General features: G+C 36.7%; 2 protein-coding genes across 3 annotated transcripts; both read right to left on the bottom strand.

Moving 5' to 3' along the window:
* Positions 1-25,704: 25,704 nt before the first annotated feature.
* ADAMDEC1 (ADAM like decysin 1) lies at positions 25,705-43,728 on the bottom strand. Its single transcript, XM_059071073.2, has 13 exons — positions 43,641-43,728; positions 43,290-43,408; positions 42,659-42,735; positions 35,760-35,838; positions 34,268-34,344; positions 32,922-33,108; positions 32,672-32,731; positions 31,908-31,979; positions 31,252-31,421; positions 30,804-30,885; positions 29,958-30,088; positions 28,836-29,013; positions 25,705-25,785 (listed from the first exon to the last, which is right to left on the bottom strand). Exons 1-13 carry the CDS (start codon positions 43,726-43,728, stop codon positions 25,705-25,707), a joined length of 1,401 nt encoding a protein of 466 aa, XP_058927056.1.
* Positions 43,729-69,565: 25,837 nt separating this feature from the next.
* Positions 69,566-130,795, bottom strand: ADAM28 (ADAM metallopeptidase domain 28). Of its 2 annotated transcripts, XM_059071071.2 has the most exons (24): positions 130,637-130,795; positions 123,189-123,292; positions 118,882-118,958; positions 117,307-117,385; positions 115,396-115,472; positions 113,580-113,769; positions 111,757-111,828; positions 110,566-110,637; positions 105,489-105,658; positions 102,485-102,569; positions 94,513-94,643; positions 91,486-91,663; positions 90,079-90,168; positions 87,094-87,289; positions 84,316-84,418; positions 82,104-82,263; positions 81,328-81,408; positions 80,925-81,003; positions 74,690-74,798; positions 73,661-73,739; positions 72,804-72,860; positions 72,270-72,332; positions 71,341-71,403; positions 69,566-70,799 (listed from the first exon to the last, which is right to left on the bottom strand). In XM_059071071.2, the coding sequence occupies exons 1-24, from the start codon at positions 130,686-130,688 to the stop codon at positions 70,779-70,781; spliced, it is 2,388 nt and encodes a 795-aa protein (XP_058927054.1). In that variant the 5' UTR covers positions 130,689-130,795; the 3' UTR covers positions 69,566-70,778. The 2 variants fall into 2 exon arrangements, 1 of the variants encoding a protein (XP_058927054.1); XR_010841752.1 differs by lacking the exons at positions 69,566-70,799; positions 71,341-71,403; positions 72,270-72,332 and having other exon boundaries at positions 80,921-81,003; positions 130,637-130,753.
* Positions 130,796-144,179: the final 13,384 nt, after the last annotated feature.

Genomic DNA, 144,179 nt, shown 5'->3' with positions numbered 1-144,179 from the left:
TGGTTACCAAAGGGGAAAGATGGGGGCAGGGATAATTAGGAGTTTGGGATTAACAGATACACATTACTATATATAAAATAGATAATCAACAAAGACCTACTGTATAGCACAGGGAACTGTACTCAATATTCTGTAATAATCTATATGGGGAAAAAACCTGAAAAAGGATGGATATATGTACATGTATAGCTGAATCACTTTGCTGTACATGTGAAACTAATACAGTATGGCAAATCAACTATACTCCAATAGAAAATAAATTAAATTTTTTAAAAGATATAATAATTTTAAAAGATTTATTATTTAAAGCAGTTAGAAAGCCCACTGGGTAATAAGAACACAGAAAGGTAACTGGAAATATATAATTCGGAAGAAACACAAACTTCGTCAGTACTACAAATCAATATGTATCCTAGACATACTTTTTCTAAAATTAGCTCTGATTCCATTAGGGTTGTTAAATATTGAAGGGTTCTTCTAGCTCTAAAATGCTCTGTTCCTAATAAGGAAATCTGACTTCAATAACATGCCCTGGGTAAAAAGCCCAGGGCCTATTTATCTGAAAAAGTAAAATCAAAAGAAAATTTAAGTCAACCTAATGAGATTTTCTCTCTATTTTACAACAAAATATTTTGGTTCTCTAATTTCTGTGAAGTTTATTTTAATTTCCCAAGTGGAAGTAAAACAAAAACAAAACATAGTCACTTTTTTTGAGTGAAAATAATGGATTTTTTCTGCTTGTTTGTTTTTTTGGGGGGCGTGTGTATTCACAGGACTATATGTATATGTATTTTACTCTAAAGAGAGAGTCTCTTAACTAGGAAATTAGTTGATTTCTGAGATTTATTAAAAGAGAAATTTCAAGGACTTAACCTAGAGCTACTTTCTCCTACTTCTGCTGTTCATATAAATTTTATGATCTTGCCATTGTACGACTGAGGAATATAGAGAAAATATTTTTGTGTTTCTGCAGATCAAGGATCTGAATAAATTTTGTAGAAATTTTATACCCTGACCTAAGAATAAGCCATGAGAAGATAATACACCAGTATAGAGAGCGAGAGAACTCCAGTGACATTTATCTAATTCCATAGGTACAGTGTGAGTTAACATTTCAATGGAAAATGAGACCTGGCACCTTGGAGATATATCTATAGGTCATTGAAGCCTGAAAGTCTGGGACATCTCTCGCCTTTGGAGTGATATATTTATATTCCAAAAGATTAGAGTAAGAACTTAGAAACTTTTCCATCCTGTCTCTAAGGAACAAAGGTTTTTCTGTCTTTTTGGACTGAAGAGAAAGACAGCCGTGAGACAGCTGAGAAAATCCATTCTTCTCCATTTCTTGCTTAGGGAGTATCTGACCACTCAAATAAGTTTTCCCATCTGGCTTTCATTTTATTGTCTTGGGGTAAGAGTGGAGCAAAGGAAACAATACAGTTATTATTATGGAAATACTAATAACGAATCTCTCTCTGATCCAAAATACCTCTTATTCACATTGAGGACAAAATTAATAAAGATGAATATTTAAAAACCCAGAGGTTTACTTTTTGTTCCTTGTTTCAAATTGATGTTTTCATCTTTGTGTATTATGTATCATTAATAGTTACCTTAACAATTTTTTTAACTACCCAGTGTAGGAATAAGTAGGTTGGTATGGATAGGATGATAGATTAGAAGAGAGAGAGACCTGGCAATAAGCTGTGATATTCATATTTACTAGTTTTTTTTTTTTTTTTTTTTTTTACTGTAGGTTACCAATTAAGGGAGATATATGATTTTTGAAAAGCTAATTTAAATATGAGGATAATGAATAAATATTTGACTATACTTATTGGAGATCCCATTAATTTTCTTAATGAAAGGCATGCAAATGTTCCAGTTCTCCATATAGTTAAAATCAAATGCTTTTCAGGAAGAGAGACTCAGGACATACACTATCAAAGTAACTTATTGGTAAAATAAATATTCTCACATACATTGTAATGGCTTACGTCAAGGACATTGAGACTTCACAAATGTTTGTATGACATATAGGTAGCTCAATACATCTAAAAATAGGCACCATATAGATTATCTCATGTGATCCTGGTAATACCTTGTAAGTTAGTAAAATAGAAATTATCCTTATGTCTTAAGCTATGAATAGTGAAGTTTAGAAAGAATAAGTGGCCAGGCCAAGGCATGCAGACCAGGCGTGTAGAATTCCCATAAAACAAACAAAAAATATTTACAAGCATACCTCATTTTATTGTGCTTCATAGATACTGTGTTTTTTTTGAAATTGAAAGCTTGTGGCAATACTGAATAAAGCAAGTCTGTCAGTGCCATTTTTTTCAACAGCATTTGCTCACTTAGTGTCTCTGTGTCACATTTTGGTAATTCTCTCAATATTTCAAACTTTTTCATTTTCATTCTATTTGTTATGGTGATATGTTGTCAGTGATCTTTTTTTTTTTTTTTAAGATGTTGGGTGTAGGAGTTTATGTATTTATTTATTTTTGCTGTGTTGGGTCTTCGTTTCTGTGCGAGGGCTTTCTCTAGTTGTGGCAAGCGGGGGCCACTCTTCATCGCGGTGCATGGGCCTCTCACTATCGCGGCCTCTCTTGTTGCAGAGCACAGGCTCCAGACGTGCAGGCTCAGTAATTGTGGCTCACGGGCCTAGTTGCTCCGAGGCATGTAGGATCCTCCCAGACCAGTGCTCGAACCCGTGTCCCCTGCATTAGCAGGCAGATTCTCAACCACTGAGCCACCAGGGAAGCCCGGTCAGTGATCTTTGATGTTACTGCTATGACTCACCGAAGTCTCAGATGATGGATAGCATTTTTTAGCAATAAAATATTTTTAATAAGGATATGTACTTTTTTGGATATAATACTATTGCACATTTAATAGACTACAGTATAGTGTAAACATAACTTTTATATGCATTGGGAAAACAAAAACTTCACGTGATTTGCTTTATTTTGATATTCACTTTATTGTAGTGGTCTGGAACTGAACCTGCAGTATGCCTGTATTGAATGGAAAAACACTGTGAATAAAGAGACATATAGTTCTGGTTTGAATAAGAATGTCAAGAACTGGAAATGATTGTATTTCAATCATGAGATCAATGTACAGTGCTCTAAAATAATTTCATCCTGCCCTTTTATCTAGTGATGAGAAATGGAGTACATGGAATAGTTTCTGTGAGTGTGAGGTACACTTATGTTTATAAATTCATGATGCGTTTTATCTTTGAATTTAGCGTTTATTTAAAGGGATTGGATTTTTCTTATATTTTACAATAAGAACAAAGTTTTGTTAGGATAACTGCATCCATATACCATATGTTATGGTTAAAATGTTATTCTTCACTGCTTTGAAACTATAGGTGTTATGGTGACAAATTAAACTTAGGTGTTCCTTTCTCCAAAATCCACAGATCACTGATGAATGGAATAAGAAAAAATAGGTCCAAATATTTCCAATTTCCTCATTAGGGGGTATTGAAATTTGGGTTTATACTATAGACAGCCAGAAAACAGAACAAATTATATGTAATGATTTTTTTAGAAATTAGACAACAGCTTCCCTGAAATAAGAACAAATAAGGGGGCTTCCCTGGTGGCGCAGTGGTTGAGAATCCGCCTGCCGATGCAGGAGACGCGGGTTCGTGCCCCGGTCCGGGAGGATCCCACATGCCGCGGAGCGGCTGGGCCCGTGAGCCATGGCCGCTGAGCCTACACGTCCGGAGCCTGTGCTCCGCAACGGGAGAGGCCGCAACAGTGAGAGGCCCGCATACCGCAAAAAAAAAAAAAAAAAAAAAAAAAAAAAAAAAAAAAAAAAAGAACAAATAAGGAAGCCCCACAGTAACCTTGATTTCAACCTGAAATGCAGCACAAGAAGAGGAAACACAAACATAGCCTATGGTTCTGCTGAATTGAGGAGAGAGTTCAATTGGGTAGGAGAATCCTTAGGAAGATAGGACTTGTAGATCAGTGTAGCAGAGAAAGTGCTCCAGAAATCTGCACATTGGGTCCATTGAGTTTATGGATGAACAAAAATGTGTGCATTTGGGTAACAGAAAACTTCATGAATCAGGAAAATAGTGACTTCTGGAGAAAGAATAATTACAGAGGAGTAATAAACCAAACAATTACAAAAGGTCAGCTAGTAATTCTAAAAGCTAAATTCAGAACCAGAATGGAGAGACTTTGTTCATCACTCAGAGCATTCAGTAGAGTAAGGGGGGGATCACATCTTACTAGTAAGGCTAAGCTAGTGCTAGATTCATGCTCTAAAAGGCTACTCTAGATCCATGCTAAAAGTTCTAGAGTCCATGCTGAAAAGACTATCAGAGGGCAGTCCAGTACACTTTATTTATTTATTTATTTGAGTAAAATTGCTTTACAATGTTGTGTTAGTTTCTGCTGCAGAATGAAGTGAATCAGTCACATGTACACCCACATCTCCTCCCTCTTGGACCTCCCTCCCACCCCCCCATCTCACCCACCTAGGTCATCACAGAGCACAGAGCTGAGCTTCCTGAGCTATACAGCAGGTTCCCACTCGCTATCTATTTTACACATAGTAGTGTATTTATGTCAAACCTAATCTCCCAGTTCGTCCCCCCCCCCCACGTCCACATGTCCATTCATTACGTCTACGTCTCTATTCCCGTCCTGCAAATGTGTTCATCTGTACCATTTTTCTAGATTCCACATATATGCGTTAATGTACGATATTTGTTTTTCTCTTTCTGGCTTACTTCACTCTGTATAACAGACTCTAGGTCTATCCATGTCTCTGCAAATGGCACTCTTTCATTCCTTTTTATGGTTGAGCAATATTCCCTTGTATATATGTACCACATTTTCTTTATCCATTCATCTATCTTTGGACATATAGGTTGTTTCCATGTCCTGGCTATTGTAAATAGTGCTGCAATGAACATTGGGGTACATGTGTCCTTTCGAATTATGGTTTTCTCAGGGTATATGCCCAGTAGTGGGATTGCTGGGGCATATGGTAGTTCTATTTTTAGTATTTTAAGGAACCTCCATACTGTTCTCCATAGTGTCTGTATCAATTTACATTCCCACCAACAGTGCAAAAGGGTTCCCTTTTCTCCACAACCTCTCCAGCATTTATTGTTTGTAGATATTTCGATGATGGCCATTCTGACTGGTGTGAGGTGATACCTCATTGTAGTTTTTATTTGCATTTCTCTAATAATGAGTGATGTTGAGCATCATTTCATGTGCCTCTTGGCCATCTGTATGTCTTCCTTGGTGAAATGTGTATTTAGGTTTCCACCATTTTTTAATTGGGTTGTTTGCTTTTTTGATATTGAGCTCCATGAGCTGTTTGTATATTTTGGAGATTAATCCTTTGTCCATTACTTCATTTGCAAATATTTTCTCCATTCTGAGGGTTGTCTTTTCATCTTGTTTATAGTTTCCTTTGCTGTGCAAAAGCTTTTACATTTCATTAGGTACCATTTTTGTTTTTATTTTCATTACTCTAGGAGGTGGGTCAAAAAAGATCTTGCTGTGGTTTATGTCAAACAGTGTTTTTCCTCTAAGAGTTTTATAGTGTCAATTAGGCCTTTAATCCATTTTGAGTTTATTTTTGTGTATGGTGTTAGTTAGTTTCATTCTTTTACATGTAGCTATCCAGTTTTCCCAACACCACTTATTGAAGAGGCTGTCTTTTCTCCATTGTATGTTCTTGCTTCCTTTGTCATAAATTAGGTGACCATATGTGTGTGGGTTTATCTCTGGGTTTTCTATCCTGTACCATTGACCTATATTTCTGTTTTTGTGCCAGTACCATACTGTTTTGATTACTGTAGCTTTGTAATACAGTTTGAAGTCAGGGAGCCTGATTCCTCCAGCTTCTTTTTTCTTTCTCAAGATTGCTTTGTTTATTCATTGTCTTTTGTGTTTATATACAAATTGTAAAAATTTTTGTTCTAATTCTGTGAAGAATGCCATTGGTAATTTGATAAGGATTGCATTGAATCTGTAGATTGCTCTGGGTAGTATAGTCATTTTCACAATATTGATTCTTCCAATCCAAGAACATGGTATATTTCTCTTTTGTTTATGTCATCTTTGATTTCTTTCATTGGTGTTTTTAGTTTTCTGAGTACAAGTCTTTTGCCTCCTTAGGTAGGTTTATTCCTAGGTATTATATCACTGATGAACATAGATGCAAAAATCCTGAACAAAATACTAGCAAACAGAATCCAACAACACATTAAAAGGATCTTACACCATGATCAAGTGGGATTTATTCCAGGAATGCAAGTATTCTTCAATATATGCAGATCAATTAATGTGATACACCACATTAACCAATTAAGGAATAAAAACCATATTATCATCTGAATAGATGCAGAAAAAGCTTTTGACAAAATTCAACACCCATTTATGATAAATGCTCTCCAGAAAATGCATATAGAGGAAACCTACGTCAAGATAATAAAGGCCATATATGACAAACCTGCAGCAAGCATCATTCTCAGTGGTGAAAAACTGAAAGCATTTCCACTAAGATCAGGAACAAGACAAGGATGTCCACTCTCGTCACTCTTATTCAACATAGTTTTGGAAGTCCTAACCACAGCAATCAGAGAAGAAAAAGGAAGAAAAGGAATTGGAAAATAAGAAGTAAAACTGTCACTGTTTGCTTATGACATGATACTATACATAGAAAATCGTAAAGATGTCACTTAGAAAACTACCAGAACTAGTCAATGAATTTGGTAAGGTTGCAGGATACAAAATTAATGCACAGAAATCTCTGGCACTCCTATACACTAATAATGAACAATCAGAAAGAGAAATTAAGGAAAAAAATCCCAGTACACTTTAAAGGAACACAACAAAGTCCAGAATTCAACAGTATAAATCTACAATGCCTGGCATCCAATAAAAATTACTAAACATGATAGAGAAAAATATTACGTGGTACCAGGAGAAGATCAACCAATAAAAAAAGAACTAGAAATCACAGAAATAATGGAATTAGCCCACTAGAGCAGTAAAACATTGATATGAAATATGTTCAAAGATTTAAAAGAAAACGAAGTTAATGAAATGAATGATACAAAGAGTATAAAAAAGGAATTATTAGAAACATCTCAAAATTTAAATTTCTGCTTATGATTTACAGTAGATTAGGCATGCAAAAGGAAAGATCAGTGAACCTGAAGATATAACAATAGAAAATGTCTATAATGGAGCATAGAATGTAAAACTACTGAAAAAAATAAACAAAATTTCAATAACTTATGGGAAAAGGTCAAGATTTCTAATATGTATATAATTTTAGTCCCATGAAGAGAGGGAAAGTAAAATTAAACAACACAATCTTAAACAACCAATGATCAAATAAGAAATCACAAACAAAATTTAAAAATATCTTGAAGCAAGTGGAAATGATTTTTTAAAAAAAGAAAATTCAAGAAGCCAAAGGAAAAAAACCTTTACCTACAGAGGAGCAAAGGTAAGATTACATCTGACTTCTCCTCAGAAACTATACAAGAAAGAAAATAGTAGAGTAAAATATTCAAAGTATTGAGAGAAAACACCAACTATCCTAGAATTCCATACCCAGAATAATTACTTTTTAAAAGTGAAGAAGAAATAAAGACTTTCTCAGACGAAAATAACTGAAGGACTTTTTTGCTGGTATACCTGCCTTCCAAAATGTGTTAAAAGAAATTCTTCAGAAAGAAAGAAAATGATCAAGTCAGAAACTCAGATATACATAAGGAAAGAGCACTGAGGAGGAGTAATTGAAGGTAAATAAAAAGTTTTATTGTTCTTATTCTTAATTTATCTAGTGGATAACAATTTGTTCAAAATGATATTATCAACAATATATTCAATTATGTTATGCTTATGTATATATCATATATATGGTTGTGATATATATATATAGTGTGTGTGTGTGTGTGTGTGTGTGTGTGTGTGTGTGTGTGAAGTGAATGGTAGCAATCAGGATGGGACTGGTGAGAAATTAGAATTATTTTGTTATTATAAAATACACTACCTATGAAGTGGTAAAACGTTTTGTGAAAAGGGAACCTGGATTAGTTATATATGTATATTAAAAATTCTAGGGCAACAACTAAAAAAATGTAAGAAATGTAATATAACTAATGTGCTAAGGAGAGAAAATGGAATCATATGAAAAGATCAATTAAAAATCTCAAAAGGCAGAAAAAGAATGGAAGACAAAAACAGGAACAGAGAACAATGGCAAAAAATAAAAGAAAAACCAGAAAAAAGTATGGTAGCTATGATTCCAACTATATCAATAATAATTTTAAATGTCTCAATTATAAGAGGAATAATTACTGAAGATCTAATGTACAGCATGGTGACTATTGTTAATAATACTACATTATTTACTTGAAATTTGCTAAGAGAGTAGGTTTAAGCATTCTCACCACACAAAAAGGTACCTATGTGAGGTGATGGATGTACTAATTAACTTGATTGTGGGAATTATTTCATGATGTATATCATATCATCGCATTGTAAATTTTAAATATATTACAATTTTATTTGTCATTATGTTAAATTAAAGCTGGAAAAAATGACAATGGTCCAAATGTTATCAATTAAAATTTAAAGACTGAGATTGTCAGAGTGGATCAAAAAACAATACCCAAGCATATGTCATTTACAAGAAATCCACTTGTCATCTACAAGATATATATATAGCTTAAAAGTAAATGGATGGAGAAAAAATACCATGTTAACGCTAAAGAAAAGAAAGCAGGAGTAGCCATATTAATTTCAGACAGAACAGACTTCAAAGCAACGAACATTATCACAGTTAAAGAGTATTACATTATGATAAAGGGGTCAATTCTCCAAGAAGGTATACAAATTCCTACTGTGTAGGCACCTAACAACAGTGTGTTGCAAAGGCTGATAGAACTGCAAGAAGAAATAGATAAATCCACTTGATAGTTGATAGTTGGAGACACAACACTCCTCTCTCAGAAATGGACAGATCCAGCAGGCAGAGAACCAATTAAGACATAGCTGAAATAAATAGCACTATCAATCGACAAAATAGAGTTGACATCTATAGACTACTTCATCCAACATCAGCAGAATATACATTCTTCTCAAGCTCATGCCTAACATTCAGCAAGATAGACCGCATTCTGGGCCATAAAACACACCTTAACAAATTTAACAGAATAGAAATCATACATCTGCTCATGGACCACAAACTAGAAATCAATAACAGAAAGATAACTAGAAAATCCCCAAATACGTGGAGATTAAACAACATTTAGGTATTAAGGTAAGGCTGGACCTCATTAAAATTTACTTCTGTTTTGCAAAAGACAATGTAAAGAGAATGAGAAGACAAGACACAGACTGGGAAAAAATATTTGCAAAAGACACATCTGATAAAGGACTGCTATCCAAAATATACAAAGAACTCAAACTTCAATAGTAAGAAAACAAATGACCAAATTTAAAAATTGGCCAAAGTCCTTAACACACATCTCAGCAAGTACTGTCTACAGATGGGAGAAAAGCATATGAAAAGATGCTCCATACCATATCTCAGGGAAACACGGGTTAAAACAACAATGAGATAACACTGCACAACTATTAGAATGGCCAGAATCCAGAACACTGAGAATACCAAGTGCTGATGAGGATGTGGAGTGCCAGGAACCGTTACTCATTGTTGGTGGGAATGCAAAATTGCACAACCACTTTAGAAGATAATATGGTGGTTTCTTGCTAAACTAACTATACTCTTTCCATGTAATACAGCATTTGCCCTCTGTACTACTTTCCCAAAGTTGATGAAAACTTAGGTTCACACAAAAACCTATATGCATGAGTGTTTATAGCTCTTTTATTCATAATTGCCAAAACTTGGAAACAACCAAGTTATTCTTTAGTAGGTAAATGAACAAATACACTGTGGTACATCCAGACTATGGAATATAATTCAGTGCTAAAAAGAAATGCGATCTCAAGCACGACAAGACATGAAAATACCTAAAATGAATATTACTATGTGAAGAAGCCAACCTGAAAGGGGTGCTGACTATATGATTCTAACTCTATATACAATATTCTGAACAAGGCAAAATTATGGAGACAATTAAAAGGATCAGTAGTTATCAAGGGTTGGGGCAAGGAAAGAAAAAGATCTGCAGAGCACAGAGGATTTTTAAGGCAATGAAAATGCTCTGTTAGATACTATAATGATGGATACATGTCATTATACATTTCTCTGAACCCTTAGAATGTACAGCACCAAGACTGAACCCTAATGTAAACTGTAGATTTTGGTTGATAATGACATGTCAGTGTAGGTTCCTCGGCTGTAACAGATATGCCACTCTGGTTTAGAACTTTGAGGAGGCTATGTGCATATGCATGTCAGGGCAGGGGCTATATGGGAAATCTCCCTTTCTCTCAGTTTTGCTGAGAACTTAAAAATGCTTTAAAAAATAAATTCTTTAAAAAACAAAAAGAAATAAAACCCTTTTTTTAAACATCTTTATTTGGGTATAACTGTTTTACAATGGTGTGTTAGTTTCTCCTTTACAACAAAGTGAATCAGTTATACATATACGTATGTTCCCATATCTCTTCCCTCTTGTGTCACCCTCCTTCCCACCCTCCCTATCCCACCCCTCTAGGTGGTCACAAAGCAAAGAGGTGAACTCCCTGTGCTATGCAGCAGCTTCCCACTAGCTATCTAATTTACATTTGGTAGTGTGTATGTGTCCCTGCCACTCTCTCACATCGTCACTGCTTACCCTTCCCCCTCCCCATATCCTCAAGTCCATGCTCTAGTAGGTCTGTGTTTTATTCCCGTCCTACCACTAATCTCTTCGTGACATTTTTTTGTCTTAGATTCCATATATATGTGTTAGCATACAGTATTTGTTTTTCTCCTTCTGACTTACCTCACTCTGTATGACAGACTCCAGGTCTATCCACCTCATTACAAATAACTCAGTTTCATTTCTTTTTATGGCTGAGTAATATTCCATTGTATATATGTGCCACATCTTCTTTATCCATTCATCTGTTGATGGACACTTAGGTTGCTTCCATGTCCTGGCTATCATAAATAGAGCTGCAATGAACATTTTGGTACATGACTCTTTTTGAATTATGGTTTTCTCAGGATATATGCCTAGTAGTGGGATTGCAGGGTCATATGGTAGTTCTATTTGTAGAATAAAACCCTTTTTTAATTGAAGTGTAGTTGATTTAGCATGTTGTGTTGGTTTCTGGTATACAGCAGAGTGATTCAGTTATACATATATATCTATTCTTTTTCCTATTCTTTTCCATTATGGTTTATTACAGGATATTGAATAAAGTTCCCTGTGCTTTACAGTAGGGCCTTGTTGTTTATCTATCCTATATATAATTTACATCTGCTAACCCCAGACTCCCAGTCCAGCCCTCCTCTGCCTCTCCGTCCCCTTTGGCAACCACAAGTCTAAAACAACAATCCTTTTTATTTTTGGAATTTTGGAATTTTATTTTATGTATTTTTTATACAGCAGGCTCTTATTAGTTATCCATTTTACACATATTAGTAGTGTATACATGTCAATTCCAATCTCCCAATTCATCACACCACCACCCCTACCCCCCCGCCACTTTCCCTCCTTGGTGTCCATACGTTTGTTCTCTACATCTGTGTCTCTATTTTTGCCCTGAAAACCAGTTCATCTGTACCATTTTTCTAGGTTCCACATATATGCTAAAACAACAACCTTTTAATCTTGGAAAGAAATCTTTAAGAAAATGAAAAGGCAAGAGATAGATAGCCTAGGAGGAAATATCTGTCATAAGTATATCTGACAAAGAACTTGTGTACAGATACATAAGGAATTACTATCACTCAGTAATAGGATACACAACACAATAAAAATGTACAAGTGATCTGAACGCACACATTGCACAAGAAAATAGATATAGCCAATAGGCATACAAAAATGTGTTCAATAACATTTGTCAATAAGGACACGCAAATTAAAATCACATGGAGATAATGCTGCATACGCAGCAGAATGGCTAAAATTTAAAAAGATGAATGACACTAACTGTTGGTGAAGATGTGGAGTAACTTGAATTCTCACATATAAACTGATGGGGATACAAAGTCATAATATTCTAGAAAACATTGTGTTACTTTCTTATGTTAAATATATACTGCCGTATGGCCTAGTAATTTTATCCTTGGTATTTTCCTGAGAAATAAAAATATATGTCCATAGAAAGACTTGTACGCAAATATTTGTTGCAGTTATAGTCATAATAGCCATAAACTAGAAACCACCCAAATATCTATGAAAGGTTAAATCGATTACACTAAGTATGGCATAGCCATACAATGGTACTCTACTAAATGATTTTAAGAAATGAACTGCCAGGGCACACAATTAAATAGATGCGGTAGTTTTAAAACATGTTCACAGATTCTCTGAACACGGACCTCTCCTCTTGAATCTAGACTGACCACAGGGGTTCATTTGCAAGCAATACAGTACAGCACACATGATGCTATACAGCCTCCGGGACTGTGTCAGAAAAGGCCATGCAGCTTCTGCCTGGTTCTGGACGCCTTTGGATCCAGGACCTGCCACATGCTAATGCTCATTCACCATGCTGTGGGGAAGCAACAGATAAGTGTCCCAGTCTATAGAGCACAGAGGTCTCTGCCCATAGCATCAACCGCTAGATGCCTGGGTGACATCGCCTCAATTGCTCTGACACCTAGGCATTTAGTCACTCCTAGTACTTCCAGCTGAGACCCCAGACAGTAAAGGGCTGTCCCCACCGTGCCCTGTTGAAATCCTAACCCACAGAGCCCATGGGCAAACTCCAATAAAAATTAAAAGAAAAGAAAAGAAAATGCTCAAAACAAAACATAGGAACAAACATACAGAAGGAACTATAAACTATAGAAGGGTGCTATTTACCTGCTCAAAGAATGGGTAGATGTCTGCAAATATCTGTCCATCTGGTGGTCACTAAATCACTCATCACCAAATCCTCAGGAAAAAAACAAGGGGGAGACACAGAGATATGCTTTGGGCTGCTTACAATATTTCAACACGTAATGCTACCTACTTAATACTGGAATTTCAACGGTCAGCAAAAATTAACTGTTATTTGCTCATTTTCTCCTAGAAGTTTTCATGTTCTAGCAATATTTATCTCTTGTTCATAGGAAAGACCAGCAAGGAATTGGAAAGTAAGTTCTTTGTTTCTGACAGCAGGTGTCACAATTGCCTAATAAAAGAGAAGCATGGTGTAAGTTTTCTTAATGAAAAAGAGAAAGGCACTAATCACTTTGACATATGGCTTTAAAAAACAGGCAACTAGTATCATTAACACGTTGTGAGAATCGACATGGTAATGAGTGCATTCCCGCATTGGCAAGTAACGTGCTGGTAAACTACAGCATTGATTTAATTATAGTTGTTGAAGAGAAAAACAGAACACTACCTCATCAAATGTGTGTGTGTAAAAATATACATCCATATATACTACAAGGAATATCCCAACTTCATAAATGTTAAAATGTGAAAGATGTTACCCTTAGCACCAAGGAAATATGGTCACTAACCACATGCTATTTGCAAGTGGCTGGTGAGTTTCACACCCCTGCCACTGCTTCCCAGTTTCCCAGACATCTGCCCTGTTCAGTTTCCCTTGCGCAGAGCCTAATTCTGGAGGGTGCCAACCAAGTGTCAATACACCTGCTGGCTGATGCTTTAGGAAAACAACATGATGCTATACATCATCAGAATTTTGAGAATTTTGAGGCCACAGGGCCTGGGGTGATGAAGGATGGTGGTGGGCCCTGGTATTTGCTGATGGACACAGGAGGTGGTGCCCTCTTTTCCATTTGCATTTTTGGGCTGGTTAAGAGGGAGATAAAGAATTCTCTCTGCTGCCTGAAATAGGAGCCTGCAGCAAGTGCCTGCTGTTTTTTTTTTTTTTTTCCCTTGGTCCACAGTAGGAGTTCAATAAATACAAGAAAAATAAACCAGGTAACAATCTCCACACAATGACCATCCCAACCCTGGCAGAAGACCATGCGAAACTTTATCTCCCAGTGTTCAGCAGAAGCTTTTATCTTTCTTTGCTCACATTCTTAGAGAAGACTTTATGTTGAATATTGTTTGTTTGTATTTCCCTTTTTTAAAAAAAGTAAATTAACCACTAGTTTTTCATATAATACATCTCTGCACTCAATCCCGGGCCCCTCATTTTAGCAAAGACCATCACATCCTTTTGGGTGGATATCCCTATGTAAGACAAGAGGTCTACATGTACTGTGGTCAAAAAAGATGTCCTCTTATAGCTGAGTTGTGAAAAATATCCTGGCATATTCCAAACATGAGTCCATCTTCCTCAAATTTACAATTTCTTCTGTACTTCTATTTATTCTACAAAAGGAAGAAATAGTGCCATAAACAAATAAATAGACAACAAAAAAATAAAGCAAAAAAATACAAATCCTGGGCTTCCCTGGTGGTGCAGTGGTTGAGAATCTGCCTGCCAATGCTGGGGACACGGGTTCGTGCCCTGGTCTGGGAAGATCCCGCATGCCGCGGAGCAACTAGGCCCGTGAGCCACAATTACTGAGCCTGCGCGTCTGGAGCCTGTGCTCTGCAACAAGAGAGGCCGCGATAGTGAGAGGCCCGCGCACCGCGATGAAGAGTGGCCCATGCTTGCCACAACTAGAGAAAGCCCTCGCACAGAAACGAAAACCCAACGCAGCCAAATAAAAAAATATATATACAAATCCTAAATTATCCATTATGGAATATGAGATTTTTTCCCCCCATGGAGACAGCCCTCTCCAGGGTAAGAGCTGGGATCTCCAGTCTCTGAATGAATTACTGGGCTAGCAATGTTGCCTAAAGCAAAATATAGATGATGCCATTGACTTGGAGGATGGGGAAGACAGAGTGATGGTCATATCAGCCTGGTTCTTGGTGGGAGGGCATGTGTACGGGACAGGAAGTCATCACATAGCAGCATCAGGAAAGAGTGAGGCACCAGGATGTGGAAGAGAACACACATACCACATCCAGACTGAATGGCGGTCACTGAACTGACTGCACAAACTGATTTAGGAATAGCCGCTAGATCCTAAGTAACGTGACACATCAATGAAGAGCATTGGTATTTGTAGTCCTCTAGACAACATACAATAAGAAAAGGCAGTATTTAAATTAGGGGGGAGAAAAAGCTGTTAGAATGAATAAGTTAGTTGAGCAAGGTCATAGATTAGATAAATAGATCAATGAAACAGAATAATGAGTCCAGAAACGAGTTGTCACATATAAACCACTGATTTTTTGTTTTTACAAATGCATCAAGGAAACTGAATGAGGAACTGATACTTTTTTTCAACCAATGGTGCTGGAACCACAGGCTATATATATATATATATATATATATATATATATATATATATATATATATATATATATGGAAAAAGTGAACTTTAGACCTTACCTAACACCACGCATGAAAATTAACTTGAAATTCATCATAGAGCTAAATGTAAAAGCCATCAATACAATAATAAAAATTCTGGTAGAAAACGTAACAACCCTAAGGGAAGAAGGATGTGTGAATATAGAGTAAACAACAAACATTTAAAAAAATCATAAATTAGCCTTCATTAAAATTGAAAACTTTGAATCTTGGAAAGATAACATTAAGATAATGAAAAGGCAAGTTCCACTATACCCAATGGGGAGATATATATATTTTTTCATATTCTGGCTTATCTGAATGTTTGTAATACATATATCTGACAAAGGACTTGTGTCCAGAATATTAGCACTCAAAAATGGTAGTAGATGGATAGCCATAATCCAAGAGATTTGTGGTCCACAGGCAAGGAATGAGGGGTAAGGCTCAAGTCCCAGGTAGAATTAACAAGGAAAAACCAGGGAGCAGGTCATCCTGCATCTTGTGTCTCCAGGCTAAGGTTAAGGAGAAAGGAGGGAGCTTGTGTAGGATTTAATGAGAAGATAGCTTTCCTTTTGAGTAGAAGGGGAAAGGGAAAGTTTGATGAACCCTTGTATAGGAGATAGCATGGTTGGACTAATTTTAATTCTTAGGCAGAATAGAGGATGTATCCTAGGTGACTCAGTGTTTACTCTTGGCCCTAAACTTTCTGAAAGCCCACTAAATGGAACATCCACCCAACAGGGCTTAGCAGGGTTCCTCTTGGTTGAATGAACCAGGTTACCTCTAGGGCCTGTGAGTCTGGGAATGAAACCCAAATGCATGAAGTCTCTGACATATATCACTCTGCCAGGGCAGAAGCAGTCTGCCAGAACAATCTTCAGACCTCTGATTTCCTCTGATCCAGTTTTGTTTTGTTTTGTTTTGCGGTACGCTGGCCTCTCACTGTTGTGGCCTCTCCCGTTGCGGAGCACAGGCTCCGGACGCGCAGGCTCTGCGCCATGGCCCACGGGCCCAGCCGCTCCGCGGCACGTGGGATCCTCCCAGACCGGGGCGCGAACCCGCGTCCCCTGCATCGGCAGGCGGACTCCCAACTACTGCGCCACCAGGGAAGCCCCAGTTTAGTTTTGTTTTGTTATTTTCCTTGTATGCCTGGGAAATAAACCAGAGTGTCCTCAGTATTTGACCTTTCCTTTTGTGTTTCTGACTAGGGACAATAATCCTGTGGTTTATAGCCCCTGCCCAGGCTCTGAGTAACACCTGTGTGGAATCTGTAAACGCCGTGGGTACTTATCCCAGGCAATCAGTGCAGTCAGCTTGGTGTGTGAATATGTGTGTATGTGCAGTACATTAGCAGTGCTGGGAGGAGACCACTTCCAGAGCGTGCATGCCCGTCTGTCCTCTGAGTTTTCCTTCCAAGAGTCTTCTTAGGTGGGAAACTGGTCAAATCTGAAAGGAACAAGGAAGAGTGTCCTTACAAACTCTTAAAACCTATACAGTTTCAAACCAAAAGTAGAACCAAGATAGCAACTTCCTCATTCAACAGTTAACCAGAGAGCAGTTTGTTGTATTGAACTGAATGGATAAAGCTTGGCCAGGGGTGCAGCTTTCAACCCCAGTGGATCACCTTTGTTAAGATGACTTGAAGGAAATGCAGATTGGACTGGTCGTCAAGGGAGTCCTGACCTAAGTCCTCCCTCCTACAGGGAGGACTTAGGTCAGGGACAGGTCCTAAGTAATTCTCTTTGGAGCTGGGTTTCTTCTCTCTGCCACGGTGGCATGGTCACATATGCTTCACCAGCACGTTCTGAGGCCTGTCGCAAAGGCATTCTGTGAGGGTCATGTTAGCGCTGAGGATTTACTAGGTCAACAGAGGATTTCGACCTGGGCTCTGCTGCTATATATATTGTGGCCACACGAGGGCGCGTAAAACCCTAAATAGTGTCCACAACTGCGAAAGCCAGCGTTGAGTCCACAAATCCTGGCCCTGCCTGAGCCCCTCTCTAAGCTTCCAGACTTCAGACTAAAGTCCACCTGCCCTGACACTGGAGTCCTCTACTCTGTTCAACAACGCACACTTGGACAGCCTCTCTGATGCGGGAGAAAAGTGGACTAGACTGAGATGCAAAGATGGGGAAAGGCAAGAAGTCCTTGCTCCCGGGAGGTCCTGACAATCAGCGGGGCTCGGAGAGCCCCTCCCACCCTGCTCTGTGTCGCTAAGGCCGCTGGGCTGAGCAAATCTGCTGTCTGTTCCCTGTCACCGGAACTCGGCTCCTTGTCCAAAGCCTTCCTGGAAGAGAGTCACCTGCAGGGAAGTAAGCGGCTTTCCTGGAAACTTACAGGGAGGACCTTGCAGATGGTTCTTAAGTGGGATTTTTAGGGATGAATAAGGATCAGAAATTCAGGACGAAAAGTTAATAGATAATAAAATGGAATCCCTCCCGTAGAAATAAAGAGGAGGAGGAAGGGCCCTGGGCAAAGTACATGAAGATGTACAGTCCTTTAGACTGGTGCTTGTCAGAAAAGCCACCCTGTGGGAAGATGGCTCTTTTATGTTTCCTTTTTATGCTGATATTTATTCCTTCCTATTATTAAGTCTATAGTAAAGTTAGTTTTTTTTCAAAAAGCACTTTAGTTAGCTCTGCTAAGAGAAACAAGAAAGAAGTCATTATTTTTCATTATTGAAGATTGGCTTGTGTCGATAACAGGTGAGGAAGAGCTATATCAGGAATTTCTGCGGTGCATCAGCAGAAGGAAAATGAGTGAGCCCAGTCCAGGAGGACAGTCAGGGGCTCCAGAATATTTGAAGAGTTATACATGTTTCCTGTATGATGGATTAGGTTCCTTATAAGCAATCTCTATGTAGCTGATCTAACTGTGTAGTTCTAATTTGATTCCACAGCACTGACCTTTCAAACCTTGATTCTCCCTCTTAGCTTCTTCCTATCTGTCCACAGAAGCATTATTACCTACCCTTGACCCTACTTTCTCACTGCTTTCTTGTATCCCATGGACCTTATTATACCTGAGAAAACAGCACTTCTCTTTTTACCCCTAAGATGTGTAGGGGCATTCCCTCCCTCTTACAGCTTTACCTTTTCTTGATTATTGTCATTGGTCTGTAAAGATGCCAAAAATCCCGATTAATTGGATTTCAGAAATTAAAAGCTCTGTCAATTTTGGGCTGTCCCTGGGTGGTGGTAGACTTGGGGATGGGCAAAGCTGAATGGCTGTGAGTAACTATCTAATATTCTGATGTATTGATATTTGATGGTCAAGATGAAGAATGATTTTTCCAGTCACCTGGTACAGAGTGGTAGCCACCTAGAAGGGTATTTTCTAATATATCCATTGAGGAGAGTAGATTTCTTTTCCTTCTACTCCCTCTCTTTCCCCTCTCTCTTACCTTTTCTCTTCTGGTGAGCTTCTTCTATTCGTAAAAAATTTATTTATTTGGCTGCGCCGGGTCTTCGTTGCGGTACGTGGGACCTTTATTGCAGCACGCAGGATCTAGTTCCCTGACCAGGGATCGAACCTGGGCCCCTTGCATTGGGAGCATGGAGTTTTAACCACTAGACCACCCAGGAAGTCCCTGGTGAGCTTTTACTGACCCTCTGTTTCTATGCCTACATTTTTCTCTTAGAATTTGTTGACTAACTATGTGATCACAAGGAAGACAGAGAAAGGCAATGTAAAAACTGATTCCAACATTTCAAGACTTCCTGAAACATGTATTTGAAAAATAATCTCTTTGGAGGAAACGGAAGTAACATCTGCAGTGTCTTTAGAAAGCAGATTACTGAGCACTATCTGTAGACATTAGGCCTTTGAGCTCAAATTAATTTTCCAACATCCTAGGTTTTCTTAGGATTTATGACACACTCTAAGGTTTAATATATAAATGCCATCTGAATGCTTTAAGATGTGAGGTTCATCCATTCCAGAGATAATCCCATCAGAAGGGAGGATAAAATGGTAAAAATCTAAATTATTTGGAAGTGATCTGACATTGGGACTCAGGGCACTTGAGTTTGAGTTCTGTCAGACTTTCCTATAGAAGTCTAGATAAATCACTAAACAACCTCTTTGGCCACAGATTCTTTCCTTATGAAATAAAAATAATATTTTTCATGCATATCTCTTATTGATTTCATTAAGAATCAAACTAAGTAAAAGATATAAAAATACTTTGAAAAACTTACAGCGTCGAACAGATGTATGGTGGTGTTTTGATTTTGCTTTGGTTGGAAACAAAATTATGCCTTTGAAAAGTAATTTCTAGATGTTAAACACACATCACATTTAACTGTTGGACTGTCTGCCTATTACCAAACGTCAAAAGCAAACTATCCAGATGTTTGGTTGACCAACATGCCAATCATCTGAAGGTTTCCAAAAACAGTATTTAAGTCTTTATCACAGCAATTTTTTCCCAAAATAGTTTGATGAATACTGATAAATTCAATGGGAAAAATTTTATTTAAATTGGTTATTTGGTAATATGCCAGTTATACCCAGCCTTTAAAAATTGTCCACATCTCTAAGCCACTTTTCTGAAGATGCTATCTTTTCATGACAAATAGAAACGGAGCAGGACCTTATGGTCCTTGTCCCCCATGTCCTCTGCCTGTCTTTCACGTGTGGAAAAACTTTAGCCAAAGAATAAGTTTAATCAGAGAAGTGAGAAAATGCAGAAACAAAGGAAAATGGTCAAAGGAGACCAAATAATAATAGTTTAGCCATTAAACATTAGTCAAGGACCCTTAGTTCCTACTCAAGGGCTATAGATAATATTATGAGCCATATCCTGTGAGCTCTCCTATAGATACTGAAACCTCCACCAGGTGGAAGAAGCTAACTACATGATGATCAGACTGTAGCCATGACATAAGCTGCCACAATTCCAAGAATTGGCCTCAAGGAAATGGGAACAAACCAACCCTAGAACTGAAGATTAACTGTACTTAAAACAATCAAGATGGCAGTGGTCAGACCACCGATGACCAATTTCAAGATGACTGTCAGAGCTGACGGTGCTGTTTCTGCATGTAGGCACCTCCTTCAGCCTATAAAAGCTCTGCCCGCGATTATCAGTGTCAGGGAGTCAGCCTTTGGACAGGTGTCTGCCCTGGTTGCTGGCATCCAAAATACAGCAAACGTTCCTTTCCACCAACCTTGCCTCTTTATTGGCTTTTGAGCAGCAAGCTCTAGACCCCATTTTGGTTACAAAATGAGGAGTTGTTGGGACTTACAGCCTGAAGCCACTTGGAGTTAGGTGTTGCCCCGCCCCCTCAATATACATCAGCTTTTGGAGCTTAGATGCTATTAAGTAGAATTGGAAGGGGTCCTCCCTACTTCAACTCTAGTCCATGTATTTATATACTGTCTCAATAACTGAGGGAGAATAATCTTTTAAGGTGGAAAAAAAATCAAAATCCTGACTCTTGCCTTTGAGGTTTATAGATATAAGCCCATGTTGGATAGAGTGGAGCAGCCCTAATCAAGGTAAATTTCAGAAAAACACTAGGGATCTTTTAGGTAAAAAACAAAAAACAAAAAACACTGAAAGGAAGAGGAAAGGACCAGACTATGTGTATGGACTTAGTAGGTGAGAGAGAATGGAAAACGGATGGAGATCATATTTCTGGGCTATTAGAATCCATTCCCATGACCTGGGCATTCTGATAACACTGATATACCCTGGACAAAGTGATTTTAAGTCACATGAGTATGACTTAAAAATTTTAGATATAAAATGCTGTAATCAGTGGTACATTGGTAAATTTTTAACAACTGGCTCTCAGGGGGGAAAAAAAGGCATGTTTGCACATAAGTACATATGCTTATTATAAATTTTACTGATATAAAGGATGTATGTCATATAATTTTTACTAATAATAAAACATACAATATTCTTTATTGTAAATTCCATACAGCCTTTGGATTCTCACAGGATGCTTTCTTTGATTTCTGTTGAACAATTGTGTCTGTATCCAAACTAGGCTGCTGCAAGTGATGAATGAGGGTAGTTCTGATATGAGTATCAGAACTTGTGTCTTTGTTTATGCAAATGAACAAAAATGAAACAACAAAAATATATATTGGAATTTCTCTCATTTGTCAAAGATGTGAGTGACTTTGTTTAAGTGGGTAATAGTTTTCCAATACTGAAAGAATAATAGTCTCTCAATTTTTTTGTGCTATTCACATTGTAATTTCTATAAAGTCTCATTTTTAAGTTGAATCTACATTATAAAAAACTTCTCCATCACTTTCTGAAATATACACAATGCACAAAACAATCAGTGATTTATAGCACTTGCCTATTTCTATAATAAAATTCTCCCACCAGGGTCCATTTCAAAGCTACTAATGTGACATCACTGAACACAGAGTGAGGTGTACACACTACACAGAGTAGCACACGGGTATGCAGACAGTCCCAGACATATGATGGTTCAACTTACAATTTTTTGACTTTATGATGGTGCAAAAGCGATACCCATTCAGTAGAAACTGTCCTTTGAATTTTGAAATTTGATCTTTTCCCGGGCTAGTGATATGTGGTATGATCCTCTCTCAAGATGCTGGGCAGTGGTAGGGAAGCAAAGCCCCTGGCCAGCCATGCAGTCATGACGGGAAACAACCCATACACTTATAACCATTCTGTACCCAGACAGTCATTCTGTTTTTCACTTTCAGTACAGTATTCAATAAACTACTTGCAAGATTGAACACTTTGGTGTAATACAGACTTTTTGTTAGATGATTTTGCCCAACTGTATGCTAATGGAAGTGTTCTGAGCACATTTAAGGTAGGCGAGGCTAAGCTACGATGTTAGGTGTATTAACTGCATTTTCAACTTAATGATGGATTTGTTGGGACATAATCCTGTCATAAATCAAGGAAGATCTGTATGAGATTTCCATCACATGATTATGGTAGACCTAGACAACAAGAAGAGCACAGGTTAGTAAACTGCAGTATAATAGGAAGTGATAAGTTTTCAGTATGTCCTTTGCTTTTGTGACTGCTAATTTTATGGGTCAACTTGACTGCACCACGGGGTGTCGTAAGGCTCGGTAAAGCAGATTCCTCCTCCAGGTTGGTGGGCGTCTTCCAATCTGTTGAGGATCTGAGCAGAACAAAAGGTGGAGAAAAAAAGAATTTTCCTGTTTTTTCTTCCTGCCTGCCTGCTCGAGCTGGGACACCTCATCTCAACTTCTCCTGCCCTTGGACTGAATTACACCACCAGCTCTCCTGTTTCTCCAGATGGTAGATCTGGGGACTTCTTAGCCTTCATAATTGTGTGAGCGAATTCCTCACAACAAAATTCAATCTCTCTCTCTCTCTTACATAGGTAGGTAGATAGATAGATAGATAGATATAAATATAGATGTAGATACGTATTTATCTATTTGCCATATGTATATGATAAATAGATATCATGTATATGATATATATCTATTTATTATAAAGAGTGAATAAATGTAAATATAGTATGTATGGTTTTTCTCTGGGGAGCTCTGATATAGGTTTTAATATAACGTATTTAATTATAAATTTTGTACGGGTTGGTTTTTTAGTAATGGCTGTGTTTTACAACCAATACTAGTTGTCTCCAGCATGCCACTGGCTATAATCCTTGCAGGTCAAGCAGTTTTACTATAAGAAGCCTCTATCTGAGCATGAGGTAGGGGAGAAATAAACCTAAAGAAACCCTTTTTCCTTGGAAGATATGGGTGGGAGTTTGTATCAGCCCAGTGGACAGTTGGGGATATTGACAAGTCCTGGCTGCAGCAGGGTTACCAGCAGCATCAGATGTGCAGCTTCACTGTAACACTTGTAGTTACAAACCCACCAATAATATGGAAGCAAGGAAGGGGGAGACAGCAGACACCAGCAAGAAGGGCTTTCTGGAAGGTTGCTTGTTTCAAAACCTAATCTTTAGAAGTTTGTTTAAGTTCCTGTTCTCCCGGCCCAGGCATCAGTGGAAATGTGGGCAATTATTTTAATTGTTAAAAAGGGTTTAGAGAAACTTCCAAAAGAAGTCTCGTCTTGTGCGACTGGCCTCGAGTCATTTCATTTTGGGCATTAAAATATGATGTGACCTTTTCCATCTCCATCACGATGCCCAGCTCTCTGTGGCAATGCCATCAAATGACCAGAGGGAAAATTGTCTAATTATGTGAGGCTTTAACATCTAACACAGACCTACAGCGAAGCTAGAAAATATTCATTTTTGAAAATGACCACACAGAAATTCCTCAAAAAGTTGTGCTTTTATTCATTGACATTGTGGTTCATTAAGCCAATAGATGAATGAAGCATTCCTTGGTGGTTAAATTCCAGTGTAAGCAATGCAGACGTCTCCAAATTAATATTAAATGTGATGGTGAAAGGATTACACATGACAAAATTAAAAATGCTTAATTAGTCTTGACACGATATAGAAAAATACCACATTTCAAAGAGCAAAGTAAGCAGATCACTGAAGAGCAAGAAATGACACGTGAACTGTGCTTTCCTTTCTTGCATCAAAGACTTCACTCATCAAATGGCCTTATATTTTCATGGACTATACTAAAATAAAAGTGGGGTTAAAACGCATGTCACTTGTCATTTTACAATTCTGAATTGAGCCTGCATAATTCAGCAGAAAATTTTGAGGTGTTTTAGTCAAAGGCTAATTGCTTTTGTTCTCCAAAGAGCAGAGCTAAACAACAGCTTCAGGGTCCTTAAAAATATATTAAAGATCAGGCTTAGAAAACATGCAGCTTCTCTAAATACATTTATTGACCTGTTGGCTGGAGTGGTAAAAATATAGGAAGCATAATGACAAGTGAAAAGCAAAATATATCTCAGGACAACAGTGAGAATATGCAAGATTCCTGGCATGTTTAGATTTCTTGATTCTTGTCCTGGCAAGTAGCATCTCAATGAAGTGGATTTTTGGATTCATTCTCTGATCAAAAGAAAAAAGTTTGGAAGCCAAGGTTATTATAAATTATAAAATATTATGTAATAATAATAAATATTTATAGAATTTAAAAAATGCTAACAACCACTACTGAAAGACAATATCATTAGCTTCATTTTACAGGTGAGAAAACTAATTAAATAACTTGGCTTAAAGTCCCTAGTTTTGGGAAGAACTAAGAAAAGAATTGAAGTTGCCTGAGTCTAAGTGCAATTTTCTTTCTATGATACTAAATTGCCAATCTTGCCGGGTAATGGGACATGCCCATCTATCATTCCAAGCCCCTGAAAAGTTGAATGGATATTTTTTGCGATGCTATGCGTCTGGTCTCTGTGACAGAGGAAGGAAATGGGCCTAATGTCTAGCATTCCCTGCAGCGTGGATCACACCAGGGGTTCAGCTGAGTGCAATGATGCTTGGTGAGAGAATGAATGATCCTCCTCATCTTATGACCTTTCTGATCCTTTCCTTGAGGAAGTTATAGTCAATCGTTTTTGAGTCGATTATTCCCTTTATAATCTCTCTGCAGTTTCCATCCCAGAAAAGATTCAGGAAATTCAGGAAAGGGTGGGGATTTGTAAGAATAATGCCTTTAATATAATTTATCCTGAACCTTTCCCCTATTTATAACTTTTTGTTGTTGTTGCCATTTTTAGATTTGTAGACTGTTTTTCACTGAAAGGAATATATTCAGAACAATTAGGTTTCCTAGTCTAACTCATGTAGGAGTGTGTAAAACACAAAAATAATAAGTGAATTATGAATTATTGAGGCATTTTGAAAGGAATAAAATTGCTAAATCTTGTGTGCTCTTAAATGTTATTTTCTGACTACCTGCAAGTTTCAATGATCAGCACTTAAGAACAAAATTTGCTCTTCAATTGAGACCTTTTTAAATAAAATTTTCTGTCTGTCATATTACTTTGTGTTAAACTTATAACTATCTAATAGAAATTTATACCATTTTAGCACAGATTTCAGCAGTCCTGATCTAGTAGATGATAAAGTAGCCACTTTTCTCATTACTATATTAGTATACACACAACTCTGAGTTATTTATGTTTATATTGATGGCTTTTTTCATTTCTGAAACTGAGTTATTTTAAAAATGTAAAATAAATTGTGTTTTAGTGTAGAACTCAATGTCACATCTTTCTTAAGTCACATAGAAGTATGAAAATATTTGGAAACAAAGAAAGCAATAAAAGTCTTACGTGTTAAGGTTTACTGTTTTTTCCACAGTCAACTTCAGGTTTTAACATACAGGTCATGGCCTCACAGCAAGGATTGGCACATTCCTTTAAAGCACACACACAATGGGAAAGTGGGTTCAAGTATTTTTTTTCCCATAGACTAGGTGTACAGAATTCTGGTACAAGATGACAGTGAAATTTCACTTTCTAAACTAAATTACTCTGCTATACAAATTCCAATGGAAATGACCAAGGAAATTTAATAATAGAAAAAATGCTGAGTAGTGAAAACTACCTCCTGAAAGGACAAAAATAGAATTATCCAAGAATTATCCCAAATAAATTTGCCCACATGGTATTACATGTAAGTTAATTTAAAAGTTCAAAGGACAATATTTCTATACTATTCAAACAGCTTGAAGATAGAGAAAAAAATTTTCTTAGTCCTTAATTCATTTTACCAAGCCTGCATAATTTCGATAATGAGATTTGGTAATGAATATACACATACATACTATTCTCATTTATGAATATAAATGCAAAAACTTGAATAAAATATTAGTAAAACACTAGCTTATTTATATAACAACTCTTTATTACAAACTATGCAGGATTTTTTTGTCACCAAAAATGCAAGAGTGACTCAACTGTATAGAATAAAGTAACATAATCCATCATATTAAAAGGTTGAGGGGAGAAAACAACTAATATTATTGTGATAGATGGCAAAAACTAGCACAAATTATGTAGCCATTATTTACCTATTTAAGCGTATATTACTGAGCTATGAACAGCGTTATGCATCATTATGATAAAGAAAATCTATCTGATGAATAGCAAAAATATATTCAATAATGTAAACTATAAGACAAGAATTATTTATAAGCAATGTAAAGCAACTGTGCTCCAATAAAAATTAATTTTAAAAAATTACTCATAGGCTATATTTTAATATAAATTCTGACAAATGCTATGAGTGAAAAAATACATAAAAGTGTAATAATTGGAACGTAAATTCACACTTTCATTATTCATATGTGGTACAATTCTTGACCTAGGAAAAAAACAGAGGATCAACTCTAGAAACTTTGAATGAGTCACTAAGATAGCTGTTTAAGATAACAATAAAATAACGTCAAGAACACTAATAAACTAGAACCTAAATAAAAAAAAATTACACATATTAAGAGCAAAAAGAAAAAATTGAAAATACTTCAAAATAAGCTTTCAAAATGTACAAGAACTACATGAAGAACATTTTATATAACTTGCCTGAAAAACTTCAAAGGCAACTTGTCTTTTAAGACAATACTTAATATTGTGAAAATGCCAGTGGCCTCCAGAGTGAATTATGAATTTAACACGTTTCAACCAGAATCTCAATTGTATTTGTGGGCAAGTTGACAAAAAAAAAAAAATACCGGGAGTTTTATGGAAGAGTGAACACTGAATAATTGCTATGTAAACACTGCAAAAAAAAAAAAAAAAAAAAAAAAAAAAGCCAGTGAAGAAATTTTCTATTAAAGATTAAAATGTGTTTCATAGTTACAGTCATTAAAATAGCATTCTGGTTGTGTGATAATATCTAGACAGATAGATAGAATATTTTGTAAATCTAGAAAAATACCTAAATATGTACATAAAAATAATAAAATAGCATATAAGATCATGGAAAACTGGATTTTTCACTAAAGGATACTATATAAAGTGTATATACACTACTTTTTAGATAAGAAAACAGTTGTTTAAAAATTCAGTTGTTCGTAAGATCGAGCTTTCTAACTCTCTGATTTTATTCAACTGCAGAAGAAGAAAATCAACAAGACATGGAAACAGTGTAGCAGTTGGATGATATACTTAAAGAATATTAGATATTATACATCATATATAGTAGTTTCTCTCTCTCCTCCTCCCTTCCCTCCCTCTTTTTTTTGTATGTATGTCTGTATGTACTGAATACACGTTATTTACCTGCTGAAATTAGAAATACCAAGGATTGTGAACAACTTCAATGATCCTCCACCCAAGAAACCACATGGGAATGTAAGGAAGTAAGAATGAGATAAAATAAGTCTAACTTATTGTAAAGTATCGCATCATTTGTAAAATTTCATATCTCATTATAATTAAGAGAATATTTGCAATATTCTTTGCAAATGATTAAGTTGCACCATGTAAACTTTTAATATAATTCAATAGCTTAAAATTTCTGAATAAATAAACTCAGGCATAGAGAGATTACATGCCTTCCGCATTGTCATAGAGCCTCTTAAAGTAATGGATAAGTCTTGGGTTACAGTAGGCTTCACCAATTACTAGCTTTGTACCCTTGGATCTAGTTACTTAAATTTTCTGCGTCTCACTTCTTTTCTAAATTGGGAGAATGACAAACCTATTTTGTAGATTTGTTGTGAGTAATAAGGAGATGGTGATTATAAAAGCATTTTGCAGATTGACACATAAAAATTCTCTTCAAATAGTAACTCATTTTCTCAGTCTTAAAAGTAAAAAGATTGCTAAGAAAATAGAATGCTTTCTTTTAGAAACTTAGTCTGGGATTGCTAGTAAATGTTCTATCAGAGACATTCTTCAGAGTACACTGATGCCTTGAAGGGGCCAGATTTTTATGAAGATTAGCAGAAGTATAGTAATTATCTTAGACATTCTATATTACTCCATTTTCTACAGGTTTGTGTGATTTTTCTTTTTTCTCCTGTTTTAATTTCTCGTTTACACACTGGTTTGATGAGAGAAGGCCAGCTCTCTTTCTATGGAGAGAACTTACTTCTAGACTTTTAATTGTTATTGCTCAACAAATGATCAGCTGTGACTTTATGTGATTTAGGAATTTCTGACTAATATATCTAGAAAAGATCATAAGTGACATGTTATAGTTAATGATTTACTTCTTTACACTGAACTTCATACAATCATGTCATAAGTGTATCCTGGCTTTGAAATGCTTTTCAAAAGATTACTAAAAGCAGTAGTGAAAACAAGTGCAGGCCTACTTTTTACTAAGATGCCAAGTTTGTCTTTAAAAAGAATTTCCAAAAGAACATTTTAAAGGAAAAAAAAAAAAGAAAGAAAACAGTATAATTCTTATGCAACAATAACTCTTTAGTAAATTTTTTAAACCGTGGATATTTTCATACCTCAGGAGAGCCACAATCACAGACTTCTCCTACTTCCAGAAGTTGGTTCCCACACACTGGTTTTATCATCATATTTTTAGGAACCAATGTTTGCAGCAAGCATCTTGGTTTTTGAGATAAAATATATTTTATAAAATGTGAGCGACTGACTGTACTGAAATCCTTTGGGAATTTTGAACTGTAACCAGAAGAAAAATGAGAAATACCATGACACACAGTGATAAGTGACCATGAGAATCTGACTTGTCTAACTATATTACGTAGTTCAATGAAAATTCCAAATTTAGTATAAATGGACCATGTTATATGTGGAGCGTGATAGAGCATGCATACTATGCTGGTTGGAAAATTCTTTTCCTAGACACCCAGTTGTAGAGTTGGAAGAATTTAAATTCCCGTGTGGATTCACTTCTGTCCTAAAGGGCAGCAGTGATGAGCCTCACCATTTGTTATCATTCACTCATCTCACCGAGGGCTAAGAGGTAAGCGATAATAACAATGAATAGTGAAAGGAAATAATTGCAGAATTAGAGGTTCTATGGACATATTTATCTATTTATGAACACTTCAAAAGCAAGGTATGTTTATTCATTTTTCTATCCCAGGTCCTTGCAAAGTGCCTGGAATTAAAAGGCAACTATTAATAACATAAAAATGAATTGATTGGTGATGAGGATTTATAAGGATGTTGTCATCATCTTAATTAGATAAATATTTTTAGAAAATATATTAAGTTAAAATAACATGGTCACTATACTTGTAAACTCTATCTTGGCATATTTGGAGATCTTAAATAATGAACTCTGCTAGCTGGTAAATCTTACACATGAAGAAGCTGGAGGGTGGGGATTTCCTTGGCAGTCCAGTGGTTAAGGCTCTGCACTTGCAATGCAGGGGGCACGGGTTTGATCCCTGGTTGGGGAACTAAGATCCCACATGCTGTGTGGTGCAGCCAAAAAAAAAAAAAAAAAAGAAAAGAAAAGAAAAAAGAAGCTGGAGGGTGAATTAGCAGGAAACACAGCCTTACGTAAAAAAAAAAAATGTCCATCCAACTATATAGGCTGCATCTGAATTCTTTAAGATTTAAGAAATATTTTTTTCTCTAGGGTGACAAGGGCTCACCTCAGATATTCATTCATCACACAACTCCCAGAGAGACACTTGGTGTTATATGGAACATCAGGCATACCGAGGACATGACCCAACTCATGTGCCATCACTCCTACAAGAGAGACACTATTCTTTCTCTTACCCTGGAAAAAAAAATAGAAATATCTATTACTTCTGATTTTATTCAGTTGTTTGTTAATTTTTGCCAATGTTCAGTGTTACAAAAAAATAGTTTGACAGATGAAAATTATTAAATCATTGAGTTTCTTCCCCTGTCATTGGTAATTGTAAATTGTTGCATGAACATTTGAAATGATTGCCTCCTGGGAATCTAACCATTGAGCCAGTGCTCAATCAATATTTGCTGAATTAATGATGAATTCTTGGTAAACCATGGTTAAATTATGGTAATTCTATTCTTCATAAGAAGTACTAAAATACACCATAATATATACTCAAAGACCTCCAAAAACTATTGCCGTGATGCCTATGACATTGGTAGTGTTTGTCCATATGACACCAGCAAGCACTTTGTCTGACCTTCCTGGCCTTAGATACTAGGGATGATTAATTTGAAGTTGCCTCGGGCCCCAGAGGGTACCTGGATTCCCTTTATGTCCCAATCTTCCTGTTCTTATTCCCTAACACAAACTAAAGGGTGAAACCTCTGGGATGGTCAATGTAAAGAGATATTCTGTTTCATCATCCAAGGAATCATCAGTGTAGTGATCTAGCAGGAGGTTCATTTCTCCTTTTATTTACTGACTCAGCAAATGTACATCGTGCTAACTCTGAATAAGACATTGCACTTGTCTTCCTGGAGGTTATAGAACCTCACGGAGCTATATTTTTACAGACCTCAATAACGGCAACAGACGATGGGGCGCACAATGAATTCGAGGCTGCCAGTCCTGTAATTCGATTTTTGAAGCCAATTCCACTGTGTGAAAGTTACAGGTACATTGTCACAATTTGAATATTCGGAACCATCAGCTTTCTTCAACTATGTTTGAGATTTCCCTACTTCCCCTACCCTTTTCATATTCATGAGGCCCCAGAAAAGCTTCTGCTGTTCTATAGCATTATAATGACCACAGATGGCTATCCCACATCCCAGAGTCGATTTTAGTGTTCTGACATGGGTCTCCAATAATCAATCTCACAGGTGAACTGCTGATAGTAGAAGTTTAGGCTCTCTGACAACTGATCAGGGAGGTAGAATTGAACAGGAATCTCTGCCAAGAAACCTTTGGGATAACTATCTTCTCTGCCAAAATAGGCCCGTCCCTGTCCAGTGTGTGCTCACCTGAGTAGCTGAGCGTGGTCATGGATCTTCATCTTCCCCAGGTTAGAACGATGCCAATTCAGAAAGTTGTTAAAGGTGACACCTATATTGTGTACCACCTCTATCTTATCACCATGAGACCAGATTTCCATACCTATCAAGGCCACTTGAACATCTATGGTATTATAAATCTATGGAAAGAACATTTTTCTTCAGGAAAATGTTTGAGATTTCTTTTTAAAAAAATTTTGATTGAAGTACAGTTGAATTACAATGTGTTAATTTCTGCTGTACAGCAAAGTGACTCAGTTTTATATATATATATATATATATATATATATATATTCTTTTTCATATTCTTTTCCATTATGGTTTATCCCAGGATATTGAATATAGTTTCCTGTGCTATATAGTAGGAGAGATTTCTTTAGTATTTTAGACATTTTACTGACCACAAGTGATGTATAAATGTATCCGAATTTTGAAAATAGAAAACCTAGAAGTTGCCTTTGCTACAGTATATGTGATTTTACCTTGATGTTGATCATTATCTGCTAAATTTCCCAAAACTGCTGGCTTTAAGCCATTGTGACTCTCCCAGCTCCTTATCTGGTGAACACGTAGGGAAGCCCTAAGCTCCTGTGTGGAAATATATGTTTAGAGAACAATTAGCTTACCACGTTGAGTAGGTTTATCACATCAAATACAAAGCTTCTTATCAAAGTTATATTCCTATTATACATGTTATACTGTAAAACACAAAATACAAAGAGTAATTAAAACCACAAATTGAAATGAGAAAGCTGATGGGGTACAGGATTTTACATTCTAAGAAAAATTACACATTTCAGTGTAAATACATGTCTATTCATTCCACGTCTATCTTGTATAAGAATCTATTTCAACAAATTCTAATTCAAATGTAAGAAGTTTTTGGCAGGAGAACAATTTGGCATTCATATGAAATTTCAATTCAAATTAATTTGAATAAATCAAATTAATTTCAATGTTTTTAAACCAATTTAATATTATTAAAATTTGGTTATAAAGCAGTATTTGAGAGTTAGAAGCACAGATTCTAGTATTTTTGACCATATGAATGTAATTTGTAAAGTATATATAGTTTTATGTCTATATGTATTATAGTGAGAACTTTAAAAAGATATTAATAACCCATTCTTTTATGTTTCTAGTTATTGTGGTTGTTTTACTGTTGCTATCTGGCATTAAGTATATTTCCAATATCTGAATATTTTGGCAGAAGATTTTAAAGGGGGGGGTGAATGAAAACTATTTCTGACAAAGCAGGTAGAACAGACAAGACAATCAGGTGGACAGGCTTTGTATTTTCAGCTAGAATAGTTTATTGCTTGTGTCTGCTTGATAAGAAAACTTAAAAGTTGACTTAACTGGCCAGGAAGTACTTATATTTGATACTCACAAAGGCATTATCCAGCACCAAAAAGAGATCGATGTATTTCTCAGCCTGAAGAAAGTCTTCCTTTACAAAGAGTGAAAGAACGTTGTTAATAATATCTTCAACCTAAGAGATTAAAAAGCTTACAAAGAGATTTAAATAAGTAAATAAGGGTTGGGCTTTACTCATACGACGTTATTGCTGAGTGCACCAGTATTTCATACGTCATTGCTGAGACAGTTGAAATGAATGTTGGTAGGAAAGCTGCACTCACCTCTGGCCTTTTGAGTGACCTTGAGGTTCGAATAAGCCCCTGTTTCCTGCCAACATTTCTTACACCACAGGTGTGATTAGCTGGGTCTAGCTCCTCCTGGTTGTATATGAGGACAGCATGTTCTTCTTGGTCTGTGCTTTTCAGAGGCTTTATCATGTATCTCTGATTGTGATGTGTGAAGTATCCCCTGTGAGATACAGAGGCTCATATTTCAAGATTGTCTGCCAGAGTCACATCCACTGACCAGAGTGGAGGGATACCTCTCCCTCAATCCCAAACTCACACATAGAGTTTTCATTTGTAGGCCTTGCAGCTAACTTTTGCTAACTTAAGTTATACTCAGTATTTGTCAATACTAAAATAGAGCCTATTTTAATTACCTAGAGAATTCTGAACAAGAAGTACTAAGATGAAGCTATCCCAAAGAATTTGGAATTTACACCATAGTTTATTTTCACATTTAGCAAATAAATATTTCTTGGCAGGTCCCAGGCATATAATGGAAAATGCAGTAAAGGGCATGTTTAGATACCTAGAACCCCAGAAGAGAGAAAGAATGATGAGCAGATCAGCCAGAGGAACAATTTGTAATTAGTATTAACTTAAAGATTTTCTCTTCATAGAAGGAAAATTAGTTCAGAAATACAAAGTAAATCCATATGATGGAATATTAGAAAGGCAACACAGCTGTTAAAAATTACATCTATGAAGGTATTTTATGATCTGGGAAAAGGCTTATGATCTCATGTGGTATGTCCCAGGTTGGCCAAAGAATCATGTATATTTTATTTCATATTTCAATCATGTAAAAGATATATTTGTCTAAATGCATAAAAGGCAGCAACCATGACAAAATATTAATAATAGTGATACACAGAGGTAAATTTTTATGGTGGATATTTTTGTATTTGTGCTTTCTCACACTACAAATTTTCCCTAATTGGCAAGAATTACTTTAGTAAACAGAAATACCGCACAGACACACACACATACCCATACACACAAACTTCTAAAAATTATGTTCAACCATGACAATTGCAGGGTAGAATCTTTAAGAAAATGAAACAGGTGGTTTCGGGGAGTGAGTGGTAGAGTGGGTGATAAACATGAAAATGGATCCAGATATCATCAAGCTCCAGAATGTAGTACTTGTTTAAAAATTGCTAACGTTAACTTTTACTAGAACCGCAGATAATGAGTGCAAGAATGATACATTATTCTTCACTTTAACCACATATATTCAACATTTTATCAATGGAGACTATTTTACCAAGAAGTTCAGAAAGACTCAATTTTGTGTAGCAAAATGGTGCTTGATGTTTAACATTTTTGCAAGTGGCACTCACCTCAGCCCATCACAAGTACAAATGCTGGCAACAGAATCCTCTTCATTTAGGACGTGTCCTTTATAGTAGCAGTGCTCCTAAGGTTGGAAAAAATGTGTTTTTTTTTTTTTTTTTAACTACAAAAATAAATATATCACAGTTGTGTTGAAATCTCTTATCTTGAATATGTAGGAAAGTTTTTCAAGTAGTGGCTGTGGCCAGACCAGTTCCCAGAAACAAAAACATTGAGAACCTCAGTGGTTTCATGAACTACTCCACGGGGAATTTGAATCTAAATGGACTCGTGGCAAGAGTGGATGCTGCATTTCAGAAGTAGCCAGTTCCCCCATGGGATCTACAGCACTCCCCAAGAGCTCTCAGGTTTGAGTGTCAACTTTTGAGAATTTAGTTCCCTTGTGCAAGCTCCACTGTGCATCACATATCAATAAAATGAGGTATTCATTTTTCCAGATTCTAGAGTCCTCAAGGGGCCACACCACCACTCCTGAGCCCCTCAGACTAACTAGTCCAACTCTTTATTTTAACTAGTGTGTTAGTGGCATCCCTTTACCAGCATCCAAAGCCCAGAGAATTTATCTACAACTAGAGATTCACACATGGTTGGCGCTTTGAAGAAGCAAAGTAGTGGGTCACTTATGTAGAATGATCCAAGAAAGCTAATGCGTAAACTCTTGCTCAAAATAAACTGACTTACCTCAGGGTCTGAAAATCCATCTGTGTCTTTCTTTCCTTTGTAAGAAACCTTGTCATCATAAACATTTTCTTATAGACGACTTGGTAAAGATACCACATTAAGATATCACTGGCCATTCACACTTAAGCATGAATAAATTTATCAGATATTTTCCCCAGAGGTCAATGTTAGCAACAATCCAGACGTGCATGAAATGAGAGTCTTGACTTGAGAAGGGAATGGAGAGTCATTCTGTGGCATAAGTCTTGTCTGTTTTTTTATAGAAACATAGATGTTTGGGGCACCATGGAGGGTGGCTCTGAGAAACTAGCTTAGCTTGGTAATACTCTATGAATGAGTCCTTTTATATTCTCTTCCTGTTTTTCCCTTGGCCTTGATTCTCTATGTGTGATATCTATACTTTGGCATTATTCATATGATGGTGGTTTAACCAGATATATTAATTAAATAATTGATATACCTTTGCTGATCTCAGGATAAATGTATATATCATTAGAAAACAGTAAACAGCGACATGACCTTTCAAGTACCTAGGGAACAATATTTCTAACCTATTGATAAGATGGTTTAGGAGAAAGCAGACTTTTGGTTGCTTCTAAAAATGCAACACTTGGAAGCCTCCTACTACTCCTATCTTTTAAAAAAGATACAATTTTTTTCATCTGTTATCTCACTGGTCTTAGATGAGCACCCTGTTTTCAAGTCCTTTAATTTTTTTAAAGTTGCCATTGAACCTATGAATCTTATGATGTAAGCAGCAGATCCAAGTAAGAGTCCCAGAAAGCATTCAGAACCTACCCTGTTCTGAGGGCTTTTTGTGATTTTCTCTCCTCTGGGTGAGTAATATGTTTCAGGGTAGTCTGGCCCCAGGAGATGCCTGTAGAGAGCAGAAAGTTGCATGATACTCTCATGGTGGTAATAAAGGCTGATATTCCTGTATGATCATCAGTACTAAAGGAATGATAATGTCTACAGTGAGAAAGAGCTGGCATTCTGACCACTGGTCCTTTTCCAACATCAGAAGTCTGTTCCTGAAGCAAATCAAAGCATTAGTTATACCTCTTAGATCTGAGGAAAGAAATACCCTGAAATACTTTTCTGATAGAAAAATCACATAGGAATTTTTCTACCTTCAAATGGATTATTTTGGGATTCTTTGAACCAAGGATATAGCCTCCAAAGGATCTCTCTAGGGTGTTAGGTCGTAAATACACATGAAGGACCATTGTATTCAGGGAGAATTTACTATTATAGAACTTGGTGGAGCCCCATACCCTGAGATCTATCTCAAACTTGTGTGCCCTGAATGAGCATTAGATATATGTTATTATAAAAGTAATGGAGGAGAGGACCTTCAAGATGGCAGAGGAGTAAGATAGGGAGATCACCTTCCTCCCCCAAAATACATCAAAAATACATCTACATGTGGAGCAACTCCTACAGAACACCTACTGAACACTGGCAGAAGACCTCAGACTTCCCAAAAGGCAAGAAACTCCCCACATACCTGGGTAGGGCAAAAGAAAAAAGAAAAAACTGAGACAAAAGAATAGGGACGGCACCTGCACTTCTGGGAGGGAGCTGTGAAGGAAGAAAAGTTTTCACACACTAGGAAGTCCCTTTGCAGGCAGAGACTGCGGGTAGCAGAGGGCAGAAGCTTTGGAGCCATGGAGGAGAGTGCAGTAACAGGGGTGCGGAGGGCAAAGTGGAGAGATTCCTGCACAGAGGATCGGTGCCGACCAGCACTCACCAGCCCGAGAGGCTTGTCTGCTCACCCGCTGGGGTGGGCGGGGGCTGGGAGCTGAGGCTCAGGCTTCGGAGGTCGGACCCCAGGGAGAGGACTGAGGTTGACTGCGTGAACACAGCCTAAAGGGGGCTAGTGTGCCACAGCTGTCCGGGAAAATGTCTGGAGTTGCCTAAGAGTCAAGAGACCACTGTTTCAGGGTGCACGAGGAGAGGAGATTCAGAACACCACCTAAATGACCTTCAGAGATGGGCGCAAGCCACAGCTATCCGTGCAGACCCCAGAGATGGGCATGAGACGCTAAGGCTGCTGCTGCTGCCACCAAGAAGACTGTGTGCAAGCACAGGTCACTCTCCACACCTCCCCTCCCGGAACCTGTGCAGCCCACCACTGCCAGGGTCCCATGATCCAGAGACAATTTCCCTGGGAGAACATATGGCACACCTCAGGCTGGTGCAATGTCACACTGTGAAAAGGAGACCCCAAACACAGTAAGTTAAGCAAAATGAGAAGACAGAGAAATACACAGCAGATGAAGGGGCAAAGTAAAAACCCACCACACCAAACAAATGAGAGAAAATAGGCAGTCTACATGAAAAAGAATTCAGAGTAGTGATAGTAAAGATGATCCAAAATATTGGAAATAGAATGGAGAAATACAAGAAATGTTTAACAGGGACATAGAAGAACTAAAGAGCAAACAGACAATGATGAACAACAGAATAAATGGAATTAAAAATTCTCTAGAAGGAATCAATAGCAGAATAAGGCAGAAGAACAAATAAGTGAGCTGGAAGTAAAATAGTGGAAATAACTGCCACAAAGCAGAATAAAGAAAAAAGAATGAAAAGAATTGAGGACAGTCTCAGAGACCTCTGGGACAACATTAAACACAACATTCGAATTATAGGGGTCCCAGAAGAAAAAAGAGAAAAAGAAAGAGACTGAGAAAATATTTGAAGAGATTATAGTTGAAAACTTCCCTAATATGGGAAAGGAAATAGTTAATCAAGTCCAGGAAATGCAGAGACCCATACAGGATAAATGCAAGGAGAAACACGCCAAGGCACATATTAATCAAATTATCAAAAATGAAATACAAAGAAAAAATGTTAAAAGCAGCAAGGGAGAAGCAACGAATAACATAGATGGGAATCCCCATAAGGTTAACAGCTGATCTTTCAACAGAAACTCTGCAAGCCAGAAGGGAATGGCAGGAGATATTTGAAGTGATGAAAGGGAAAAACCTATAACCAAGATTACTCTACCCAGAAAGGATCATATTCAGATTCGATGGAGAAATTAAAATCTTTACAGGCAAGCAAAAGCTAAGAGAATTCAGCACCACCAAACCAGCTTTACAACAAATGCTAAAGGAATTATCTAGGCAGGAAACACAAGAGAATGAAAAGACCTACAAAAACAAACCCAAAACAATTAAGAAAACGGTAAAAGGAATATACATATCTAGAATTATCTTAAATGTAAATGGATTAAATGCTCCAACCAAAAGACATTGACTGGCTGAATGGATACAAAAACAAGACCCGTATATATGCTGTCTACAAGAGACCCACTTCAGACCTATGGACACATACTGAAAGTGAGGGGATAAAAAAAGATATTCCATGTAAATGGAAATCAGAAGAAAGCTGGAGTAACAATTCTCATATCAGACAAAATAGACTTTAAAATAAAGTCTATTACAAGAGGCAAAGAAGGACACTACATAATGATCAAGGGATCAATCCAAGAAAGAAGACATAACAATTGTACATATTTTTGCACCCAACATAGGAGCACCTCAACATAAGGCAAATGCTAACAGCCATAAAAGAGGAAATCAACAGTAACACAATCATAGTAGGGGACTTTAACACCTCACTTTCAACAATGGACAGATCATCCAAAATGAAAATAAATAAGGAAACACAAGCTTTAAATGATACATTAAACAAGATGGACTTAATTGATATTTATAGGACATTCCAGCCAAAAACAACAGAGTACACATTCTTCTCAAGTGCTCATGGAACATTCTCCAGGATTGATCATATCTTGGGTCACAAATCAAGCCTTGTTAAATTTAAGAAAATTGAAATTGTATCAAGTATCCTTTCCAACCACAACGCTATGAGACTTGATGCCAATTACTGGAAAAAAAAAACTGTAAAAAGTACAAACACATGGAGGCTAAGCAATGCACTACTAAATATCCAACAGATCACCAAACAAATCAAAGAGGAAATCAAAAAACACCTAGAAACAAATGACAATGAAGACACGACCACCCAAAACCTATGGGATGCAGCAAAAGCAGTTGTAAGAGGGAAACTTGTAGCAATACAATCCTACTTCAAGAAATAAGAAAAATCTCAAACAACCTAACATTACACCTAAAGCAATTAGAGAAAGAAGAACAAAAAAACCCCAAAGTTAGCAGAAGGAAAGAAATCATAATGATCAGATGAGAAATAATTGAAAAAGAAAGAAGGAAACAACAGCAAAGTTCAATAAAATTAAAAGCTGGTTCTTTGAGAAGATAAACAAAATTGATAAACCTCTAGCCAGACTCCTCAAGAAAAAAAGGGAGAAGACTCAAATCAACAGAATTAGAAATGAAAAAGAAGAAGTAACAACTGACCCTGCAGAAATACAAAGAATCATGAAGGATTACTATAAGCAACTGTATGCCAATAAAATGGACAACCTGGAAGAGATGGACAAATTCTTAGAAAAGCCCAACCTTCTGAGACTGAACCAGAAAGAAATACAAAATGTAAACACCAATCACAAGCATAGAAATTGAGACTGTGATTAAAAATCATCCAAGGAACAAAAGCCCAGGAACAGATGGCTTCACAGGTGAATTCTATGAAACATTTAGAGAAGAGCTAACTCCCATCCTTCTCAAACTCTTCCAAAAAAATGCAGAGAAACTAACACTCCCAAACTCATTCTACGAGGCCACCATCTCCCTGACACCCAAACCAGACAAAGATGTCACAAAAAAAGAAAACTAGAGGCCAATATCAGTGACGAACATAGATGCAAAAATCCTCCAGAAAATACTAGCAAACAGAATCCAACAGCACATTAAAAGGATCATACACCATGATCAAATGTGGTTTATCCCAGGAATGCAAGGATTCTTCAATATAAGCAAATCAATCAATGTGATACACCATATTAAAAAATTGAAGGATAAAAACCATATGATATTCTCAACACATGTAGAAACAGCTTTCAACAAAATTCAACACCTATTTATGATAAGAACTCTCCAGAAAGTAGGCATAGAAGGAACTTACCTCAAAAAAGTAAAGGCCATATATGACAAACCCACAGCCAACATCATTCTCAATGGTGAAAAACTGAAACCATTTCCTCTAAGATCGGGAAAAAGACAAGGTTGCCCACTCCCACCGCTATTATTCAACATAGTTTTGGAAGTTTTAGCCACAGCAATCAGAGAAGAAAAAGAAATAAAAGGAATCCAAATCGGAAAAGAAGTAAAGCTGTCACTGTTTGCAGATGACATGATACTATACAATGAGAATCGTAAAGATGCCACCAGAAAACTACTAGAGCTAATCAATGAATTTGGTAAAGTTGCAGGATATAAAATTCATGCACAGAAATCTCTTGCATTCCTATACAATAATGATGAAAAATCTGAAAGAGAAATTAAGGAAACACTCCCATTTACCATTGCAACAAAAAGAATAAAATACCTAGGAATAAACCTATCTAAGGAGAAAAAATACCGGTATGCAGAAAACTATAAGACACTGATAAAACATATTAAAGATGCTACAAACAGATGGAGAGATATACCATGTTCTTGGACTGGAAGAATCAACATTGTGAAAATGACTGTACTACCCAAAGCAATCTGCAGATTCAATGCAATCCCTATCAAATTACCAAAGGCATTTTTCACAGAACTAGAACAAAAAATTTCACAATTAGTGTTGAAACACAAAAGTCCCTGAGTAGCCAAAGCAATCTTGAGAAAGAAAAATGGAGCTGGAGGAATCAGGCTCCCTAACTTCAGACTATACTACAAAGCTACAGTAATCAAGACAGTATGGGACTGGCACAAAAACAGAAATATAGATCAATGGAACAGGATAGAAAACCCAGAGGTAAACCCATGCACATATGGTCACCTAATCTTTGGTAAAGGAGGCAAGAATATACAATGGAGAAAAGACAGTCTCTTCAGTAAGTGGTGCTGGGAAAACTGGACAGCTACATGTATAAGAATGAAATTAGAACACTCCCTAACACCATACACAAAAATAAACTCAAGTTGGATTAAAGACCTAAATGTAAGGCCAGACAGCCTCAAACTCTTAGAGGAAGACATAGGCAGAACAATCTATGACATAAATCACAGCAAGATCCTTTTTGACCCATCTCCTAGAGAAATGGAAATAAAAAGAAAAATAAACAAATGGGACCTAATGAAACTTAAAGGCTTTTGCACAGCAAAGGAAGCCATAAACAAGATGAAAAGACAATCTTCAGAATGGGAGAAAATATTTGCAAATGAAGCAACTGACAAAGGATTAATCTCCAAAATTTACGAGCAGGTCATGCAGCTCAATATCACAAAAACAAACAAACCAATCCAAAAATGGGCAGAAAACCTAAATAGACATTTCTCCAAAGATGATATACAGATTGTCAACAAACACATGAAAGAATGCTCAACATCACTAATCATTAGAGAAATGCGAATCAAAACTACAATGAGGTATCACCTCACACCAGTCAGAATGGCCATCAAAATATCTACAAACAATAAATGCTGGAGAGGGTGTGGAGAAAAGGGAACCCTCCTGCACTGTTGGTGGGAATGTAAATTGGTACAGCCACTATGGAGAACAGTATGGAGGTTTCTTATAAAAGTAAAAGTAGTACTACCATTCAACCCCACAATCCCACTACTGGGCATATACCATAGAAAACCATAATTCAAAAAGTGTCATGTACCACAATATTAATTGCAGCAGTATTTACAATAGCCAGGACATGGAAGCAACCTAAGTGTCCATCGACAGATGAATGGATAAAGAAGATGTGGCACATATATACAATGGTATATTACTAAGCCATAAGGAGAAATGAAATTGAGTTATTTGTAATGAGGTGGATGGACATAGAGTCTGTCATACAGAGTGAAGTAAGTCAGAAAGAGAAAAACAAATATCGTATGCTAACACATATATACGGAATCTAAAAATAAATAAATAAATAATGGTTCTGAAGATCCTAGGGGCAGGACAGGAGTAAAGATGTAGACATAGAGAATGAACTTGAGGACACAGGGCAAGGGAAGGGTAAGCTGGGACGAAGTGAGAGAGTGGTATGGACATATATACTCTACCAAATGTAAAATAGATAGCTAGTGGGAAGCAGCCACACAGCACAGGGAGATCAGCTAAGTGTTTTGTGACCACCTAGAGGAGTGGGATAGGGAGGTTGGGAGGCAGACACAAGAGACAGGAGATATGGGGATATATGTATACATATAGCTGATTCACTTTGTTATATAGCTGAAACTATCACACCATTGTAAAGCAATTTTACTCCAATAAAGATGTTAAAAAAAATAAAAATGCTTTACAGAACAACAACAACAAAAAGTAATGGAAAGTAACATCAAAGGTTTCAGTTAATCTGGGTGGAATATATTTTCAGCAAATTCCAAAAGCAGCAGGGAAGAAAGTCATTCGTGCAGCTCTCTTTGTTTTACTCTTTGCATATAATTTCCTAGGGAAACATCAAACTTCTTAGATAATATTAACACCAACTATTAGCATCTAATGCTCAATATGCTTCATGTCTTCTATGACAAATGACAGTATACAGAGTCTCAAGATTTATTTTTCCACATTCTCTTAGGTATAATCCAGTGATTAGACTTGCAGGAAATACAACTTACTCGGCTTTTTGTAGGCAAAGAATAACTTCTTCTCCATTTAATATCATCTGATACTGAAGTTCAGGTTCATATCTTTCCTAAAAATATTTAATAATATAATGGTAATTTATATTTATGAGTCTAAAATAATTATAATATGATATAGGTAGCTGTATAGAATAATAATTACAAATGTAATCATAAGAAATTTAATATCTATAATACATTTTAAAAATCTTGTTAATTAATGAGATAATATGATTTCTCTATTATAGACAAAAGGCAATTCAGTGGGGCCAGGGGGTGAGGGTAGGAAGGAGACATGGGTTTGGTGGGCTTGGCAAGGAATGTCTCCTCCTAGTAATACTGCCATTCTGTCCTTTTTTTTGTTGTTCCCCCCACAGACTTGGAGAAACACCCTAACTTTTATTTTTTCTGATCCAGTGTGGGAGTTAACTCCCTTCCTGCTGCTTAATTGTAAAAGCATTTAGAGAAATCCTATGCCCTCTCCTGGGCAAAGGGGAGCATTCGTGTAAATGGGCTTCAAGACTAAACTACTAGATGTTGACTGTGACATTACTTCTACTAGTAAAAAGGTCCTTTACTGTCTCTTTAGATGACAGAAAAATCCCACGGTCATCCCATTGCTTACCTCTTTGCCATGCTTCTCTGTCTGGTTGTTCTGTATCTCTCTTTTGTGTAAAATGTGTAGTTTTTTAGGACGAACTACTTCATAAGGCTCTAGTTCAGGAGTCTGCTTTATGGCTATCGCTAGAGAAAGAGAGGTAATACTGACAAAATATTTAAAGGATTTTGTTGGTTGGTTTCTTGAAACTGAGTGGAAGACAATTTCCATTGAGAAGGGAAACATTGAGAAGAACAAGTTACTCCTCCAGTTCAGCTTTGATAACAAAGAATTTTTCTTTAGTTTTCTCTCCCTATTCTGGAAAGATGTGACAATGATGAAACAATTCTTTGGAACTGTCAATATATTAGTACTTACCTTGAGCTTGAACGATGAGCCAGACGGTGGAAAGCAGGACCAAAGCCATGCTGGCTACTGTAGGTAGCTGAGACGTCCCACACAACATGAAGATTTGGTCCCCCCAGCTGTCCAGTTTTATCTTCCCCTACTTCTCTTTACAAATTGAAAAAAAAAATAATTAAGATAAAAACCTCAAACATTTTTTGGGAGATTGAGGAATGTTTACTGATGACACTGGGAAGTTGCTAAGAGATTGCAGTGTCAAGATCGTGAGAATGTTCCTCATTTATGAGAGGTGTTTATGTCTGTGGTTACAGCTTAAGGAGTCACATCTGGACAGCTGCTTGGCCCTGGTGCTCCTATAGTAGTGGAAAAGTACCAACTGAGACTGAGATGTGTGTGCATATATTTGCATATTCATTAAATTCAGCCATTGCTCATGCCGTTCAGTAATGTTATAGAAACTGATCCATACATTTAGAAAATATTTCAGTAGTCTGTACATATTTTGAAAAATTGGCACAGAGAAAACAATCTGTAAAACAAGCACCAGGCAAAGTTGTATAAGCCAGGATATTATAATTTCTCTGACCCTCACTTTCCTTATCTGTGAAAAGGGGATGATGATAACGATACCTACTCTTAAGTTTCTTATAAAGTTCATACAAGGTAACACACACACATGAACGCACACACACACGTAAAACTATAAGGAAATGTGCAAATGCAAATTCTCTTGACGACAGTGCTAGCCTCAATTTATACTGCATATAAAGTATTTTTGAAATGCACTATGAGTTCTACTGAAGTAAAATAACTATTATTCTGATTACAAAAATAATACATTTTCATGGTCATAAGCATCAAATCAGTATATTGAGGAAAAGAAATTGGTCACCCAACAGCCCAACATCAAGAAGTGACTTCTGTTAACATTTTGACAACTTATTTTCATCTCTCTCCCATGCACTAGTAAAAGAAAGGAAAGGAAAAGAAAAGAAAATTAAACTTTATAAACTATAGTTCTTACTGTAGAAGAGGTTTGGGGAACCTGTTATTTTTTGCCTAGCATTATAGTATAAACATTGTCATCCTATTGTATATTAATATGTTATTTTAATGACTTTAGAATATTGCCTTGCGTGTAATGTTTTATATGTCGCTATATGTGTATATTTCTATGATTGAATTTCTGATTACTTCTTTTGGATAACTTACTAGAAATGGTATTATTTAGTTAAAAAGGTAGAACAATTTGAGCTTCTTGGTATACACTGACCTGGTAATTCTCCGAGAATTAGCTCCAAATTATGCTCCCATTTGCAGAGTTTTCCCAATCTAAAAATCTATGCTCTTTAACTACTGAGCTTAGTTTTTACTGATACATTTGGGAGTTTGCTAGCATCGGATTGTAAGTTTTATAGTTACCTCTCCATGTTTATGCTTCTTTTTGTTCTTCTACATTCTGTCGAGTCATTTAAGCTTTCTCTATAACTTTATATATATATATATCTTCTGCTGGTCCAGAAGATCAACAGTCTACATATATCCTATAGCAGTTACCATTAAAATTTCACAAAATAGAATCTTAATTAACATCAAATAATACAAGACCTTGGAATGGTGTAACTCTTATCAACATCCCACCCCTTGCCATCTTACATGTTGTTGTCAGGTATTTTAGCTCTACCATGATTTTCACCCCTAAGTTAGTCATTATGATTAGTTTGTGTTTTATACAGATAATACTATTTGAAATTACTCACAATCATACCACCTTCTTTGCTTATAGATACTTTTAGCATTAGTATTTTTTAAAATGTCTTTGTAAAACATATTCTCTGACAAATAATTTCTTAGAGTAAACACTACTGTTTTTTAAATTTTTTTTTTCTGAGAGTATTTATTTCACCCTATTCTTTAATGGTGGTTTAGCTGGGAATACAGTTTTAGAATGACAGTTAATGTCTCAGCATTTGTGAGCTACTTTACTGGGTTTTGTTTGTTTGTTTGTTTGTTTTTGACAACTAGTGTTGCTGTTGAAAAGTCTGCTTTCAGACTATTAAACACCACATTAATTTTTGGTTACTTATACAGCTAGTATTTCAAGATAAGTTAAATATTTATTGAGATCATGTTAAATTTGAGTTTATATTAAATTAATACTACATTTCTGGGCATTTCAAGATGACCCTGATACTCTCCTTAGTATTGTGATAGTCCCGTAGCAAAGTCTAATAATAGAGATTAATTTACAAATAGGCCAGTTTATACAAATGGTAAACATTATGATTGAGGCTTGTGCACTACATTCAGGTCGATTTTAGAATACATCATTTGGTGGGCAGAGAGAGTCAGATAATATTAGCTGGAAAAGAAATAGGGGAATGAGTATTCTGTGAGAGAAAACTATGTGAGAAAAGCCATGGATATGTAGAAAATCATAATATGTGTGTAGAACTACAGTATGTTCTCCATGACTTGAACATAACATTAAAAAAATAGGTATATGGCATAAAGCTTTTGAGATATGCAGGGGGCCAAGTTATGGAGAGACAAATGCTAAAGGGCTTAAAGAAAATGTTACCTATCTGAGAAATATTTAGCTCATAAAATTGTCACACTTGCTAATTGATTGGCAAGTTCTGTCAACTAAGGAAGATAGAAAAATCTGGGATGAGTTCTAAGGTGCAGCTTGAGCAACTGTATGAATCTTATAGATGACATCTTCCCACTTGGTCAGTCGATCAGACTGCTTAGTTATAACCATTAAAGGCAGGATATATATCTCCTGGTGTGTCTTTCAAGAGCACAGCACATTGAAGATAATAGATGTTCAAAAATATTCATATTCAATGAAAAGAAGTTTGTAAACTGAACTATCTGCCTGAGATACTAATGCTGTTTCTTAAGTAGTTGAATATCAGTCTATAAATTAAAACTGTGGAAATAATAGTTGAGATTGTTTACTTGATGCATCTGGAGGGAATGACATATCATGTACCCTTATGAACACAATATCCAAGGATTTACTAAACATAGGACTTAATTTATGATCATAAAACTAAGAAATCATGACCAACGTCTTGACCACAGAGAATTTTATTCCTATAAAACTTAACAACTTAACATTCTGAATTGTTTCATAATAAAGTATACTTGATGACTGGGGAAAATGTTTAAACAGTGTCTAACTAGAAATGAAGATAGAACAGCAACATGGATAAAAATTACAATAATCCCTTAAAATGTGAATATTTTACATATATTCTTTTATTTGGTAATCATAATAGATCTAAGTAGTCAGTTCAAAGATTGTGATTCCCATTTTATAGATGACTCAAAGAGACTTACTTCAAATCATCCAGAAGGTCTGTAATATATGTCTCCTAAGTCACTGACATAGAAGAGTTGCTTGATATGAGAACTAAAGTATTTCAAATATCTTATTGTGGGAGAGATCCATGATGGCTTCAATTGCTTCAAGGAAGAAGCCTATTCTAAGAATATGAGAGGATAGGAATTAGTGGGTTGGGTGAGAGGTTTGAGATGAGAAGAGAGGGTTTAGAATAATTAAATGTGTATATATGTATAAAGGAATCACTTTGCTGTACAGCAGAAATTAACACAACATTGTAAATCAACTATATTTTAATAAGAATAAATAAGTACTCAGGATAATTATTCAAAACACTAAGGAAAGGTAAAAAGATTGTTTAGTTAGTATTAGTGAAACAACTAAAGTTATAAATCACAGAAAGAGTTAGATATACAAGAGTTTCATATTAGACAATAGATTAGGTACCTAAGTTATCTGAAATGATAGTAAGGCTTGATACCACTAGAGTTAAAGTTTTGCCTTGCAGTAAGATCCAAGAACTATAATGTTAGTATGCTTCCGGGTCTTTAAATATTAAAAGTTCTAAAGTTATAGCAGACTTTATTGATACAGAGAAGTACCACGGTGCACTATTAAAGGTAATTCTAAGGGTAGTAACATGTAAATCTTAAATCTCAGTGGCTATACACAACATATAGTTCACTTAAAATCCAATCAGCAGCAAGGGGCTCTGCTCCACACCGTCATTCGGAGACACTGGATAATGGAGGCCCCGCCATTTGCAACACGTAACTTTCAGAGTTACCATGGACATCAACATCCATCTGAAAGATGGAGGAAGAGAAAGAGTGGAGCATTTATGGAACTAGGCTTGGAAATAACATCGCATCTTTAGAACTCCATTGGCCAGAACTTACAGGGCCACATTTAATTGTAAGGGAGGCTGGGACAATAGTCCAGCTACACGATTCCAGAGGAAAGGGAAATGGGTTTGGTGAACAGCTACATCACACAGCTTTAATGTGTATTTGTTAGCTATCATCAAGTTGTTAGATTTCAAAGATAAGTAAAAATAGAAGGTGATAGCTGAGCAACACGAAACTTAATGGAAGTAAAAGTGAAAATGCAATAGTTTTAAAGCCATCTTTGGTGAACTCGCAGTTTTCCCAATTAATGTGGGAAATATGTGGAGTACGTTGGAAATATCCCTAAAATGCATGCAAGGTAACAAGGTCATTGAATGGAGAGTGGGATTTCAGTTATGACAGATGGTAAAGAGATTGAAGATGAGAGGTAAGTTTATTTTCAGGTGAATAAAGTAAAAGGAATGAGAGAGGGTTCAGTTGGGTTTGCTCATTCATTCAACAAATATTTAGAATTGTTTATGTTCCAGGCTTTGTATAAGGGTTTTGGGAGGTGAGATTCAGTAGTATAATTGTGAGGAAAATTACACTGAACAGTAAGTGGAACGGTGCATGAGGGAAAAGAAAATACAGAATTGGGTAAGAGAAGAGTATTTTGGTTATCAACCAAAGAAAACTCCCAGCTATTGTGGACTAGGTTGTATCAGACCAGTCCTCCACTAGTAATATGTTCATGAGCTAGAGAAAAAAATGTATAAAACCTATTCAAATGAGTTTGAGAATAGCTATATAATATGTCTTGGAATTAGGTAAATTGATATTTTCACTTCTTTTTAATATTGTTTTAGCCATACTAATTTCTATGCCTTAACCTATAAATTTTAGAGTTATCGTGTCTCTATATAGGAAAAAATCCTCATGAGATTTTGATAGGAATTGTGTTGAACCCATGTATCAGTTTGCAAAGAATTGACATTACTATACTAAGTCTCCCTAACCATGAATATGGTAGGTCTCCCCATTTATTTAAATCTTCTTTGATATACTTCATCAGCATTTTTTTTGTTCAGCATATAAATCATATATATGTTTGTTAGATTTACACGCATGTATAATTTTTTAAGAAACTGCAAATGGGATTATAGTTTTAGTTTAAGCTTCCTTGTTTTCGTTAGTAATATAGAGAAATAAAAATTATTTTTATCTTCTATCCTGCAACCTTGTGGAACTTACTTATTCTAGGATTGTTTTGTAAATTCCTTGAGATTTTCTATATAGACTATCATGTCATCTGCAAATAAAGTTTAATTTTATCTTTTCTGATCTGATTTTTTCCCCCTTACTTGCCTTGTAGCACTGGCTAGCACTTTTATTACACTTATGAATAAGAATGACGAGAGCAGATAGCCTCACCTTGTTCCCAGTTTTAGGAGAAAACACTGAGTTTTTCATCATTAAATATAATTAAATATAATATTATATAATTAAATATAAAAAATTGTTAGAAGTTCTTTAACAAATTAAGGAAATTCCCTTCTATTCCTTTTTTCTGAGGGTTTAATCATGCACTACAGTTGAATTTTGTTAAATTTTTTCTTCATTGATTGATATGATCATTTGATGTTTCTTCTTTATTAATGTGATTTTTAAATACTGGCTTTTGTTTCTAGCATGTTAATAATTGCTCTTTCATGCATCTTTATAACGACTGGTTTAAAATCTTTGTCAGATGATTCTATAATCTCCATCATCTCAGTATTTTCATCTATACTGGTGTTTTTTTGGTTTTGTTTTTTTTTATCATTTAATTTGAGATACCCACTGTTCTTGGTATAATGAGTAATTTCTTATTAAAACTTGGGCTTTGGAGATATTATGCTTTGAAACTCTAAATATTACTTAAACTTTCTGTTTTAGCTGACTTCTTCTAAAACCTCTCTGGCAGGAGAAGGGGGACACTGCCTCATTACTTCCTACTGCAGGTAGAAATCCACATTCTCCACTCTAACTCAACTGACACCTAAAGGTGGGAATGCTTCTTATCATTCCTGGGTAGGACAGGGGGTTCTGGCTCCCCACTAGGTTTCCACTGAGACTTTCCTCTCTGGAGAGGTAGGAGCACCTTGTTACTGTTCCCCACATGGTCTCCATTGACACCTCGGTTAGGGAAGATGGCCTTGTTACACCCGGGAGGTGATGAAAATCTTGACTCTCCATTAAGCTTCCTCTGACAACCCTGCAGCAGTGAGTGGGGAGGGAGCCCTTCATTATTCCCAGGTAGGAGTAGAAGTCGAGGCTCTCTACCTCATTTCCACTGAGACCAAGGGGAGGAGGCTGTCATGATCATTACCGCCTGGTGACAATGAAAAAAGCTCAGGCCTCCACTTAGCCTTGTGTGACATCACCCCAGTAACGGGGTCAAAGGATTCATTCAGCTTTTGCTGATGTAGTAGGAGTATAGCCATAAATATTTGTGTAGTGTTTGGCTGGAGTAGAGCATTTAAAATTTTCTGTGTTGCTAACCTGTCTTTTTCCTGGCTCTTTGACTAAAATCAACAGACTTCTGTTGAGGATTTTCTTGTCTGTGTCCATTGACATTTCCAAGTTGATGGCTTCTTCAGATATAATCTGGGTGAAAGAAAACCCAGGGAACTCACCATTATGTCCTTCCTTGCAGCCCAAGGTCCTAGATGTTCTGTCTTCTCTCCACTTTTGAGTCTTATTATGTTTATTTTATATATATTCCACGTACAGTTTTTAGTTGTACTTCATGTGAGAAATAGGGAAAAGTACACCTACTCTGTCTTTCCAATTAAATTGTTTTTAAAGGAATTTTTCTGTTTTATCTAAGCTGCTGAATTTTTACTGTAAAGTTTTCATACTACTTTGTTATTATCCTTTTAATGTCTAAAGGGTCTGTTGTGATGGCATCACTCTGATTCTTGAGATTAGCAATTTCTGCTTTCTCTTTATATTTGATATGTTTGGTAAAAGTTTATCAAATCTTTACCAAATTTCTCTTTTCAAATCAAATTATTACTTTGTTCATTCCTTTATTATTTTTTGTGTGCCATTTCATTTTTTCTTACTTTTTAAATATTTTTTGATGTGGACTATTTTTAAAGTCTTTATTGAATTTGTTATAATATTGCTTCTGTTCTATGTTTTGATTTTTTTTGGCCATGAGACATGTGGGATCTTAGCTCCCCAACCAGGGATTGAACCCGCACTGCCTACATTGGAAGGCAAAGTCTTAACCATTGGACCACCAGGGAAGTTCCTCATTTTTTCTTATTTTTTATAATTTTAATTTTAATTAATTTATTTTCTTTTAAATTTTTTATTATTTGAATCATTGATTTTAAATTTCTAACATAAGCATTGGGAAGCTATACATTTCTCAGCACTATCCACTATTTCTTTTATTTAAAAGAGATAAAAATATCAGTTAAAAATACCTCCTAATTTTATTTTTGTTATTAATTTATGAGATTTTGAAGCATGCTGCCTAATTGCAAAATATTTGGAGCTTTCCAGTATATCTCATTTTAATGAAATTCTAATATATTACTGTTGTGTTCTGAGAAAATTTTTGTAACATTACAGTCTTTTGAAATATATGAGACATTCATCAACATATTAGTGAAAAATCCATGTTCTCTTAAAAATCATGTATTTTCTGTCATTATGAATATAATACTGTACTCATTATTAATTAGGTCATAGTAGTTGTCTAGTTTATAGTGTTGTTCAAGTCTTCTGTAACTGTCCTGTTAAAATTTTCCAGGTTGTTTCATCAATGCCTGAAAGAGGTATTTTAAATCACCTACCATAATTGTGGTTTTACCTATTTCTCCCTTAAAGCTTTTTAGTTTGTGTTTTGTGTATTTTTAAGCTTTATTACTTGGTGCACAACATTTGAGATTATTATATGTTCATGATGAATGTCCCTTTTTATTTCCAGCTATATTTCTTATATAAAATCTATTTTTTCTGATATTTATATAGCCACACTAGCTTTCTTAAAGAGTGTTTACATGATATGTGTTTTTATAGTCAATTCTATTTTATAGTACTATTGAGTGTATGTCTCTCTGGATGTAAATCAAATTTTAAACTTTTTCTGGAACTATTTTCTCTACTTGATTTTTTAAATTTACTAATTCTTCAATTCCATACATTCCACAATTTATTCTATTTTATTCTGTATTTCAACTATGAAGTTTCTCTTGCCTAATATTTTTCCTTATTTTTTAAAATGTTTTCTTGTTTTATATTTGGAGTAACTTCTCATATGACTATTAATATGTTTATTGTTATTTTTGGACCCTCTCTTCTAATATATCTGCTTGGGCTGCTTTATTTTAGGTGTTTTGCCCATTTTCATTTTAGGTATTATTTTGGTGGGGAGAACATGCTATTTTGCTGTTTCATTTCTCTTTTTTGCATTTGCATTTTTTTTAATTTTTAAATTTTATTTAATTTACTTTTTTATACAGCAGGTTCTTATTGGTCATCAATTTTATACATATCAGTGTATCCATGTCAATCCTAATTGCCCAATTCATCACACCACTATCCCCTCCCCACCCCGGGGTTTTCCCCCCTTGGTGTCCATACGTTTGTTCTCTACATCTGTGTTTCAACTTCTGCCCTGCAAACCAGATCATCTGTACCATTTTTCTAGGTTCCACATACATGCTTTAATATACAATATTTCTTTTTCTCTTTCTGACTACTTCACTCTGTATGACAGTCTCTAGATCCATCCACGTCTCAACAAATGACCCAATTTCCTTCCATTTTATGTCTGAGTAATATTCCATCATATATATGTACCACATCTTCTTTATCCATTCATCTGTCGATGGGCATTTAGGTTGCTTCCAGGACCTGGCTATTGTAAATAGTGCTGCAATGAACATTGGGGTGCATGTGTCTTTTTGAATTATGGTTTTCTCCGGGTATATGCCCAGTAGTGGGATTGCTGGATCATATGGAAATTCTATTTTTAGTTTTTTAAGGAACCTCCATACTTTTCTCCATAGTGGCTGTATCAATTTACATTCCCACCAACAGTGCAAGAATGTTCCCTTTTCTCCACACCATCTCCAGCATTTGTTGTTTGTACCTTTTCTTATGATGCCCATTCTAACTGGTGTGAGGTGATATCTCATTGTAGTTTTGATTTGCATTTCTCTAATAATGAGTGATGTTGAGCAGCTTTTCATGTGCTTCTTGGCAATCTGTATGTCTTCTTTGGAGAAATGTCTATTTAGGTTTTCTGCCCATTTTTGGATTGGGTTGTTTGTTTGTTTACTATTGAGCTGCATGAGCTATTTATATATATTGGAGATTAATCCTTTGTCCATTGACTCATTTGCAAACATTTTCTCCCATTCTGAGCATTGTCTTTTCATCTTGTTTATGGCTTCGTTTGCTGTGCAAAAGCTTTTAAGTTTCATTAGGTCTCATTTGCTTATTTTTGTTTTTATTTCCATTACTCTAGGAGGTGGATCAAAAAAGATCTTGCTGTGATTTATGTCAAAGAGTGTTTTTCCTATGTTTTCCTCTAAGAGTTTTATAGTGCCCGGTATTAAATTTAGGTCTTGAATACATTTTGAGTTTATTTTTGTGTATGGGGTTATGGAGTGTTCTAATTTCATTCTTTTACATGTAGCTGTCCAGTTTTCCCAGCACCACTTATTGAAGAGACTGTCTTTTCTCCATTGTATATCTTTGCCTCCTTTGTCATAGATTAGTTGACCATAGGTGCGTGGGTTTATATCTGGGCTTTCTATCTTGTTCCATTGATCTATGTTTCTGTTTTTGTGCCAATAGCATATTGTCTTGATTACTGTAGCTTTGTAGTATAGTCTGAAGTCAGGGAGTCTGATTCCTCCAGCTCCGTTTTTTTCCTTCAAGACTGCTTTGGCTATTCGGGGTCTTTTATGTTTTCATACAGATTTTAAGATTTTTTTGTTCTAGTTCTGTAAAAAATGCCATTGGTAACTTGGTAGGGATTGCATAGAATCTGTAGATTGCTTTGAGTAGTATAATCATTTTCACAATATTGATTCTTCCAATCCAAGAACGTGGTATATCTCTCCACCTGTTAGTATCATCTTTAATTTCTTTCACCAGTCTTACAGGTTTCTGCTTACAGGTCTTTTGTCTCCCTAGGTAGATTTATTCCTAGGTATCTTATTCTTTCTGTTGCAATGGTAAATGGGAGTGTTTCCTTAATTTCTCTTTCAGATTTTTCATCATTAGTGTATAGGAATGCAAGAGATTTCTGTGCATTAATTTTGAATCCTGCAACTTAACGAAATTCATTGATTAGCTGTAGTAGTTTTCTGGTGGCATTTTTAGGATTCTCTATGTATAGTATCATGTCATCTGCAAACAGTGACAGTTTTACTTCTTCTTTTCCAATTTGTATTCCTTTTATTTCTTTTTCTTCTCTGATTGCCATGGCTAGGACTTCCAAAACTATGTTGAATAATAGTGGTGAGAGTGGACATCCTTGTCTTGTTCCTGATCTTAGAGGAAATGCTTTCACTTTTTCACCATTGAGAATGCTGTTTGCTGTGGGTTTGTCATATATGACTTTTATTACGTTGAGGTAGGTTCCCTCTATGCCCACTTTCTGGAGAGTTTTTATCATAAATGGGTGTTGAATTTTGTCAAAGCTTTTTCTGCATCTATTGAGATCATCATATGCTTTTTATTCTTCAATTTCTTAATATGGTGTATCACATTGATTGATTTGCGTATATTGAAGAATCCTTGCATCCCTGGGATAAATCCCACTTGATCATTGTGTATGATCCTTTTAATGTGTTGTTGGCTTCTGTTTCCTAGTATTTTGTTGAGGGTTTTTGCATCTATGTTCATCCATGATATTGGTCTGTAATTTTTTTTGTAGTATCTTTGTGTGGTTTTGGTATCAGGGTGTTGATGGCCTCATAGAATGAGTTTGGGAGTTTTCCTTCCTCTGCAGTTTTTTGGAAGAGTTTGAGAAGGATGAGTGTTAGCTCTTCTCTAAATGTTTGATAGAATGCAACTGTGAAGCCATGTGGTCCTGGACTTTTGTCTGTTGGAAGATTTTTAATCACAGTTTCAATTTCATTACTTGTGATTGGTCTGTTCATATTTTCTCTTTCTTCCTGGTTCAGTCTTGGAAGGTTATAACTTTCTAAGAATTAGTCCATTTATTCCAGCTTGTCCATTTTATTGGCATAGAGTTGCTTGTAGTAGTCTCTTAGGATGCTTTGTATTTCTGTGGTGTCTGTTGTAACGTCTCCTTTTTCAATTCTAATTTTATTGATTTGAGTCCTCTCCCTCTTTTTCTTGATGAGTCTAGCTAATGGTTTATCAACTTTGTTTATTTTCTCAAAGCACCAGCTTTTAGTTTTATTGATGCTTGCTATTGTTTTCTTTGTTTCTACTTCATTTATTTCTGCTCTGATCTTTATTATTCCTTTCCTTCTGCTCACTTTGGGTTTTGTTTGTTCTTCTTTCTCTAGTTCTTTTAAGTGTAAGGTTAGATTGTTTATTTGAGATTTTTCTTGTTTCGTTTGGTAGACCTGTATAGCTATAAACTTCCCTCTTAGAACTGCGTTTGCTGCATCCCATAGGTTTTGGATCATCGTGTTTTCATTGTCATTTATCTCTAGGTATTTTTTGATTTCCTCTTTGATTTCTTCAATGATCTCTTGGTTATTTAGTAGTGTAGTGTTTAGCCTCCATGTGTTTGTGTCTTTTATGTTTTTTTCCCTGTAATTCATTTCTAATCTCATAGTGTTGTTGTCAGAAAAGATGCTTGATATGATTTCATTTTTCTTAAATTTACTGAGGCAAGATTTGTGACGCAAGGTGTGATGTCTCCTGTAGAATGTTCCGTGCACACTTGAGAAGAAAGTGTAATCTGCTGTTTTTGGATGGAATGTCCTATAAATATCAATTAAATCTGTCTATTGTGTCATTTAAAGCTTCTGTTTCCTTACTTATTTTCATTTTGGATGATCTGTCCATTTGTGTAAGTGAGGTGTTAAAGTCCCCTACTATTATCTTGTTACTGTCGATTTCCTCTTGTATAGCTGTTAGCAGTTGCCTTATGTATTGAGGTGCTCCTTTGTTGGGTGCATATATTTTTTTAATTGTTATATCTTCTTCTTGGACTAATCCCTTGATCATTACGTAGTGTCCTTCGTTGTCTCTTGTAACATTCTTTATTTTAAAGTCTATTTTATCTGATATGAGTATTGCTACTCCAGCTTTCTTCTGATTTCCATTTACATGGAATATCTTTTTCCATCTCCTCACTCTCAGTCTGTATGTGTCCCTAGGTCTGAAGTGGCTCTCCTGTAGACAACATATAGATGGGTCTTGTTTTTGTATCCATTCAGCAAGCCTGTGTCTTTTGGTTGGAGCATTTAATCCATTCACATTTCAGGTAATTATCAATATGTATGTTCCTATGACCATTTTCTTAATTGTTTTGTGTTTGTTTTCGTAGGTCCTTTTCTTCTCTTGTGTTTCCCACTTAGAGAATTTCCTTTAGCATTTGTTGTAGAGCTGGTTTGGTGGTGCTGAATTCTCATAGCTTTTGCTTGTCTGTAAAGCTTTTGATTTCTCCATCGAATCTGAATGAGATCCTTGCCGGTAGAGTAATCTTGTTTGTAGGTTTTTTCCTTTCATCACTTTAAGTATATCGTGCCACTCCTTTCTGGCTTGTAGAGTTTCTGCTGAGAAATCAGCTGTTAACCTTATGGGAATTCCCTTGTATGTTATTTGTCTTTTTTCCCTTGCTGCTTTCAATAATTTTTCTTTGTCTTTAATCTTTGCTGGTTTTTTTTTTTTTTTTTTGTCTTTTAATTTTTGCAGTTTGATTACTATGTGTCTTGGCATGTTTCTCCTTGGGTTTATCCTGTATGGGACTCACTGCACTTCCTGGACTTGGGTGGCTATTTCCTTTCCCATGTTAGGGAAGTTTTCGACTATAATCTCTTCAAATATTTTCTCTGGTCCTTTCTCTCTCTCTTCTCCTTCTGGGACCCCTATAATGTGAATGTTGCTGCGTTTAGTGTTGTCCCAGAAATGAATGTTGTCTCCATTTCTTTTCATTCTTTTTTTTCTTTATTCTGTTCCGCAGCAGTGAATTTCAGCATTCTGTCTTCCAGTTCCCTTATTCATTCTTCTGCCTCAGTTATTCTTCTATTGATTCCTTCTAGTGTAGTTTTCATTTCAGTTATTGTATTGTTCATCTCTGTTTGTTTGTTCTTTAATTCTTCTAGGTCTTTGCTAAACATTTCTTGCATCTTCTCGTTCTTTGCCTCCATTCTTTATCCGAGGTCCTGCATCATCTTCATTATCATTTTTCTGAATTCTTTTCCTGGAAGGTTGCCTATCTCCACTTCATTTAGTTTTCTCGGGTTTTATCTTGGTCCTTCATCTGACACATAGCCCTCTGACTTTTCATCTTGTCTATCTTTCTGTGAATGTGGTTTTTGTTCCTCAGGCTGCAGGATTGTAGTTCTTGCTTCTGCTGTCTGCCCTCTGGTGTATGAGGCTATCTAAGAGCCTTGTGTAAGTTTCCTGTTGGGAGGGACTCGTTGTGGGTAGAGCTGACTGTTACTCTGGTGGGGAGAGCTCAGTAAAACTTTAATCTGCTTGACTGCTGATGGGTGGCGTTGGGTTCCCTCCCTGTTGGTGGTTTGGCCTGAGGTAACCCAACACTGGATCCTACCTGGGCTCTTTGGTGGGGCTAATGACAGACTCTGGGACGGCTCACGCCAAGGAGCACTTCCCAGAACTTCTGCTGCCAGTGTCCCCATCCCCACGGCGAGCCACAGCCACCCCCTGACTCCACAGGAGACCCTCCAACCCCAGCAGGTAGGTCTGGTTCAATCTCCACTGGGTTCACTGCCCCTTCCCCTGGGTCCTGATGCGCATACTACTTTGTGTGTGCCCTCCAAGAGTGGAGTCTCTGTTTCCCCAAGTCCTGTCGAAGTCCTGCAATCAAATCCCACTAGTCTTCAAAGCCTGATTCTCTAGGAATTCCTCCTCCCATTGCTGGGCCCCCAGGTTGGGAAGCCCGCCGTGGGGCTCAGAACCTTCACTACAGTGGGTGGACTTCTGTGGTATAAGTGTTCTTCTCCAGTCTCTGAGTCACTGACCCAGCAGTTATGAGATTTAGTTTTACTGTGATTGCGCCCCTCCTACCATCTCATTGTGGCTTCTTCTTTGTCTTTGGATGTGGAATATCTTTTTTGGTGAGCTCCAGTGTCTTCCTGTCAATGACTGTCCAGCAGCTAGTTGTGATTCTGGTGTTCTCACAGGAGGGAGTGAGAGCATGTCCTTCTACTCCGCTATCTTGGTTCCTCTTTTCTTTTGAGTTTTTATGCAAACAACTTTTGGCAGTAGCCTTTTAAAAGCCTACTAGTGTTGGAGGGCCTCCTGCAGGGGGTGGGGGTGGCCCCGTCCCACCGTGAGGACAAGGACACACCAGCAGCAGAAGCCCCAGGAAGCACTCCCTGGCATGAGCCCCTCCAGAGTCTGCATGCATTTGCTTTTTATTCTCTTGTTTTTCCTTTCTTGCCTTCTTTTGGGTATTCAAATTTTTTTTAGCATCACACTTTAATCCCTGTATTTGGATTTTTGGCTACATCTCTTTGTAATACTTTTTAAGATTTTTTTTCTTGTTGTTTGATGCAGACCTTTATATAATTACATTAGTCCTAGCTTGTTAATTATATTGTCCACATCACCTATATAGTCTTCCTAATTTTTTGTCTGTTTGAACTATTCATAATCAAAAAGAAGATGTTGAGATCTCTTACAATGAAGGCAAGTTTATCACTTTCCCTTTGTGGTTCTAGAAATTTATTAGGTGTTCAGATGCATAAAATACTACATTTTACTTTGTACCTTTTAAAATTATACAATAACTCTCTTTTTTCCCTACCCTCTCCATCCCTAATAATGCTTTTTTGCCATAAAGTATATATTCTCTGATAATTAGATACCCCAGGTTTCTTTTTATTTATATTTGCCTGATATTTCTATTCCTATTTTTCACCTTACATGAAATTATATTTTAGATGTGTCACTTGTAAACTATTCATATCTGCATTTTATTTTTATTCAGTTCATCAATCTTTGTCTCTTAACTTGGAAGTTTAGTTTAATTATATTTATTGTTACTATTGGTATTTTTTGTCCTTGTTTTCATCGTTTCAAATTCTTTCTTACTTTTTATATAATTGATAACTATTTCTCCCCCCCACAAATAAGATGAGAATTCACCTGGCTTTCATATTCCTTGCTCTTTCCCAACTCTTACATTTTACTGATATCATCTAGACTTACACTGTCCAAAAAGTAGTCACTAGCCACATGTGGCTGTTAAGATGAATATTAATTAAAATTAAATACAATTTAAACATTCAGTCCCTAAGTCATAGAAGCCATATCTCAAACATTCAATAGCTATGTGACTAGTGGCCACCATCTACAGGGTGAAGATGTAGAATACTTCCATCATAACAAAGTTTTCTTGAATAGAATTGATCCAGACTGTCAAATCAGGGAAATTATGGATATACTTTGGGGGAGGAGGCTATAACTATTTTGTTTTAGGATACATACATTTTATCAAGATGTTTAATCATCTCTGCTTCATATATTTCTTGCGGTGTACTCTGGATTTTTTTGTCTTATTTATTAATTTATCCAAAAAGCTTTTCAAGTGGGTCTTTGTGTAGTCAATTCCTGTAACCCCTGATGCTTGAGAATATTGTTGAATCAAACCCTTATAATTAAATAGAGTTTGGTTGGGTATAAAATCCTAGTTCTAAGTTTTTTCCTTCAATATTTTAAAATTGCTATTGTATTTCCTTCATGAATCTATTACAGCTGTTGAAAAATGTGAGGTCAATGAAAATCTTTTTTTTTTTATGTGATATGCTATTTCTCTTGGAATCAGTGGATTTTTTTTTTTTGTTTTGATATTCCTAAATTTGTCATAAATTTGCTAAGGGCAAGATTTTTTTTTTAATGTTTTGTTTCCCTTCCCCCTTTGACTACCCATGGCTTTTCTCATATGGTGCTCTTTTCTCTTTCTTAAGTCTGGAAAATTCATCTCCATTATTCAAGTATTTACTTAGCTCCCCTTTTATGAAATATAATTTTTCTGGGATTTCTATTTGGACTTTAGCATTTTTACTTCTACCCTCCATAAATTTTGGCTCTCCTTTTTTAAAAAAGAATTCTTTGTAATTTTTTGGTTCTTTCTGGAAAAAACTCTTTATTTGGTCTCTGCAGTTCACTGATTTGTTCCTCAATTCTATCCATTCTATTATTTATTATATCTATTTTATTCTGTATATTTCAACTATTAAATTTTCTTATGTCTCATATTTTCCCTTGGTTCCTTTCTTTATTTTTTCTTGTTCTAGTTTCATATTTGAACTACCTTCCTTTACTCCTATTAGTATGTTTATTATTATTTTTGTCTCCTCTCTTCTAATATTTCTGCCTAGGTTGGAATCTGCAATCCAACATATTGCTTGTCTTTGGAAATGTTTGTTTCCCTAATGTGTTATTTTTGGGTCAGCTACCTCATTTTTACACAACACTATTGCTTATTCTACTAAGAAATGCATATAGAGAAGGACAGCTTCAGATATTGTCATCTAGAAAAGCTAGGAAGTAGGAAGTTGATGCATCTCCCACAGGGTGGAAAACCTCAAATACAAGGAAACAAGTCAGTTACTCCCCACCCACAGACAGCTCTCAGACCTTTACCGTTTGCCCCTAGAGAAATGGCATTAGTAAGAAAAACTCCTTAGATGTTACTTCCTTTGTCAGTTTAGAGTGGGTGAGGTGAGAAAGCAACTGTTAAGGATTAGTTAGTCTCATTTCCTCTGGAATCATACTGCTCAGGGTTTCTCTATTGCCCTGATTTTATCCCTGAGTCCACCAGGACTGATACCAGTTGGAGCAGATATAATACACAACACTGTGTATTCAAGGCAAAGCTGGCAAACAGCCAGAGAAGCTCAATACCTTCTGCTCTCTTTTACCCTCTCACAGATTTCCAAGCTGCCTCCTGTTCCAAGCCAAAGCCGCACTCAGAAATCGAAAAACAAATCCACCCCTACTCCCACATTATCTAGGGAAGTCTTCCAGCTTCCTTAAGTTCTCCTGGGCCTAAAGAAATAGCCAGATGTGCCACATCAGCTTATTTCCTTGAAATGACTGGATGATTTTGAAATGTAAATAAGATATGCATGTTTTCTTTCCTCACTAAATTTACCTAGAATTAGATCATTCAGCTGAATGGGTCCTTTAAAATCCCTTTTTAATTACAAAACCTATTTGTATCAGCCTAGCTTCCTTTTTCCCTCTTTACTTCTCCATTTTGTGTTTTAAGAAGAAAGCAGTAGTCTAAACCAAACAGCTCATATATCTTTAGTTGTGAGACCCACCTATTGCTAATGGAGGTATTATTTGAGGTCATCTGAGTCACTGCATGGAAGATTTACCATCTCAAGAGATATTAGAAGGACTCAAATATAAGTTTTATTATGACATTATCTTCAGTTGCAACGAAATAAAAGGTTCCTGGATCAGTTCAAAAGGCTATGCTTGGCAAATAAGCATATGGAAACACTCAACATCATATATCATGAGGAATTGCAAATTAAGACAACAATAAGATACCACTACACACCTACTAGAAAGGCCAAAATCCAGAGCACTGACAGTGTCAAATGCTGGGGAGGATGTGGAGCAACAGGAGCATTCATTCTTTGCTGGTGGGCAAGCAAAATGTTTCAGCCACTTTGGAAGACAATTTGGAGTAACCATACAATCCAGCAATCTCTTTCCTTGGTATTTAGCCAAATGGATGAAACTTCTGTTCACACAAATACCTGAATATGGATAATTATAGAAGCTTTTTCATAATTGCCAGAAATTGGAAGCAACTAAGATATCCTTTAGCAAGTGAATGGATAAATAGACTAGTACATCCAGAAATGCTATTTTATTCAGCACTGAAAAGAAATGAACTATCAAGAATGAAAAGACATGGAAGAAACTTAAATGCATATTGCCACATGACAGAAGCCAATCTGAAAAAAGTTACATACTTTAGGATTCCAACTCTGTGACATTCTGGAAAAGGGACAACTTTGGAGACAATAAAAGGATCAGTGGTTGTCAGGGGCTTGGGGGTGGGTGGGGGAGGAATGAATGTGCAGATTAAAGAAAATACTTTGTATGGTACTATAATGGTGGATATATGGTAACACTAAAAGTGGACCCTAATGTAAACTATGTGCTTTGAATGATAACGATGTGTCATTGTAGTTTCGTCGACTATGACAAATGTACCATCTGGTGGGGGATGTTGATGGTGGGGAGGCTGTGTGCATGTGAGGGGGGCAGGGGTTACGTGGGAACTCTCTGTACCTTCCACTCAATTTTACTGTGAACCTAAAACTGCTCTAGAAAATAAAAGCTTTCTCTTTTCTCTTCAATCATGGGAATGAACCTCAAAAATCTAGTGAACCGTGAATGTGTGCAGCAACTAATCAGATTATCCCAATTGCTTTGGGTTCTACTACAGTTGCATATATTTTGTTGTTTACACTTGATATCCTTATACAACTTTCTTATTCAGCAACCACCAAGAGAGAAAATGATAGCTTCAAATATAAATATTGCTCGTTTTTTATTCTTTACAAGTTAAATTTTCAATATTGTCTGTAGCCTTTGTTTCTAATACTTAACTTTGGCTTCCTTTTACTTCAGTTAAAGCCCCAAAGTTTTTTATCAGTTGGAATGAAATATCAATACCAATAAAATATCCTATGTTTATAATTTAATTACAATGTATTGGATAAGAGGTTGTGACTGCTGAAAAACATATATTTTAAAATATTTTTGTAATCAGATAACTTTTCCTGTTCCTGATGCTAATTTCCATGAACAAACAAGATCAGTTAGGATATTGGAATGGGATATAGGTAGCAAATGATGGCTGAGATATTCCCATTAAATCTTTGGTTCTTAGTGAAGAGTACACATCAGGATCACCTCTAGAATTTATTAAAAATCTGATGTCTTGATTCCTTCCTCCTATGTTTGGATTCTATTGGTATAAAGTGAGGCCCTTATTATTTTAAAATAATATAGATGATTTCAATGCTCACCTTTGGTCAAGACTCATTATTGTAGGAGAGAGAATATTGTAATACTCTCTCTAAATATTTTAGTGACCAAAAAATATCAATCCAATGAGGCTAGAAATGACTTTATAGAAAAACAATAGATTCAGGTTTCCAAATAATCAATTGAGATAGAAACATTTATAACTAATGATTGTAAAATGATATAAAATGTAACCAGTGTCACTTGGTGTAAAGCCATCCAGTTTTCAAATATTAAATTTTCTCAGTGGCAAATTTAAATATGCTATGAATGCACATTTTAAAAAATTTGAGTACTCTTTAATTTTTTTAAAAATTTTTATTGAAATATAGTTGATTTACAATGTTGTGGTAGTTTCAGGTGTACAACAAAGTAATGCAGATTCATATGTGTATACATATATATATATATTCTTTTCCATTATAGTTTATTGCAAGATATTGAATATAGTTCCCTGTGCTACACAGTAGGACCTTGTTGGTTATCTATTTTATATGTAACAATATGTGTGTATATATATATATATATATACACATATATATATAAATATATATGTGTATATATATATATATATAATATGATATGTATATTTTAATCCCAAACTCTTAATTTATCCCTCTCCCTGCTTTTCCACTTTGGACAACCCTTTGTTTTCTAGGTCTGTGAGTCTGTTTCTATTTTGTAAATAAATTCAATTGTATCATTTTTTTAGATTCCACATATAAGTGATATCATATGATATTTGTCTTTGTCTGACTTACTTCACCTAATATGATAATCTCTAGGTCCATCCATATTGCTGCAAGTACTCTTAAAACAGGTTAAAATATCTATTTCATTTGTTCAGCGATGATATGAGATATTAGCATGAGAAAGATCAATTATCTGGTTTCTCAATTCATGGTTTACAGCTTAGTTAGAAATAATTACTCCATTACTGTGACAAGTAATGGATTAAAGTCACTGGTGAAAAGGTTGGGTCAATGAGCTGAATTGAGCCGACACATTCCTCCCTTTTGGGGTTCCTTTCCTACTGGGTGTGAGTATAGCGTGGGTTAGGGCAAGTAGTTGAGAATCTGTATCTGTGAAATACCTGGGGGATACCAGTGTGAGAGCCCAGGAAAAAGGCAAAATCAGGTTCTCAAGTTTGATCCAATAACAATACCACCATGAAAACTCTCAGAAACAGGAAGAGCTGTGCTCCTTCTGATTTTTATGTATTTGTTTGGTTGGCTTTGCTCTGTTTATGTAGTTTTATAATCCTTGTTGATAGTATGATTGTTTTTATTTTATGGGTGCTATCCATCTCCTATCAATCCTGTTTACTTCTCTTGTTTGTTTACATTTTTGTCATCAGATAGTTTGGAGTAAAACTTACAGCTCATACTTTTCAAACTTGTAGGGCTGTATGTTTTATATTTCACTGGTCTCATCTTACCCATGGCTTTATGGTTTCTGGAGCTTTCTCGCTTTCCTGTTTTCTAATTCTCTTTACTGTTTCTTTTCCTTTTGTTATACTTTTTGAAACCTCCACAATTTGTGTGTGCACAATGTGTGTGTATGTTTAATGAAGGGTGGTGTATGTAAATATTAAAGAGACTCCTTAAAAAATAAATAAATAAAATGCTTTATTTCAGGCTAACCTTGATAAACCTGATGAAACATGACTTCATACATGCTACTGTTGAATCTCATTATCTCCCTAGAATGCCCCTTTCTTCTTGTTTCCTTTATAGGCCTGAGAAACCTGCTATTTTAAGGTTTAAATGGCACCTCCCTGAGAAATTTCTCATGCCCTCCTTTGATAAATATTTCCCCCAAGCTCCCTTGTGCTGTTATTTTAGCAATAAATTTATTTCTATATTTATTTATGTCAGTCTTTAGAACGAGGCTGTGTGTCCCAGGACAGCAGGGAAAGAGTTAATCTTTCTATCCCAAAGGTCAACATAGTAAATTAACATTTTTGTAAATGTTTGCATTAAAGAACAAAAGAAAACAACTGGGTAAGTGTAAGTTGCATAATGCTAAATCCAGAGTCTTGACCAAAGACTTTTGTTAAGGACTTTTTGAGTACTTACCATTTTCCAGTCTCTGTGCTATCAATAAAAGCAAGAATGGGGAGAAAAATTAAAAGTTATTTTCAGAAGGAGTGGCAGCCAAGGGACATAAAATTTGACACCAACATCAGATCAATTTTCACTGGTAACACTGTAGAAAGGAAATTATAGCTGGAGATAAAGGGAAATTTCTCTACTTAGTACTATAACGTTAAATGTGCCTTTCTGTTCAAAATAGTTTTGCTGCAGACAGTATGGTTGTGTAGAAGGAACTAAAAACTTGGAGTCAGAGTAGTTGGGTTTGAGACCCTATTTCAACACATCCTAGCTGAGTAATCTAGAGAGAAATAACCTACTCTCATTTGTATCTCTGTTTTCTCATCTGTAAAATGAGGACAAAGTTGTAAGGATTAAGCAAAGACATACATGCACACACAGGCTTGTATAAATCATATTGTACTCTACAGTTGTAAACTTTTATCATTACCCTATGATATTCTAACTTTTAAAAAAATCACCAAATTTACAATCAGTCGTGATTTCATTTTTTCTAATAGTTTTGTGGATTCAGTGCTTGTTGATTTCCCTCAAATATCAATTCCAGGTCAGTTTTACATGGCAGCCCCAAATCTAGGACAGTGTTTGATTTGACCCAGAAGTTCTGGCTGAGATTCAGACTTAATGGAAGAGGAGGAATAAGGGTATGGAGACAAATTCTAAAAGCACTTCATAGACGCAATAAAACACTAAGAAAAATAGAGGCTCACCAATGAAATATCTACACATAATAAGTAACTTTGCCCTACTTCCTGCTCAAAGGTGCGTGAAACAGTAGCCTGTACAGAGAAGGGCTCCACCTTTGACAAATCCAAGAATGGAAGCTTCTTATGGGTAGATCCTTGACAGATGGACATTATCTACCCTTCTAGACTATGGACATCTCTCTTCGTTTCTCTTTTTCTTTTTGTGTTTTTCATACTACCTTTTCACATTTCTTAGAAAATCCTCTTTAGATATTGGCAATTCATGAATTGTTAATTGCATTTCATAGGAAAAAGAGTTCAAATTATTTACTAAGTCTAAAAGTCTAGTTAATGGAAGAGCCGGGAGAAATGTCTCTGCTTTTATCCCTGTGTATTGTATATTTCCCCCACATAACATATTTTTTTAAAACTTTTCCTATTCTTTTCTGAACATTTCCATTAAATTTGCTCTTGACTTTCTCCACGTCCCCATCTGACACTTCAACTTTTCACTGGGTCTGCTTGGCCTGCTATTGGCAAGTAGGACTAAAGGAGCCTGCCTAGAACTGGCTGCTGTAGACTCCATTCTAATTATAGTTATAACATGTCTCCAAATACACACAAACCTCAGTGGACTACTTCACAGCAGTTGGAGTTTAGAAAGCCAAACAGGTGACACACATTGACTTAGAAGGGAAAATGTTATATACTGAGTCATTATGTACTTGGCCTCTGAATCAGGGGCTTTCTCTATGAAAAATGCAACAATTTTTGCAGTCAGAGGCTGCAATCACCTTCATCAGAAGTTACTGGGACATCAGGAGGAAACCATTATCTATAGTCAGATTGTTATCACCCTGTTTTTCACTTAGACAAACTTACCAGCTTCCTTTAGGTCCCCATCAGGGTTGTACACTAAGGATTTTAACACTTAGCTCATGCAGATGCTTGGTAAGGCTAGGAAAGCAACCTAAGACATGGTTCTTGCTAAGAAGAGGCTAGCAAGACCCTTGCTTTAAAACAAGGTTCTAAAATACTAAGAATAAAGTGAGTAAAATGATCAACTCAAAAGTATGTTCACCAAGAGGCAACGTGTAAAAAGAATTAGTGGGTTAGGGGCTTCCCCGGTGGCGCAGTGGTTGAGAGTCCGCCTGCCGATGCAGGGGACGCAGGTTCGTGCCCCGGTCCGGGAAGATCCCACGTGCCGCAGAGCGGCTGGGCCCATGAGCCGTGGCCGCTGAGCCTGCGCGTCCGGAGCCTGTGCTCCACCATGGGAGAGGCCACAACAGTGAGAGGCCCACGTACCACAAAAAAAAAAAAAAAAAAAAGAATTAGTGGGTTAGGAAATGAGGAAGTCTGAAAAGTCTGAAAACAGTGATAATGTGCATGAGGTGGAACCCCAGAAATTGCCTCCAGCTGTTTTAAGGAGAAAATAAATATATTAAAATATTAGGCTCTTAAGCCTTTTAAAGGAATGACATTCTGATATATTCTAAAACATGGGTGAACCTTGAAAACATTGTGCTAAGTGAAATAAACCAGTTACATGAAAGAAAAAAAAATACTGTATAATCCCACTTATTAGGGTACCTAGAATCGGCAAATTCATATGGACACAAGGTGAAGAAAGGTTATCAGGCCTGGGGGAAGTAGTAATGGGAAGTATTTAATGGGTACAGAATTTCTGTTTGGGATGATGAACAAGTTCTGAAAATGGATAGTGGTGATGGGTACACAGCACTGTGAATGTACTTATGCCACTGAACTGTAAACTTAAAATTGATTAAAATGGTAAAATTTTTATATGTATTTTCAAAAAAACAACCAGGTTTAAAAAAATGGGCAAAGGAGCCTAACAGACATTTTTCCAAAGACAGACAACAGGGATATAAAAAAGTGCTCAACCTCATTGATCATCAGGGAAATGCAAATCAAAACCACAGTGAAATATCACCTCACACTTGTTAGGATGGCTAGTATCAAAAAGGCCAGAGATCAGAAGAGTTGGTGAGGGTGTGGAGAAAAGGGAAACTTTGCACTGTTCGTGGGAGTGTTAATTGGTACAGCTGCTATGGAAAACAGTATGAAGATTCCTCCAAAAAATTTAAAATGGAACTATCATATGATTCAACAATTCCACCTCTGGGTATTTATATTAAAAAATTAAAATAAGGGTCTCAGAGAGTTATCTGCAATCCCATGTTCATTGCAGTACTCTTCATAATACCCCATATGTGGAAACAATGTAACATCAATGAATGAATGGGTTTTTTAAATGTGGTATATATGGTAAAAGGAATATTATTTGGCCTTAAAAAAGGAAGGAAATCCTGTCATATGCAACAACATGGGTGAACCTGTAGGACATTATGCTAAATGAAATAAGTGAATTACAGAAGGACAAATATTGCATGATTCCATTTATATGAGATGTCTGAAATAGGCAAACTCTTGGAAGCAAAGAACAGAATTGTGGTTGCCAGAGGCTGGGAGGGGAAAATGGGGAGTTGCCAATCGATGGGTATAAAATTTCAATTATGCAAGATGAATAAGAATTGGAGAGCTGCTGTCCAGTATTGTACTTACAGGTAACAATACTTTTTTTTTTTTTTTTTTTTGCAGTACGCGGGCCTCTCACTGTTGTGTGGCCTCTCCCGTTGGCAGAGCACAGGCTCCGGAGGCGCAGGCCCAGCGGCCATGGCTCACGGGCCCAGCCGCTCCAGGGCATGCGGGATCTTCCCGGACAGGGGCACGAACCCGCGCCCCCTGCATCGGCAGGCGGACTCCCAACCACCGCGCCACCAGGGAAGCCCTACAGGTAACAATACTTTGATGTACATTTATGTATGTTAAGAGGACAGATGTCATGTCAAATGTTCTTACCACAATACATTTTTAAAAATTTATTTTATAAAAAAGAGTATGGACTTCAACACCAGGTGTGAGAGAGAAAAGAGTTAAATTTTAACAAGGAGATACTTTCATAGTAAACTGCATACCATAATTTTCTTCTGCTTAGGGATTTAGTTTCCATAACAATATTACTTATTTAGCAGATGAAGAATAGTAATATTGTATTCGTGTTGAGCAGAATAGCAGACTGTCCAGGGCTAATTGCTAAGCAATGTCTGAAGTTGTCATTGGCAAGGGAAGGTCTTTTTCTGGAAGCAATATATAGTGGTGATGATGAAGTGGAAAGCATGTGCCCTAATAATAGGAGCAGCTACTTTATTAGTCAGGATGGCTTCCATCACAAATAAGAGCAAATTTAACTTGAAATGGCTTAAAAAATAAGAAAATTTTATTGGTCATGCAACAGAAGTCCCAAGAAAGTACACGGTGACACAGGCAGTTATTAATCTACCAGTCCATGACATCATTAAAAGACCAGGTTTTATTCTTTTCATTTTTCTGCTCTATCTTATTCAGTATATCAGCCATGCCCTCATAATCACAATATGGCTGCAACAATACCCGATAGGATATCCAAATAGCCAGAGGGACAAGGATATCTTTCCTAGAAATTCCCCAGCATATCTCCTGTCTTGTCCCATTGGCAAAAAAGGGGGGGATGGGGGTAGGATGGGTTAATACACTTACCTCCAAATCAATCAACCACTGGTAAAGGAAATGAGATTATTATGATTGACTTAGAGTGATAATAAATGTATCCAGGAAATGGAGTTAGGATTATCTTTTTTGTTTAATTTTTTATTTTATATTGGAGTATCGTTGATTTACAATGTTGTGTTAGTTTCAGGTGTACAGCAAAGTGCTTTAGCTATACATATTCATTTATCTATTCTTTTTCAGATTCTTTTCCCATATAGGTTATTACAGAGATTATCTTTTTCATGCATGCATGAAAATGGAAATGCATATGAAAAACTGAACAAAATTTGGCTTCTGAAAAGCAAGAAAGGAGTTTTTGGTAGGTAACCTACAATGTTTGTTCCATCACCAGTCAACTAAACTCATGGTTGCTGTGGGCAATGTGATTCCAATGTTGACAAACCATTTGATTACTTTTAAAATGCTGGAGATCTGGATGTTTACGGAAGATCTCCCAAGTTTTAAATATTGGCAATACATTCAAAACATTAAAAAATACTTTTTGGCCAAAATCATTGAGGCTAAATAAAATAAATCTGCAGTCCAGACACATCCTGCTGTCCAGCAGTTTACAACTTCTAGTTTATGTTATTAATTTATTTAACTAAAACTTTTTCTACTTAGAAAGTAATGTTCACTTTAAACTTACCAGTAACTGAATTATACAAATTTCTATGAAAAAACAATTTAATTAATAAAGTCTTAATCAATTGTAGTGAACTTCCAATGACACAGCTAATAAGAATTCCAGAAGATAATGTAGGGTAGGAAAAAGACATGATATAAACCAGAGAATGTTTGTATAATTTTCTTTGTAACTGAGGGTTCTAATTTGACAGTTTCAGGGTTAACAATTAAGCTATTGCTAGTCATCGAATGAGGAGTATACAATTTTCTCCCATCCTTCCCAGTTTCCTGTAATTTCTTGTTTTTTCTTTTCATTAGAGGGTGAATTAATTCCTACTGAATGAGAAAATCAAGGTGCTCAAAACCCTTTAACAAATATTAGTCAACCTCACAGTAAAAAATGGGGGGTGGGTGGTCAAGGTTAAGAAATTCCCCTAATTAGAGATTTCAGCTTTATAGCTCTTTCTTTAGAGCCATCCTCTTTCCCATGAGTATAGAGAACAGAACATTTTAATTCATACAAAGATTATCAAGAGTATGTCTCTCTTGAAAGTTTTATGTCTTCAAAGTATAATCAAGAAATAGTAACCTCCTTGAGTGTCAAGAGCAATGTTAGTACATTTCTCTTCCATCCAGATTGTCCAGTCTTCTAAGTTGATCATTTACCCACCAATCCTTGCTTAACTGTTACTTCAGACTTTTGGATTGGAGCCCTAAAAAAAAAGACAGAACTCTGAACTTTTCCTAAAAATTTAGATATTACATAACTTTGAACTATTAAGAAATTAAAATGATTTATCTGTAGTCACTCTTCCTATTCTGTAGCTCATTTGATACTTCACAGTGAAGGAGTGGAAACATAAGAGGGTAGAGAAAGGAGAGAAAAACATCACACTGGGATTCAACGATCCACCTGGCCACTTATCAAATGCAGAGGGTGGGGCATCAGGAGAAGAATTATGCCATGCTGAGTAATTTTTCTGTGGAGAATTTTCTCCATCTCACTATCCCTGGGTAATTTTTCTGAGAAAACAAAGAATATTGGGGTCATCATCACTTTCTAGCAAAAACCCTTACATCTTCTTTCTCTTGGTTTTTGTCCAAGCTCAGAAGGAAGACATGTACTAGAACCCAAAATATACTCATATAGACACTGTCTTTAGTGAACATCTTCTAGAAAGATATGGTTAGAACTTCTGTCCTCGATTCTAGGAGGTTTACAAGATTAGAATAGTTTGGTTATAGATCTCTTACCTTAAGTGTAGACATTGGCTTATCCTTGAAAACAGTAGAGGAAAGTCCTTTTGTGTCTTTATGCTATATTAGGGACAAAAATAATGGTAGGGCATTAGAAATGCTGTGCAATTCCCATCTTTGCTATACTTATTTCCTTATTTAAATCCTTCCTTACCTCCTTGTCACTTATTTTAAATTCTACCGAACTCTCAGGGTCCAGTACAAATTCCAACCACTTAGTCAACGGACCTTCCTCTTACTTTCCCATTCCTACCGCATTCATTTTCCCCTCACCATACTTCTCTCAGAAGTATTGCTTGCTTTGGCACATGTAATATATGAGGAGTTAAGTGCTCCATATGCATATGACTTGTTTTCCCACCAAAAATGTAAAACTTATTGAAAAAAATGACCTTAAGTTTTAATTCCTCTCATTTACTCACTACAAAGTACCAAGTATGAGGGGGCCAGGATCCACTTGAGCGAATGACTCTACCTGTTACTTCATGAGTGCTTGGCTTTTATTCTGGGTTTGCCTTCATGTGCTCCATTTTTCATACCCTTCCTCCTCTAGAAAACTGTGAATAATATAGACCTTATTCTATCTAGAATAAACAAGTACAGTCTAATTTATAATACAATTTTGTATCCTCCAAAATGAGCGTCTAGAAACTAACCTGTGAAGGAGAAAGTTCAGCTTCTACAGCAGAACCATTTATCGTTTCTTAAGAATTATGTAACAGTAGAACTATTTTTAACAGTAAAAAATTAATAGCCATTCTAATTTGTAGATGGTGAGTAGGCCTTCTTTCTCAGATACTCCTATGGGCTATGATATCTCAGGTTAGTTTAGTGTATCCTGAAAGGGAACCCAGAGATCTGAAGACACCCTTCACATTGGGCACAAGAGACATTTAAAACAGCGCCAGTGACCATCTGATACTTACAAGGAAAGAGAATGAAACAGATGTAGGAATCGGTGGTGGAGAAAAATCTGGCTTCGTAATTAGCTAGTAAGAAGGTAAAAAAAATAAAATTAAAAAACGGAGCCTCAAAAACAGGTGTGCTTAATGGAAAGGCTTAAATCACTTTCAGAAATGGAGAACTAGGAATCTTCTAAACCTGTACATTTAATTGCTTTCACTTAGGTGCGCACGTGCAGTTCAGAAATAAGCTCAATGCCAACAGACATATGATGAAGATGGCATTCTATGAAGCAGATCGGTTCTCTTCTTTAATGAATTAGCTTTTCAGACCTGGTAACTCAGGTTGAAGGGTTAAATTTAGTAGTATAATGGAAAGGCAAGCTCGTATTTTGTCTTTTCAAAAAGTTTTACAGAAGACTACATATTTTCTATGAATATTCACACAGATCTGAACATTCTCCTGAAGAAATAATTGGGCATTGCGGGTTATGTCTTTCACTAGTATTCCCTTGAGGTTAGATTGGAAGGGATTTTTAAGAGAAGTTACCAACTCACAACAGAAGCTGGAGGTGCATCCTCCTCTGCTGGAAGGTCAGGTGTTTCAAGCTTCATCTAAAAAGAAAAAAATAACATTTTAAAATGGGTTTATATGAAATCATGTGTGTGAAAATTTTGAAAATTGTAAAGTACTATAGATTTAAAGAATGTTTCATTCAATAAAAATATTTTAAAAAATGAAATGATCGGTCTCCTAATTTCAGCTTCCAAATAAGCACCCCTTTCTGATCATGTGAGCAGAACTAAGATGAAACTAAGAGATTGGGTGGAAAATCACAGTGGCCCAGCTGCTACATTCTGCTGTGTACAGAGCTATCAGAGATGGGTAAGTTTCCATCAAAAACATTATTACCAATGTCACTGTCATTAGGCAACTGCCACTTAAATTTTTAAACTTGCAGGACACAACTAGGGCATTAAGGATTATACATATTATAGGTGTTGTCATATAAGTATACATATTATTGTCATTATTGGGATATTGCAAAAGGAATAAGGAATCAACCTAGAATCACAGAGAGAGAAAGAGAGAGAGAGAGAAAGAGAGAGAGAGAGAAAGAGAGAGAGAGAGAGCTGGCATCTGCCCTCCCCTTTCTCCTTATTCTCTTTGCATTTTGTGAACCCCAGCAAAGCAGCCTCTGAATTGTATAGAGACTCTTTTGCATTGAACAAAAGGCAAAGGTGAACTTTCTGAATGTGTAGTTACAATGCCCACAGTCCTTGCTACATACTAACTAGTGAGATGGATTTGTAAAACACTGCTGAGTAGAAATGACAGCTAGCTGGTCAGGACAAGAGAGTGAGAGAATCACAAACTGGGACCCAGGGCAAACACAGTTCAGACTATGGTTCACCTCTTGGGGTTGAACAGCCTTCGCCGTCTGTGGTTTCCTCTTCTGCTTGTGTGGCCCGGTGTCAGTGGTAGACAGTGGCCTGTATGTGAAAGCATATCATATAAACTGACTTAGAAATTCCTTCCCTGTGAGAGGGAGATTCAAGAGAAGTCTGCTAGTTTCCTTTGCCCATTGTTTCAAACTTGGTAATTGACTGGGTTTTCATCTGCTCCCTAGGACCTCCTGCAGGTTTCCGTGTCTTGTAATTAATAATCATTACCACTAATTTTCTTTTCCTTTCTCTACCAATCCCTGAAACCTAATAATGATGGTGCTGAATCCAACTTTTATCTAAATTATGCCATTTAATTAAATGGCATAATTTGTTTTATTCATTCAATATTTATTGTTTTATTCATTCAATATTTATTAAAAGCCCATTCTGAGTGAATAAATCAATTTTTTAAAAATGCTAGAAAGAGACTGTAGTGTCAAGATTATCTTTGAAAGACTGACTGATGTACGTGCAAACCTAGACTCCATTACTTACTTTGTAAGACTTTGAACATGTTAATTTATCTCCCTGAACTTCTGTTTCCACATCAGTAAAAAAGTGAAGTGCCTGACCTTGCAGGATTGTTGTGAGGATCAATCTATAACACCTTTTCATCTATAAAATGGAAATAATAGTAACTATTATTTCCTTATGAAGATTAAATGACATAATATATGTAAAAGGGCTAAGCAGAATGCTTGTCATAAAGCTATGATCAATACATTTTAGATACTGTATTTGGATAATGAGCATAAAAATCATTAATAATGAGAGTTATTATTAATTATAAATGGTGATTAACAGAAGAAGAAAAGGAGAACTTACTGTGAAGGATTTCCCAATAAAAAGAATAACCAGCCTCTGGTCCAAGAAAAATGTATCTGTACTTATTTCTGAGTATTTGAAGTAAACTAAAATTAAATTGGATAAGTTGGGTCCTTACATTTAAAGTGAGTTAGAGGCCAAAAACGTCCCCAAGGCAAGATAATGCCTACCTCTGGACTTCCTTCTGCTTTCCTCTGGTGCTTTGATATCGGGTTACTATAGCAACCACCACAAATATGACGGCCACAGGGAACAGCACCCCAACCACAATGGAGAAATCTGCAACCAAGAGAACGAGGGCCTCGTGAGAATATGGGAAATTCACAAATATACATCACACTGGTCCTTATTTCTTTATTTATCACAAACTCCACCTACCTTTTCCCCAAAGGACATGCAGTCCCTGGAAAATCTCTCATAGCCAGTAAAATGAAAATATACTTTGATAATGATTATTATAATATTATTTAGATAGAAGAAATTAAGAGGATGTCTAGGGAAACATTTTACATGAGATACGTAAAGCATCATACTACTGGGAATTCTTAGAAGGGATTATGTTTGTAATAAATTGAAAACAAAGGGCTGGGAGATCAGAAAGAATATGAATTAAGGAGGATGCAGAAGAGGAGGGAAACATTGTTAAAATTCAGCCTTGGAATAAAACAAGTGAAAAGAATCTGAAGACTTGAAATCATATTCCTCTTAGTAGCGAGTAAGAAGCTGAGACGTGAAAAAGAGAATTGATGGATAACTGATAAGTGATAGATAGATAGGACATAAGTGAGTGTCCTGCTGATGCTTGCTCTATAGTGGAATTATTATGGACAAAAAAATTATGTTACCTTGTGAATTGGGGAATGGATCTAACAAAGTTTTTTGGTTTATAGGGTGTTTTTTACCTACTAATCTAATTAATGAATGCAACTTCAATCTTTTGCTATCTCGTATTCATTTCTCTTATAATAATCTGAAAGCACAAAGACCAGGAGGTACAAGTTTGAAGAGCAATGCAAACAGCTCTACTGCTCTCTTATTACAGAAATGGTAGAGATCAGTAAATGAATAATAAGAATGATTTTTGCATAAATGCAAGAAAAGTTCACAAGTGTGAGCACACATACGCGCAGAGAGATAGAGACCTCAGAAGCAGAATTCTAGGTAAGATAATAACAGTTCAAATACCTAATACTCTCTACCCTCCATAAAAATTCCTACCCCAAAAGTCAAAGGAAATAAAGTTCTGAGGCATCTGTGTTAGAAACAGTATAGATGTGTGCAGAATTTTTAAAGTGTACTTGCACTAACAACAGAATCGTAGCTATTTTCAAAAGAGTGACACGGTCCAGAGGAAATAAAGAGGAACTTGGCAATACTTCACAGACATCCACAGTTTGAAAGGATGTGGTCTAGAGGTAAAGCTGGAGCATCAGGCAGATGGAGAGTATTGTAACAATTATAACAGGAAGCAGGTTTACAGTTGAAGATGTCAGTTAATTGAACAAAAAATACAGCCCTCTCTGTTTCTGGAAATGGTGGTCTAGAAAATCTGGACTAGCTCTCTCACGAAAAACAACTAATGAATTTTTTAAAAAAATTTCCTAAAAGCATGGAAGTGCTGAAGAAATAGGGGAAAATTATTTTGGAGTGAGAGAAAATTACTTCGGAGTGAGAAAGCAGGAACTCAGAAACACAGGAAGGAAAACGATCATAAAAGGAAGCTCAGAAATGCAGAAAGGAATGAAAAGTAAATAAACCAAGAGTGAACCTTAATGTAAACTGTGGACTTTGGATGATAATCACATGTCAATGCAGGTTCATTAATTGAAACAAACATTCCACTCTGGTTGGGGGATGTTAGCAGTGGGAGACTGCACATGTGGGGCAGGGATATAGGGGAAATCTCTGTACTTTCTGCTCAGTTTTGCTGTGAACCTAAGACCATTCTAAAAAGTAAAGTCTCTATTAAAAATAATAAAATGGAAATTTTTACACTGGCCACTAAAAGAATATAAAATAAATGTATAATCTCCATATTAGTAAAAATGAAGTGATTAAAATCCTCAGTGAGTCTATAAGAAAACAAGAAAGGAGAGAAAAAGGAACAGGAACCAGGCAGGACAAATAAAAAGCATATAATAAGATTGTACATTACACCCAAATATATCAGTAATTACATTTAATTTGAATGGACTAAGTTTTTAAAAAACAATTGAGACTAAAATTTTAAAATATATTTGTAGTTTTAAAAATGAGAGACAGATATAAAACATGAGGATTCAGAAAGGATGAAAGTAAAAGTATGAAGAAAAAGTTATACCAAAGCAAAAGAGACCAAGAGAAATATGGTACAGCTATATTTTTCTCCAGGAACTGTGGACTTTAAAAGGCAAGAAGACTAGAGATACACAAAAGCATTTCATAATAACAAAAGTGTTAATTCACTGGGAAGACATACAATTCTAAACTTTATTGTAGATAACAGCATGTTCTCAAAATATTTAGGTATTGATAGAACCAGAAGTAATAGCCAAATTCACAGTTATAGTGGGGGATTTTAATACTCTTGACCCAGTAATTGGTACAACAAACAAACAAGATATCAGTAAGGGTTAATATATTACACACAATTAACAAACATGGCATTAAAAACATATGGAAAACACTGCACATAAGTGCAGAACACATTTTTGTGTTCATAGAACACTTACAATATGGGCATATGCTGGGTCATAAAGCAAGTGTCAACAAATTCAGCATATTCTCAACACAGTAGGTTTTCTGATCTCTATGGAATTATGCTAAATATTAACAAAAGCTAGAAAATCTCCATATGCATGTATGTTAAGAAATATATGTCTAAACAGTTCAAGGGCCAAAGAAGAAAGCAAAGAGAAAATAGAAAATAATTTGAAACAAATGATAATGAAAATACCAATTACTATATGGTCTGCAAACTGAAAATTAATGAGCCAAAGATTCCTTTCAAGATTTTTCTTTTAAAGATGAAATAAGCTTAAGGAAATGGAATTGTATAAAGTAGAAATTGAAATAGCAAAAAAAAGTTAAAAATAATCATAAAGAATAGTAAGTTTTAAAATTTTGTTAGGATAATATAAAAAAAGAGAAAAAACAATGCTACAGGTACTATTGATATTGAAAAGATAAGTGAGTATTATGAGCAATCTTAAACCCAAACATTAATTTAGGTGAAGTAGGAAAATGTCTAGGAAAAATATAACATACTAAAACTTGCATAAGAAGAAATTAAATACCTGAAGGGTTTTATAGCTACTAAAGACACTGAATCTTTAACTAAAATATTGTCCAGAATTCTAAGCCTACATGGCTTACTGACAAGTTCTACCAGATATTTAAGGAAAGAGTTTTCCATTGTTATACAAACTCTTCCAGAGAATTTAAATGAATGAAAATGCTCCATTTCATTTAATATGTCTAGCATAACCATGATACTCAAATTTAGCAAGTACAAGCATCACTCATGAACATAAAATAATAGCAAACATCATCCATCAGTATCCATAAGAGCTATCTCCATGTTGGGTTTATCCAAACTGTACAAACTTAAATAAATGTTCAAATATCAATCAAATTATTTTGCAATACCAACAGAGTAAAAAGGTAAAAATCTTAACCAATAAATAAAAAGTATTTGATAAAATTCTTAGCAAACTAGAAATAGAAGTGAATTTTCTTGATCAAAAGAAGAGGATCCAATATGTACAGAATACCTTCAGATAACAGGGCAAAATACTGAAGTCTTTCCTAAGATTGGGAAAGAAACAAAGAGGCTTGCTATCTCTATTTCTATTCAGCATTGCACAAGAGTACTACTCAGTGAAGGAAAACAAGTATGAGAAGTTAAAATTGTGAAGATTAGAGAAGAAACAAAACTCATTTTTCTGAAACAGAATGATTGAATATGTTGAAAATCTAATGGAATCTACAAATAAATTACTAAAATTATTAAGAGAGGTTAGCAGAGGTGCTTGATATAAAAATAAATATACAAAAATTAGTTGACCTACATTCTAGTAATAGTTGAAAAATATTTTTTCAAAAAATACCATTTAAAAATACAATAAAAATTAATTTCTTATAAAACAAATCAAACAAAATATATGTAAAATTCATGTGGTGAAAACCATTAACTATTATTGGGCAAAATTAAAGAAGACTAAGTAAATGGATAGATATTTCATGTCAATAGGTTTGGAATTCAATATTTTATATATGCCCATTTTCCACAAGTAAATCTATAGATGTAGTTTACACCAAATTAAAATCCCAACAGGAATTGTGTGTGTAACTTGAGAATCTGATTATAAAATATATGTGAAAATACAAAAGCTAATAGCCAAGACATTCTTGAAGAACAATGTTAAAGGACCTCCTATAAGATAACAAAATTATTTTAAAGATACAATAATAAAAGAGTGTTATACTGGCATAAGGATAGCCAAATAGGACCACCAGAAAAGAATAGATATCCCAGAACAACACACGTGCATGGACACACATGCTTTATTAGAAAACTGGCACTACAGAGCATTAAGGAAGGATGATCTATTATATGAATAATGGTGTGACAACTGGGCATCTATCTGAGATAAAAACGAAATTGAACACTTGCATCACACACAAAATAATTCCAGATACATTATAGACTTAAATTTGAAAAGGCAATGCAAAAATCCTTTTTAGAAGATAATATATGGGTATACATTCATAACTTCAGGATAGGAAAATTTTCCTTAAAAAGGACACAAAAAGAAAAAAAACTAATCATCAAGGAAATGATTAACAAATTGACTACATTACAATTAAAAGCTTCTTAAGGGCTTCCCTGGTGGTGCAGTGGTTAAGAATCCGCCTGCCAATGCAGGCGACACTGGTTCAAGCCCTGGTCTGGGAAGATCCCACATACCGCGGAGCAACTAAGCCTGTGTACCACAACTACCAAGCCTGTGCTCCAGAACCCGTGAGCCACAACTACTGAAGCCCGCGCGCCTCGAGCCTGTGCTGTGCAACAAGAGAAGCCACCGCAATGAGAAGCCCACGCACAGCAACGAAGAATAGCCCCCACTCGCTGCAACTAGAGAAAGTCTGCGCACAGCAACAAAGACCCAACGCAGCCAACAATAGATTTTTAAAAATAACAATAATTTTTAAAAAGCTTCTTTAATCACATGACATCACGAAGAGAGTGAGAAAACAGAATGAAGGGAGTTATTTGCAGCATATATAACTGAAAAAAATAGCTTATATCAAGAATATATTATCATACAGAGTGAAGTAGGTCAGAAGGAGAAAAACAAATACCGTATGCTAACACATATATATGGACTCTAAGGGGAAAAAAATGTCATGAAGAGATTAGTGGTAGGACGGGAATAAAACACAGACCTACTAGAGCATGGACTTGAGGATATGGGGAGGGGGAAGGGTAAGCTGTGATGAAGTGAGAGAGTGGCAGGGACATATACACACTACCAAATGTAAATTAGATAGCTAGTGGGAAGCTGCCGCATAGCACAGGGAGATCACCTCTGTGCTTTGTGACCACCTAGAGGGATGGGATAGGGAGGGTGGGAGAGAGGGTGACGCAAGAGGGAAGAGATATGGGAACATATGTATATGTCTAACTGATTCACTTTGTTGTAAAGCAGAAACTAACACACCATTGTAAAACAGTTATACTCCAATAAAGATGTTTAAAAAAAAAAGAATATATTAAAACTTACACAAGTTATTAAGGGGTCAGGGGAGACACCTAATAGAAGAATAAACAAAATGGCTTGAACAAATGCTTTGCAAAAGACAAAATCCAAATGGCCAAAAAATAAGAAAAGATTTTATTAGTAGTAGTAGTAGTTATAAAGAGCAAGTCAACCTAATCCCACGTTCAACGAAGGATCATACATACTGAAGAAAAACAGCACAGTGAAATACAAGAGACAGGGTGAGAAAAGAAAACAACTCAACTCAAAAGAAATAGAGATAATCTAGAGAACAAAGTGAACCTACAAAAATTATGTCATATTCTTAGAGTTTTATGAGGATATTATATCTAGTATACATTCAGTCAAGGCTGCTATGAAAATGGAACAGTCATAAAGCAAGAAATTTTGGAAAATTAAAATAAAATGACAAATATAAAATTTGAAGAAATCTTTTTGTTTGTAGCATAAAAACATAAGAATGTGGAAAATATGATGTAAAAGTTGCTGGAGAGACTTTGGGGACTAATATCGTGGATTCAATATCTACAGAATAGGAATTCCAAGAGGGGTGGAAAAAAGGCAATGAAATCTTACATAACAGGAAATAAAAGCTTGGAAGAGGAGAGTAATTTTCTCACGTTAGATGTGCAATATTACTTACTGAAGACCGTGGAAGAACCATCGCAATCAGGAGGGGCCCATCCTTCTTTACACTGACATTGGAGCTCGTGGTCACACACCTAGAGGAGCAATGATCCTGTTAGTTTTCTCACTGGACTAATCCCCAACCCGAGGGCCGATTCATCCATATTATTAAGTCCATTCCAAAAAAAAGAATAACCTCTGCTCTGTAGCCTTTCAACTGTCTACGTAATGTATGAATCAGTAATAGGAATTTCAGTACCAGGTTCTTTGAGGGAATTTTTCATTGAATCAAACTAGTGAGGAGTTAGATAATAATGTTAATCATTCAACGCTGAAACATTATTTTAACATCATCTAAACTGTCTGACCTAAAATGACACAAGATTCAGCAAGCTTGGGGAAATGTTGTCAAGACTTACAGCATGTCCTTTGCACTTAGAAGAGCAATTGGCCGATTTGTAAGCTCTTTCGACATCCACACATTCTGCATTAATGCAAACCTGAAAGTGATATGAAAAACACAAAGTAGACATGAATGTCCAGTGGTTTCAGTTCTGCGAACTATTGACTCTGGTATTGTATTTTTAGCTACTATTATTGTTATCAAACTTGCCTTTTTATTAGGGAAATCACAGAATCCTTTTGAAAATAGGAATATGGAATCTAGATGATTTTTATAATAAAATATTTAGGAAGTCCTCTATAAAGATTTCCTTACTTCATGTCATATCTCATGGGTCATCTTTAATGCACCTTCTTTAGTCCAACTCTGAAGACTGAGAGCACTGAGCTAAGCACTGCACATGGTACAAGGTACCCATCCTAAACAAAAATACTATGGAAAACATGGTAATATCACATCATCTCCAATATTAAGATAATTATCATTTATGTAAAAATAAATAGTATTGTTATGATTTTTTTCATTATTATCATCAGAATGGCTATCATTTATTGAGACCTTACCAATTTGGGGGAAATAAAATTTACCTAAATTTAACAACCTAGTGCTAAGCACGTAATAGATACTTATTAAATAACATTGAAGGGAAGAATGCAGTCATGTATACATGAATGGCATAAACATTGCTCTGAAAACTGTGATCCATGAAACACAAAGAGACCTTGAGAAGCAAGCAAACAAAACGAACAAACAACCAGAACATTTTGAGTAAAAGCCACCATTTCAGCGTACCTTATTCTCTCCACACTTGGTTCCATTGGCTACTATGCTGATTTCTTGACTGCTGTCTTCAGGTTCAAATGTTTTACATGTCAGGAACGTTATTATATCACCTTTCCAGAGCAGATAATCTGACCCACCGTTACAGAACAACTTCCCACACATGGAATCACTGAAGAAAAGCCAAAATTTGCTGTTTTTGAAATAGCAGGATCCAAAATGCAGTTTTATACAAATGTAAATCAGCTCCCTATCGATATTTAACTAATGGTATTTTCCCCTATGGCAGAGACTTCTAGTTCTCCTTTATACCAATTTCCTCCTTATTCTTCAGTAATAGAACCATTGAATATTAGCAAGGCACAATGTTGCTCAAAAGAAAAATCCCATGTCTCCCATATTCCCAAATTTTGGCCAGTTGCCTAAATTCTAGCCAATGGGAAGGAAGTAGAATCTTAACTGCAGATTCTTGAGGGTGGCCTTACGTGAGGGTATATGTCCTCTTCTCAATATTTTCTCCTTTTTGCTCATTGGAATATGACGGGTGGAGTTGGAGAAGCCATCACAGACCGAGAGAAACATTTGGGAAAGGAGGTCATACATATGATGGAGCAAGAAGCTATAAGGAGGATGGATGTCTAACATCATGGAGGGCACCTAGGAAATCAGTTTCTGTCTTGTTTCAGCTAAGGTTATTTATTGCCATGAAGGGCAGCAGAATAATTCTCTTGACTATAGTTGTATCAGTATAAGGCTGAGCCTTGGTTGTCACTCCAAGGCATCGTGTGTTACTGAAAGAACCCCTGCAAATTCAGATGAAACTGCTCAACGCTCACTAAAACCTTGCCTTCACTAGCAAGGGGAAGAAAGTCATCACCAATAAAATTGGAATAAATTGCTTTATGCAGAATTTAGAGGAATGCTGTGGAAAACTCATCTGAGAGTGGTAGAATCAGATTCTTCTGATGTCTCTGAGGCTTTTAGAAAATACCATAGAGGAGTGGAGAAAGGCATGCATTCTCTCCAGACCTGAGAGGGTGTTTTTCTTGAATCATTTAGATATAGCTTTATAAGGAAGGCTCTAGGACACAGGGACCTTCAGGCTTACTTCCCACTACAGCCAAAGACTATCAAGAAGCGACCAGGAGGTCAGCCTGTGGGAAGAAATGAAATGCTTGTGCCTCTGGTTGCAGAAATTATCCAGTGTTCACACAGAGTTATACAGGACAAGGGTGTATACACTCTACAGAGGAAAGATGGAGTTACTCTAGTCTCTTTTCCCTGTCACGACCTCTCAGACTAAATATTGCCACACTCCCACCCCACTCTCCCACACATATTGCCTTTTACATAATTTTCCCTGATTTCCTGTAAAGAAGAGCCCACAGGGTATGATTAGCTTTGAGGCTTAGACTCCCCAAGAGATGACCTTCTGTCCAAAATGTAGTTTGTTTGGTAATATCTATCATTGAGAAAAATTAGTGTTATTTTAATAGAAAATCTTTAAGAAATGCTGATTTTTTTCATTCAATCTCTGGTTACACATTAGTTTGAATGTGTGAAATTTGGAGCAGGTATAAAGTTTAATCTATTATCATTTGAATTTTGAAAGTCATCTTAAAATTGCAGAATCAAAGGAAAATATATAGAAAAATCTCAAGTTCATTGCTTATGGTGTTCTATCATTTTTTTCAGTCTATCAACACAAAAAGGAAAACAAATTCTTTAGGTAAATTGTCAATCTTTCCCTTACTCTATTTTTTCTTTATGGAATGCCATGGCAAGTTTAAACAAAACTGTACAATCATCATATTGCTTATTCCTCTTTTTTTTTTTTATATCCTACCTCTGAGTAGATACATATTTATACCCTAGAATCATAATGAAAGACACTAGATGGAAAAGCATCTAAAGTATACTGGAGAATCAGTGTGCAAATTTCCAACCAGGCCCATTTAAGTATTGCATGCTCGGTCTCAAACATTCATTCTATTTAACAACAGCTGTACTTGGTGTCCTTTGAAGCATCCATTATGAGGCTGGAAAAAGGGGATCATTCCCTATTTGTCTTTTTAACTCAGTGCCTAGCCTAAAATATAGCATATAATAGTCACTCAATGAATGTTTATCAAATGAATGATGTCCAAATTCACTTTCTCATTAAATGGGATAAATCAGAAACTGTCAAAATGAGCAGGAAGGTTCAAATAACAAGGCCACTTACTTTGCTTTACAGGGAATGCGTGTGTCATCCACTTTTCGACAGTACCCGTAACTTGACCCACCTTCATTCCTGCTAAAACATGACTTATCTGCAACCTGGGTTCCTGGGACCAGGCATAGTCAGTAGGCACACAGTTGAAAAGAAAAGAGATAAATAGCTCAGTGCCATAAAGTATTCATGGAACAGAAAACCAGCATGAGGAATACGATTTTAGTATTATCCCCTTGACACTTCTTGGAAATATAGGTTGCAAGATTTGATGTCAAGAGAGATGGCTGGAGTTAAAACAATCTTTTATATAGCCTATTTTTGAATAATGGCTATCTAAATATCTGGAAACATCTGGATGATTGAAGACGTAGCTGGAAGAGCCGTAGTTATCGTAGTAGCAGCCCACAGGAAGATACTGGAATGTCATCTTGCTGGAGGGTGCAGCTGTGACAGGTACATGCTGTGCTTAGTCAAACTGTACTCTGCCAGGCACAGAGATGAGCATTGCATGTTTAATTTCTTGTGTAATCTTCCTCAGATCCCCATCAACTGGGGCAACAACACAGTGGTTAAGAGCTCAGGCGTTAAGAGCTGTGTGATCTTTGGCAAGTGCCTTAACCTCTTGGTTTGCTCTGTGTAAAAACGAGGTTTCTATAATAGCACCTCCCCCACAGCGTTATTATGAGAATTAAATGAGTTAATATATGTGAGCCACTGAGAAGAGTGCCTTGTCTGTAGTACATGGTTCAGAAAGAAAATGCTGGCTGAAAATCCTTTGTAAATAAATATTCCTGGGTACTATTGCTAAGGAAAGGAGCACATTTTCTTTTTAGGTTGCACACACATTTTCCCAAATTCTCTGTGAAAAGATTGTACTAATTCATACTCTTACCAGAGCATATTAATCTAAGTGTTTTTTTACATCCTCACCAGCACTAAGCATTAACTGTAACAAAGCTTTGCAATTTAACAAGTGTAGAAGATTAACTTGTTTTCATTTATATTTCTTACCATATCTTGCATGTGCTGATGTGTTAATAGTATTTCATACTTCTTGCTAGTGAGTTAAAATGATTTTAATGTTTATTAAACACTTGTACTTCTTTATGATGAATTGCCTGTTTATTCCTTGGTCACATTTTCAATACTTGGAATTCCAAATGATTTATAGGAGGTTAAAGACAGTGATTTTTTCCCCCTTATATGTGTTATAAGACTTTTCAAACTTTGAAGACTAATTTAAAATATATGTGAGATCCTTGTGAATTGTAAAATTTTATTTAGGCAAATCTATTTTTCTGGTCTTTTATAAAGGCCACCTTTAAATGTATGATTTAAAAGTTCTTCTCTATTCCAATATCGGATAAATATATTCAACATTAATTCAATAGATCACTTGGAACATTTACTAAAGTCAGGCACTGTGCTAGGATACACTGGGAATAACAACTATAAACAAAACAGTGTCTAGGTACTAGAAAACTTACAGATTTGTAAGGCAGGCGATATTGAAGGGTCAGGCAAAAAGAAGAAAGTAATAGTTTTTATCGCAGTGATTTATAGCCAAGTAACAAAGGAGATGTTCAGAGCTTCATCTCTGTGCTGAAGATTTCCTTTCCCCAGGTTTCTGCCATATACTGAAGTTAGGCAAGGAAGTACAAGGTCTTTAACCAGCAAAGCCATCTTTGCTTGCACCTGTAACTTAGCACGTGCATCTGCATTACCTATAAACTGGAGGAGAGCCAGAACTGAATTCCAGACCATCAGAGCACTTCCTGATGCACCAGTGGTATCACGCTTTCTCCTCAAATTGTGTCTCAGCTCACCCTAGCCTGATACAGAGGCTTTCATTCAGGGGTTTTTCTAGGTTCTTGTTCATTTATTTCCCAGGTTTCTTTTTTTCTGGGTGTATTGTCAATCAGTGATTTTTGTTGCTTTCCTACATCTTGTCTTATGTATATTTTCAGGAATTATGGAAAGTTTCCATCATATGATAACCTTCTTCAAATATTTTTAGGAATATGTATTTTCCCTGTTAAAAATAGTCCTTCAGCCATTTAAGTAGGAATCTGGAAATGTAGCAGAAAATGGTATGAAAATTAAATATATGTACACAATATACATCATATCCAGGAAGTCCAAAGAATTGATATTTTAAAAATTGCTCTTCTAATCAAGTTATTTAGCATAATTTAAATTTGGGTTTAAAGTGTTTGAAGATTTTTAAGTTATGCTTTTATTTTTAATTTCTTTTTTTTATGGTGTAATCAGAGAATATGACCTCTAAAATTCTGGTATCATGGACAAAATAAACATTTTAAGAACTTTCAATTTTCCCCACTGCTCCTTTGCATTCCACTCCTACACACACACACACACACACACACACACACACAATTCCAAGGGTCTGCTTAACTGGGAAGGATTTTGGTTACAGTTGCCAGATAAAGTACAGGACATCCAGTTAAATTTAAATTCCAGATAAACAAAGGCTTTTTTTCAGCATAAGTCTAACTCAAATATTGCACGAGACATATTGACACTTAAAAAAATATTGTTAATCTGAAATTCAAATTTAACTGGACTGTCCTTATTTTTATTTGCTAAATCTAGCAACACCAAAATTCTCCACTTATCCAGGATTTTGAGCAGTGGCACAGTTTCTAAGATGGAAGAAAGGGACAGAATGCTACTTTGGCCATGATTAAACACTGTCCCTTGGAGTGAAATGATTTTCCTTTGTATGTACAAAGGCAGTGCCAGCATCACTGGGGTTTGTCCTCCTACCTGGTCCCCATAGCTTGGTGCACTGCTCCTCCAGGGTGGGGCACATCCCCATCAAGCAGTAGCCCTTCCCATTTTGGCAAGGGAAGCCATTGACTTGGAATCGATCATCGGGGCAAAGACCAGATTTGCCATCACACATTTCGGGCAGGTCACATTCACCTTTTGCTGGTCTGCATACCTCACCAGCCTTTTTAAACTGTAGGGAAATAAAATTGGAGAGAAGGCTTTTTTTCCACCTGACTTAACCCTTAATATCTCAAATTGATTCAAATAATATTTTCCCTGTGGCCTTTTTTTGGCAACGTAGTTAGACGCATCGTTCTATTTTAGTTCACGTTTTCATTGTATAAGCTAAACCCGTCTCCTATAATGTCACTTCTATTGACTTTGGCCAAACCCTGAGTCTTTAAGCAATTAATATTTCTGAATTTGTAGAGCAAACGTTATAGAAATAACAATGAAAAAATACAGAAGAAAACTGAGCAATATCTTAGATGGAAAGAAGGAATTTATTTCTCCCTTTGTTGACTGCATCTTTGGCAAGCTTTTCAAGGAGATTTAAATCTGCAGCTTCAGAGATTTATTGGTGAAGTAAATCTTCCACAGTAAGGAAGATAAGTTTACAAGCCCAGATCAGCATGCTCTGAGACTTTCCCAGGCATAGAGTTTCCTAATCCTTAATTCCTTTTATTGTATGTTCAGATATTTCTTTTCAACTGATGTCTTTCTATGGAATGATTTATCAGAAGGAGGAAACAACCAAATATTCATTTCATGTGTTAATTCCATTGCAATCTATTACTGCGAGTCTTGCTCTTATGAGCTCAGAGAAACCTTAGGAAAAGAAATTCTGCCATTCATACAAATCTGAAGAGGCCTGTGTGGATATTAGAAGCATACCCTTCTCTAGTTGAAGTGAGAAGGCATGCTCTCATATCATCAAAAGACTTCCCATATCTTTACGCGGGTGACAGAATGTGCCAAAACTAAGATCCGGCACAGCCAAATAAATAAATAAATATTTTTAAAAGAATCCAAATTTTCATCAGAGCATATGAGACCCTCCAAATTCAAGCCCCCCCTACTCCAGTCAGACTAGCTTTCTTACCAGATGTCACACAAACCATGCTTATATCTTCTTTTCTTTCTTCTTTCTCCCTGCCTGCTCACTTGGAATTTTTTCTTTCTATTTATCTAAAATCTACTCACTACTTTCCACACTAATTGAAAGCCTCATTTTCCATGAAGTCTCCTCTGACCTCTTCAATGCAAATCACTGTTCCTCTTTTCTACATGTGGTAGGAAAAGAGCCCTGAATTTGGATTTGAACAGGTTTGAATCTTGGCTCTGCCAGTGACTAGATGTGTACCCTTAGCAAATGGATTTAATCTCTCTGAAAATCCATTTCCCGATCCAATATTAACTTTATAAGGTCATTATGAACATTAAGTGAAAATATATGTGGAAACTATTACGCATATAATGGCCATCTGTCATTATAATATCTATCTGAGCATTTAATCATGTATCATATTTTCGTCTGTTTTAGTTATGTATATCATCACCCTAAAAAAATAGCAAGTTTTTTGAAGTCAAATACTAGTTTTCTTTATCACCCATAATCTCTAAAAAACAAGACTTAATAAACACTTGTTGAATACTACTTAAGTTCTCAAATTTTCTTCATTTTGGCATCCTTTATTTCTTTCCTCTCCCTCCAACATTTAAAAAAAAAAAGAGAGAAAAGAAACAAACAAAAAAACCTATCTCAAACACTGCCTATAACCTGGCATGCCATCTTCACATTCCTTTTACAGATGGTTATTGGGCTTTTAAAATGAACACAATTCTGTGTTAGGTGAGCATGAATCAGACCCCAGACATTAAGAATCAGTCTAACTAAGAAGACACATAAACAAATAATCATAATGGAGAATTCTCTGCAACAGTGGAATGTAACATGCTGAACTCTAACTGGAAGAGAAAGTCAAAAAAGCCCCACAGAGAAACGACACGGCATCCTCATCTTATGTCTTTTTTCTAAGAATTTCACCCGGAAGTGACTTCAAAGGTTGAAGTTAGAGGAGCCCCTATATTATTAAAATTAAAAGATTTTCCACTACACCATATTAAAGTGTGAAATAAAATTCATATTTTATGGCAAGACAAGGAAAATTTAAACATATGAAATTGTCTCTCCCTCTGGTCTCCTCTCTCCCCATACCGTGCACTGTGTATCTGCATTAGGCATTGACCAGACCTTCCCATCAGCATAAATACCTGCTCAACCATAAAGACCAACATTCTCCCAAGACCAACATGATAACTCCTTAAAATATAACATTCCTTCTTGATCTTGTAAGGGGCCATGGTGACGCTTAGATATGGATTGTGTAAATTATCAATAATATGCCATTTAACATACAGCCCTCTGTCTCAAAAAACTTACACAACCGTGCTTTGACTTCTAACTGGCTCAACAGTTTTCAGAGCTTTCTGAGATGCTCTTCTCCGGTTATAATCCTCAATTTGGCTAGAATAAAATTTTCCATTTCTTTCTTAGATCGACTGATTAATATTTTGCCGACAAAAGTGATATGCAAGCAATTACTGGATTTGGTCCAAGAGGGTCACACAGCATCAGAAGAAATAGCAGGTGGGAGTAACAAAGCATTAGCTTTGGAACGGATCATACTTGGATTTTGCCATTTAGTGGCTGTATTATTTTGTACATTATCTGTTCTGAGACTCTGTCTGCTCGAAAACAAAATTAAATAATAATATATACTTCAAAGGGCTGTTGGAGGATTAAAGAGCCCATCTTTGCAAAGTACTCAGTGAGGACTTGAAAGATGGTAGGTAACATTATTTTATAGAGAGAAAAATACTACTTTGCCTATTTCATTTAACATAATCCCTAAGATTTTCATACAGAAAAAACAGAGTAATCATAATTATTAAGACAGAATAAAATAATAATCTTACCTGGCATTTTTCACAGCATTCCCCTACCGCACATTGAAAATTTGCTTTGATTTTACATGTTTTTGCATCACAGCAAACGTTGGTGCATTCCTAAGAAATACCAGAAACAAATGCAAATGCAAGATTACCTTTTGGTCTCATTTTGGCACAATTCATAATACAATTTATTCATCACACAGACCTTTCTTTGATACAATCTGAAAATGATTTGGGGGGAAATTTTTTAAAAAGTTTAACGTTAGAAATATTGAGTTTATCTGAATTCTACTTACATCATTTTTTAATTTGAGTATCTTTTCTAGTTCCCCCAATCTCCCATAGTAATACTGAACATGGTTTATTTTTGGTGAAATAGGAGAGAAAACAAAAGAAAGGGACAGGTTTTGAAAATCAAATTCCTCTAAATTGTTACAGAACATAATTAGTTCAGCTCATCAATTTTGTATCTATCGAGCAATAAACTTAATCTCTAGAGCATGTACTGAAAATCTAAAAATATAGTTCTTTATTCAAGTTTGACATTTAATTCAGCTCTCTGTAAAGCAGTATACTTTGTCTTGTTTTCTCCACCTTCCTTCTGAGAAATTAAGCATCTGCACAAGGCTTTGGGGAAACTCCTACTTTGGGAAACTCAGAGTGAGATATTTAGTTACCAAATTTTAGGGTTAAAACTCTTGCCCTTATTCAAACAAACATCATCTGGGAAAGATTCCTTTTTCTCACAGAAGGGATAAATGTGTAATCCTATTTTGAAGTTACTGAGAGGCCGACCCCATGAGAGCTTGGCCTGGTACTCGCATTAGGTGTTAATAAGATGGGGGCAGGGGTCCCTGGTGGCACAGTGGTTAAGAATCCGCCTGCCAATGCAAGGGACCCAGGTTCGAGCCCTGGTCTGAGAAGATCCCACATGCCACGGAGCAACTAAGCCTGTGCGCCACAACTACTGAGCCTGTGCTCTAGAGCCCGTGAGCCACAACTACTGAGACCTCATGCTGCAACTACTGAAGCCTGCATGCCTAGGGCCCGTGCTCCACAATAAGAGAAGCCACAGCAATGAGAAGCCCGCACTCCGCAACGAAGAGTAGCCCCTGCTCTCCACCACTAGAGAAAGCCTGCGCACAGCAACAAAGACCCAACCCAGCCAAAAATAAATAAATTTAAAAAAGAAAATGGGGGCAAAGGTCCCATTCAGAATCCTGCTGCCCTGTCAAGAGGATGGGACCAAGCCAGGCACTTCGAATGGTAAAAAGTCCTGAGTCCCAAAGTTGGCCTGACAAATGTCTACAAACAAACGTTTACAAAATTACAAGAAGTGTGATTTTTTTAGTGAACTGCACATTCTTTGATAGTTTATCTCTCAGCAATTCAAAAACAAAGTAGATCATTTTAGAAAGAACTTGGTGGTACCTCGGGGGTCCCACAGTCACAGTCTTCTCCCATTTCTATCAACTGGTTCCCACAGATCGGGGTGGATATGATATCTGTAGGCAGCGGAACGTTAAAGAGGCAACTGGATAATTTATCTTCCAAGAATTTTTCATAGCTGACACGGCTGCAGGAACTGAAGTCCGTAGGTGTATAGAAGCTGTAAAGGTAAGGAAAAAGAAAATGGAATACAGTCACGCTGAGCAGATAGGGAGAAATATCAGACATTGTATGTGATACACTCAAAACGTGACCCAAAAGATCAAAGGGAATACACTCACCAACTGCTAAATCATGAGCTCTTATTTTTGTGCCTGAATTAGCCCACGCGGGCAGGTATAAACACCTCCAGCTTAATGAACAAGGCAAGTTCATGGTCACATCTTAAAATAGAACATGCAGACTGCTGTTTAATAAACTAAAAATCCTTCTAATTTATCCAGATAATCTCATTCAGCCTTGGGTCATTTTGGTTTTGAAGTCCTAAAGGCACTAAAATTATATTTATTTACATGTTTAAGAATTCATTTTCCTTCAGAGGGATTTCTATTGACAGCCTCTCTTCATTCCACAAATAACAACGAGGTTAAAAAAGCAGTAGCCAAGGGGGTTGCGGGGGAGGGAAGGAATGGGAGTTTGGGATTAGCAGAGGCAAACTATTATACATAGGATGGATAAACAACAAGGTCCTACTGTATAGCACAGGGAACTATATTCAATAGCCTGTGACAAACCATAATGGAAAAGAATATGGAAAAGAATATGTATGTCTATCTATTTGAGTCACTTTGCTGTACAGAAGAAATTAACACAACTTTGTAAATAAACTATACTTAAATAAAATTTAAAAAAAAATTTTTAATGCAGTAATATATGTGAGAAATAGCATAAGATATGAAACTGGCATGCAGCCATATGCTATTTTGTGTAAGGGCATGGGAGACTAACCCTAGCTTGAATGAGCTGGGAGAGGGAAATACAAAAAGAGGAAATGAACACATAAAAGGGATTGTGGGGTTCTTAAAAATAAAATTCCAGGGCAGTTTTGCCTAAGGTGTGGCAGGAATGTGTAATCTCTTTTCAAAGACTCATCATCTTCCTGTGAGAACATTCTTCTTTTTTAAAAAAAATTTTTATTAGAATATAGTTGCTTTACAATGTTGCATTAGTTTCACATATACAGCAAAGTGAATCAGTTATACATATACATAAATCCACTCTTTTTTAGATGATTTTCCCATATAGGCCATTACAGAGTATTTAATAGAGTTCCTTGTGCGATACAATAGGTCCTTATTAGTTATCTGTTTTATATCTGGTAGTGTGTATATGTCAATACCAGTCTCCCAATTTATCTGCCCCCTCCTTTATACCCTGGTAACCATTAGCTTGTTTTCTACATCTGTAACTCTATTTCAACTCTATTTCTACTTAGCTACAAAACTATTTCTTAGTTTTGTAGCTAAGCTCATTTGTACCCTTTTTTTAGATTCCACATATAAGTGGTATCATATATTTGTCTTTCTCTTTCTGACTTAGTTCACTCTGTATGACAGTCTCCAGGTCCATCCATGTTGCTGCAAATGGCATTATTTCATTCTTTCTTATGGCTGAGTAATATTTCTTTGTATATATGTACCACATCTTCTTTATCCATTCCTCTGTTGATGGACATTTAGGTCGCTTTCATGTCCTGGCTATTGTAAATAATGCTGCAATAAACATTGGGGTGCATGTATCTTTTCGAATTATGGTTTTCTCTGGATATATGCCCAGGAGTGGGATTATATGGTAACTCTATTTTTAGTTTTTTAAGGAACCTCCATACTGTTCTCCACAGTGGCTGCACCAATTTACATTCCCACCAACAGTGTAGGCGGGTTTCCTTTTCTCCACACCCTCTCCAGCATTTATTGTTTGTAGATTTTTTGATGATGGCCATTCTGACCCATGTGAGTTGATACCTCATTGTAGTTTTGAGTTGAATTTCTCTAATAATTAGTGATGTTGAGCATCTTTTCATGTGCTTTTTAGTCATTTGTATGTCTTCTTTGGAAAAATGTCTATTTAGATTTTCTCTTTTTTTTTTTTTTTTTTTTTTTTTGCGGTACACAGGCCTCTCACTGTTGTGGCCTCTCCCGTTGTGGAGCATAGGCTCCAGACATGCAGGGTCAGCGGCCATGGCTCACGGACCCAGCCACTCTGCGGTATGTGGGATCTTCCCGGACCGGGGCACGAACCCATGTCCCCTGCATCGGCAGGCGGACTCTCAACCACTGTGCCACCAGGGAAGCCCTTCTCATTTTTTGATTGGTTTGTTTGTTTTTTTGATATTGAGCTGCATGAACTGTTTGTATATTTGGGGAGATTAATCCCTTGTTGGTTGCTTTTTCTCTTCCATTCTGAGGGTTGTCTTTTTGTTTTGTTTATGGTTTCCTTTGCTGTGCAAAACCTTTTAAGTTTATTAGGTCCCATTTTTTTAATTTTGTTTTTATTTTCATTACTCTAGGAGGTGGATTGAAAAAGATCTTGCTGTGGTTTATGTCAAAGAGTGTTCTGCCTATGTTTTCTTCTGAGAGTTTTATAGAATCCAGCCTTACCTTTAATCCATTTTGAGTTTACTTTTGTGTATGGTGTTAGGAAGTGTTCTAATTTCGTTCTTTAATTACATTTTTCTTCTAAAACTTCTACATTACTACCACCCAATCTAAATTCACTGAAACTGTGATAAATGCTAATGATTTTATGAACCCAGATCTTGTGGAGCTAAGATGAGGATAAAGTGACACATCACCCCAACAGCAAAGAGACAGTATGTTAAACTATGTCTCAGTTAATGAAAAACATTACACATAGATGAGGTACAAGGTAGTATGGTATAGATACACATCCATGATTTTGTCCTGATACTGCTATTTAATAATTTGAAAGTTTGAACATGTCACTGAAGATGACAGCCCAGAGTGAACCCAAAACACAGATAAATAGCATCTTTCCGGAAAGGCTCACCTTAGTGCTCTGTCCATCACACATACTGTAGAAGGGCACGTGCAAGCATAGGTGTCATGAAACATTCCAAAGTTATGGCCCATTTCATGGGCCATGGTCCCTGCAACACTAAGCATGTTGTAACTGTGGTCCTGAGGATGAGAATAGGGAGACAGATCCTCTGGTTTGCAAGTTGAGTTATCACTCAGGACATAATTAAGTATTTTCACTGTAGTCAAGTGGAGTAGAGAGTCTGATTTTAGCTTCAGTCTCCTCACCTTACCCATCTCTTCCCCTCTCTCCTCTTCCCTTCTCTCCTGCCTCTCACCCTGACTTTCTCTGCCCTTTTGTCTCTCTATCTCTGTATCTCTTGCTGTCTCTCCCCCCCACACACACACAACCTTTTGGTACTGAATCCCCACCACAAGGCATACAGCCTACTTTCTGTTCTTGTCAATGGGTCCCTATAATGAAAATTTTTGTTATTTCCTGCCATGACAGATAATGACGACCTTTTTTTCCACAATAATAAGAAGTTAGAATTTTTAAAAACTGATTTACCTCCCCCCTCACATTTGGATTGTTTTTCAAATTCTTTCCAATTTATCAATAATTGGAGGTCTTTAATGTATTTAGTTCATAGGGATCTAGAAGTGCTCATGAACCTAGAACTTTAGAATCACTTGTATCTTTTTCAAATCTCCTACTGCCAAGACTAGACATCAGTCCACTCCAGACTTGCCTTATTGCTTGAAGTTCAGCGAGTAGCCAACTTCATTACCAGATTGTTTCTGATTAAGGTGTTGGACCAGGGCCTCCAAGTTATCCAGAAGCAATAAAACAACACTAAAGAATCATTGCTGGTTGTAATTTCCCAGTAGGGATACAGGAATATGCCAATAACACCCACCCACAGAAACTGATTACCTTATGTACTTCATTTCAAAGAACAAAATAGAGAAGTCCATCAGGCATAGTACAAGGCTGGCAAGCAAGGAACACTTATGTGAGACAGGAAGTTAATACCTATCACTCACAATATTGTTTCATCCTGTTGAGATGAACCTGGTAACCACCTTATTATCTATTAAGATGGAGTGCCTTCAGTGGGGACAAAAACAAACCAAACAATTTAAGAAAAAAGAAATGTGTTTAAATAGACACTTTCCAGATTGCCTTATTTGGGGTTCCTTCAAATTTAGAGTACCTTCCTTTAAATAATTATTTTCATAACTTAAATGGTATTTTCTACTGGAATTACCTCCATCCTCTCTTCCCCTTAAATCCAATCCATACTTTGAGGTTCATCTTAATGCAACTTTTCCTGACCACATTCTCTTCATCCACAATCCTCTCCTCTGGATTCCTACTTCAGTTTTAAGTCTATTGGGTTAGCCAAAATGTTTGTTCAGGTTTTTTCCATAACATCTTATGGATGTTACTATCATATATTATTAACTATTGCTTTAAGTAGGCTAGTTTCTCTTTCAATTTTATGGTAGGTACTTTCAAGTTTTAAAATACATACTTTACTTCCTCTGTTTATGATAGGAAGCCTATCATAAACCCAGACTCATGACATATATTGGAGAGATATATACATATTCACTGACGGGAGAAGTAGCAACAACCTGTAGCAGAACTGACGACCTGGTACAGATAGGGCATGAGTTTAACACACACACACACACACACACACACACCCCACACACACACAAAACTACAAAAACCTCTACTCCTAAGAGAGAGGGGCAGACAAAAATCCTGAGCCTATATTGATATCAATTGAGGTTTTCTGCCATTGAAGGAGGGCCAGGAAACTCTCTTCCAGGAATGATCTGCAAAAGTCAGAAAGCAGAGTTTTGCTGCCACTGAAAGGATGCAGGATCACTGAGAAAGCCTAACTGCTGAGACCCAGGGCCTGCTGAAAACTGAAATTAGACAAAGTCAGATGAGAATTCCCTGACCCCTGTTTCCCATCACCAGATAATAGAAAGCTGGACAGAGCATCACAACCAAACTTACTGTAGTCAGATTCACAATTTTCTAGAACCAATTCTAGAGCTGAGGTCACAAGGCAACAAAGCTGAAATCTAAGGAAAGACAGGCTGGCACCTAGTGGGAGAGATGGACGTGATCTTCTGTTTACCTGGGGCAGGCACTACCAGATGCCAGTAATAACTCATACAAAACATTAAAAACTGATGCGAAGTGAGAGTAGCATCGACATATATACACTACCAAATGTAAAACTGTCACCTAGTGGGAAGCAGCAGCATAGCACAGGGAGATCAGCTCGGTGCTTTACGATGACCTAGAGGGGTAGGATAGGGAGGGTGGGAAGGAGGCTCAAGAGGGAGGCGATATGGGGATGTATGTGTGCATGTGGCTGATTCACTTTGTTGTGTGACAGAGGCTAGTGCAGTATTGTGAAGCAGTTAGACTCCAATAAAGTTCTATTAAGAACAAAAAAATGGGGCTTCCCTGGTGGCGCAGTGGTTGGGAGTCCACCTGCCGATGCAGGGAACGCGGGTTTGTGCCCTGGTCCGGGATGATCCCACATGCCGCGGAGCGGCTGGGCCCGTGAGCCATGGCCGCTGGGCCTGCGCGTCCGGAGCCTGTGCTCCTCAAAGGGAGAGGCCACAGCAGTGAGAGGCCCGCATACCGCAAAACAAACAAACAAACAAACAAACAAAAAAAACCCAAAAAGGTGTGGTGAAAACACCCAAAAAAAACCCCCCAAAAAACTGATAAATGTTGATTGTGGAATAGCAAGAGAATATGCAAAATGTGAGGAATTCAGACATAAGAGAAATTCCCACCTATTCACAGATTTTTCTCCACATGACGTCACTAAGTGAGAGTTCTGGGAAATCCTCCATCATGGTATTGACCTGGGGGAGCAGAACGGCAGTAGCAAAGGCATGAAACCCCTTCACAGTCCTTCTCCTTTATCCCTGTAATGGAGCAAACAGGACCAGCACCAGGGTGAGCTAAGTGCCTCACTTGGCTTACTCTAGTCCTAGCCCTAACTAAGGTCTTAAACTTCTGAGAAAAGGGCAACAAATCTTGTCACCCTTAAGGCACTGTTGAGGTCTCAATGCAACTGTGAAAAAGAAAAAGAAAGGGGGAAAAAAAAAACCCAAACCCAAAAAACCTCCACCACTGGAGGGGAGGGGCAGAAGGGGCAGGAATGCCTGCTGGGTTTACATCACTAGAGGTCTCTACCATCTGGCAGTGGATCAGGATCACCAGAAGGACCCAGGCCAGAAACTAAGAGATGCAGGACTTGCCTAAGACTGAGCTTAATGAGAGCAAAAGGGAATGCCCTCCTCCCACCAAAAGTCCAACAATCATCCAGTAACAAGTAACAATAACCTATCGATGGGAGATGGATAACAGCTTAAAGAGACTCCCTGTGAGGTGCAGTAAAGCCCTAAAGGTGAGTGTGGAACACCCAGTGAAAAAAACTCTAGCAAACCATCCTCCATTCTAAATACAAAATAATGTGAAAGGAATTTAACATCTGTGATGTACTGAGGATGGCCATACCAACCAAAAAATCCTGAACCCAGCTCAACTCCTGCTAGATTGATTTAAATCCTCACACTGAAGTGCTAGAAGAAGGAAAGAAGTGATCATTTCCAGGTCAAAAAAAAAAAATACCTCAGACTATTGCCTTTCACGAGATGCCTAACTTTCAACCAAAAATAATAAGGCATCCAAAAAAAAAAAAAACAAGAAAAAAACGATACCCTGCCAATCAACAGAAACAAACATAGATTATTAGTGCTATCAGAGAGGCACTTTTTTTTTTTTTTTTTTTTTTTTTTTTTTTTTGCGGTATGCGGGCCTCTCACTGTTGTGGCCTCTCCCGTCGCGGAGCACAGGCTCCGGACGCGCAGGCCTGGCGGCCATGGCTCACGGGCTTAGTTGCTCCGCGGCATGTGGGATCTTCCCGGACCAGGGCACGAACCCGTGTCTCCTGCATCGGCAGGCGGATTCTCAACCACTGCGCCACCAGGGAAGCCCAGGAGAGGCACTTTAAAATAACTATGATTAATATGTTAAAAGCTCCAGTGGAAAAGATGAATATCACATAAGACTGGATGGAAAATTTCAGCAGAGAGTTGGACACCATAAGAGAGAATCAGGGCTTCCCTGGTGGCGCAGTGGTTGAGAATCTGCCTGCAGATGCAGGGGACACGGGTTCGTGCCCCAGTCTGGGAAGATCCCACATGCCGTGGAGTGGCTGGGCCCATGAGCCATGGACAGTGAGAGGCCCGCCTAGCACACACACACAAAAAAAAAAAGAGAGAGAGAATCAAATGGAAACACTAGAATTGAAAAAGACAGTAACAGAGATGAATATTGCCTTCCATAGGCTTAACAGTAGATCCGGAATAGCTGAGGAAAGAATCAGTGGATTTAATATTTCAACAGAAATTACCCAAATGGTAACACGAATTGAAAAAAATGATAAAATTCTTATCATAAAAAGTGATAAAATGATAAAACAAAATGAAACAAACAATGGAGATACAAGTTTTGTGGGGTAATATAGAATGATCATACATATATGTTCAATTACTTATATGTAATTGAAATCCCAGAAAGTAAAAAGGATGAGAATGGAATAGAAGAAATATTTGAAGACATAATGGCCTAAAATTTTCCAAAATTAATCACAAATACCAAGCCCCAGGACAAAGGAACACTAAGTAGAATAAATTACCTCTCCCCACAAAAACCCCTTAGTTATAAAATAATTATGATTATAATCAAATTGAAGAAATTAAGGACAAAGGAAAAATCTTAAAATCAGAAAGGAAAAAGAAAAAACCCACACATTAGAGAGGAACAAAGATAAAGTTTATAGCAGATTTCTCATTAGGAACTCCAGCAGACAGTGAAATCACTAAAAGTGCTGAAAGGAAAACACTATCCACCCAGAACTGTAAACCCAGTGAAATATATATACAAAAATGAAAGAGAGATAAGGTCATCTTCTTAAAAAACTGGAAAGAATTCCTGGACAGGAGACTTGTATTATAAGAAATATTTTTTTTTAATTCTTATGGAAGAAAAAATATATTATGCCAGATAGAAATTTTCTCTTGCAAAGAAATGAAGAATGTTGGGAATGTAACCAAAATAAGCACCAGTAAAGAAAAGATAAATGGAAAACTAATTTTTTCTCATTTTAAATTGCATGGCAAGATGACTTTTAGAGAAAAATTAGTAACAATGTATATTGTATTTATAGTATATGTGAAGTTAAACATTTGATAAAAATAGCACAAAGGATGGAAGAGAGTAATTAGAGGTATTCCCTTGTAAAGTCCTTATACTATATGTGAACCAGTTAATACCATTTCAAGGTAAAACATACAAGCAGAGATGTATAATAAACCCCAAGGTAACCATTAAAAAGAAACAAATCAATAAAAAGCTAATAATAGAGATAAATGAAGTTTTTAATATATACTCAATCCTAAAAAGGCAGAAAAATAGAAGAGATGGCATAGGAAACATCTAGCAAAATGAAAGATTTTAATCCAACAATAGCAATAATGATAGTACATATAAATTATTTTAAAATACCAAATAAAAGACAGAGATTGTCAGATTAGATAAAAAATGAAATCCAAGTATATACTGTCTAGCAGAAACCTTCTTTAAATGTAAAGAAATACATATGCTAAAAATAAAAGTAAGGAAAAGGGTTGTATCAAGTACACTATAGCCACAAAGTATTGGAGTGATTATACTGAATTTGGACAAAGGAGACTTCAGAATCGGAATATTTCAGGGAAATAGAGGGACATAATATGATAAATGGATCAGTTCTCCAACAAGACATGACAACTCTGTGAATTCACTTTACAATAGAACTTCAAAATACATGAAGTGAAACTTATAGAACTGAAAGAAGAAACAGACAGATCTATAGTTCTGCTTGGATACTTATACACTTTCTCCATAAACAATTCAAAAGAACTGAACAACACTATAAGTCAAGTTGACATAATTGACAATTACAGAACACTCCAACAACAGCAGGACACATTCTTTTTGAAGTTCATATGGGGTAATGACCAAGAACAAACCTCAAAAAAATTTAAAATATCAAAATTCTACAAAGTATATTCCCAGACTATTATGAACTAAATTGTGTCCTGCCCACTAATTCATATGTTGAAGCCCTAACTCCTAACATGACTGTATTTGTAGATAGAATCTTCAAAGGGATAATTAGGTTAGATGAGGTCATAAGGGTGGGGCCCTAATCCAATAAGACTGATGTCCTTATGAGAAGAGGAAGAGACACCAGGGATAAGTGTGCACAAAAAAACGGCCACATGAGGACACAGCAAAAAGGTGGTCATCATCAAGCCAAGGAGACAGGCCTCAGATAGCTTGTCACCTAAAGCTGCTGACACCTTGATCTTGGATTTCCAGCTTCCAGAACTGTGAGAAAATAAATTTCTGTTGTTTAAACCACACAGGTGATAGTATTTTGTTATGGCAGCCCTAACAAATGAATACACAGACCATGACAGAAAAACAGAATTAAACTAAAAAGTCAATAATGAAAATTATTACAATACACATCTAAATAATACATGAGTCAAAAAGAAATTAAGGGACTTCCCTGGTGGTGCAGTGGTTAAGAATCCACCTGCCAGTGCAGAGGACAAGGGTTCGATCCCTGGTGCAGGAAGATCCCACATGCTGTGGAGCAACTAAGCCCATGTGCCACAACTACTGAGCCTGCATGTCACATCTACTGAAGCCCATGTGCCTAGGGCCTGTGCTCCGCAACAAAGATAAGCCACTGCAATGAGAAGACCGTGCACCACACTGAAGAGTAGCCCCTGCTCACTGCAACTACAGATAGCCTGCATGCAGCAACAAAGATCCAATGCAACCAAAAATAAATAAATAAATGAATAAATAAATTTATTAAAAAGATTAGAAAATATTTTTAACTAATGAAAATGAAAACACATGTATACAAAAAACTTGGATGCAGCTAAAGCAGTGGATAATGGGAAATTTATAGCATTAAATGATTATACGTGAAAAGAAGAAAACCCTCAAATTCACAATCTAAAATTCTTCCTTAAGTAACTAGAAAAAGAGTAACTAGTTAAATGCAGAGAATGCAGAAAAAAATCAATAATCAAGACAAGAGCAGAAATCAAGGAAATTGAAAATGGGAAAGCCTCAGTAAAGCAAAAACTGTTTCCTTGATATCAATAAAATTGATATATCTTTGGCCAGACTGATCATGAGGGAAAAAAAACTCACAAATTACTAATATCATGAATGATAGAGGGAAAATCACTACAAATCCTACAGATATTAAAAGGATAATAAAGGAATATCATCGACATATATATGCCAACTTAAATGAAATGGACAACTTTCCTTGAAGACACAAACTACCAAGGCTCACTCAAGAAGAGATAAATAACTGAGAAGTCAAATATCTATTGAAGAAATTGAAAATGTAGTTTAAAAATTTTCCACCAAATAATGCCAGACCCATATGGTTTTACTGGTGAATTATACCAAACATTTCAGGAAGGAATAATAATACTAATTTTACTCAAATATTCCAGAAAATCGAAAAGTTGGGAGCACATCATTTTATGTGGCCAGCTTTACCCTGATATTTGCTCTAATAACAAAACCTGAAAAACACATTACAGGATAAGATAACTACAGACTAATATCCCTCATGAATATAGATGCAAAAATCCTCAACATATGTTATCCTGTTGACTCCAGCAATATATACAAATAATACATTATGACCATGTTGGGTTTATACTGGATATACAAGATTGATTCAACATTTGAAATTCAGTCACTGTTTTTTACCGTGCTAAAGGACCAAAGGAGAAAAACTACATGACCTTCTCAATAGATGCAGCAGAACAGCATTTGACAGGCATGAGCTGTAGAACCAACAGTTTAAACAAACCTGAACAATGCCAACAGAATGATACGGAGAGCACATTGTAGACACGAAAGCAAGGCCCACAGTTGTTCCAGAAAATTCACCTGCCCTGCGAAAAAGAGAGAAATTGATAAAGCTTATGACTCTAAGTATATTTTCTATAGACAACTCATCCAGAACCCTAACTAATTAACAGAGAAACTCACATGGCGAATCATCACTCAAATATTTCCTTCAGCGTTTGAGTTTGCAGAAGGCATTTTAAAAAATATGATGATGTTCATACCACCTAAATCCAAGCATCTAGAAGTAATCACTTTAATATTTTATATCTCTTACTCATGATACTTATATTTTTCATTGTGGAATTTGTCTCTTGTCAGGAAATAAAGGGGGATTTTTTTTCTAACAAATGTTTTGCTTTATATATATGTATATATATATGTATATATATATGTATGTATATATATATGTATGTATATATATATGTATATATATATGTATATATATATATTATATACATATATATGTATTTATATATGCTTTATTTATATGTATGTATAAATTTATATAAATATATAAATTAAGATGAAACATGTTTCACCTTAATTTATATTCTCCTCATGTATTTTTATATATATTTACTTTTATTTTAGCACTGTTTTAGCTGTAGCTTGATTTAAGTTTGGGCTCACTCTATAAGTATTTGTGTTATTGAAGCATTTATGCATTTGCAATATTTGTCCTTTTGGAGAGACATTTGAACCACTTGCATTTATTTACATAGATGATATATTTGGTCTTTAGTAATTTTAATTTCTATTTTGGTTTTGTTTCATTTTTTTCTTTCAATTTTTAATAATTCCATGTGCTTTTTTGGTTATTATTATTCTGTTATTATTGTCTGTTAAGAATCTGACCCTGGTTTGCATCTAGAAATTTGCAAGTATGCATCATTTTAAAAATTCCCTTAGTAGGTGCATTTACATAAAAAGTTGAACCTATATTTTCCCACTTATCAACATAAAGAATCACGAGTACACATTTTGCCATGAAAAATGAGGAAATTAGAGAACTTCCTGCCACTTTCCATTCCCTATGGAGATTTCAATATCTGTTATTCTGTAATGATATTTTGTACCATACATTATAGTTTGAAGATTTATGGCATTTATATTCTCTTTTAAAATTATATTGTAAAATTATTTATACTTGTCTACATTTTTGTGGATTTAATTCTGTATACTAGCTCACTTATAAAAAATAAAATCTTCCTCCATTATGGGATTAACTATTTTGGTTTCTCTTTTCAGTGGATAGAGTGTGTTTGGACTCTAAGATTCATACCTGGTTATGCCCAGTTATAGGTATATTTTGTTAATTTGTCAGGTAAGTGGTAAGGCTTTCAATTTACACATGAAAGGACAATTATTTCCTTCCATCCTTATCTTTTTAGTTCTTTTATCCTGTTTATTCTGGTCTATTCAGGAAATCTACTCTTGATATTGGATTACTATTTTTTATCTATGCATCTGTCATCTTGTCTATAATTTATATTTCTCTACCCTATTACTTCACAATACTGGATTCAACTACAATTTTAGCTTTGTCCTGAGACCAGTCTGGTAAGAGTTGAATTCCCTTACTACTCACTACCTTTGAGACCCTGGAAAATCACCAAACTGCTCCCCAAAATGAGCTATGTCTTGTGGTGGGCCCCTGAGTCTGGAACTCATCTTTCCAAATTAAGGAACTGTGACAACTAGCCTTCAAAGATAACCCAATGAGCCAGCCTGTGGTATTCATATCCTGTGTAGCACCTTCCCTAAAACTGGATAGGTCTATGACTTGTTCTTGGCCAACAGAGTACACCAAAAGTGATGTGTGATTTCTAAGACTGAATCATAACAAGCCTTGAAGTTTTCTCCTGAGCCTCTTAGAATGCTTCTTCTGGGGGAAGCTGGTCACCTTGTTAAGATATCCAGAAACCTGAGACTGCCATATTGGAGGAAGTCCAAGTTAGCCACATAAAAAGCTGTATATGCAAAGAGATGACCAACCAGCACCCCAGACAAGGCACTAGACATATAAATGAAGAAGACTTATTTTAAGTCTGGAAGTTGCGGGCTGATGCATCATGCAGTCATAGATAACAAGCACAGAGTATTAGTTAATTCTGACAGGACCTAGTCCACTTATTTCCCATGACACCCACTGTTTTCTTAGGTAGTGAAACTCAAGTAATTTTTTTTTTTTTTTTTTTTTTTTTTTTTGCGGTACGCGGGCCTCTCACTGTTGTGGCCTCTCCCGTTGCGGAGCACAGGCTCCGGACGCGCAGGCTCAGCGGCCATGGCTCACGGGCCCAGCTGCTCCGCGGCACGTGGGATCTTCCTGGACCGGGGCACGAACCCGTGTCCCCTGCATCGGCAGGCGGATTCTCAACCACTGCGCCACCAGGGAAGCCCTCAAGTAATTTTAAGTCACTCTTTGTTGCAATCCGATTCCAGCTGCAAACCATCCAGCAGAACTGTCTTGAGGCATATGCTTAGCAGTCTTGTGTCATTTATAGCTGTTGGATTTATTTCCCCTATTTTTAAAATTAGTCACTAATTAGTCATTTCGGCAGGATGGTAGAAGTATGGGATTAGAATATCATGTTCAATTTTCCTTCTGTCCTAGACGTTTGTCCTGACTGGTGCGTAAAGCTAATCCATTCTTTTAAAACATTGAATCTGAATCCCTCTTGTCATTATCTAAACCCGCCTTTCCTTTCTGTTATACACAATCAAAACAAACAAGCTTCTTATGAATCATTGCTCACTTACTAGCCTCTCTCTTAAAAAAAAAAGAAAAATAGTTGGAACAAAAGTAAGAGCACATGCAACATAAGATCCAAATGAATACTTTTTAAACTTTTAATGCTCTATGTGTAAACCTGTTACCTGAGATACCATTTGCTTTGCCAAGGTTTTGAAAAATGTCTATGGCAAATACCATAAAACATACAAATGGGAAAATCTATACATACGTGATTAACTGAGCAACATCATGATGCTTTCTTCTTAGGAAGACACCCTCCCTCCATTTAGCAAAATTTTCCAAGGTGAGGCTTGCATTGGGGGATATCTTTATCTTATCCTTGTCATTCCAGACTTCCATCCCAATTAAGGCAACATGAGTATTGAGCTTTTTATAAAGCTGTTGAAAGAGAATAAGTGGCAAAGTAACAACTCATAATGGTGTTATTATCTTTTAATATTCTCAATGTACTTTATAGATTTTGAAATTTATTTACAACAGCACTGTAAAAACCTTCGTTCCAAACATACTTGTGAAATGGAAGTTACCATCTCTTTTGGCAGACACTAGCATCCCCATTTGTAGGCAAGACAGACACCCCTTAGATATTTCAGGTCTATAAACTCCCTTTTTTGGGGACAAAGGGTCTATTGAAACAAACTTTTCCTGCTTGCAACCTCAAAACATATTATAATTTCCCGCTAATAGTTCATGACTATGACTTTACTATAAATATAGTTCCTCAAATGCTATGTAACTTCCTCAGAGTCATAATTTTTCAGAATTAGCAAGCTTGACTTGGTGCTGATTTGGACATCAGAAAAGGAACATGCTACATGAAAAAGTCCTGCATATGTGAGTTACAATAAAGTATGGGACCTCTAATACTTGAAACTGGACTGAACCAAATAATCTACAATGCAGATAGAATAACCTTTAGAAATAACTAGTTAAGCTTATGAGACAATACACTTACTCTAAAGATAAAAACTTAAGTTACTACTATAGTTTATAAAACTGCACAGTGTTGGTCAAAGAGTACAAGCTTCCAGTTATAAGATGAATAAGTTCTGGGGATCTAATGTACAACATGGTGATTAAAGTTAATAATACTGTCTTCTATGCTTCAAAATTGCTAAGAGAGTAGATCTTTAATGTTCCCATCACAGAAAAGAAATGGTGGAATCATGTGACATGATGGAGGTGTTAGCCAACCTATTAGGTGAGCGAACCTAATCATTTTGCAATATATAAGTATATCAGATCAACACAATGAACACCTTAAATTTTCCCAATATAATATGCCAATTATATCTCAATAAATCTGAGAGAAAAAAACTACACAGTTACAGGCTTTCTCCTGGGGCAACTTTCTGCTGAGAAACCTGAGGAGATATTTTTTCAAAAAAAACCAAGAAAACAAGAAAAGTGTTGCGGAATGCAATTATCATCAAAAGCAAAGTAAAAATCTAATCAGATTAAAATCTTGCCTTCGATTTTTTTCCAACTTCCTTATTCCTCTCTTCTTTATTTTACTCACCTGACAAAACTCCAATCCCGGTTAAAACAAACTCTCCCTTCTGTCTCTCCTCCATCAAGTCCCGAACAGAGACAGGGGAAAACAAATGATGTTGGCTGCTTTCACTTAGAAGCCATGCCCACTAACCTCAAGTGGTCTGAACCACCCTCCAGCAAACCTGCTGCATTTCCCAAACCCATTCACTCTCACAACCTTCTATACATTTTTTCATGCTTGCTCTTTTTTCTCAAAAATTCTGGCACTTTCTTTTAAATCCTTACTTTGAACAGATGTCCCTGTTGCCAAATTCATCAAAAAGCATAGATGCAACCGGAAGGGAATTTCCACAAGCTCCCACCCCGTCCACCCACTGGTCTACACCTGTTCAGATAACCTGTGCTTCCCCTTCCTCACTAATGAATGAACTGTGAACCCAAAGCCAACTTCTCCATGCATGCACTGGCCCTGCCATCTCTCCCCAGATCAAAGAGATTCCTCCAACCATTATTCCATCTTTTTTGCATCGTCAGTGTTTAACCTTTCGTGCAATGGTTCTCATCAGCATAAAAAGGATGCCTCATCGTGGCGGGACAGGAATTTCTCTTTATGATTTTTCCTCCAATGACTTATGCCCCGTTTCTCTGCTTCCATTTATAACAAAACTTCTGTATTTGCTGTCTCTAATTCCACTTCTTTCATTGTCTCCTGGGCTCCCTGGAATCATGCTTTTACTCTCCACAGAAACTTGCTTCAAGGAGACCAATAACTTCTACTTTGTTAAATCCAGTGGCCAGTCCCTGGTCCTCAGAAGCATCTCACATCATTGATCATATCTTCCTTTGATAGATTTTTGTTTCAAGTAGCTTCTAGAATAACAGCCTCTCCTGGATTTCCTCCTATCTCACTGTCTGCTCCTTGGTCTCACCTCCACTCTCACCTCCTCCCCTCTTACTCCTCCTTAGAGAAGTACTTTGAGTATATATCATTTTGTCCTTTTGCTACTTATCTACACCTATTCCCTTGGTGATTTTACAAACATTTTCTGCAAAGGTCCAGGTAGAAAATATTTTAGGCTTTGAGGCCATGTGGTCTTGGTTGCAATTACTCCACACCTTTGGCATTGTAGCAGGAAAGCAACCATAAACAATGTAAACAAATGGTCATGACTGTGTTTGAATAAAACTTTATTTTATAAAAAGACAACAGGCCAGAGTTGGTCCACAGGCTACAGTTTGCTAACCTGTGTCTTATGCCATCTATATGTGCTAAGGACATAGATTTATATCTATGGACCTGGACCTGCCATCTCTTGCCCTGAACTTCAATCTTGTATCTCCAGCATTTCCACCTAGAAATTTTTATACAAAGAGATAGCTCAAAGTTGCTGTGTCCAAAATTGAAATCCTAATCTTTCCTCTGATAGATTTCCATTATCCCCCACCACTGTTCCCCATTCTTGAAGTTGCTTAGGTCAAAACCCTTGGTGTCACCTGACTCCACTCTTTTTCTTATGCTTCTCATCTTCCACCCACCTCATAAACCCAGTTGACTCTATCCAGACATCAGATCTTCTCAATAGGTCCCCCATCACTGCCTTTTCTCAAGCCACCATCTTCTCTTGCCCTGAATTATGACATGATTCCCCTACCTGGTCTTGTTTCTGCCCCTGCTTTCCTTCAGTTTATTTTCAACAGAATGGCCAATGTAATCTTTTAAGAACACAGATCTGAACATGTCACACCTCAGCTCAGGCTTTCCAATGTCTTCTTCTTTCATTAAGAATAACAAAGTGCTAAATACCAAATGATATCACTTATATGTGGAATCTAAAATATGACATAAATGAACCTATCCACGAAACAGAAACAGACCCACACACATAGAGAACAGACTTGTGGTTGCCAAGGGAGAGGGGGGTGGGAGAGGAAAGGATTTGGAGTTTGAGATTAGCAGATGAAAACTATTATATATAGCATGGATAAACAACAAGGTCCTACTTTTAGCACAGGGAACTACACTCAGTATCCTGTGATAAACCATAATGGAAAAGAATATGAAAAAGAATGTATATATATATATATATATATATATATGTGTGTGTGTGTGTGTGTGTGTGTATAACTGAATCACTTTGCTGTACAGCAGAAATTAACATAACATTGTAAATCAACTATACTTCAATTAAAAAAAAGAATAACAAAGTCCTTACGCAGACCCACAGGGCCTTCAGGTTCTGGCCACTGCTACATTTAGATGTCATCTCCCACCCTAGCCCTGGCTTATTACAACCAGCCACAATGACCTTCCCCTTATTCCTCAAACAAGGCAATCTAGGTTCTGCCCTCAGGTCCTTTGCTCTGCCTAGGGTCAGACTTCTCTCCCTTCCTTCAAGTCTCTACTCAAACGTTACCCTATTAGAAATGACTTCTCTGTCTAACACAGCACCCAAGATATCTCAATCTTTCTCTTCTCTCTCTCTCTCTCTCTTTTTATGTTTGGTTTTGCTTTTTTGTTTTTTGTTTTTGTGGTACGTAGGCCTCTCACGGTTGTGGCCTCTCCAGTTGCAGAGCACAGGCTCCAGACGCGCAGGCTCAGTGGCCATGGCTCATGGGCCCAGCCGCTCTGCGGCATGTGGGATCTTCCCGGACCGGGGCACGAACCCGCATCCCCTGCATTGGCAGGAGGGCTCTCAACCACTGTGCCACCAGGGAAGCCCATCTCTCTCTTTTTAAAAACTCTGCTTTATTTTCCTTTACAGCACTTATCACCATCTTACATACTCTTTATTTGACTTGTTTGTTTGCCTCCTTGAACAAGGATGCTAACTTCCTGAAGGGAAAGATAACTCCTTGAAAAAAAGGATATTTGTCAGTTTTGTCCCCCATTTTACTTCCGTAATTTAGAAAAGTACCTGACACAAAGTAGGTGCTCAATAAATATGGCCAGTTCTTGGGGCTCCTTAAGAGGAGTCAGCAAACTCTTTGTGGTGAGAAGATGAGATATGACCTTGGTCACTGTATCCACCTTCGTTTTATTTCTATCCTCAGAGGATCTGCAGGACCACAAGTGACTCAGCCATTTCAACTAAGTAGGTAACCATATGTTCAACTAATAGGAAACTAACAAGATTTAAATAGAAAGGATATAAAAATCATTTTTTAAAAGTTTTTAGAAATTAGATAATAAAATCATGTTTAAAGAACCAAATCAACAGTTGTACAATGGAAATAGGCTTGGAAATCTAACCTATCTAAGTTGAAATCTTCTCTCTACCATTTCCTAACTTTGTGATTTTAGACAAGTTATTTTGCATCTTAGAAACTAATTTCTTAGCTATAAATTAAGTTTAATAATATGTTAGCGTTGTTCAAGGATTAAATGAGATTAGGTATTGAAAGCTGCTACTGTACCAGAGCTTGGCGTATTTTGTTTTTTGGTTAGTTGGTTGGTTGGTTTTCCATTTTCTTCCTTAGATTGGTTTTCTATTGGGATTGTATGTTAGCATTTTCTTACTGCATTTTAGAAAAACAAAAACCATGAAACAAAACCACCTCCTATACCTTCATGGACCTGAGAATAATGTGGTGAGTATGTGAGATACTTCTCTATCATGTAATATCAATATTCAATTAAGTTGCCAAAGTTGTGGTCACCCTTCAAGAGCCAGTAAGCAGTATTAGCCTTAGGACTATTGGCTTTTCTTCCCTGCTTCATGAGCATTCATAGAAACACCCAATAACACCACCTAACAAATTGTTAAAATTACAGTTAATAAAAAATATCATACCATGTTGATGTAATTGACCATCTCAAACACCCTCTTTCTTATTTCCTCTTGATCTTGATTGTACTTTTTAAACTACAGACAAAATATAGACATTGATAGAAATGAATATAAATGGAAGGTAAAAAAAAGCAATTTCACTTTATTTTACTTAAAATAATTAATGATCAGTTATAAAAGTTAACATTTAAACATTAAAAACAAAGCATTTCCTTATTTCTCTACCTAAATTAAAGCACTTGGGGAGAAGAGATGATGTTTTGTCCCCTGAAGTACTAGCTCAGTGCAAAGCTCTAAGGAGCTATCTATTGCAGACATATTTTCAGTTAAATACCATGGTTTACTAAGCTGAGGAGCACTAGTGCAAGGAATAGTCTACTTATTTCAAAAAATACGAGCAGTAGGCTTCCTTGGTGGTGCAGTGGTTGAGAGTCTGCCTGCCGATACAGGGGACGCGGGTTCGTGCCCCGGTGCGGGAAGATCCCACATGCCGCGGAGCGGCTGGGCCCATGAGCCATGGCCACTGAGCCTGCACTTCCGGAGCCTGTGCTCCGCAACGGGAGAGGCCACAACAGTGAGAGACCCACATACCGAAAAAATATATATATATATTAGCAGTAAGTGAATTTAGTATAATAAGAGAGGTCAAAATTTTAGGGTCTGAACTAACTTACTCATATTATCATAACACAAAAATTTTCCTTTTGACAGCACACATGTGGACTTCGGGTTTAGAACAATCAATATATAAAATGCATTCTTATAAAAGAAGATTAACAACAAGTATTACCAAAAAATCATCTTTTTCAGAAAATTCTATCCATTAGTTTTCTTTTTTTTATTTACCACTCCCTGATGAGCATAAACTTTAATTTACCAATGATTTAACTACTTAACAGAAGACAAAGTGACAAAGGAATTTAATTAGAAACTAAGTTTGGGGCTCTTAAGACAATGAGAAAGGAGCATTATAGTGCAAAAAAATCAGTTTATGCATATCATATTAGGTGTACATTCCTTAAAAGGTAAGCTCATATCAATCTAATTATATGTCATATTTCCTAGATTCAAAACAATTTGTAAAAAAGAATAGCTCATACTCATTATTTTTAAAAACTCATCCATTATTTAATATCTTGCATAATAAATTTATGTAGTATAGCATTTTAAAAGACAGTTATCTGATATAATTACCTCACCATTATCCAGGACCAAAAAATATTCTATGTATTTATTTTGTTCCCAAGCCTTCTGGTCTTTGGATTTCTACAATAAACATAAAAAAGAAGATTATTAAGACAACATCTTTCTCTACAAGAGTCATTCTTAAATTTTAAATGAGTAATTTTGTAAGAGTTGGTTGGTCTGGGAATGAAGGAAGACAATATTACCATTTTGACTCTAACTAACCATCCAGAATCATCTATAGACAAGGCTCAGAATGTCCGAGGTAGAGGAGACATTGGTGATATTCTAGTCTGGCCCCTTCATTTTTACCAAAGAGTGTAAAGTATTATGCAACTGAGTTCTAAAAATAAAACCAAAGTCTTCATATTTTTTGAACGGTGGACTTTCTCCACTAGCCTGCTGTGAAATGGAGGCATGTTAACTTCAGCATCCTCCTAGGGTTTTGTTTTGGTTGCCTTTTATTCCTATCCCAGTGAATACACCCTCCTTTACCAATGGTGCAAAGCCCAGAGCCACCGCTCGGCACCCAGTCTGTCCTTTTCTTCTCAGACAGTGCTTGATCTCCTTCCCACATTCCAAGCCTCCCTAGTTTCAGTTCCTTTCTCTCCACAAAACGAAACAAAAACAAAAAACATGTTTCACAGTAGATTTTTTAACTGATCTGGGTTCTTGAACTCTTTAATCAATAGAAATTGATAAGAGACCAGATGAGAAATTCAGACAAGGGTTAGATGCATGAAGTAGGTAGCTACTTGTAACAGTCTGGCCTCTAAAGGCAAAGGCTGGAGATATACATTTGATGGTAATTAGTGCAGAGTTCCTATTTAAATAAGACATAGCACTGGATGAGATTACCTAGGAAGAATGCGTAGATAAAATAAAGAATGGGACCCAGTATTGAGTTATGTGAGGCCTCTAATATTTAGTGGTCCATCAGAGACGGGATAACAGTGAGAGGAACTGAGAATGAGTCGCAAAACCAAACAATAAGATGTCATGAGAGCAAGGTTATTTGCACACAGTTACCAAGGAATTGAGACAGAAAGACTAGAGGCCTGTACCAAGCTAAACCAGGAGATCAACATTCATAGGAACATATAGCTCAGAGTGATTCTCCTGGACTCTTAGGTATCATACCACTGGTAGAATTTAAACCCATAGCAAATTGAACCCAACAGAGATTCTATTTTTTTCAAACCTAGTCTGTCCAGTGCTCATGCATTCTGAGAACATGTATCAGTAGAAGAGGTGATTGGATGTGAAGTGTATCTTAAAGAAAATGAAGGTAATAATGACAAAGCTTTTGTGTATATATTTTATAGTTTCAAACAGAAGCAATATTCATTTTCCTTCTGTGACCAGAAGCTGAATTCCAGGTATGAAAGAATATTCTAAGTTCTTGTGGGAAGATCTGATATTTATTTTGCTCACTGCTATATCCCCAGCACCTATGGCAGTACTTTAAGAAAGATTTATTGAATAAATTCATTTATGGAGACAGCAGGGTATTTTATCTCAAAGCAGTCATAGTACTTTACACCTTTGTTGTATGTTATAGCATCGTGAAAGTTGTCTGCTTCTAGGAGGCCAGCATTAGATCTATGCATCTTCTTAACCCTTGTGTACAACATGTTGTTAATAATAGTTGATCCTTACACACTCATTAAATAAACCATCAATGTACAGTAAGGTTTTAATGTCTCTGTAACCTACTAGTTTCAACAATGACTGTAAAGTTTCAGTCAGTTGGAGCTACTAAGACTGGAACCCAGAGCATCCAGGATGAGATACATGAGAGCACTGCAAATAAAAAATAAAAGTAGGCATACAAGACTGGTGGCCGATGGAACTGCATCCTGATGAATTTCAGGTACCCATAACATGTCATCCAACCCACAGCTGCTGTTAGTCTTCTGTTCATCAGGATCGTGCTTGAAGAGTGCATGTTCCTGTTCATCCTGATTCGTGGGGCTTAAAGGTTCAATGAAGTACTTTTGATCGCCCTGACTGAAGTAACCCCTGAAAAACACAAGAATCTAAGCTTCCTAAAAATATTCCAGTTCTGAGCACTCAAGACTTGTCGACTTCAAAAAATGACCAAGGCCAAAGCATTCCAAGCTCATGGCAGTAAAATATAGTATAACATTATAGCTGAAGAGACTCTTAGAGGTTACCTAAACTTATTTTCTCTATGAGGAAATTGGACTAGCTGGGGAGAAGTAACTACTGCAGTGATATAGCTAACCTGTGTCAGAACTGGTGCTAGAATGGAAAATTCCTGACTCTCAGTCAAGTGTCCTTCTGATTCTCATGCCTGGTCTGCTCTAAAGATACACCGACAATAAAAGAGACTTTGAAGTCTTATAGATAGAGTTAAAATTCTGGGTCTATCACTTATTATCCGTGATACCATGGGAAAATGACTTAAACTCACATAGCTTTAGTTCTCCACCTCTAAAATGGGAATAATGATACCTACATAATAGGATAGTTGTAAAGATTGAAGGAGATAATACGTAAGGCACATAATCAACGAATGTTATCAATTTCTTCTCGATTCTCTCTGCTAAAGCCCTGAGCTAAGATTCATTTAACCATGAATTAGGGAGTACCCATTATTCATTAGGCATTGGAGCAAAGGCAGAGGTAAAAGGAAAAGAGTCACGGCCTCTCATCTCATGGAGCTTATATTCAAATAAGGAAGATGGATATGGATCAAATAATCACATTTGATCCACAAATATATACAATTATATGATGTATACATAATACATGCAATTATGGCAGATAATTGCTAGGAAGAAAAAGTCTAAGACTATGTAGCAGGGAGACTGGACTAAGCATACATGGAAGTAGAAGAGTGGATTGGGAAAATAAGTGAGGTGATTTATTGCAATAGTCTGCCTAAAGGATCATGGCAGTTTGGACTAGGATGTGGCAGTAGAGAGAGAGAATGTAGTGAATAATCTCAGGGAATATTTAGAACATATAATCAATAGGGCTTATTAAATGGATTGAAAATGCATATTTGAAAGGCAAGAAGTCATCAAGGAACCTAGGTTTCTGTATTAGGTGGTTGGTTGACGATATCTTTTATTGAGATAGGAAACACTGGAAAAAACACCACATTAGGGAGAATATCATTAGTTTGATTTGGAGTATGCTAAGATTGAGATCTCCTTAAGATATCCAGATATGGAGAGATATGGAGATATGAAGAGGAAGTGAGATAATGAAGTCTGGGCATCAGAAGAGATATCTTACTGTAGACAAATACATGACAAGTCATTAACATCCCAAAAGAAATGGATGTCATAGGCATGGATTGGACACACTAGAGAGAGATTAGAGTGAAGAGAGGCACTCCCATTCCCTAAAGGTTCTGACTGTAAAACTGGGACTCAAAAACCTATATTTTGAAAACAAGCAAACAAACAAAAACAACTCTGCAAGCAATTCAGAGGTGTAATTTACAAACTACTACCAAGAAAAGCCATGTTTCCTTCAAATTTCAAAATTTTTGAGCCCTTAGAATTCATACTCAACTATAGTATAATTTATTATATTTGAGATTCTTTAGGTAATTAACACACACACACACACACCCATCATCACAGGTACATACAAACCATTATGAATCCTTACCTTAGACCCCTACATGTGCTGATACTAGCATCAGAAACTTTTTCATTAATGATATGTCCTTGGTAATAACAGTCATCCTAGAGAAAAGGGAAAAGGGGTTTGACAAAGGAAAAGTGTGCATGTACTTTAGACCCACTACTAAATTTGAATTTGAAATCTTGACATAAGATCTATAATGTTTTCAAATCATTTTATGCTGAACAACAACAAAAAATTTTTTTTAATTTATTTTCTTTCTTTTTTTTTTTTGGCTGCATTGGGTCTTAGTTGCAGCACGCAGGATCATCGTTGAGGCATGAAGGATCTTTCGTTGTGGCGTGCTGGCTTCTCTCTAGTTGTGGTGTGTGGACTCTCTAGTTGAGGCACGCGAGCTCAGTAGTTATGGCATGCAAGCTTAGTTGCCACACAGCATGTGGGATCTTAGTCCCCCAACCGGGGATCAAACCCTCATCCCCTGCATTGGAAGGTGGATTCTTTACCACTGGACCACCAGGGAAATCTCCCTAAAAAAAAATTTTTTTAAGCAGCCTTTTGTGGTTAAAATCTTTACTATTTAGCTAATAATCCCAAATGCTTCAGGGGCATTAACTAAACACAGTTGTAAATTTTGTTGTTGCAGAAGAAGGATAACAGGGAGGAATACAGTCTGGGAAAAAACCCACTCACAGGTGTAAGTTTAAAAGCTGAGCCCCCAAAACACCAGACATTCATTCTTTCCCTTGGCTAATTGCTCATTAAATTTTCCTAACACTCATAAGCTCTTTCCAATGAATGAATTATTCAGTCTGTGTTGTTATTTCTTGATTTATCCAAAGAGTGCCACCAGACTAACTAGATTAGTTTAACATCCCTGTATCCACTTGAAGCAAAATGCTCAGTCTTAGCACTTTTTCACATGGATGTACTTCCGTCAAATTCACCTTTCTGCTTTGGAACAGGTGAGGTATTGGCCCACATAAACCTCTGTGCATTGCTATGGAAGAAAATGCTTGAAGAACTTCCTCAGAATAGATGTCAAGGATAACACACTCCTCATACCACTTTATCCTGTCTTCTTCTCTGAATAAGAGTCCAGAGTGGAAATTATTTAGGGAAAACATAGAATTCTACAATTCTACCATTGAGGAAATAGTCTTGAGTTTGAGAGACTACATGATCCTGAGAGGTGATTGGCACTGAGTAAGAACACCAGGTACATTTAATTCTTTACTTTTCAAATGAAAATAAGAAGCTCTTTCTGCCCACTGCTCCTATAAGGAGTCTTAAAGGCTGGAAAGGGTTACCATGGTGGTCAAGGAATACATTTGTTCTTGTCAAACTGTAAAAATGTTAGAGGATCTACTAAGTAATTACTACTGTTTCTGTTTTGTAAATAAGTTCATTTGTATCATTTTTTTTTAGAATCCACATGTAAGTGATATCATATGGTATTTGTCTTTCCCTGTCTGACTTACTTCACTTAGTATGATCATCTCTAGGTCCATCCATGTTGCTGCAAATGGGATTTTTTCATTCTTTTTTATGACTGAGTAATATTCTATAGTATATAGGTACCACATCTTATGTACACTACTATATATAAAATAAATAATCAATCAACAAGGACCTACTGTATAGCATAGGGAACTCTACTCAGTATTCCATAATAAGCTATATGGGAAAAGAATCTGGAAAAGAACAGATATATATACATCTATAACTGAATCACTTTGCTGTACACCTGAAACTGACAAAATATTGTAAATCAACTATACTCCAATATGAAATAAAAATTAAAGAAAAGAAATTACTACTGTGAAAAAAGAATCATTGCTATAACACCATTTCACTTTCACTAATTGGCAATGACACTGCCTCTGAGTGTGTGGGTCACACACCAATTAGCAATGAATTTAGGATACTCTTTCTTACCATGATCTGTGGGCTCGTGGTGACCTCCTTTCCAGTGGAATTATAATATGTTTCCGTGTAGCCTGGTGCAAGGAGACCCCTGGGGGTGGGGGAAAAATGTCATGTTTACTCATGCTAATTGCAAAGTCCAGTGATCAAAGTGAGAGCTTTCCCTGGGTGTGGAGAAAAGTTTTACCTCTTAGCCCCTCAGGACAAATCCAAGCATGAAAGGAATGCTTAAAATGGAGAGAGTGGGAAGGGCAGGGACATTCCTGAGTAGTGTGGAACAATGTCTGTTTCCTCATTAGACTCTGCATGTTTGTCTGAGGAGAGATTTGAGGAACAAATAGAACTGAGTAGGGCAAAGTTGATAAAAATGACTGAAAAGAGCAATGTTCTTCCCCACAGCTAAGGATGACTGCCTTTTTCACCCAGTCCTTGTCAGTTACCAGTAACTGTTAACAGTTGCAGCAGTGGAAAGTGTATTGAAAATTGACTTGCACTTGGTAGTTTGGGCTCTTTCAGCATTCTCACTGAGCTTCTTAAAGTTCTTTCAATTATCCACCAGCAAATAGGAGTCTGAACATATTTTTAAAAGAGGCAGGGCAAGGAGCAAAGGAAGTAACTAATATGTAGTCTATACCATCTCTATCCTGGCCACTGCGGTAGACCTATTACATATATCATTTAATCATTTCAACAATCCTACCAGATAAATATTACTCTCCTTATTTTTCAGATGAGATTAAACAGTTCAAGTGGCAAATCCTATCCAGATTTGCCTGAATTCAAAGCCTGTACTATTTCCATTGCACCACACTGTTTCCAAACTCTCGACAGTTGTGACTTTTTGCAAAAGGTGATAGTCTATCTGAGGGAAAAAAAAAAAACTCATTGCCCTATAGTGAACAATTGAGGGATTAAAAAAGCTTGAAAGCATAGAATTAGGAAAAAACTACTTTGGATATAGTCTAGATATAGGATGATCAAGATCTGGGTGAGAACTGAGATAGTGAAATTTGGAAAAGAATGTTGAATTTAAATGAACTGAATGAAGAGAATGAAGGAATACAGGAAAATGTAATGTATGAAAAAATGGAGGGTTAGTGGTTGGCTGGGTAGAAACAGCATGGGCGTTGCAATCAGGGGACCCTGATTCAGATTTTACCACTGACTTGTTTTTGGCCCTAGAGTTTGTTTAACTTATGTATGTCTTGTTTTTCTGATGAAAATAATTGCAAATTTTTAAAATATCTAATCTTTCAGTGTTAAAATAACAAAATGCAGTGATGCATGGGGGAGACTTAAAGATCTATGTGCTGTTTCATAGAAGTTGATAAAATATATGTCTGCTCGCACCTCATTCATTGTGTTTTATGACTTCAACTAGCAGAACACTAGTAAACTGTTACCTTACTCAGTGTCTCTACTACGTCAGTACGAACAAATACTCACAGAAGGCCTTGGGTCAGTTGAGAGTAAAAGATGATTAGCCAAGGTTTGTGGGAGTCATAAGTAGTAACAGACTCAATTATCACACTTGCCACATGCTAACTGGCTGTTGGTGAAGATAGTATCAGAAGTAAAGACTCTTACTTGTTTTTCTTCAAGTAAAGCACTGCGATTTTTCCATTAACTGTCATTTCATACTTCAATTCAGTTTCAAATTTTTCCTGCAAAAATGCACAAACACTTACTGGTGATTAAAAACATACGCACAGAGATTCATTTGGCTATGTCCATCTGTCTCATCATTAGAAAGCAATGCCTGCTTTTCTTTAACAGTGGTCTCTATAATTCCAAATGTCTGCTTCTGCCTCTTTTAACAAGTCAAACAACTGCCAAATGAATAGAAAAATTATCTGAGACCTTTATACAAACCCATCTATCCATCCAGGCAGCCTCACATTCTACCAAGAGGATGTGAGTGGGGTTCATATGCCAGGCACTGTTAAGTTCTGGAAACTGGCCTCTGAGCAGGAAAAATTGGTACTGACTGTCAGAAAGCTTATAATATTGTGGAAAAACAGACAATAAAAGTGAGTTACATGACAAGAGGTATGAATCTGGAAGCAGGGTAGGATGTCTAATGTCTTAAGGGCAGGGAGAGACTTTCCTGAGGAAGGAACATGTAAGCTGAGATATGAATTAACCAGGTGACACAGGGTGGGGAAGTTATTTGAGAGGAAGTATTACTATGCACACCGACCCAAAGACCTGCAAGCCTCTCAACTGATGATTTGGTCTAGAGGTCTTCTCAAGGCTACATGGAGGGCAGAATATGGGCAAAATAACATGAATCTGTACCCTAAGGCAGGAAGAAGTCATCAGGAAGAAAACAGTCTCAGGTATTCAGATAGAGAAGAAAATGTCACTTCTAGTAAACTCTGTGGAAAAGGAGAACTATTTTAAATTTAGATTTATATATACAGGAGGAGACAGAGAGGTCTATACAGAAGAATTTTAAAGAAGATGTTATCAGGTACTGAATTCTGACTTTGTTCTATAAAACAGGGTTATTAGCCATGGTGACATGTAATATCTACCAATTCACTGGGAAGTACCAGGACATTGTTCTTGTTAAAGAGATCCAATATGGCAGACCAAACGTGATAGAGCACCAGTTATGATGGACTCACTGATGCTTCCACTGCTGCGTTACACCTAAGGTCAAGCTTTCTTGTCTCCTCCCTCTCTTGAAGGAGAGAAAAGGACCTGAGCTCATCCAGGGACAATAGAAAGTTAGAGCCAAATGAGAAGGAAATCCAAATAAGAGGGGATATACGTGTATATATATATATATTTTTTTTTTAATTATTCCTCTGGTTTATTGTGAGTCTTATTCAACTTTTATACCTTATCATGTTAATAAATAATAATAATGATAGCTAATACATACACAGTGCTTTCTATGAGCCAAGCGCTGTTCCAAGTGCTTTACAAATATTAACCAAAGGAGTACCTCTGTAAAAAGATCAGAATTCCAGTTCTCATTCAGACATATTCTCCTTATTATATGAGAGGCTTCATTCTATTAGGACAAAGAGTCTCTGAATAGAAATGAAATTTTAGCAACTCAAATAGCCATCGCCAATTAAGAAATATAATTATATATATATATACATATACATACATATACATATATATGTACATATAGCTAATTCATTTTGCTGCACGGTATAAACTAACACAATATTATAAAGCTACTATACTCCAATAAAAATTTTTTAAAAATAAAATAAAATTGTTGATAAAAAAAAAGAAAGTTAGAGCCATCTGGTCAGAGTATTGTGCAGGGATTTGCCATCTCCAAGGTCAGTTATTTCAGCTAAAATTTCCTTTAAATTTTCAGTTATTGAAGTGTGTCTCCGGTGTCAAAAATCTCAGACTATAAATATCCTACACTCTGGGTCTAGATGAGGGGAAGCTGCTATAATTCACTTCACTTTCATGAGTAACAGGAGCTGGAAAAAAGCCTGAGGGTTGAAAAAAAGGTAACGGAGAATTGGTGTCACCACTTCTTGTTCAGGCTTAAGAAAGGCCAGATAAAATGAAAATATTAGAAGGATACCAGATATGACCGTTCAAACAGAAGAACCTTCCAGATATCTGTTTTCTGTCAGCAATGGATTTTAGTAGATTTTCAGATAAAATATTTGGACGTTGTTTCAGAAAAGATACTTGTGTAATGGGAGTTTTAGCCAATGCTATCATAGAGGGTATGGATGAAAGAAAACAGCAAAGAAGAAAACCAGAGACTATACGAAAGAGGGTGCACTGGGTAATGTTATAACTGTACTTCTCAAGTAGAAGCTCACGGTGGAGAACAATGCCTGCTAATAAGAAATGTGTTTTATTTGTATTCTATCTAGGTTCTGAGCTATGGGTTGGGAGAGGAAATAGGCAGCTTGATTCGGAGAGCTTCCACTAGAAGGAAATGATTTGGAGCCCACTGAGTAAGATTAGCTGGGCACAAGGACATATAAATAAAAATTTCCTCCAGGAAACACCATGGGTAAGGTCTAGTGGGTGGATTGGGACGGTTAGAGTCCTGTACGGTTCTGAGACGGAAACAGAACTGTAAAGTCAACATGATGCCTGTGAATACACAGAGGAAACCCTGTAGCCCAACTATTGTGATAACATACAGTAATCCGAGGCCTCTGAAAGCCCTGGCGGACCTAGCTAAGACCTGACATTGTTCCCAATAGGGGAGGCATTGTGATGCCAGATATTGTGTTTTAAGGCATGGACCAACAGCAAGATGATTTGGGCCTCTAAGGAAGCATGTGATCTGAAGACTGAATCCTAGAAAGAATAGTGACCACCTTTAGAATCTAAGTATCAACATCAGGGACCTAGACTGAGAACGTGTTGACTATACATCTATGCAGGTTTATAGGAAATGTATTCCACTTACACTCATCCATTTGTCTATTTGTTTATTTGCTCACTTATTCAACAAACGCTTATTCAGGTCTCCTTATGCCATGTATGTAAAATACAATCAAGAATACAATCATGAATCAAATCTTTAAGATTCTGCCTTGGCTGTTAGTGCCTCCTCCAGAAAATGTTTCAGAGGATTACTTCTTTCTAGCTCAAATCTTAAGTAATGTGGCCAGGTATGATGAAGTCAGAAAGATGGGCCATGCTCTTGGCATACCTGACAGGTAATGTCAGTGCCTTAGTTCTCTGGTCCAGCAGAGGGCACAGTGGTATAATAATAAGTACAAGAGTCCTCCTCTTCACCGCCTTGAGAAGTGATCAATCCAGACTGAGATCTATGTAGATACAGGGATCCCCTCTGTCCCATGCACTCTAAATTCTAAATGTTTCAAGTAATTGCTGATCAATTATTTGCACAAGCAAGACCAAGAGTCTCAACATAGGAACTACAAAGTTCATTTTTAGGAACTTGGCTTTCACCTCAAAATATTCAGTGAAAAATGTAGCTGGCATTTTAAAGAGACTGCCAGAAAGCATTTGAAGAAAGCCATATTGACAGGGAATCCAGTGCATATGGGTCCTATATAAATTTAGCAGAAGAGACAATTATTTTGGGAAACAGAGTCTACTCTGGGTTCTGTTGCTATACATGTGTTTGCTTTAGAAAAAATAATTCGTGAGCAACTTTGTCCAGTTGGGGAATATGAGTTTCCAGTGAGTTTCATCTTACAATAGGTAGATGTAAAAGTTGTCACTTATGTCTCATTTATTTGTATTTTCCTGGCTCCCAGCAGAAGATTTCCAGGTGTAGGTAATTAGAAAATTGCTGTGGAATGAATCATCATGTTTTAGCTTTCCTCTTTTGACTGAGAATGTGTGTTTTGTCATGTGGTAAGAATTCTACAAACTTTAATAGATGACTCTTGAAAAAACAGAGGTAAATTTTATGTTCAATTACAGTAATTAATCCTATTTTACTGTACATATATGCATTTATTCACCCACAATATTTTATTTTTTACTTCAATTTTAGTGTTCATGGTTTTGTTTGTATGTGTGTATGTATAGATGACAGATAGAGATATATAAAGAGATAGATAAAAGAAGTTGCATCAAATTCTTTAGAAGTAATAGAATAAGTTATAAATTGCCATAAATAATTAAAGTTTACCCTCTGTGTGACCTTGGACAGTTAGTTTATTTCAACTGCCAGAACTTTAAAATCAAAATAAAGCTAATAATAGAATGTTGGGTTATCGTGAAGATTAATAAAGATAAGACAGATTAAAAAACACAAATGTGTATATATATATATATACACAAAAATATGTATATATATCTACATATTAAATATAGTTATATATATGCATATGTGTATGTATATATATATATATATATAATGTGTGTGTGTGTGTGCGTGTATTCAAAATTCTTTATTAAATCAAAAGCTGTACCTGTTGACCTGGATCCTTGATCTCTCTTTTATGTAGTGGATGAAGTCTTCTGGGATAAACCACTTCATAGATTTTCACTCCAGGGAGTTCTTTTATAGAATTTACTGAGCAAAAAAAAAAAAAGAGAGAAAATTCAGCTAAGCAGAACTAACATAGGCTGTTCGGTAGTGGTCATCTTGATTGCGTTTCTGATGAATGATGCCACATGCAGGGGCTTTAACTGAGTTATGTGAGAGAGTTATAAAAGTGCAGATACCAGAAAAGATCAACAAAATCAGAAGCCCACTCTTCCTCTCAGATCTTTAATCTATATCTTCAGATATTTTCCCATTGAAAGTTTACCGGTGTTTCTCAGCTTAGTGAACATATTTCTTTGGAATTTTCCCGCTTCTGTTTACCACTTTGTGTCCCCTAGGGGAAGGTAGCAAATAGTACAGGCAAAAGCCAGGACAGGAGAACAGAAGCCAAACTAATCCTCTAAGAACCTAATCAGTGTCAGAATAATCAAATTGAAGCACTCTGAAACTACACAGTGTCATAAAAATGAAATAACTAATGGATGCCATTTCAGATTCTAATATATTTTTCTTGGGTTTTCCAACAGCAATATTTTACACTAATGAAAGAAACGAAATCAGTAAGAAAAGGCTCCGATATCAGCTGCATAGAATGGGCTGACTTTTGCAGTACAGACATACCTTCATTTTTTGAATACAAAACATGAAAAATATGAAACTTGGAGAAGCAGACAATTAGAACACTAGGACTGGCCTGGAAGGACTGAACCTGCAGTTATATTGAAAGAGAACTGGAAAGATTCAACCTACTATTGGCATCTTGAATTCTCATTTCAGTGTTGTTTCTAGAAGTTACCTTTTTTTTAGAGAAATTCAGTTTTCCCAAAGCTGATGCTGAATTTTCTATTTTATTTGCCCACATGGTCCAGTTCCTGCTCTGTATAAAGAAGTGCCTGAGGAAATGTCAACAGACCAGCTCTTTAGAGGTTAAGGGGCTGCAGATCCACAGAGAATGTAGGTACAGGGGAAAAGGGATCCACAGCATGGCCCCAACCCAGCAGTTTCCCAACTGGAACTGGAAAGGCTTTAAATGACTAGAGGGTAATTCTAGCTCATTAAAATAGGCAAACCTAAATTCTATGGTAATATAAATTTATGTGACTAGGGTTGCTCTTTTAGCAAAGAAAACAGTATTTTTCATTAGTCACTTTGCATGAATGTACACTTATCCCAGTGATGCTCCAGAGAATAAATGCTTATTTTTTCAAAGTTTCTTAAGAAACTAAAGTAGAAGCTTTTCAAAATTCCTAGTGACATCAATTTTCTTTTTATCATTTTAGGATGGCTTTCATTCTTCTGACCATTCAAGAGCCATTCAAGAGCCAGCATCTAACTTTGAAGAATAGAAAAAGTGACTATATTTGCTAAAAGCTCACTGGGTCAAAAATGGAGTGTTAGGGCTTCCCTGGTGGCGCAGTGGTTGAGAGTCCGCCTGCCGATGCAGGAGACACGGGTTCGTGCCCCGGTCCGGGAAGATCCCACATGCCACGGAGCGGCTGGGCCCGTGAGCCGTGGCCGCTGAGCCTGCGCGTCCGGAGCCTGCGCTCCGCAACGGGAGAGGCCGCAGCAGTGAGAGGCCCGCGTACCCCCCCCCACACACACACACACAAAATGGAGTGTTAAAGTGATTAAATGGCGTTTCTTTCACTGGCTCAAGATTTACTGTTAAAAATAATTTAAAAACACTTAAAGCCATGGCATCAACACTAGACTACATTAACTTTGGGTTTAGATTGGGTTTTTTAATTGTGAAAAGAGGGGGCAGATTAAATGATCTTGAAGAACAGTTCAAGTAGTCTACAACTTTATGCAAATAAATGCAGAATCTCCAATGATCTCTTTGAATAGGTGACGATCATTTCAATAAGGTTCTAATCAGAACCTTGTGATAAAATGTCTCATTACATAGTCACACTTCAAGAATTACATCACAAGTTCCCTCAGTTACTTACTTCTTGCTGTTACAGAGCTAATCACTGGGCGTCTTTTATTTCTATTTAATTACTTTTTGGTAGAGGAAAATAATAATGTTCGTTTTAAAACAATAAGCTAGGTTCAAAAGCCTAAAGGAACAGTAAATCAGTCATTTTCTTCCTATCAAGTGAAAATTTTCCTAATTATCATAATTATTTCAAAATAATAAGATGCCAAGAGTAAGAAAATTACTCTTGCCAGAAATTAACTGATGGTAGCAACACAATTCCATACAGTCTCCTGTTACCCTCTAAGTACACCATAAGGCACTCGCATGCTGTCTGGTGGACTGTGTTCAGTCAATCCATTAATCCCATTAATATGGAGCTCATGAAGCCATATATTCACCAACATTGCAACCAGAGTTAACTCTTCTAAAAATGCTGTATGAAACACACATTATTCTGAGGGGAAATATTAGTCTAAGCTGCCCTCAGTTCATAAAATAATAACTACCCAACTAGTTCTTTTTATAAAAACAGAAAGGGATAACACTCACAGGCTCCCCATCAAAAGAGGTGAGAAGGGGACAGGCCAATCCAACCAACACAAGTTTTCTCTGATACACACATTGATCTCCATGCCTCTAGTTAGTATCTAAATGCTAATGTTTCCCAACTGACTACGAAATATGGAGTCTAAACACGTAAATCAGTGGAGAAATTTCTTTCCAACTCTTTGTTTGACGGCCAAGCACTTCCAAATGGCAACCAAAACAAATCAATGAATAAACTAAACCAGAATATTTTTTAAAACGTCTCCAGCAACCTCTCACTTCCTTCAGTTTGAAGTGAACAGATTTCCAGCTTTTCACATTCTTGCAACAGAGTACATTCTCTAAAGATAACAGATAGAATCTCCCTTAATGGCCCTGCTTTTTCTGAAACCAAGAAGGCCCTGAAAGAATGAGATTTGAGATACAGCAAATTGTACAACAGTTGAAGAGAGGCACAGCCTAAGTGTTGTTTGGCTCATTCATCTAAGGTGTGATGGTGCAGTCTCCTCCCAGCTGAATAACAGCAGACTAATTATTTTGAGGCCTGTGGAACAAACACAGCTAACTGTCATCCAGGGATTACACAAATCTGAGATGAAACACAATATGTTTCTACTAATTCATTTTAATACTTGCTTTTCTCTCTCCCACAGAACTCACAGGATGGATTAGTTTTGACTAGCAAAACTGGATCAAGAAAAAGAACACTTATTGGGCTTTGGGTTAGATAATTATTTTCACTGTTAATTAGTTTTAGAAAAGTTAAATCTTTGGGGGGGTGTACTTTTAAACACTTTTTATTTGGCAATAATTTCAAATGTATACAAGAATTGCAAGAATAGGAATAGTACAAATAACGTCTTTATATCCTTCACCCCGATTTACCTAATTCACAGATTTACCCTTTTGCCAACATGTTTATGAGTGACAAAAATTGTAAGCCACCAATATTTTGAGGTTGTTGTCACTGAGATTTTGCATATTCTCAGTCTCTCACATATATACATATGTGTATATACACATACATATATATATATAAATATACATACACACAATTTTTTCTAACCATTTGAGGATGAGTTACACTACATACATCATGGTTCTTTACCCGTACAAACTTTAGTATTTCTTAAGTATAAGAATATTCTCTTACACAACCATAGCACAGCTCTCAAATTTAAGAAATTTAACACTGAGCCAGTACTTTTTTTTTTTTTTTTTTTGCAGTACGGGGGCCTCTCACTGTCGTGGCCTCTCCCGTTGCGGAGCACAGGCTCCGGACGCGCAGGCTCAGCAGCCATGGCTCACGGGCCCGGCCGCTCCGCGGCACGTGGGATCTTCCCAGACCGGGGCACGAACCTGTGTCCCCTGCATAGGCAGGCGGATTCTCAACCACTGCACCACTAGGGAAGCCCTGAGCCAGTACTTTTATCTAATCTACCATCAGTATTCCAGTTTTGTCAACTGACCAAATAATATCCTTTATAGCATTTTCCCCATTCCAGTGCAGGATCCACTCTAGGGTCAGGTATTTTATCTAGTTTTCATGTCTCTGTACTCTCTTTTAATCTGGAAACTTCTCTCCTTCCTTCCTCCCTCCCTTCATCCTTCCTTCCAACCGTTTTCTTTCTTTCTTTCTCTTTCTTCCTTCCTCTATCTCTCTTTCTCTCTCTGCCTCCCTCCCTCTGTCTTTAGAAAAGTTAAATCTTGTTGACAAGATTAATATACCAGACATTAGTCTGGATGGCTACTTTACTTTTTAATGTGTTTGGAGTCATCTTAGAGTTTAGCCCCTTTGTACGTAATACTGATATTTCCATTTTTCTTCAAATCTGTTCAAAACTGTTAAAAGCAATGTCTTTTCAAACAAAACACATGATGTTAAGCCCTGAATCAGGGTTTATGCAATGACATGGACTGAAGTCCTGGGATTCTCTGTACCCCTTCAAACTATCTGGTGATTTTAAACTTCATGCAGTAAAAGTGAGTACAAACACTAAGGGAAAAAACACATCCTAATTACGTCTATCACCTTGGCTCTAAAGATCATATTACGTATACTCTTTGGGGTCTTCCAGTCGGCTTATGAAGACAGGAAGAAATTGCAATTTGAAATAAAGTAATTTCAAAAAGTACTGTGCCCCCTGGATATTCTGCTGAAGTAAAGAAATTTCTCCTGACTTCTTCACCCCCAAGCACCTGTCACATTCTTTAATTTTTTTTCCCTTTCCTACAATGAAATCTTGTAAGTTATTTTTATCAGGGGATTGTAAAGCTTATTACAAACAGTTGGCCTGATTTGACCTCATTTTTAAATTTCACGTATGTAAGAACTGGGCAGAAGTCATGGTTGGAGGGGCACATACTTATTCTCTGGATGATGGGAGCAGAGAAACAAAAAAAGGAAGAGATGGGAAAATAGAAATTGCTTTACGCCTTACATTTCAGGGGGTATTTCATTTCAAGGTTATTTCAGTGACCATGGAGACATTCCTTTTTTTTTTTTTTTTTTTTTTTGGCTTCGTTGGGTCTTGGTTGCTGCACGTGGGCTTTCTCTAGTTGTGGTGAGCAGGGCCTACTCTTCATTGTGGTGCGTGGCCTTCTTATTGACCTGGCTTCTCTTGTTGTGGAGCATGGGCTCTAGGCACGTGGGCTTCAGTAGTTGTGGCATACAGGCTCAGTAGTTGTGGCACGTGGGCTCAGTAGTTGTGGCTCACAGGCTTAGTTGCTCTGCGGCATGTGGGATCTACCGGACCAGGGCTCAAACCCGTGTCTACTGAATTGGCAGGCAGATTCATGGAGACATTCTTGAAAATACATGATGGAAAATAAAAAAGAAGCGGCAGCTTTCTGTTCCAGATGGAAGATAAGGGAAGGCAGCTTTCTGTTCGTCCCCCCATCCTCACAAAAGCCACTTCAGAACCTCTGTCCCCTTCTCACCAAGTATTCAGAGATGTCCCACTTTGAGACATGACCTCTAAAAATGTTTTGTCTCTTGGGGCAAATGATGTGAATGCAAAGACAGGAGAACAGAATCAGTTGGTATGCCCAAATCCACCAAAAAGGCTATAATGCGGGTGGACCGCACTGGTAGCTATGTTATTCTGTTAACAGATCCAGCTTGATCTTTTTGCTGTTCGGTAAGGCTAGTACACAATCTTATGTTTCAACCAAGCAAAGTAATGCGGGTGGACCGCACTGGTAGCTATGTTATTCTGTTAACAGATCCAGCTTGATCTTTTTGCTGTTGGGTAAGGCTAGTACACAAACAATCTTATGTTTCAACCAAGCAAAGTGTCCCAGAGAGTGTTCAGTGATCCTACTTTTGGAGAATGTACGGAAAGGTTTCTATTAACTTTGACTCAAAAAATAGGAACTTTAGGTCAATAATTTAAATTCCTAGCACAGTTCTATACCAAAAGATATTAAGTTAAACTTTCCCAAGTCTGAAAAACAAATCAGAAACCAACATAAAAGGAAAGTCGCTTTTAGTGAGAAAGTACTGAGTGGGCAAAAGGGGTAGGAGAATATTTCCCTACCTAACCCCATCCTTCTTGTTGATAATATTTCCCCATTTCTACATCCCTGCAAACATTCTAAAGCCCAGGAAAAGATTTACCAGGGAAGAAGTCTCACACACTGAAGCTAACATGCTGACTTCAATAAGCTCTTGAAGTAGAAATAAACAAAGGAAATATGTTAGCCAATCTAATTTAACCAAAATCTAATTGGAGAATTCATCCCAGATGGAGAGATATGCTAGATATAATTGATTATTAGGAAGTAATATTACTCTACTTTGGAATTATTAAACTAAAAATTGCTGCCCGCCATCTGGCACTACAAGAATGAAGTCACTAGCCACTATAGTAGTTGACCTTCAACACACAGCCTGAAACAGGAGTTCAGGGCCAGCAAAGAACAGAAATGAGGCACTCTGTACTCTGGGAAAAACTGGCAGAACAGACCTTCAGATAATTAGATACTTTTAGGAGAAGATGTTATGAACCCAATTTCTTGCATTTTCTCATATCCTTGGAAAGCTCTAAAATTATTAATGGAGACATCTGCCCACCGTGACTAGCAGCAACCTCCTGCCAAAATTTATGCTTGATTCCATGGATCCCCCTTCAACAAAACACATAATCCTGATCTCCCTGCCCTACTTCTTCTGAACAGTTCCTCAGAGTTATCTGAGAGGTTGTCTCCCAGGCTACAGTCCTCATTTTGCCCCAAATAAAACTTCACTCACAACTCTCACATTGTGCTTTTTTTTTTTCAGTCAACAAATGTTTGATCTAACCAGCAAAATGGAAGTGAATGATCAACATAAGTTCAATGGCAACATTGTTTTGATCAAGTAATATCACAGTGCTTTATAAACATGGAATGGGTCCACTATTTATTTCTAATTCGTCATATTTATCATCACCAATAATGAAAGGACTAAAAATGTGATCGAAAGGAATAGGACGAATCAAACTGGCCCCAATAATAATAACAGATACTTTCTGAAGCCTTCTGTACCGCAATAACCAGTCAAATCTGCCTCATCTTAACTGCTCTAAAAACTGACAAGGTTGATTTTAGTGTATTCCATTCTTTGATGCAAAGATCGCATTCATTGTTTAAATGATGCTGAATGAAATTTCCCCTTTGATTTCTAAGTGTTCTCAGATCACTTAGAGTGAATATTGATTCAAGACACTGAATATTGATTCAAGAAGTCTGCTTGTCTCTCCTTTACACTGAGTGTTTGAATCAGTCAGAGCCCCACCAAACAACAAATTAAACCAGTTCAACTGGTTAGTAAAATTGGTTAAAAAAAATACTGGGAGAAGATGAAAAGCAAGCAGTTCCCTGGGTATTTAACAGAACCTGAAAAGGAGTTAAACACCTACCTGGAAGTGGAGAAAGGAGGAAAGTGGCTGCCAAAAGAAGCCCTCGCCACATGCTGGGTAATACCAGGAGCCTGGTGTCTGTCCTTCTGTCTCAAGCAGACATGCACTGCTGGGTCTGTCCCTTCCTCTCAAGTAAGACAGAATTAAACCTCAGGGTTCATTCTTGTCTCTGCTTCAGGAAGTGTTTACTAAAGGTGTTGCACAATCTCAGAGCTATGGTCCTGTGACAATGGCACAGCAGGCGGAAGTACTGGCCGAAGTCTGGCTCTAAGATCCCTTGATCCTACGCTATTGTTTCTCTTTCTTTCTCCCCCATATTCCCCACTCAGAAGTAGTACATTTCCAATAAAATACAATATTCCAATAAGCCACTGCAATAATGGCTTCAATGTAGCTTGATAAATGTGTGTATTTATTATGTGTATAATGAATATATGTGTATGTACACACTACTATATATAAAATAGATAACCAGCAAGGACCTACTGTATAGCACAGGGAACTATACTCAGTATTTTGTAATGACCTCTCCCCTGAAACTAACACAACACTGTAAAGCAACCATACTTCAATTAAAAAATGAATAAATAAAAATTTTAAAAATAAAAAGCAAAATAAATACATGTATTTATATATGTATCTGCTATGTTGGCAAAAATTTATTGAGAAGGTTATCTGCCGCCAGCCGCGGCGGGTCCTCAAAGTGCAGCAACAATCGACGAGAGGGGGTAGGGAACGGAACGCACCAAGGTATGGGATCAGAAGGGCACAGACAACTGATGGTTGCAAGGCACGTTTAATAACAAAGCGTAGCCGTATATATACCCCTAAAGCAGGGAATTTGCTTAGTCACGCCTTATCGGCATCAGCTGGTTGATTGGCTGCTCGGCTTCTCCCTCAAAGGCACCAATTTCCCCTCCAGGGTTGCTTTTCCTAGCTTTAGGGAACAACCAGGGACTCCCAGTAACTGAGCAGGTCCCTGGAGCGATTTGGCCACAGGCCATCTCCTTTTTTACGTTCATACCATAAAGTCCAGGATGCATACCAAGGAGAGTACAATCGGGCCCTGAGGCTTATGAGGGTCTTAATGGTGCCTTCCTGAGGGCAATGCTCGCCACATTCCCCCCTCTTTTATTTTTTAAAGCTTGATAATGCAATTTCAACCCATACACCTCCTGACAAAGAGCAGCGATGGCCAACAATAAAGCGTAATAAACAAGGTAATGCAATTAACATCAACAATACACATGACCCCACGGTAATCAATCCTGTGAGTCCATTTTGAAACCAAATGCATTGGATTTAACCATTGAAGCTGATCCAAGAGTCCTTGAATTAATTGTTGGGGCCCGTCTTCTTGTAGATGAGCTTCTTGAATTGCTTGTATTTCCGCATTAAGTTTTTGTATGTTCAAACTAATGTGTCCATCAGTCCATACACTTATTCCAATGAATCGTTTAGGTCTTTTTTTAAAGCTTCAGATAATTCTAGCCAAGCTTGTATGCTAGTACTATGATACCATGGTTCAGAAACATTTACAGGCAGCATTACATAGGAAGGTTGTTTTAACATCATAACAGAAAAAGTTCCTTTCATAGGCAGAAGGCAAGTACTAAAAATACAATTCTGACAAGTTATATTATATCCTAAGGAACCAGAAGTAAACTCAATCTATAAATCTCCTATTAGCAAGGCATATGAGGGTGTAACACAAGTAATAACCGGTTGATAAGAATAAGACAATGCAAACTTCCCAAAATCCCAATGCTTATAAAAATCCAAACTATTATTAGTAACAGAAACTGAAGAAATTAAAATGGTACCATTATTATAATTTAAGATGCACCAGATTTGAGAATTCAAAATCAGATTGGGGAAAATCAGAAGGAAAAAAGGAGGGAAACTTCAAACTTGTAACAGCTTTAACTACCTTTAAACTATGGCCGGCCAGTAAAGTCCCTTGTCCTCCTACATATATTTCAACACAAAAATAGTATCTTTGACTTTGCAGCTTCTATTAGAGCTCCACTTTCAGCTTTATGATTAGACCCATCTTTGTTGCTGTAATTACCAGTCTCATTCTTTCCATTTTTGTTATTGTTGCCCTGTGAAATCATTTTTTCTAGAACAGCAAGAAGATGTAAAGCTTTCTCAGCTTGGTAGGTTAATAGATACAGGTCTACGATCAAAAAACACACTGCTTGGGCAAATTTTTCTTCAAAAGGTTCTATGAACTGATAAAGTTTTTCACCAACGGATATGGCTTCTGTATACTGTCGGACATGATACAGGATGACTGCTTGATTGTAATACAACATACTGTTTTCAAGATCATCTAGTCCATCCATTTCTTCAACAGCCGAGTGCACCTGATTCTTCAATTGGTTAAGTGTCTGTCTTAAACTATCTGTTGTTGTCTGGTTACTTTTGAAAAGCTCAGCTACTGCCGTATTCAAAATTATTTTATAATCGTCTTTGTTTATATCTTGTAGGCAGGCAAGATGTTGCAGACAGACATCATAATTTCCAGCTGTAAAAGCCTGGAAAGCACTGGTGGACAACTCCTTCTCTTGATCAGTGATCTCAGGTCGCTTCTTGGATACTTCCTGTCCCATATTTTTTTACTTCTGACTATTGCCCCGAGTTACTATCAACTTCACTATGTGGCCACACTTTCACTCTTAACTCCGGGGATTCACCTACCGAGATTCAGATGTCCCTCTCGTCCGGTCCCTGTTCGGGCGCCACTTGCCGCCAGCCGCGGCGGGTCCTCAAAGTGCAGCAACAATCGACGAGAGGGGGTAGGGAACTGAACGCACCAAGGTATGAGATCAGAAGAGCACAAGCAACTGATGGTTGCAAGGCACGTTTAATAACAAAGCGTAGCCGTATATCTACCCCTAAAGCAGGGAATTTGCTTAGTCATGCCTTATTGGCATCAGCTGGTTGATTGGCTTCTCGGCTTAGTCACGCCTTATCGGCATCAGCTGGTTGATTGGCTGCTCGGCTTCTCCCTCAAAGGCACCAATTTCCCCTCTAGGGTTGCTTTTCCTAGCTTTAGGGAACAACCAGGGACTCCCAGTAACTGAGCAGGTCCCTGGAGCGATTTGGCCAAAGGCCATCTCCTTTTTTACGTTCACACCATAAAGTCCAGGATGCACACCAAGGAGAGTACAATCGGGCCCTGAGGCTTATGAGGGTCTTAATGGCGCCTTCCTCAGAGGGCAATGCTCGCCACAGTTATCCTCTCACATATACATGTGGTTCAGTGAAGCAATTTCTGATCCAATCCCATTATTATATAAAACTCTCTTTTCCAATTATTTTGTATCCTTAGCCTGTTCTTCCACAATGGTGATCTCAGGGAGCTTGAACTATCATGAAATAAGACTGTAGGACTCTATAAGCTCAAGGTTTTTCAGCTCCTCAAGGGTATTCGTATCATCAATAACAACCAGGAGAAGCGGGTTGGGGGAAGCCTTTAAGATTCAAAAAATGTAATTTACAAGAAAATTTCAGGAGTTGTCACAGGTGGTAGTGAGTCTAAGTTGGCATGCCCAGATAACACACAGTATAGCTAATTAAATAGCTAATATTAATTAGAGCTGCTTACTAAGTTCCAGGTCCTTTATACTTATTATTGTAGGGCCTTAACTATACTTACACCCCTACTTCCCTATCTATACTTTTGAGCTTTGAGCTTTTTCGGCTGGCAATAAGATACTGGAATGTCCCCCCTGGGCAGAAACCGCTCCAAGCAAACAAGTATGGCGGGTGATAAGAATGATTAAGCCAGAGTTTAAAGGTCGCCCTAGCCAACCATAACTCATGTGACTCAACCCCCCACCACAAAAACACGAAAATGTAAAGTAGGCATCCGACAGCCAACCAATCAAGGAACTAGAGCCAAGTCCCCACTCCGGTCCGGAACAAACAAACCAATGAGAAAAAAACCCTTGATATATCCACACTTTGCATAATGAAAAATGAAAGCTATAAAATGTATGTGATTCCGCTTGGGAGGGGTTCCTCTTCGGCCTCCTGCGTGAGGACCAAGGAACCCCGGTGCACCGGCTCCTAATAAACCTCTTGCGTGTTGCAGCGACTCTCGACTCCTGGCGGTTCTTGGGCGAGCTGGGATCCCTCGGAGACCGTTCAGGTCTAACATTATCATATTGATTCTTATGATACTCCTGTGTGATAAATATCATCCTACCCATATTTTGTATATGAAAAAAACTGGGGTTTAAAAAGATTAAAAATTCGGAAGGTTAAGACTCAGTTTTCCTCATTTTATAGAATAAAAAGAGTAAGCAGCTTGCCCAAAGTTACCTAGCTAGTAAGTGGTAGGAGTGGAATTTGGACCTGGTGTTGTCTGATCTCCTACTCACAGACTCTAATGCTTCCTACTTATGGAGTTGATTTATGCACCCAGTTATATTTCTGCTGAGAAATAAATATACAATTCCTACTAAAAAACCCTGAAGTATTATTACAAAACCCATTCCTGGTCCACTAAAATTATGCATCATTTTATGGATTCTGAAGCGCATTCTTTATACTAGTGATTGCAATGAAAAGGGATATCTCTAAATGATAATACACATATTGGCCAACAAGCATAAGGGAATTTTTTAATCTAGTTATTGAACATTTCAGCCATCAGGATTGGGAATCTCACAGGTGTCTTGTCTCTTCCATCCAAGTTCTACTGGTTTGTTTTTTTTCAGGGAACAGAAAGAATACATCTGCTTTTAAATGATTACATGGTTTTTCTCCATTAATTCTGTACACATTCATTACTATCTTATGCGTAGGACACTGAGGTCATGGCTGAAAACACAGTCATTTCCTTTGAGATGCTTACAGTCTGGTGAGGCAGATAGGCAAGAATGGTTACCATGAAGTTGTGCAAAGTGAGTACTGTCCGTATATCACGGTACCTTGTGTTTAGTGCTATGATAGATTTAGGCATAGAGGTCAGAGGTCAGAGGTGACCTCTATGCCGAAATCCTATCAGAGCAAGGAAGGCTTCCTGGAGGCAAGAACAATGAGATCAATGAAGAACCAACTGTGAGAAGAAGTGAGGAGGATGTCTCATAACACATTAGTTTATGGCTGGTAATATTTTGGTGTTTTTGGAGCAAAGAATGCCTGGGGGAATGGGAAGATGTTGTGATATCAGCACAGGATCTTGAGTGGGAAAATACAGGTTCAAGTTCTTACTCTGCCACTTGCTTTATTACACTGGGAATATAACTTTCTCTTAAATCTTGATTATGGACAAAGTTAAGTTCCAAAGTCATGTAGCAAATAACTTCCAGCATTCTACTTCACTGGACTTTATAAGGATCAGATGATAATATATATTTGAAAAGCGCTTGTAAAATGTTTACTTTATCGTCTATTCTACATACATTTCTCTTAGTTAAATGTCACCTAAAAAGAGGATTCTAACAAGATGATCTATTTTAATCATTTCATTAAAAATAATGAGGAATGAAATCTGATCTGGATACAGGTAAGAATATTACTACTTTGAACTGGTGTTCCAGATTGTGTAGTTCCTATGCATTGTAATGTATAAGACACTTGTAAAGCCCCTTCCCTTTAATATATGCCTGATGACATTTGAAGTTCATTGTATGTGGTGTCGCTGGTTCCTATTAAAATTTTTCGTTGTATGTATCAACAACTCCAAGTTACATATGCAGAAACTGAGGTCCAGATTTATTAAGGGAGTTTTTGCAGGGACTCCAGCAGTGTGTAGCTTATGAAGGATTGTTTTTTGGTAGCTTTGGAGTTACTCAGATCCTACCCATCCTTCACGGCCACAGTTCACTGGGAGATGATTATCAGAAAAAGAAAATCCTTTAGGGATGCTGGCTGGGAAAGACTGATAGTGAAAGGACCCCATAGCACCAAGCAGGAGGCAGACAATGAGGATGAATGTATCAGGGAGGATATGGTCTTGAGCGCTGCCTTTTCATTGATGCTTTGGGAAGTGTTTCTTGGAGCAGAGTATCTGTACCACAATAGGATACCATCTCTTCTTATTTTCCTTCCTGTTGCACACCTCAAAAAAGAAACTTCTGGAGAAACAGACATAGATAAATGGGTAGGGGAGGTGTTCAAGATTTAAAACACCTTATCTTTACCTCTTAGGAGTAGATGGACCTAAAACTGAGAGTGGGATCATGGGGAAAAAAGGACCCAATTATGGGTAGGTTACTAAGACTCATAGATTGTACCTGATTTAATAAATATAATCGTTCTGCTGTGTTCTCTGTATGTTTATGTCATTCAAGGCTTTCAAAATTTCTTCAACAGTAATTATTTAGAATCATCAAATCATATGAATGAGAGATCAAGTCTTGAACTCTGCCCAAGATGGGTTCTCACTGAAGCTCCAGGGAGATCTTACTATCACTGTTTCACCTCCCAGGACCATTATAGCTCTGTCCCTATTCACTAAGGGTGAAGAGGAAGAGCGCACATGGAAGACTGTATTTTTCCTCAAAAGAACGTCACAAAAATCTCTTTCCAGCCCGGAATTCTCACTATTCTTTCTGTTTTCCATTCTGATTAGTTCAAAGAACATCACATAGAAAAAAGACCAAATGATGTTAGTATTGGAACTGGGAGAAAAGGATGATTCAGTCACCACCTACTTGACCCTACTCAGACCAAGGGGATGCAAAGTCTTCTTAGCAGGAAGAGAGAAAGGAGGAAATGCTTACTGTGTGATTAGAATGTGCCAGTTGCTTTGTATTAACATGAATCATCTTCACCACAACCTAGAACCTACAGAAGGAAGTGTCATTGAATTATCAAAGACTTGATATTGATCTTTTTGGCCGCTTGGCTAGCGGGATCTTACTTCCCTGACCAGGGATTGAACCTGTGCCCCCTGCAGCAGAAGTGCGGAGTCTTAACCACTGGACCCCCAGAGCAGTTCCAGTATTGATCTTTTCTGAGCATGTGTGACAAATCTTGGGACCACTGGGTGTAGGATCTTTCTTCAATATGTTTTTATTTAATTAAAACATTCCTACACTGCTATGCTCTTACAAACTGCTTCTGGAACAGACAGAGAGGTACCATTCCTTCAACCCAAAGACACACTACAGGGTCAGTGAATACTGAGGCACCACCTTTGTTTTCCCTGTGCCCAGAAATGAACTACACAGAGCTGGCACTGAGTAAATTAAATAGCTTCCAGAAACGCTATTAAAGGATATGTTGTAGAGCATAAGGAACTCAGGCGTTAACACGGCTGAATACGTTCCTTCTTCCTGCTCTGCACACATACTGTACACATGTTGAAAATTTATTGGATCACATCTCTATGACAGAACAAACAAAAATACAAACTTAGAGTTTAAAGGAAGACAGACTGGTCATCAAATTCAAGATTTTAAAATATTTTCTATTTTAAACAAGTAATTCAACCACTGAGAATCACTCTAAGAAAATTGTCTAAAATAGAAAATGGGTTTTATGCATCAAGATGTTAATTACATTATCTATAAGGAATAAAACTAAATATCCAAAAATAAAAAGGTGGACATATAGTCAACTACATACCTACTCAATAAAATATTAAACCACTTACAATGAAATTTAATATTATGGGAAATCTTAACATTATAATATTGGAACAAAACTGAAGCTACAAATTTATATACTACATAAAAATTTCAAAAACCTATTTGGAGTAAAAAAAAAAAAAAAAATTAAAAAAATTCTCCAATATTTAGGGAGGTGTTTCTGTATGTGCTGGGAAGATGAACTACATAAAACTTTCAAAAACCTATTTGGAGTTAAAAAAAAAAAATTCCCCAATATTTAGGGAGGTGTTTCTTCTGTATGTGCTGGGAAGATGAGTGTGTTTGCCTCTTTTCTTTCTGTATTTCTTAATTTTTAAGTAGTGGTTACTATTATTTTTATAATTTAAAAATTACATAAAATAAACACAAAAATCAAAATATTTTCCGAAACTACAGACAGACCTATTCCTCCCGTAAACTGAGCTCTCCTTGAGGATACATATTAGTCATCATTGCACCCTCAAGACCCCAACATAGTGCTTAGAAAATAGTAGCTAATGAATATGTTTGCACACTGATTTAATGATTTGAAGGAGGATCACTCAGAAAACAAGCAGAGCCCCTGAACTACAAGCCATGAGCAGCTGAGTCTAGAAGAAAAGAGAGAAAAGCTCTGTTAGTCTTTTAAAACCAGAACAAAGGTAAAGCCTTAAGGTTTCCTCTTCTAACTTATTATGTTCCCACCTGTGGTAAGTAGATAGTGTAACACAAAGAAAGAAAGCTATTGGCTTTTAAGCTCTGTAAATACATTTTTACATACGTAAGCCAAGAGGTTTTTGTTGCAGGTACTATATTTACATAAGATTTTACTTTCTTGCTTAAGTTTTACTGTTATAATCAGCCAATAACTCTTCTCACCCTGAATCACCCTGAATTACTAGCTATTATTTAAGACTTGCTACATTGCATTAGGCTCTTTGTAACATGAAGTGACCTTTCCTCTCAGCATACAGTATCGAAATTAAAGAGCAGTAGCTAATCACAGAGATTTATTGAGTCCAATCAAACTGATGCATCATTTGCATAATTTGATGTACTTAAGAAGCAGATAGGGCTGTCAGAACACTCTGTCTTCCAGGTGGAATGAGAATAGACATTGTCCATCTTTATATCTGTGATTCTTCTAGTTTTTCTGTGCTCCATTGCTGACCTACACTCTCCCCTACCCTTCATCTGGTATAAAAACTAAAATTAAGATCCAATAATATGTGTGCTTTGATATGGCAAAAAAAAAAAAAAAAAAAGAGAGAGAGAGGCTGGATTGGCGTAACTACAAATTTCCGTCCCTACTCTATTTTTATGGATAAGGTCCCCTAGTCAAACAGTAATCCTTTCCAAAGGCACCAGGGAGGCATTCTGCTTATATCTGTTTTGATTCATTATGTGTTGATTTCACATTTAAACTCCCATAGGGAAATCTCATTCCTCTTATTTACAATGAAAGGTAGAGAAAGTTTTCTTACGGTCGTCCCCTTATGGTCTTCCTACACATGAAAATCCAGACTGACTGAAAAATCTTCACCATCCTAATTAAACTCAACTCCATCCATTACAATGACTTTCAAGGCTGTACAGAGCCTGTACTCTGACACCCGACACTCACCCCTCAGTCCCTTCTGGTCTGAGCTCATCTTCTTGCTCACTCTAAGCAAGCCACACTGGATTGCTCCATATTCCTTGAATAATCAGGCACAGGCTTGCCTCGGCACTTGCTTTGACTCTTCCTTCTCCCTGAAATACTCTTCCCTCAGATATGTACCTTCAAGATTAGTTCAAGTATTTGGTCGAAGATTGCCTTCTCAATGAGATGTAACTTCATCAGAAACTTCCATTTTTCTTTTCTCTAGCACAACTCATACCCTTTCTGTTTTATTTTTCTCCATTGCACTTATTACACACCAGCATTCTACATTATGTATTTGTGTGTTTATTCATTTTTAAACCCTTTCTCTCATCCCCTTGAATGTAAATTCCATGAAGTAATGGTCCAATAAGTTATCTCTAACACTTAGAGCTGTGCATGTTTTAGAAAAAGTGCCTCATAAATATTTGTTAATGTTTTTTAAATGGATGAATTTAAATTTAAAAATTGGAGCAAAAATTATTTTATCTATTAACATAAAATTCTGATGTATATTTTAACTTTAGAGAAGTTTTTAGTAACCCACTTGAGCCCCCATTACACACTAAACAGGAAACCCACTGTATTTCTCTGTATACGCCCTTCCATTCCCCAAATCATTCAAAACTCTTACAGATTTACATAGTTGAAAGTACGTCATGCCTTTTCAAGATATTATGCAGAGACTGAGAACTGGATTCTGACTGGTCTATTATTGCAACTGTTTTGTCACTGCATGGAAAAACTGGTCCATAATATAGAAGTATTTTTACAGGCTCTGAACCCTCCCTGGACAGGGATGGTGCTCCATATAAGGCACTAAGGTTCTTAGTTCACATTGACTTGGTTAGCTATTGTTCACATTGCTTGTTCATGGAAGGACAGCTAGATTTAAAGGAAGTGGCAGCTGCATATTGCTTCAGATCAACTCTTCTCAATCAAACTTAAGACCTTGTCTAAAGCCCGTTCTCCAGCTTAAATTCCCTTTTTCCACATGCTATTTAATTCAGAGGTCTCTGTCTTTGGTCCTCATATCCTGAAGTATTCCCTGAGTTGCCTCACACAGTTGTGGAGGCTGGTGAGTCCAAAATCTGCAGGGTATGCTAGCAGGCTGGAAACCCACAAGAGTTAGGATTGCAGCTCAAGTCTGAAGGCAGGCTACTGGAAGAATGCTCTCTTTCTCAGGGGAGATCATTCTTTTTTCTATTAAAGCCTTCAACTAATTGGATGAGGCCTATACATAATAAAGCATTTACATATTTAAAAAAGTATAAAGCATATACATATTAAATCTCCTCTGCTGAAGTCTACTGATTTAAATGTTAATGTCATCTGCAAAAATATCTTCACAGGAACAGGATATTGTTTGACCAAATATCTTAGTACTGTGGCCTAGCCAAGTTAACACAGAAAATTAATCATACACTGGGCATATAGATTGGAATTTGACTCTTTCCTTCCAGAAAGCCCAGGGCTTTTTATTTAAATTGTCACTCTCTCCACAGAGATGTACTCCACATTGTAGCTATTTCATCATTGAAAAAAGAAAAAAAAGAACTGGTTATACACTAATTCTCTAATCCTAGAAAAACGTGTTCCTGCTAGCCCTACATTTGCATATCAAAGAGGGCCCTGGAAGAGATCCTTTGCCAGACAAAGAGGATCAACTCAGGATTAGAAATCTTGGGCCCACTGTAGAAAGGAAGGGATACCCACATGAGTAATAATGCCCAAAGCTGTGACAGGTTAATTAAAATGAACTTTAAACACCTGGAAGTGAAAGCAAGCTTCTGATTGCAAGTTCCGAGTAAATGTTTTTTGAGTAGGTTCTCAGACCCAGTTGTTCATCTTTTGACCTGGTGGGATCATGAAAACCAGGACCAACCAAAACCTTGAGGCTGAAGGCATTGTCCTTACTTTTATACAAACTGTATGGAAGAACATTGTTCCAGGAGTCACATTCAACACATTTATTTGTAACTTAGTCATTCTACAAACTCTACTTCTGTGTCACATGCTTCTGGGCTGATAAGTACTCTGTTAACTTGATAGAATAAGAATAGAGGACTGGGTGATCCTTTCTGATTTCTCTCTGGACTTAACCAAGCAAAGCTGCTAACCCATGCTCTTATTAACGTTTGATCATTTATGCACTATATGTATGAATTAAAACCATCCAATTATTCATAAATTAAATTAATTTTGTGTTGAGCAGATCTTCTTAATAGGTCAAGAATAAAGCCATTGCTGAGAGTGGCTTAAGAAGAGAAAAGATAAATGCAACTGAATGCCAAGGAACTGAGAAGAGTTTGAAGAAATTAAGATTTAGAATTTAACCTATAAATATGTGATGGTTAATATTATGTGGCAACTTGGCTGAGCCATGATACCCAGATATTTGTTCAAATATTATTCTGGATGTTTCTATGAAGGTTTTTTTGATGAGATTAACATTTAAATCAGCAGACTTTTTTAAACCACTTTATTGAGGTATAATTGACATGTAAAAGGCTGTACATATTCAAAGTATACAAGTTGATGTGTCTGGGGATAAGTATACACCTGTGAAGCCGTCACCACTATCAATGCCATAGATATATCCAAGCCCTCCTAAAGTTTCCTCCCACCTCCTTTGTAAATTATTGTTTATTACTACTATTATTATTATTTTGTGTGGTAAAAACACTTAACATAAGATCTACCCTCTTAGTAAATTTTAAGTATACAATACAATATTGTTAGATCTAGGCACTGTTCTGTACAGTAGATTTCTAGAACTTATTTACCACAAAAAACTGAAACTTTGTACCCTTTAACCATAAACTCCCCATTTCCCTTCCCCCCCGCCAGCCCCTGGTAACCACCATTCTACTCTCTGCTTCTATGAATTTGATGATTTTAGATTCCACATATAAATGAGATCATTCTCTATTTGTCTTTCCATGTCTAGATTATTTCATTTAGCATAACCTTCTCCTGGTCCACCTATGTTATCATAAATGGTAGGATTTTCTTCTTTTTTAAGCTTGAATAATATTCCATTGTATACATATATCAATTTTTTAATCCACTCATCCATCAATGGACATTACATTGTTTCCATATCTTGGCTATTGTGAATAATGCTGCACTGAACAAGGGAGTACAGACATCTCTTCGAGATCTTGATTTCAATTGTTTTTGATAAATACCTACAAGTGGGATTGCTGGATCATATGGTAGCTCTATTTTTAATATCTTGAGGGATCATCATACTGTTTTCTTTAGTTGTTGCACCAATTAACATTCTCACCAACAGTGCACAAGGGTTGCCTTTTCTCCGCATTCTCACCAGCACTTTCTATCGATTGTTTTTTTGACGATGACCATTCTAACAGGCATGAGGTGATATCTCATTGTAGTTTGTTCTGCATTTCCCTGATGATTAGTTATGTTGAACATCATTTCATGTACCCATTGACCATCTGTATGTCTTCTTTGGAAAAATGTTTTTTCAGGTCTTTGCCCATTTTGTAATTGGACTGTAGGGTTTTTTTGTTTTTGAGTTGCATAAGTTCCTATATACTTTGGTTATTAACCCCTTACCAGATATATAATTTGCAAATATTTTCTCCCATTCTGTAGGTTGCCTTTTCATTTTGTCAATTGTTTACCTGTTGTGCAGTTTTGCTTTGTTTTTTGTTTTATTATTTTTTTAGTTTGATGTAGTCTTACTTGTTTATTTTTGTTTTTGTTGCTTTTGCTTATGGCATCAAATCCAAACAATCGTTGCCAGAACCATTGTCAAGAATATTTTTTCCTATGTCTTATTCTAGGAGTTTTGTGATTTCAGGTCGTATAGTTAAGTCTTTTATCCATTTTGAGTTATTTTTTGTGTATGGTATAAGATAGGGGTCCAACTGCATTCTTCTGTGTGCTATTATCCAGTTTTCTCAAAACCATTTATTGCAGAGGCTCTCTTTTCTCCATTGAGTACTCTTGGCTCCTTTGTCAAATATTAATTGATCATTTATGTGAGGGTTTATAAATGGATTAAACTAAGGTTCTGGATTATAAATTGTTAAGATAAAGGAACATCTAAAAAATATTACTGAAGGTTGGTGAAGAAGTATACACAGTATGAAAAGTACTTTCTCCATAAAATAAGAGCAAAGTCATGTGTTAAAAGTAAGGGGTAGGGGCTAGGTGAGGGACTGGGGGAGCATGTTGGACATTAGGATTCATAAATCTGTTGTTGCAATTCCATCAGCGTGTATACTAGGAAACACCAGAACTAGAATGATATCTTTCCTTTCAAATTCAATATAGATAA

The sequence above is a fragment of the Kogia breviceps genome, chromosome 8 (genome assembly GCF_026419965.1).
Source record: "Kogia breviceps isolate mKogBre1 chromosome 8, mKogBre1 haplotype 1, whole genome shotgun sequence".
In the NCBI taxonomy this organism is placed as follows: domain Eukaryota; kingdom Metazoa; phylum Chordata; class Mammalia; order Artiodactyla; family Physeteridae; genus Kogia; species Kogia breviceps.
This window is presented reverse-complemented; position numbering and strand designations above follow the sequence as displayed.

Coding starts and splice junctions, on each gene's coding strand:
- ADAMDEC1 (XM_059071073.2), bottom strand. CDS start 43,728: ATGTTGTGTGGGACGTCTCAGCTACCTACAGTAGCCAGCATGGCTTTG. Junction 42,736..43,289: donor CAGAGAAGCATGGCAAAGAG/GTAAGCAATGGG, acceptor AAATATTTTTAG/GAAAGATATGAACCTGAACT. Junction 25,786..28,835: donor GTGATTGTGGCTCTCCTGAG/GTATGAAAATAT, acceptor TGTGCTTTAAAG/GAATGTGCCAATCCTTGCTG.
- ADAM28 (XM_059071071.2), bottom strand. CDS start 130,688: ATGTGGCGAGGGCTTCTTTTGGCAGCCACTTTCCTCCTTTCTCCACTT. Junction 90,169..91,485: donor GTGACTGTGGGACCCCCGAG/GTACCACCAAGT, acceptor GGTATTTCTTAG/GAATGCACCAACGTTTGCTG. Junction 81,409..82,103: donor CCAAGTGTGGAGAGAATAAG/GTACGCTGAAAT, acceptor TATCACTTTCAG/GTTTGCATTAATGCAGAATG.